The following is a 144179-nucleotide window of genomic DNA, read 5'->3' as shown; positions in this document are numbered from 1 at the left end:
TTTTTGACAAAGAAGGTGTATACATTCAATGAAAAAAGGACAGCCTATAGAACAAATGGTGCTGGTCCTACTCACACTCAGCATAATAAATAGACCCTTTCTTATCTCCTTGTATCCTTATCCTCCTGTTATCTTCTTATATCATCTTATAGTTCAAGTCTAAGTGGATCAAAGATCTCCACATTAAACCAGATACACTGAAACTATTAGATGAGAAAGTAAGGAAAACGTTAGAACACATAGGCATAGGAGAAAATTTTCTGAACAAAACACCAATGGCTCAAGCTCTAAGGTCAACGATTAACAAATGGGACTTATTCAGATTGCAAAGTGTCTGTAAGGCTAAGGACATTGTCATGAAAACAAAAGAGCATCCAACAGAATGGGAAAAGATCTTTACCAATTCCACATCAGATAGAGGCCGAATATCCAAGGTATACAAAGAACTCAAGAAGCTAGACACCAGAGAATCAAACAACCCTATTAAAAATGGGGTACAGAGCTAAACAAAATGTTCTTAATTGAGGAATATCAAATGGCTGAGAAACTTCTAAGGAAGTGTTGGACATCTTTAGCCATCAGGGAAATGCAAATCAAAACAACCCTGAGATTCCACCTCACAGCATTCAGATTGGCCAAGATCCAAAACTCAGATGACAGCAGATGCTGGCGAAGTTGCGGAGAAAGAGGAACACTTCTCCACTTTTGGTGTTTGGTAAACTAATACAACCACTCTGGAAATTAGTCTGGTGATTCCTCAGAAAATTGGACATAATACTACCTTAACATCCAGCTATACTACTTCTGGGCATATACCCCAGAGACACTCCAATATACAGCAAAGATACATGCACCACAATGTTCATAGCAGCTCTATTTATAATAGCCAGAAGCTGGAAAGAACCCAGATGTCCTTCAGTAGATGAATGGATACAAAAATTGTGGTACATTTACACAATGGATTACTACTCAGCCATCAGAAACAATGGCATAACCAAATTCTTAAGAAAATGGTTGCATCTAGAGAATATCATCCTGAGTGAGATAACCTATTCACAAAAGAACAGACATAATATGCAGTCACTGATAATTGAGTACTCACCCCAGAAAGCTCTCAACACCCCAGAAACAACTCACAGACTGTGTGAAGTTCAAGAAAAAAAGAAAACAAAACAAACAAAAAAACAATACAAAAAAATGTCATGCTCAATTCTTACACACCTAGAAAACGTTGACTAATTCTGGGTTACCTCCTGTTTTACATGTACTTTTTGCTCATTGTAACTAGTAAGACTTTAATGCAGAGTATCAAACCTTAAAAAAAAGGGAAAAAAAAGCCAAGCACTGACACAATTGTATTTGTATACATTTATGCAAAATGTTTAAAATTTATTTTCTTTTATGTTTTTTTAAAAATAGTTTAAAAAATATAAAAAAATAAAAAAATTGCATTATATATTTGTCATGTCTGCTTTTGCTCAAGCCCACTGATATGTCTCTAGCTCAGCACTCAGCTGTACAGGCAAAGAGGGCCAATCCCTTCAGCATGCCATTTCCTGCTCTTCATCCATCAATCACAAGAACTAACAAAAGGAATTTACTAAATGAATTAAGTGTTTAGTTATTAAGTAAAAAAAGCAAATATTGCTATTTTTGTTTATACTGCCCCTTTTAAACAGCACTGAAAACTGTTCTTTTCTTAGTTATCTTTAACCCTCACAAATCACCAGTTTCTTTATGATGCTACTCCATGATGGACAAAAGAATAAATATTGGGTTTTGTTGCTTAAAAATAAAGAGCTTATATGTAATGAATGGAAAAGCTATGTGGGCTCTGCTTTTTGTTTGCTCATTTTTGTATCACTTAAAGAGTCACAGCAGTTCTTGGTAAATTTTGAATGCTGATGTAAATAAGTATGACACAATTAACAACTTCTCTAGAGAGCACTTTAAAGCAACATCTTTATCAGGAGAAAATCATAGTAGAGTAAAATCCTTTTATCAAAGAGTACTGAAAGCTCACATACATCAAAGGAAAACCCTAGCGTGTTCTTTGCAAAACATTGAGCCCAGACATTGTATATAATTATTCTGTTACATAGAAAAATACTTTATTCCTTTGTAAAATTGCTTTTTAGTGAAGCTTTCAAATTCCTAGAAAATTCAGGGCAATTGATGTATCCAAGATTTGACAACTGTATCCGAAGAAAATAAAAGGAGAATGTCAACTGAGATTCTTTGTAAAATTCAGTGTTTTCATTCCAAAATAACAGTAAAAGCATTTGGATGCTTGTATCTGCATTAGAAGAAAAAGAAAAAAAAAACTGAGCATGGCTGTCATTTGGAAGGCTAAACACAGGAATAAACTGTCCCTAGCTGCTGAACATGAATTATTGTAAATGTATATTTATCAATTGTGATAGTCAGTACTATTTAACTGGATAAACTGCCACACTCTTTTTTTCAGTTGTATAAGTATCTCTTAGTTCTTGCTATAGCTCTAAAAATTGTCCTATCTGAGATCTGCTCCTTATACCTAACAACAAGTCTCTTCCACTGACAGTTCTACCAAGTTGATTGTTTCTAATATGCCTCGGTTACCTCTGGCAACCAGACTCACACAAGATTTTGGAAAGTGTGACTGAAAGACACAGATGCTTTTGGTCTGGCAGCCAAGTTCCACAATGGCAGTATACAATCCTGAGCTCTTCGGAAACCTGCCCCATCCCTACTGAGCTCTACTTTCTCTTCTGGAATAGTCACTTACATCTCCTGAAATAGCAGATTTATTGAACATAGACCCAGATGGTATTTGTTACTTTAAGGATAAGAATCTTAATTAATGTCTGAAGCCTATCTTTACCTTACATGAGTACATGTTTACTGTCAATGGCATTCCCATATCTCCAGCTTTCAAATAATGATAGAACAGTCCAAATTTAATCTGTAGAATAGCAGAGATAAACAGGCAGAGAGAGAGAGAGAGAGAGAGAGAGAGAGAGAGAGAGAGAGAGAGAGAGAGAGAGATTTTTATTTGAAAATTTTTACTCAGATAAAAATTCTTGTATTCCTTCCAGTATCCATCTGCACCTCAGAGCAAATGCTGTACCAGAACACTCTGCACCCAAATCCCACTCATAGAGAGCTGGTCTACCAGACATGCTCACACACCTATGATCACAGGCTCACAGAGAGGCAATATCCAGTCAGAAACAGCAAAACCAACTAACACTAGAAATAACCAGATGGTAAAGGGTCAACACAAGAAATTAAGCAACAAAAACTAAGGCTAAGTGGCATAATCAAAGCCCAGTACTTTCACCACAGCAAACACTGGATACCCCAAGACACTGAAAAAGCAAGATTTTGATTTGCAATCTCATCTCATCATAATGATAGAGGACTTTACGAAGGACATAAATAACTCCCTTAAGGAAGTACAGGACAACACAGGTAAACAGGTCGAAAGCCTTAAAGAAGAAACACTTAAATCTTTTAAAGAATTATAAGAAACCATAAACAAACAAGTGAAGGAATTAAGCAAAACCATCCAGGAACTAAAAATGGAAATATAAACAATAAAGAAATCACAAAGAAAGAAAACACGAGATTGAAATCCTAGGGAAAAAGATCAAAAGTCATAGATGCAAGAATCAACAACAGACTATACGATATATAAGAGAGAATCTCAGGTGGAGAAGATATCATAAAATATGGACACATCAGTCAAAGAAAATGCAAGATTCGAAAGCTCCTAATCATTCAGGAAATCTAGGACACAATGAGAAGACCAAACCTAAGGATAATAAGTATAGAAAAACTCCAAATAGATTGGACTAAAAAAGTAATTCCTCCTATCTCATGATAATTAAAACACCAAATACAGAAAAGAAAGAAAGAATACTAAGAGCAGCAAGGGAAAGATATCAAGTAACATATAATGGTAGACTTATTAGCACTACACCAAAATCAAAACAGAGATTCTAAAAGCCAGAATATCCTGGTCAGATGCCAGACAAATCCTAAGAGAACACAAATGCCAATCCAGGCTACTATACCCACCAAAACTCTCAGTTACCCTAGATGGATAAACCAAGATAATTCATGACAAAAACCAAACTTACAGAATATCATTATAAAAATCCAGCCCTACAAAGATAATAAATGAAAAACTCTAATACAAGGAGAGAAACTACATCCTAATAAAAGCAATAAACTAATCATTTAGCAAACCCAAAAGAAGATAGCCACACAAACATAACTCTACCTCTAACAACAAAAATAACAAAAGGCAACAATCATTGATCTTTAATATTTATGAACATTAATGGGTTCAATTCCCCAGTAAAAAGACATAGACTAACAACAAGCTGAATACCTAAACAGGACCCAACATTTTGATGCATACAGGAAATGTACCTCAGTGAAAAAGACAAACACTACCTCAGAGTAAAAAGCTGGAAAAACATTTCCAAGCAAGTGATCACAAAAATGCTGTAGTAGCCACTCTAATATGAAATAAAATAGCTTTTCAACCAAAAGTTATCGAAAAAGATAAGGAAGATGCCTTCATACTCATCAAAGAAAAAATCTACCAAGATAAACTATCTATTATGAATATCTATGCTCAAAAAGCAAAGGTACCCACATTTATGAACGAAACTTTAGTATAGCTCAAAGTACACATTGCACCTCACACAATATTAGTTGGAGACTTTAATACCCAACTCTCATACATATACAGATTAAACAGAGGCACAGTAAAACTTGAAGCAGTCCCACTAAAATCAGGGACTATACAAAGCTGCCCTTTCTCTACCTACCTATTCAATATAGTACTCAAAATCCTAGCCAGATCAATTAGAGAACAAAAGGAGGTCAAAGAAATACAAGTTGGGAAGGAAGAAGCTAAAAATAGCACTATTTGCAAGTAACATGATAATATACTTAAGTGATCCCTAAAATTCCACCAAATAACTCCTACATCTGATTTTTAAAAAATTTAGCAATGTGGCTGGATATGAAAATAACTCAAACAAACCAGTAGCCTTTCTCTACTAAAAGGATAAACAGGGTGAGAAAGAAATGAGAAAACTTATGCCCTTCACAATAGTCACAAAGAATATAAAATACCTTGATGTGACTTTAAAAAGGCAAGTGAAATAATTTGTATCTCAAGAACTTCAAATCTCTGAAGAAAATAATCAAAGCTTATCTCAGAAAATATAAAGATCTCCCATTTCCATACATTGGCAGGATTAATGTATTAAATATGGCCATCTTTCCCAAAACCCCTACAGATTCAATGCAATCCCCATCAAAATTTCAACTCAATTTTTACAGAAATAAATCAGTTCTCAAATTCATTTGGAACACTGATAGATCCAGGATAGTGAAAATAGTTCGCAAAAATAAAAGAACTTCTTGAGGAATCACTGTCCCTGACCTCAAGCTGTATTACAGATCAATTGTAATAAAAACTGCATGGTTTTGTTACAGAGACAGTCAGGTAGATCAATGGAATAGAATTAGAGACTCAGAAATGAATCCATATACCTATGGTCACTTAATCTTTGACCAAGGAACTAAAACTACTCAGTAGAAAAAAGGCAGCATACTCAGCAAATGGAGGTGCTTTAACTAGAAATCATCATGTAGAAGAATGCAAATCAGTTTATTTTTATCTCCTTGTACAAAGCTCAAGTCCAAGTGGATCAAGGACCTTTACATAAAACTAAATAGACTGAATCTAATAGAAAAGAATGTGGGGAAGAGCCTGGAATACAAGGCACAGGGAAAAATTTCCTGAACAGAACACAAATGGATTATGCTCTAAGATCAAGAACGGACAAATGAGACCTCATAAAATTATAAAGCTTCTGTAATGTAAAGGGCACTGTCATTAGGACAAAACAGCAACCAACAGAATGGGAAAAGATCTTTGTGAATCCTACATAAGCTAGAGAAATAATTTCTAATATATATTGCAGCTAACTATCAGACTGAACTTGAGGACCCCAAATGGCAGTGCTAAAGAGCTGAAAGGGTCTGCAACCTCATGGGAAGATCAACATTATCAACTAATTAAGCCCTCCAGAACTCCCATAAACTAAAACACAACCTTTGTGCACACACTGAGAGACCTATTGATCCAGTTGCATATGTAGCTGAAGATAGCAGTGTCTGGCATCAATATGAGAAGAGGCTTTTGGCCTAGGGAGGGCATGTTTTCCTAATGTAGAGGAATGCCAAGGCAATGGGGTAAAGAGGGTGATTAGGAAGGAATGCACCTTTGTGAAGGCAAATGGAGAAAGTGAGGGCACAGAAGCAGGGTGGGGGAAAGGGATAACATTTCAAATGTAAATATAGAGTATCTAATATAAAAATTGGCACAAAAAAAGAAGTTAGATTACAACAAAACAAATAACCATATTCAAAAGAAGTATAGAACTAAACAAGGAATTTCAACTGAGGAATATGGAATGCCCAAGAAGTGCCTAAAGAAATGTTCAACATCCTTAGTCACCAGGAAAATGCAAATCAAAACACCCTTGATATTCTACCTCATGCCAGTCAGAATGGCTAAGATCAGATCGACAACTCAGATTACAGAAGATGTTGGTGAGGATGTGGAGAAAGAGGAGCTCTTTTCCATTTTGGTGGGACTGTAAGATAGTACAACCACTTTGAACATAATAGTACCTGACGACCCAGCTATACCATTCCTGGGCATATACCCAAAAGATGCTCTGACATATAACAAGGACACAAAGTAGACTATGTTCATAGCAGCCTTATTTATAATAGCCAGGAGCTGCAAAGAATCCAAATGTCCCTCGACAGATTAATGAGTACAGTAAATGTGCTACATTTACTAAATGGAGTACTACTCAGCTATTTAAAACAATGACTTCATGAAATTGTTAGGCTAACAGATGTAACTAAAAATATCACCCTGAATGAAGTAACCCAGTCACAAAAGAACACACATGGTATGTACACACTGATAAATAGTTATAAGGCAAAAATTTCTTAATACCCATGATATAACTCACATACCAAAGGAAGGTCAAAAAATAAAGAAGACCAGACTGTAGATACTTCAGTCCATCTTTAAAGGAGAAACAAAATACTCATAAGAGATAAGAAGGTGGGAAAGACTTGGGAAGAGCAATGGAGGAGAGAGGGAAAAGAAGGGGAAAGAGAAAGTGATTGGAGGAGTGGGAAATAATATACAGAGGGTCAGAAAATTGAACAGATGTATATAGCAATGGGGGATGGGGAATTGGGTGTAGCCACCTGAAAGTCCCAGATACCAGGAAAGCAAGAGACTCCCAGTACACAAAGGGGATGAGTATGGCTGAAATGTCCAACAAAGGAGAGAGAGAACCTTAAGAGGCCATTTCCAGAGGTTAGGCAAAGCCCAAGGTTGATTGATGGGGACACCTACTCATCTCCACATTTTTAACCCAGAATTGCTCTTGTCTAAAGGAAATATGGGGGAAAAGTACAGAGCAGAGACTGAAGGAAAGGCCATCCATAGACTGCTCTACCTGGATATCTAGCCCATATATAGACAGCAAACTCAAACACTGTTGTTGATGCCAAGAAGTGCTTGCTGACAGGAGCCTCATACAGCTGTCTCCTGAGAGGCTTTACTAGATCATGACAAATACAGATGTGAATGTTCACAGCCAATCATTTGACTGAACATTGGAACCCCAGTAGAGGAGTTAGAGAAAGGACTGAAGGAACTGAAAATGTTTTCAACCGCACAGGAAGAATAATAATATCAAACAACCACACTCCCCAGAGCCTCCAGGGACCACATCACCAACTAAAGGGTACACATGAAGTGACCCATGACTTTATCTGCATATGCAGCATAGGATGGCCTTATAAATGGGAAGAGAGGCCCTTGGTCCTGTGAAGGCTCAATATCTCAGTGTATTGGGATGCCAAGGTAGTAAGGTGGAAGTAGGTAGATAGGTAGTAAAGCATTCTCATAAATGCATGGTAAGAGGGGATGGTATAGGGTGTTCGTGGAGGGGAAACTGGGAAAGAGGATAGCATTTTAAATATAAATGAATTGCATATAGTTTGGAATCACAATTGTATACATGTCATTCACTGGACATCATGCTTATTAAAATATTAAGAGCTTGTCACAGGACATGCACATATCAAGTTAGTACTGACCTGAAGGCTTCATCACTGTTGGCTAGCAGTCATACTAATGGAACATGATATGTAAGTAACTGCGAAAGAATAGTCATCAAAAGTCTTGTCCAATGGTGAACCTCATGAGCTACAATACTGACCTGCATAGCAAAACATGCCCATGGATACAGTAGCAGCACTCATGATAGAGCGAATAATAAACTAATTTTTATTGTATTCAAGGTCTGAACCAGAGAGGTAAATATGTACCTAAAATTGTAAATAGGACTCTAGGAAGCATTCATGCCCCAGAAGGGTAACATGCATTCAATATTCTGGCTGAAATAACCATCAAAGAAAGGACAGACAGAAAGACTATAAGAATCAGAGGTCAGGTAGGACCAAAGCAAGGCAATGAAATCATGGTTAAGAGTGTTCAGTGCTGATCTGCCACTCGGATCAGAAACTCCTAAAGCTTTAAAGACTGGTGAGTAGGAGATCTGGGCAGCCAGGGAGCAGAGAGATCTCTGCGGAGTGCACACAGTAAGCGCACCCCCAGGCCTGCCTGATCCAGGGACCAGGAACAGAACTTTGGAACTTCTATTTCCACCCGGCGGCGACTTCAGGGCGCAGAACAGGGCATGGTCCATCTGCCACTCGGATCAGCAACTCCTAAAGCTTTAAAGACTGCGGCTACTTCAGGGCACAGAACAGAGCCCGTCCCACCTGCCCCCACCCCCCAGCAGCAGCTCCTAAAGGCTTAAAGACTGGAACCAGGAACACAACTTTGGAACGTCTGTTTCCACCCGGTGGCGACTTAAGGGCACAGAACAGGGCACGGTTTATCTGCCACTCGGATCAGCAGCTCCTAAAGCTTTAAAGACTGGCGAGTAGGAGATCTGGGCAGCCAGGGAGCAGAGAGATCTCTGCGGAGTGCGCACAGTAAGCGCACCCCCAGCCCTGCTTGATCCATGGACCAGGAACACAACTTTGGAACTTCTGTTTCCACCCTGCGGCGACCTCAGGGCAAAGAACAGGGCTTGGCCAATCTGACACCTGTACAAGTGGAGATCCAGGGACACAAACCAGATACAAGGAAAAGGCAAGAACATATCACTGACAACAAGATGGCAAGAGGAAAGCGAAAGAGTATGTCCCAAGGAAACCAAGACAACCTGGCAATACCAGAACCCAGCTCTCCCATAACAGCAAACATTGGAATGCCAAACACTCCAGCAAAAGAAGACACAAACCTGAAGTCATACCTCAAGATGCTGATGAAGATACTTAAACAAGAACGAGAGGAAAAGCAAAAAGCTTCAGATGCTTTCAAAGAGGAAACAAGAAAAACACTCAAAGAACTCAAAGAATTAGAGGAAAACAGAACCAGAGAGATGAGAGAATTTAAAACAGAAATTGACACAATAAAGAAAACACTAAAAGAGATAACCCTAAAGGTAGAACACCAAAAAAAGAAATCAGGAGTCACAGAAGCAAGCATTTCCAATAGTCTACAAGAGATGGAAGAGAAAATCTCGGGGGCAGAAGACAACACTGTAAACATAGACAAAACAGCCAGAGAAGATGCAAAAAACAAATAAGCCCCTAACCCAAATTGTCCAGGAAATCCAGGACACAATGAGAAGACCTAACCTAAGGATAATAGGAATAGAAGAGGGAGAAGAGTATCAACTAAGGGGCACAGTAAATAACTTCAACAAAATCGTAGAAGAAAACTTCCCTACCCTAAAGAATAAGATGACCACGAGCATAAAAGAAGCCTTCAGAACTCCAAATAGGTTGGACCACAAAAAAAATACCTCCTGACACATAATAGTCAAAACACCAAGTGAGCAAAAGAAAGAAAGAATACTAAAAGCAGTAAGGGAAAAAGGTCAGGTAACATATAAAGTCAGGCCAATCAGAATCACACCCGATTTCTCAACAGAGACTATGAAAGCTAGAAGAGCCTGGACAGACATCATGCACATGATAAGAGAGCACAAGTGCTAGCCCAAGCTGTTATACCCAGCAAAATTATCAATCACCATAGATAGAGAGATGAAGATATTTCAAGACAAATCAAAAATTACACAATATGTGACCACAAACCCAGCACTACAAAGAATTATAGGTGAAAAACCCAATACAATGAGGGAAAATACAGCCAAGTGAAAACAAGAAAACTCCTAAATAAGAAAACTAAAAAAAGAAAAAGACACAGACAAAACTCAACCCACAAATGCAATAGTGGCAGGAAACAAAAACAACTATTCATTGATATCTATTAACATAAATGGACTCAAATCCCCAATAAAGAGACATAGGCTATCAGACTGGATATATAAACAAAATCCAGCCTTTTGCTGCATACAGAAAACTCATCTCAGAGACAAAGACAGGCACTATCTCAGAGTAAAAGGGTGGGAAAAAAACTTCCAAGCAAACAGCGCTAAGAAGCAAGCTGAGTGGCTATTCTAATATCGAATAAAGTAAATTTCCAACCAAAGATATCAAAACAGATAAGGAAGGACACTTTTTACTCATTACCGAGGAAATCTGTCAGGAGGAACTCTCAATTCTTAACGTATATCTCCAAATGAAAAAGCACCCACATTCATAAAAAAACCCTACTAAAGCTCAAAAAATACATTTCACCCCACACAATAATAGTGAGAGACTTTAATACCCCACTCTCACCAATGGACAGATCAGGGAAACAGAAACTGAACAAGGACACTGCAAAACTAGCAGAGACTTTGAACCAACTACAATTAATAGATATATACAGATCATATCATCCTAAAGTAAAAGAATACACCTTCTTCTTAGCACCCCATGGCACCTTCTCAAAAATTGACCACATAATTGGACATAACGAGCCTCCATCGATATAAGAAGATTGAAATACTCCCATGCATCCTCTCAGATCACCATGGTCTAAGGCTGATCTTTAACAACAACAAAGACAACAAAAAGCCTACGTACATATGGAAACTAAACAACGCTCTGTTAAATGATAGCAGGGAAAAAGAAGAAATAAAGAAAGAAATTAAGGACTTTCTAGAATTCAACGAAAACGAAAACATAACATACCCAAACCTATGGGATGCAATGAAAGCAGTACTGAGAGGAAAACTCATAGCCCTAAGTGCTTCCAAAAAGAAACTGGAGAGAGCTTACATCAGCAACCTGACAGCACAGCTAAAAGCCCTAGAACAAAAGGAAGCAGATATACCCAAGAAGAGTAGACAGAAAGAAATAATCAAAATTAGGGCAGAAATAGACCAAATAGAAACAAAAAGAACCATTGAAAAAATCAACAAAACCAAGAGTTGGTCCTTTGAGAAAATCAACAAGATTGATAAACCCCTAGCCAGACTAACTAGAGGGCAAAGAGAGAGTATACAAATTAACAAAATCAGAAAGGAAAGTGGAGACATAATAACTGAAACTGAGGAAATTCAAGAAATCATCAGATCCTACTACAAAAACTTATACTCCACAAAATTGGAAAATCTGGAGGAAAAGGATGAATTCCTAGACAGATATAAGATCCCAAAGTTAAACCAAAACCAAGTAAACCATCTAAATAACGCTATCACACCTAAAGAAATAGAAGAAGTCATCAAAAGCCTCCCAACCAAAAAAAGCCCAGGTCCATACAGGTTCAGTGCAGAATTTTATCAGACATTTATTGCGGATATAACACCAATACTCTCCAAACTATTTTAAAAGATAGAATCAGATCGAATACTATGCAACTCATTTTTTGAGGCCACAATAACCCTCGTACCTAAACCACACAAAGACCCTACAAGGAAAGAGAACTTCAAAACAATCTCAATTATGAACATTGATGCAAAAATACTCAACAAAATCCTTGCAAACCGAATCCAAGAACACATCAAAAGGATCATTCATCATGACCAAGTAAGCTTCATCCCAGGGATGCAGGGATGGTTTAATATAACGAAATCCATCAACGTAATCCAGCATATAAACAAACTCAAAGAACAAAATCACATGGTCATCTCACTAGATGCTGAGAAAGTTTTCAATAAAATTCAACACCCCTTCATGTTAAAAGTCCTGGAAAGAACAGGAATCCAAGGTCCATACTTAAACATAGTAAAAGCAATATAGAGCAAACCAACAGCCAACATCAAACTTAATGGTGGGAAACTTGAAGCAATCCCACTAAAATCAGGGACTCGACAAGGCTGCCCACTCTCCCCCTACCTATTCAACATAGTACTGGAAGTCCAGCTAGAGCAATTAGACACCAAAGGAAATCAAAGGGATACAAATCAGAAAGGAAGAAGAAAAACCATCACTCTTTGCAGATGACATGATAGTGTACTTAAGTGACCCCAAAAATTCCACCAGAGAACTCCTACAGCTGATAAACAAGTTCAGCAATGTGGCTGGATACAAAATCAACTCTAACAAATCAGTAGCCTACTTATACTCAAAGGACAAACATGTGGAGAAAGAAATTAGGGAAAAGGTACCCTTCACAATTGTCACAAAAACTATGAAATACCTTGGTGTCACTCAAACTAAGCAAGTGAAGGACCTGTACTACAAGAACTTCAGACCTCTAAAGAAGGAAATAGAGGAGCATCTCAGAAAATGGAAAGATCTCCCATGCTCATGGATTGGATAGATCAACATTTTAAAAATAGCCAACCTACCAAAAGCAATCTACAGATTCAACACAATCCCCATCAAAATTCCAACACAGTTCTTTATGGAATTGGAAAGATCAATGTGCAATTTCATATGGAAAAACAAAAGACCTAGAATAGCGAAATCCATCCTCACCAACAAGAAAACATCTGCGGGAAACACTATCCCTGACATCAAGCTATACTACAAGGCAATTGTGCTGAAAACTACATGGTACTGGTACAGAAATAGGCACGTGGATCAATGGAATAGAATAGAAGATGCAGAAATGAGCCCTCATGTATATGGTCATCTGATTTTTGACAAAGGAGCTGTAAACATTCAATGGAAAAAAAAACAGCCTATTCAACAAATGGTGCTGGTCCAACTGGCACTCAGCATGCAGAAGTATGAAAATAGACCCTTTCTCATCTCCTTGTACAAAGCTCAAGTGTAAGTGGATCAAAGATCTCCACATTAAACCAGATAAACTGAAACTAATAGATGAGAAAGTAGAGAAAACCTTAGAACACATAGGCACAGGAGAAAATTTTCTGAACAAAACACCAACGGCTCAAGCTCTAAGGTCAATGATTAACAAATGGGACTTAATGAGATTGCAAAATTTCTCTAAGGGTAAGGACATTGTCAAGAAAATGAAACGGCAGCCAACAGAATGGGAAAAGATTTTTACCAACTCCACATCAGATAGAGTCCTAATATCTAAGGTATACAAAGAACTCAAAATCTAGACACCAGAGAATCAAATAACCCTATTAAAAATGGGGTACAGAGCTAAACAAAACGTTCTAAGTTGAGGAATATTGAATTTCTGAGAAATATCTGAGGAAGTGCTCGACATCCTTAGCCATCAGGGAAATGCAAATCAAAACAACCCTGAGATTCCACCTCACACCAGTTAGATTGGCCAAGATCCAAAACTCAGATGACAACAGATGCTGTCAAGGTTGCGGAGAAAGAGGAACCCTTCTCCACTGTTGGTGGGGTTGCAAACAAGTACAACCACTCTGGAAATCAGTCTGGCGATACCTCAGAAAATTGGATATAGTACTACCTGAAGACCAAGCTATTCCACTTCTGGGCATATACCCCAGAGACACTTTAATACACAACAAAGATATATGCACCACAACGTTCGTAGCGGCTCTATTTATAATAGCCAGAAGCTGGAAGGAACCCAGATGTCCTTCAGAAGATGAATGGATACAAAAATTGTGGTACATTTACACAATGGAATACTACTCAGCTACCATAAACAATGACTTGACCAAATTTTTAAGAAAATGGCTGCATCTATAGAATATCATCCTGAGTGAGATAACCCAGTCACAAAAGAACAGACATAATATGCAGTCACTGATAGTGGGATGCTAACCCCAGAGGCTCGCACTGCCCCAGAAACAACACACAGACTGTATGAAGTCCAAGAAATAAAGAAAACAAAATAAAACAAAACAAAAAAATCTTTATACAACAAGAAAACTTTGACTATTTCCATGTACTGATTAAAAAATATATTCACACAGTTTTATGTAAAAATTATTTTAAAATCTGAAAAAAAGTACTGACAAAAATTTATTGTATAATTTTATGCAAAAAATGCTTAAAATCTGTACATTTACCTTTGTTTTGTAAAATAAAGTTGCTAAAAAAAAAAGAGTGTTCAGTGATCTTCCTGAGGACCTGAGTTCAGATCCTTCAGACACACTGAGTTAGACATAATAGCCTGTAATCCATCTTAAGACGATCCAACATTCTCTTTTAGACTCTCTGGTTGCCTTCTTAAAGACCTGTATACCATCAAGGCAGTCATATAACAAGGAGTTGGATAGAGTTCATAAGCTCCCACCTGAAACTTAGAAGCTATGGATAGTTGATCACTTCTCCGGGAAAGTTTTCTTTAAGGGCTTGGATTTTGATACACGAACAATGTTCCAATTCATGGCACCACATCCTTGAGTGTATGGGCAACTAAAAGTGGAATCAGTTATTTAAAATAAGAAAATAGGAAGGAATACAAATAAGAGTTGGGAGGTAAGATGGATGGAGTTATGAAAAGGAATATGGGGTCAATAAGCTCAAAGTACATTTCATAAGCCTCTCAAAGAATTAATGCAAAAGTTTACATCCAAAACTGTTAACAGCTCTGAAAAATTCTTCAGCATAGAATCTTAATTTATGTTTCAGTTTTTTAAAATATTTGCCTAACTCTCTGAGAACAGTACTGAGAAGAAGGCATCTTGTAAAAATAAGATGCTAGTCTTTGATCTGGAGGCTAATCTAGTGATTACACACTATTGTACCTCTCCTGCTTCCTAACCCTTTCTGGGTTGTGTCCATTTTAGAAGCGGTTCAAAATATAAATGTACTCAGCCATAAAAAGTCGCATAGACATATGGACATTAACTTTTATGTAAAATGCGAAATTTGCATATTATTTAAGTGTGATATTTTAATCTACCATCAGAAACTGTGAGAAGAAATTGTGAACTTTGACCTTTTCAGCTCTGTTAAAAATTAAGATTTCTTTCTGGAATTTTTTCCATCTAATCATGGGTAATTTAAATGTTAATATTTTGTTCCTACCATTCGTTAAAGTAGGTGAGTTTTACTCTTGTTGTGACTTTATTAAGTGATCTGAAAAGGCAATGTATAAAGAGAAGAGTATTGTGGATACTTACTGCATCTAAAATGTGGTGAATTATGACATAAATAATACAAACTCTTGGAGCTGGAGTGATGGGTAAGAGTGCTCAGTGCTCTTCCAGAGGACCTGAGTTTGGATCTTGGCAGACACACTGAGTGGATCATAACAGTGTGTAATTCAGCTCCAGAGGATCCAACCCTCTTTCAGACTGTATTCCTATTGCACTGGTATGCACATTTACATAGACATGATTAAAAATAAGATAAATGTTTTTAAAGACTTATTTCTGTAGTGTAAACTTCTGACACATTGAAATCTTTCTGCTATTATTACTGATCATCAAATCTACAATATTGGATTCAGCAATAGACTTACCACAGCCATGTGAGCAGCAAGGGGTCCAGTTTATGTGTTATTTTCCTATATGTGAGGTATGATGAGGTAAGATTATACTTAATTGCTGCTTTTCAGCCAAACTTAAACTATGTTCGTGAAATTATTCTGAATAAAAAGATGTTTTGGAAATTATCAAATTCTATCTGAAATGAAGTACATGAAAATATTTCTGTACTAGTAATAATGCTTAAAAGTTATTAAAAACATTTACCCTTTTGCCTTAATCTCTTATTTTTTGAGGTCTTATTTACTTGTTTTTAAAGTACTTTTCACAGTGATAATAGAAGAAATTAATTGCTATAATGTAAACATATCTGTTTAGAAAATATTTTAATTTGATAGCATCTTGCTCTTAAAATTTTGAACATTTTTATGATTTTTTTCTTAACTCACTAAAGATGAAAAGATAGAACACTAGATTTTTCCAAAAGTATTTTAAATATGGTGGATCTTAATTACTGTCTAAAATCATATAATAAATGCTCAAAATATCAATTTATATCTAATGATTAGAGCCTATGAGTATTCCCTAGTTTAAAATAGGTAGCATGTTTGTATTATAAAACAATGAAGCATAAAAACTGGACCAAGTTTAGAGAAATGGAAATGTTGGAGAAATGGAAACTGTGTTCATTTTCTGTTAATAACTGTAAAACAGCAGGACTGGGCAGTATAGCTACTTGGTATTGAGGAAGTAAGTTGTTTGAGCCCATGAGCTTGGGACTTGGTTATGGGACTTTATGCCCAACAGTAAATGTCCAACATGAAATAACCTCAGTGTATTATTTTTTGTTTCTGTTTTTGGAAAATTTTTATCTCACATTTCTTTATTTGAACATTTTTTTTTATTTACTGGTATTTTGTTTTTATACTCTTTTCATTCATTGAAAAATTTTTATTTAACCATTTGCTTTATAAAAAGAGAGTATGAGAGGGAGGGAAGGAGAGAGGGAGCGAGGGAGATAGAAATGGGGGGAAGGAGGCATGTTGTTGTATGGACAAGGAGATAAGAAGAATCTGGGAGGAGATGAGAAAGGGAAAACCATGATCAGAATGTATTATATGGAAAATTTCAATTAAAAAAGCCACATTTCTATGAATGATGATTATCATTTAAAATGCCAGGCCAAGCTTTTTGAAATAAACCAAAATTTGTCTTTTGGAAAAGAAAGCCTTGAGGCTGAAGCTCAGTGAATGTAGTCACGCTTGGTGGCACAAATACATACTCAGTGAGATTGATCTCTGGGTAATCCCGTCACTCTACACACATCCTAGGGTGAGCACCAGAAAGTGCTACTCAGTGCCTAGGAACAATGTCTTGCAACAAAAATCATGGCAAAGAGGTGCAAGACTGATTCTAAGAAACCTTTTTTTTTCCCTAAGTAAACAAGTTTCTAAGTAAAATGATGAATCAGAACACAATAAACACATAAGCAAAAAGAAATTATTATTCACTGTTGTTATCAAGTGTCTTGTACATGATTGTGTGCTATATTCTTTTTATAAACGACAGTATAGTAGGTTGGTTTCTATAGAAGTTACCATGGCTGTGGGCTTTGCAGTGTCTTATGGCGTAATGCCATTGTGAGAGAGAGTGAGAACAGCTCTGGCTTCCATTGTGGTTTCACAGGAGAGATGAAGTCATAATTCTTATTCCCAAACATCACAACTGTAGGTCTGCACAACAGCCAGGGTTCCATTTCTTTCTACTCTGGTATATCTTAATGCTGTGAAGCCTATGCAGGGTTTGGCTCTAATAATACCTAGATCTATGGTATATCATACATAAAATTACTCTTGTTATTTTAATACACTTTACACATATATGAAACACCACACACACACACACACACACACACACACACACACACACACACACACCTGTATTTGAAAAGTAAATCTACTTGTTAATCTCAAGTAAGGAAGGCCTTATGTGGCTGGCCCACTTTACAGTCTTGTCTCTTGTGTCATTGCTGAATTCACACCTGCTGCTTCTCCATCTGCTACAATTTTAGATCTAGAAGACCTTCCCAAAATACATGGAAAATGTCAAACATAATCCAAAAAAGCACTATCATCATCAAGCGGATGCTGTCCTAGAATGACTGATGCTTTTGTGTCCTAGCACTGCCTCTCCTCATTAGCCTAGACTCTCTGCAGTTAAAGAATCAAGACGATTTGGTCATCGTTTAAAGAAGAGAGAGAGACCATTTCAAAAGCAAATGCCATTGTGCTCTGTGGGAAGCCCCTGAAAGGTTATCTCTAGTATACTTAGATATTAATCATATGTTTGACTAATATAACAAGCCTTAATGATGCATTTTGACATTCAGTGAATATACAAGCAGCTTCTGTCCCCACCTTAATATATTTGGTATAAGAAATTTTACATGAATATATGGCTAATGACTTGATTCTTTTTCATGCATATAATTTCTGTGAGCAAGAAGATACAGAGACTGTTATGAAGGCTCCAAATATATGTCTAAGAATTTGATGAGATTATATTTTTGCAATTGTATGTTTGGCTCTTAGCCCGGTTAGTTCTGCTCTTATTGCTTAATGTTTAGACAAAAAACTCGATGTTTACTTTCCAACACATTTATATGAAATTTGTATCACACAATTACTTCATTACCTATAGCAATAAGAAACATGTGAAAGTAAAGATAGACAGAGTGGCTCCAGGAAGTAAAGTGCCATGAATCATAAGCCTTAGAGAAGTATTTTGTGTGTTCCTCTTAGAGTCAGATTCTGGCATCTAGTTATTCTGTAGTATGGATTCACTAATAGTTTCTAAAATGATAAAATATTGATTGTAAAGGAATTTATGTGAATTTAAAAGAGTGAGTTGTTCAATGCTGTGTATTCCAATGGAGATGCTGAGTAATTAAAAAGTGATATGAATCTCTAATTTTTAGCCAGTCTACAACTTTGTGCCAATGCTAGTGTAGGGATGAATTAAGATAAAGAAGACCAGCTTCTGTGTGGGGGTGGGGAGGTGCCCTGCCAGAACTATTTATTTTCTAGAACATGACACTAGAGACCACCAAAATTGGACTTCATTCTCCCAGCTGTGTTAGAGTCTGAACCTCAAAACTTTCATTTTTTTTCAATCTTTGGAAACATTTATTAAAAATAGAAAAGCAGAAATAGAACCGACTTTCATATTTAAAATGTTTTTTAAAAAAAGCTTTTCTAAACACGAGGTGCAATTAGTTGATACCTTCATCCAATGTAATACTTTTAGAAACAAAATGCCAACTGAAATCATAATTCTGAATTGTACACTCAATATCCAAACTACTGTGAAAATGAAAGATAGAGTATAAGTTTGGTTCTTTTCTCCTTTCTAGTGTTCATGCTTCCTTCTGTTTGTCTTTTTTGTTTTTTATTGGGTATTTTCTTTACTTACATTTCAAATATTATCCCCTTCCCCAGTTTCCTCTCTGGAATCTCCCCAATAGGACTTTCAGTTACCATAAGCATAAAGTACATGTAGAACACAAGGTGACATGAAAACAGTCAGTTTTCTTGGTGTGTATAGATTAAACATAAAGATCTTTGAATATCAAAAATTGCCACAAGACTATATTCCTAGCTCTTGGATTATTAATGATTTAAGGTCTAGGTGTACCACACTCTGGGAGGGTGCTATACAGTTATTTTTTTCCCTATGAAGGACTGAGGGTTTCACAATTTGACCTTTGTTATTCTTGAGCTTCATATGGCCTGTGAGTTGTTTCTGGGGTATTCAGAGCTTTCTGGTGTTAGTATCCAATTATCAGTGACTGCATATTATGTCTGCTCTTTTGTGACTGGGTTACCTCACTCAGGATGATATTCTTTAGATGCATCCATTTTCCTAGAAATTTCATAAAGTCATTGTTTCTAATAGCTGAGTAGTACTCCACTGTGTAAATATACCACAATTTAGTGGGATTTCAATGCATGATATCAAACCTCTAAAAGAATTACCAAAATGCTTTTAAAAATCTGTACATTTATCTTTCTTCTTTAAATAAAGTTGTAAGGAAAAAAAAAAAGACTTTCAGTTTCTGTATACTTCATCACTTTAGACTTCATGGAATTGTATTTTTTTATCAATGTAGAATCCTTCAAGCTGTCTGACTTTGCTACAGTGTAAGGATTGTCACTAGAACAACCCCACCCATAACTTGTTTTTGAACCCAGAAAATAAACTCATCCGCCATAATGAAAACTAAGGATGTAGCAAATTTACACCTTGGGTTCCTAACTTTTCCAGGGTCTGCTTTGAGAACCTTCACAGTGCTCAGTGCCAAATAATTTTTTCCTAAGATTTGCATGTTAGAAAAGTTTAGCTTTTGCTAAAACAAAGATAAAGCATACACTGGGTCTTAGACACTGTGAATCATGTGTATGTGGTAAATGAAGTTTCAAGTGCCCGATTGACTTGGACTTTGTCATGTGGGTATATTTGTTTCTGAACAAAGTTATTCATAGCAATATAGTAAACTTTATTCTAAAAAGAGAAATTTGTTCATCTCTCAAAGAACCAAGAGTATCATAAGGGTTTTCTTTTTTCTGGCTGAATGCCTGTGCTACATCTGAGTAATTTAATACCTCTGAAGTCATCTACAGACATACATACATATTTATTTGGGCATTTCATGTTTTAATCACAGTCATCCTCCCCTACTACTCCTTCCAGTTCCCCCATCTCTACAGACCCTTCTTTGTGTATTTTTGTTTTCATTAACACAACAAGACTAATTTGCATTATACAACTATTATAGGATGTATAATAATATAACCCTAACCCTAGCCTTTCACTGGAGTTTGGTTAACTTACCAAGGTCTATACTCTTAGAAAAAAAAATGTTTCTTCCTTTCTCATCACATAAATTTTACCTCTAGCTCCATGGTTAGAGGTGAAATTTTGTGCCCAACTCCCATCTCCACGTTGAAATTTGGTCTAGCTTGGGTTTACAAAGGTTTTGTGTGTGCTGTTGCACCAGTATATGAGTTCATCAGTCCATCTGCCCTGTTGTCTAAAAAACAGTTTCCTTTCAGTCTTTTTCTGACTCTTTTTTTTATATTTCTCCCACTCATTATTTCTCACTGATTGCTGAGCCTTTACAAGAGAGTGTGTTGTATATATGCTCCATTTAGAACTGATAATTTTGAAGTCCATTATTCTGTGTATCTTGACTAGTTAAAGATCTCCCAGTTAATCACTGTGTATTGCAAATAGAATCCTCTGAGATGAAGGCTGAAAGATGCATGTACACACATGTGTACACACACACACACATACACACACACACACACACACACACACACACACACACACATATATATACAGAGAGAGAGAGAGAGAGAGAGAGAGAGAGAGGGAGAGAGAGAGAGAGAGAGAGAGAGAGAGAGAGAGAGAGAGAGAGAGAGAGAAAGAGAGAGAGAGAGAGAGAAATAATAGAAGTGATAGAAGTATGTTTTCTACCAGGGCCGAAAAAAATTTAGGTATAAGTTCCAGCCCTGATAAATTTTACAATATATGGCTTTTATCTTGTGGAGCAAAGCTTACATACAAGCAGAAATTAGTTGGATATTGTGTGACTCCTCCTCCATGCTTCTGCCACTGTTACACCAATAAGATTTTTTACCAGGACTGTCATTACTATAGCTCATAGGTTGTCTCAGTTAGTTAGGGTTTACTGCTTGGAACAGATACCATGACCAAGGCGACTCTTATAAAGACAACATTTAATTGTGGCTGGCTTACAGGTTCAGAGGTTTTAAACCACTAACTTCAAGGTAAAAGCATGGCAGCACTCAGGCAGCCATTGTGCAACAGGAACTGAGAGTTCTACCTCTTCATCTAAAGGCTGCTATGAGAAAACTGGTTTTCCCATAGCTAGAAGGGTCTTACAGCTCGTTCTCAGTGACACCCTTCCTGTAACAAGGCCACACCTCCTGATAATGCTACCCCCTTGGCCAGGCATATTCAAACTACCACACAGGATTCACTGTTTGATACAGTTTGTCCTAACTTTTCTTCCTTATTAGGTATACAGCCTCTTCCAACACAAGGAAATCTTGCAAGGAGGGGATGAAACTTCCAAGTCAGTTCTGTAATGATTTCTCCATATTGTAAGACTCAAGTATATGGTTTCTTCAACAGATAGCATTTTACAATGTAGCTAATTCATGCAAAGTTCTGGCATTTTACTTTGGAGCCCCTTACTTGGTGCAATGGTGTTTCCTGCCCTCAGACTTCCTTGCTGTCTGTAAATGCTACATATATAAAGCATATATGTACAGAATGCAGCTTCACCTTTTACTTTAGTGACATTCTGTTCAACATTAATGTACTATTTATTGACAGAATTTCTATTTTTATGTATCAATAATCTTTCCTGACATTTCCTTTTCTCTAAGACCAAAATCAACTTTACAATATTTTTTCTTCCAGAATGATTCACAGCATTAATACCCTTGCACAGTAGTGCCATTACCCTACTTTGATAAAGTAGACCAATGACTCCACTGGGCCCTTTTCTTACGGAAAAGTGTTTTGATGTTTTATTTCTGTAACTATGTAGGTGGCATGTGGAACTAGGGTTACTGCTTTTGGAAGCATAGCAGAACTGACAAACTGAAACATGTCCTGGTGTGTTTGAACTCCTAGACTGAAGAAGGTCATACAGTTAAAATTCCTTTGTATTAATAAGTCTGGAAGATACAAATATTTCTTCTCAAAGGGAAAATTCTAATTAAGATGTACTTGACTATTAGAAAATATAATTTGGAAGGGTGCTGTTTGGTTGTGCCTTGTCTTAAAATAGACATTTGTTCATAATAGACATTTGGTTAATTATTATGTATCACATTTTGTGTAGTTACATAGCTCTACTATTTAGGAAATGTTAACTTTAACATAGCCTTTTTTTTGTTTTTTCCAAATTTTTATTCTTATATTAAATTATGCAATGCTAAGAATTTTGTTTCTACAAATAATTGTCCTAGTAGCTATGTTAATCCATTTTTTATTATTATTCCTTACCACTTTATTTTTTAAAAAAAAAAACAGGGATACATTTACAGATTTTTAAAGGCATTTGGCATAACATAGCCTTATTTTACAATTCACTGTAATGGTTTGTGTCTGGTTTTTGGTGACTTACTTGTTTCTTACATTGCAAGCAAAGTAGTATTTGGACAAAAGTTGAATACATTTATAAAATTATTATTTACTGGGTGAAAATGTTCTATAGGTGTTGCATGTTAAATACCTGATATGAAAATATCCGCTCGTAATATATTGTGGAATTAAATATGGAGGATGACAGATGAGTCTGTGTAAGCCGTGATTGGAGGGAGGAGTAAGATGAAGAAGTATGTCAGCTGAGGACTGCTCCAGGAACTTGAGACAATCAAAGCCTGTCAATTGAAAATATCATTTACAAAAAGGGAAGTAGAAGAAATTATTGTTATTCCAAGAAAAATTACTCTATAAAAAAATAAAAACCAAACTCTTTCTTCAGCATCCAGAAACTGTCATGAAAACAATGACCCAAACATGTTTCTAATGGCTTGGAACTAGGTCTGGTAGGAGGAAGCAAGTAAACCATGTCATTTTAATGTTTCTTGTCACCACAGACAATGAATGACAAGACAGCCATTATAATAGTGATACCCAACGCTCTCCTGAGACACAACTTTGAGAAATGCTAGACTCTTTAGAATGCATCAAATATGTACCAGTGTATTTTGCCAGCACAAGCTATGATTATTAAATCTTAATGTTCATTATCAACAATACAAGCCTTTGTTTCTGAATCTTCACTTAGCTTAGAGAATATCTATAAGGTAGTGAGAAAAGTATTATCTCTATAATTATCCTTTTGTTCATCATGCTCAGGAAATTGCCTCAGGGAAATTATTGTATAAGCTGCTAAGGTTTCTCGTGGCTGGTAGCTAGGGACATCTGCCAACCACACTTGACAGTTTCTCATCGTTCATCATGACACTACATCTTTAGCAGCAGGAGCCAGTCCTTCCGAATTACAAACACATGGTAACTTCTGAAGATGGAGCCTACCATTTACACAGAGAATCCAGGATACAACAGACAGGATGTATATATAGAGATATTTAGTAGTCTTTCTAAGGAGTGGTTCGGCTGGGTAACGATGCTCTGCTATTCTTAGCTGTGGATGAGTATAATGGTTCAGAGTGTGGAATGTCAAGTTCATATTGTCCTACTTACTGACTTCCAACTCTAGCCCTCAGGGTGGTCCACAGGCAGATGCCACAGAAAGTACCTCACTTGTCACTCTTTTTTATCAGTATGCAAACGTAAGAATAAAGAAAAACAACCAAATACTTTCCCTGGAAATACACCTTCTGGCATCTCAGGTATTTCTGGAGTAATGTAGAAGTTGTTGTGTAAACATTAGCTTCTTTAGTGCCAAATATTTAAGCCAATGGGTAGGAAATAAAGAAAGACGGGAAATGAATTAGATTTAGGAGTCTGAGGGCCATTCATGGATGGATTTTAAAGTTCTTTTTTCTTCTAGTTTATAGTACCATGATACTTTTTACTATGAGGTTTTTCTGTTTACAGTCATGACCAGAATAGTAAAGTAATCCATAAGTACATTAAATTATATATATGTACATTATGCATATGTATATATATATATATATATATATATATATATATATATATATATATATATTCTATTAGTCTATCATGTCACCTGGTTGAAAGCTAAGTGACATGATAAATGTACTTGGCTTTAAATATAGATGTGCTTCATCAACACACTGTTTATGGAGAAAATTTGCCTCTCAGCAATTTAGCATTATTCTGATAGCTTAACAATACTTAGTTAAGTCTATGTATGGTAGCATTGTTGTTTATTATACCATTAAAATGTACCAACACAATGTAGTTATAGCTTCTGACTCTAGTCCCCGAAGTAGTTGCAACATCATCTGAGCCTTGTTTGGTATTTTCTATTAGGTGTAGATATAAATTATATAACTGAGCATACCTGCCATAATGTTTCTTACAGATCTACAAGAATATGGCTCATTCTATGCAGTAATAGCAGCACATGTGCATTGATCACTATCTATTATCCAGAAATAATGCAAAGCAATCTACTCAATATTTATATTTTGTACAGCAATGCTTTGAAGTACTATGCTTGCTATATGCATTTTTTGGCCAGTAAATAGAGGTACCCATTGGGGTATCAAGTCATTTGTTTGAAGTAACACTGTCAATAGGTGAGCCAAATTTTAATGGTCTTGTTTTGGAATCTTTGTCTTCAGCAGTTCTCTGGCCAGCCACCCCAAGCTTGTATCATTGTCTATTATACATCAATAATATTCTCTTTCTTAGGATGAACACATAGATTTGTTCCAATATTTGCTTAGATTTGTCTTTGCTAGATTTTAGTTTAACTTCCATATTTATGAACAAGGGTTATCATCTATCTCCTTTAACAATATAAACCTGGTATTTACTTACCTACAAAAGGCAGTAAAAATGGCTTGGAGGAACTTAATTAAAATGCAACAAATTTCTAAGGCATCATGTCTTGCTGTGTTGCTATAGAAACAATGCAAATTTCTGGTCACTGACCTTTCAGGGAATGCAAGGATACATTTTCATAAGACTCATAAGAGTAATCAGACCAGGATATTCATATGTAATTTTGGGTGCAGCATTTGAAATCCCCTTTGTATTCCTGGATAATTTTAGAGTTAAATTGTTCAGTGTTAGAATAGAGTCAAAGAAGAACTCTTTGAATAAATGTTTTTAACCGATTCTAATATGAGAGCTAAGATAAACACTATGACCATAGTAGCAGCAAAGAAAAAGAAATTTTAGATGAGTGTATTGGAATTATAAGAAGCAAATTCACCTTTTAAAAAGTTCTGATGCTATTTATATTCTGCTACATTTTGAGTCCTTCTAGCTTATGTTTAGTAAAAAATAAAAAAATATGGCATCACTGTGTCAAAATGTAGCTAGAAATTATGAGTTTATCAAAAAATGTTAAAGTATCAATATCATTGACCAATAGAAATTCTTAGCTCATTACCTTACATTACCTTACATTCCTAAACTAGGTTATTTTACTGATAAATAAACCCTGTTAAAATTCCTAATTAAGAATGAATTTATTTACTTCTTTGGCGATTTGAAAGAAGCCAGATAACAATGAATCAATGGAAATGTGACAAATTTTGCCTTGTGGTAGACTTTTGTTATAATTATATCAATATTTCAGTTTTTTATTAAAAATAAATTAGGATGATCACCAGAAAATGCATCATTTAATTACAATAAAATATCTATAATGGGTGACTATATTTCCTAATATCAAAAATATCTCTCTAGATCTAAAACTTCCAAAGGTACCTGAAGAAAAATAGAAACATCCTAGTATTTGTACCTTGAGCAGTAGAATTACACTACTCTGTAACTATCTAGAAATCTCTCTGATGCAGTTGCACATTCTTCCTCTGAGAGACACTGTGAAGGCTGGGACTCCAGGTCATTCCCCTTACTGGAGGGGTAGTCTTGATCAAACCAGTAGGTGCTTAATCTTGCTCATGTAATAAATGAGACAAGAAAATTCAATTTCATGTTGTTGTTTTATGAATTAAATGATCTGAAATTATGCATTAAAATCATACCTAAGTCTATATTAGGCAAATAATATTTTCTTAAAGTATATTTTGATCTAGGGACAGAGCTAACATCATCATCCCAGTCTTAATGTGCTGCAGTGCCCAAAGAAGAAAGAAGGAAGCAAGCACACTCATCCTACATAGCAATACAGCTACCCCAGGGCAATGTCAGGGACAGTGTACTAAGTTTTTAGTAAGAAGAATGTATTTTCTTCCTTGGGATAGGTATAGGTGGCACTTTCTCTTATAAAAAAATAAAGAAAAATTAGTGTACTCGTGCTAAAGAGTCCCACAAAACTGTCTCCAATGTCAGATGCCAGTAGTAAGGACTAGGTCTTCTAGTTACTCGTGACTTCTGACTTAGTTCCTTAATTAGAGGTTCCCAAGATTCTCTGCTTAGTTCTGATGATTTTCAGGAGTGGTTCCCAACTTACTCAGTATATTGTCAGTTTACTACAAAAGATAGAATCCAGGGACAGCCAGATAAGGAAGACACAAAGGCAAGGTGGTGGGTGTGCGTTGGAAACCTCAGGACACCTATGGATGCTCACTTGCCTAGAAGCTGCCTAAACCCTGACTTAGGGACTTTTACAAAGAGGTAGTGAAGATGGATCTTAAGGACTAGATCTTTTCACTTCCTGGGGTACTAAAATGAGGTATAAAATTTTTAAGTTTCTAAACATGGTTTGACATTTCGGCTGGCCAAGGCCAGGACTCAGAACACATGTCTTAAAATGCGTTCACAGTATGGCATGTTGTGTATTTGAAACTGAAGAAATCAGAAAACTTTTAATCAGAAAGCTTCTCTCTCTCTCTCTCTCTCTCTCTCTCTCTCTCTCTCTCTCTCTCTCTCTCTCTCTCTCTCTCTCTCCCTCCCTCCCTCCCTCCCTCCCTCCCTCCCTCCCTCCCTCCCTCCCTCTCTCTCTCTCTCTCTCACACACACACACACACAAACACACACACACACACACACACACAAACACACCTTCCCATTTCTGAGGACCCTCAAGTAATACCCACCCACCTCCAAAGGAAAGAATGCTAACAGAAGTAAGAAAAAATACAGACAGGATTTGTAAACCATTCCCAGTATATTTCCTAGATGACATTTTAATTTAACCATAGTTCTATAAAACTGATTATTTTTCCACAAAATTCGACCACAAAAATATAGTTTCCTTGCATTTTTAGCCCTTACCTCCTGAATACTCATCTATCATGACAGACTTTGGTGAACTAACTTTGCTAGTCATTTCGCCCATCTTTCTCACAGCAATGTCTTTTGCCATTCTTGTGCTGAGTGAGGAAGATATAGTGCTTTCTCTCTTACATATCAGCCAGCTTCAGAAACCAAATTGTATATATTTCATCAGGAACAAGAGCCAGGAAATTCTTCAGCATTGGAAAATATGTTCAAACCATAGATAGATGATTAGATAGATAGATAGTTAGATAGATAGATAGATAGACAGACAGACAGATAAATAGACGCATGTAGCAACCATATTGCTTACAACATCACAATTGCTTTAAGGTACTATGCTAGGAATTTAAGGCAGAAACTATATGTGTTTGTTTCCTGAGACAGTGTCTCAAACCCCTGATCCTCCTGTCTGTGAACAGATTATTAGTGTACTAGTTGTATAGCACTGTATTTATAAATTCCATTTTACCACAAATAGTTACACAAGTTAGGAAGTATACTTGCATCTTTACAATCTGGGGGAGAGAGACACAAGATTAAGTTCCAAAATATCCATTTGATTGTGTTGTATTGCCCATTGTGTGTCCAAGCTTTTTTTTTTTTCATTTATTTTTTTGTGTTTTGTTTTGTTTTTTGATATTTTTTTTTACTTATACTTCAAATGTTATCCTCTTCCCGAGTTTCCATTCCAGAATCCCCCTATCCCATTTCTGCTCTCCCTGCCTCAGTGTGAGCATTCCTACGTACATCCATTCTGTCTTATATCCCCTACACTGGAGTATTGAGCTTTCACAGGGTCAAGGACTTCTCTTTTTGATGCCTGACATTCCCACCCTCTGCTACATACGTTGCAGAAGCCATGGTTCCCTTCATGTGTACTCTTTAGTTGGTGGTTTAGTCTCTGGGAGCTCTAGGGGGGAAGGCTCTGGTTAGTTGATATTGTTGCTTGTACTGTGTATTTGCAAATCCCTTCCGATGCTTCAGTCCTTTCTTTAACTCCTCCATTCAGCACCCAGTGCTCAGTCCCATGGTTAGATGAGAACCTAGAACTCTGAAGGCCTTCTTTAAAGTCTTTGCTGGACTTTATTACAGATCAAAAAGTCCTTGTTACAGATCAAAAGGCTCTGACTTGGAATCTATGCAAAGCTTAAGATTTATTCAAAAGATATACTCAGGATCTACTAGTCAGTTGCTGGACTCCTATCAGGGCTCATGGGAACTGAGGAACTTCATTTTGGTGTTGAGTAAAAGACAATCTGTTAAGATAAAACAGAGTAAAACAGCAAAAACCAATTAACTGCTCACACACCAACAGCCAGGCACTGCTTTGGAGAAGAAGAGCTTTACAATGTCATATCCATCAACAGCAGCATTCAAGGTCAAGAACATTTTCCCTCCAATCCCACACTGCTTATTGTCGTTGCTATCAATTTGATTTTGTTCTGTTTATACCATTCTCTTGTTTAAAAAAAGGGCCCTTTTGGTAAATTTAAAAAATACCCTAAGCAACATATGGACTATCTTAATAGGGAATCATTCACCAGTTTCAAGGAAACTTAAATTAGAGAAAGGACTGAAGGAGCTGAAAGTGTTTGCATCCCCATGGGAAGAACAACATTAGCAACCAAGCAAACCCTCCAGAGCTCCCAGGGACTAAAACACCAACCAATGAGTACACATGGAGAGACCCATGGCTCCCGTTGCATATGTAGCAAAGAATGGCATTGTCTGGCATCAGTGGGAGGAGAGGCCTTTGGTTCAGTGATGGCTTGTTTCCCCAGTGTAGGGGAATACCAAGGTGCTGGGGTGGGAATAGGTGGTTGGGAGAGGGAGCACCTTCATAGAAGCAAGGGAAGGAGGAGAGGGAGGAGGGATAGAAGTACAGTATAAGGGACAACATTTGAAATGTAAACACAGAGACTATCCAACAAAAATGATTTTTTAAAAAGGATAAGAAATTATCACCTATTTCCAAAGTCAATGCACACTTATAACTAAACACTCAGTATTATCTTCTCAATTAGGGAGAAGAAATTTCCAGTGGTGATTTCTTCATGGTCTTGTATTCCTCTCCTATTCCTATCACTGCCCAACATGCATCAGCAGTCTCATGACCGTACATAAATTACAATATTTGTTAATGAAAGTATACTTTCTTCAAGTGACTTTCACTGTGACTCTCCCATTTTTCTCCTAAATAATTAGAAAGCTGAACTGAATAAATTTCTGTCAGTCAAGTTTTGGTCTGCATTTATGGTAAATTAATACTCTGTAAGAAAAACTTTTTCTTAAAAAAAATCTCAAATTACTGTATTCACAAATTAACATTTCCTTTTGTTGCATTTTTCTTTTGCCTTTGCATACCTTCTAAGGTATCACATATGCAGACTGCTGACTAGGGCCTCTTAGGAATTTTATGGTACTTCCTGGGTTCTTGCACACACACACACACACACACACACACACACACACACACACACACATACACACATGTATATATACATGCAATAAATTTCAAATTAAGCAGGCCTTTTCACAGCCTGACTTTGATATGCTAACATGTCTTGTGGATATATGAAAGGCTGTAGTCACTACCTCTCACCCTTTTTAGTCCCCATGAAGTGTTCCTCGGGGCAGCCACTTCTCTGAGCAGGACTATAGGTCAAGTTGGCTGTGGGCAATGGCACTGGAGGATTTGTTCATCTCTAACTCCTCCCAACTCCTTAAGATAGTACTAAAACTTTACATCCCAAATCACTGTGTCAGCTGTCATTTCATGTTCATGTTCCCATACCCATGATTTTGTTACAAAAGCCAAACGGGAGAGAGGTTTTGCAATGAGATAATATTTTATTTTAATTTTCACCATTTATATACAAACACAAGTTAATAAAACACGGCACAAAAACTGTAAAATCCATAAATTAATATTTGTAAGTGCATAGTCTCATGCTCGCATAGTTTAAAATATAGATAATAACAAGTCTCACAAACACATCACTCTCCATAGACAGAAAGAATCACTGAGGACGCCTAAAGGTCTTATAGCAGATCACAACTTCTTGAGAACAGCAACAAGAAAAAATAAAAACAGTGAGGATTTAGAAATAAGTGGTAGTCACTTAGGTGTTTTTACGGTTCGTCTAACGTTTTAGGTTTGAAGCCACAACAATATCCACAGCACACAAGACCCTGCTACCACTGTAGTGAGGGGGAAGCACCGGGATGCTGAGGGGCAGGTACAGGACTCCAATCGCTGCCGATGGAAGACTTTGAAATACACTGTACAGCTTTAAGAATAGGTCATGACTGGGCACATTGAAACTGAGCACTTGTACGCCATGGAAGAGCAGCCGGCAGATCTTAGGACAGTGGGTACAATGACATTCTTAGGCTTCAGGCTCATAGTCTTGATAGCCTTCCTAATATCAGGGAAAAGAAAATAACAGCATGCCTTGTCAGTGGAGTGACAGGTATCAACTGTCTGCTTCACAGCAGGGAGGGCTCAGCCTTTCAGTCAGATACAATTGATCCTCTGAACTGTGTTTGGAACTTATCTCCCAAGAACATTTATTGGATTTTTTTTTCCATACCAGTTATCAGTAAGTTATTGGGGTCATCACAGATCATTTGGCCTAATTCCAGACATATCACTTGATCTGTGATCTCTTTCTGCAGTATGGATTGGCTGAGGCTCTGATTTTCTCCTTTGCTCTGCTGTGATCACCTAGGTAAGCTGCATGAGGCCTCCCCCAAAGTTCATCCTCCTCCTTTCTCTCCCATTAGGAAACTCCACCTTCATGGAAGGCTCCCATACATGCTTTTTTACTGTAAAGCCTGAGTCTCCTGGACAAAATCCAAATAATATTCATAACAGAAATGATCCAATGTAACTGAATTTGATAGCCTTCCTCAAAATTAACTCTAACTATATCAGGATTCTGCTAATTAAACTAAACCCATCAAACTCTTTTTCAAATATAAATATAAACTTACATAACCAAGTTAACTTGGGGCTCTACAGTTTGTCTACAACCTTAATTATATCTTCAGCCTTAATACTCTATCATTTTTCTGTTTTCAAAGCATGACTCATAACTGCCCACTGTTGCTCAGACATTTCCATATGCCTTTGTTTCTGATAGTCTTTTGTGCTCCAATGTTCTTACTTTGACCTGTCATATCCCTTACCCTCTCCCACAAAGGTTAAAATCATTTTCTCCAAAACCTCTCTTTGATTGAACTACTCAAACCATCATACAAGGGAGATCGGATAGTGGCAGAGTTTTATATAAAGGCATTTACCTCTGAAGGTACTTAAGAAAATATCTAAGAGTAATTTATTTTTATTTTATTTTATTAGTTTTCTGTATATAGCCATTTACCTCTGAAGGCATTTCGTAAGCCTCACTGCTAGGATCAACAGGCATGTCTTCCAGGATTCCTTCTTGCGGGTACCCTTCTTCACCCTACAGACAGGAATGAAAGCACAAGTTAGTGGTTTAACTTCTGACACATAGCTTGAAAAAAGCCTTATGCCAGATACATCTTCAGGGTGCTGCAAGGAATGTTATCAGAGGTGTATGATTCAGTATTACTGCTGGATTCTCAATGTACCAAACCACGGGAAAAACTCTGTGCAAACATGGGCTACCAATCTGAAGTGCACAAAGGTTTTGCCCAGGTTACTCATTACGCTTGCAGTTGCCAAAATCTCTCCATAAGCACAATGCTACGGTTGCAGTGGATTGCAGTCAATGAATAATAATGAGTCAAATAATGGTAATGTATTCTAATTTTTTTTAAAGAATCATGATGATTCTCTAATAGAGAAAACTTATTTTTGGTGTAATGCTTAACAGGATATCGTTTGTGGACAAAATCCAAATAGCACTTGAATGCAAAAGTAAAAATGTTCCAAGAAAGTGAAACAAATATTCAGAGAAATCATTACTTTTAATTTTTTTCCTTAAATTTGATAATGCAAAGTACATGTGTTTTGTAATTCATAGTTTTATTTTATTTGCATGTATTAATATTTGCCCTATGTGTGTGTGTGTGTGTGTGTGTGTGTGTGTACTGTGTGCATGTGTGGTAAATGTAGAGGGCCCAAGAAAGCGTCATATTCCCTGGAACTGGAGCTATAGACACTTGTGATTCTCCATATGGATGATAGAACATGAACTTGGTTCCTTTGGATTAAAAACACATGCTCTTAACCGCTGAGATATATTTCCAGCCCCAATAAATTCATTTTTAAATGCTGCCAAAGAAATAGTTCCTTTTGGAAATCTGAAGTTTGAAATTACACGTACTTGATGTTAAAAAAAAATCTGATTGGACAAAAATTGCTCAAGAGAAAACCAAAAAGATGGAGAAAACAATAGTTGTAAAGACAAAGGAATAAATTTAGAAGAACTTAGACATAATAGGGCAAGATTCATTTAAACATACATCTTAGGATGTTACATGTTTCTAATAAAAAAGATTTCCAAAATTCTGTTTAAAATTAAAAAAAATGACAAATATATAAAACCAAAACAAAAAATAGTATTCAGCTGAACAAAATTTCTCCCAGAAGCCATGGTTTATTATATCAAGCACTAAATTCCAGGAGTGGAGTATTTTCTTCAGGGTTCATCCCAAAGATCCAAGTAAACCCCACAAACTCTACAGGTTCTGGCCATTATTCTTTGTTGTCAGTCACAAGTAGATGATAAGGATGAAGTCACAAAACAACATGGATGCAGGACTTAAAGAAGCCAATGAGGATGAGAGCTGAAAGTTTCCTTTCTGCTGGCTGGCTCTCGTAGTCATGGAAAGCACTGTGCAGGATACTGAAAGTCAAAGGACATCTATCCACTTACCGTGTCCTACAATCTGAGGCCAACTATTCAAGCACGGTATGTATTAGTGCAACTACTGCATGGGAGGTAACCAATTACTCTCTGGTTCAAATAAAGAGGTGCTTCACAGGAGTGAATCCAACTGTAGTATTATAGACATTATAAGAAAGAACACCCCAGCAGGGGATATTGTAGGTTCTTAGGAAGAACTGAATAGTGTTGTTTAGCAAATTCACTTAGTATCAAACTGCCTCTAAATATTCAGGTTTAGACTCTTAAACAAACGCTACATTAAGCCTAAAAAATAAGCCTCTCCTTCCAGAGAACAGTGGTGAATGTTGAGACTCATTGTTACAAAAGGCACTGAGTATTAGTGTTCAGATTTAAACAATACATGTATACTATTCCCTCTAAGGATCTGTATGTATTGAAGAAGTGATAGCAAAGAGATTGTAATGGCCAGAAAATAAAGATAGTGTTCCTTGGCAAGATATAGAAGCTACAGGTACCAACTCTGCTTGTGCATAAAAGTGAGCATGTCAAAGGTCAGGAATAGATAGAAGGACCCAGATCACTCTATATATGTCACTGCTGTACTATTTATTACTGATGGTTTGGGGAAAAGGTAAAGCATTGCCTTGAGTTTTATGCCCACTAATGATAAGTTCACATAAAAGGTTCTGATTTAACCTAATAGGTCACAAAACAAAACCAAAAGCCATGTATCTGGGAAAGAGTCTTTTGGCAATGGTATGAGTGAGATCTTAATAGAGATGAAGGAGAAGTAAGAGTGTTAGGGAGAGAGTAATTAAGAGTGGTGTGTGTGTGTGTGTGTGTGTGTGTGTGTGTGTGTGTGTGTGTGTCAGGAGTGATGTTTATGGTGGGCACAAAGGACAAGTAAATCCCCGGAGCTTGCTGATTAGGCAACCTGGAGTATATGCTCAGTCCCACGTCTCTGAATGACTTTGCCTGTCTGGAAGCTGAGGAACAGTTCTCCCAAGTTGCCTTTAACCATACACGCCTATGAAAAGCAAATATTCCTAGACAGTTACAGGCACTCTATATTTATAGATATATAAAATGCAACTAAAGAGTTTTGTAATTGAGGTTTTTCCCTGAACTTGAGGTCTACTACTGAAATAACAAAAACATAACTAAAGCTTTATTTCAAAAACACAACAAAATAAGTAGCCACAAAGCTGAAAGAACTCATGGGGTTCCTATTCATCTGAAAGGCTGCTTTATGATCTTAGTGACTTATCTGCCCTCACTTATTAAGGTATATCCATAATTACACTGAACTAGATTTTCTCAATGAACAGAAAAATGCTATGTCATTTATTGCATGTGTCACATTGGAAGAGCAAAGCTGGAGACAGTGATAAGAAATGCTGAAAACACACTGTCCTCAGGTCACACCTGCAGAATGGTTTTTCAGATTGTGAATAAAAACTTATCCTGTAAGGTAACATTTATGGAGAATCTAGTCTACAGGGAAACAATGTGCACTGCTCATTAAAACATGCCTGTGTGTTCTACTTTGTAAATCTGAGAGGGCACGTTCTTCTTTCCTATAGTATAGTGATTTAGTCTAAACAGTCCTCTCAGAATGAAAGAAAAGTACAGAGAAGAGATGAACACTCCTTTATCTCACTGTTATAAAAGTTTTGGAAGACAAGGGAAAAACCAGATGATATCTGAAATATACTTGAAGAATCTTTTAGGGGGGGTTTAATCAATTATCAAAAACCAGTTGTATAAAACACTTGTCACACTAAGTAGGCATCTATGCAAATGCACTTTTAAGTAGGGTTTCCAGGAGGTAACATGCTATCTTAACCCTCATTCTCTTTGGCAAGCAGCATAGTGCTTGCTCTTTTGAATGCACAACCTTGTAATTAGCTGACTCATCTAATGAGCCTACACAGCAAGGCAACCACTGCTAGCTTTTATTCCTGTTACTTGAATATGATCTGGTGGAAATACTAACACACAATGGAAACCTTTGAGTAACATGCATTATCATGTTTTAGGATTGTTGTGGGAAAATAGTATTCCATATCTTTATATAAATATGTGAGGTTTATATAACTACTATTTTAAACATGTATGGATTGGATGTTTAAAGATAAATTCTCTGGTTAGGGAAGGCACATAGGATCATCAGAGTTCAAGTGGGGTGATCTCAGGAAGATTTGTTGCATATTGGGCTCAGAAAGAGCTAGCTACATCTTTCTCAGTGTATAGTCTTTGAAAGAAAGCCCTAAAATCAGTAGCTGAATAAAATGGTAGACTTTGCCCAACTATAACAAAGGATTAATGCTTTCATTTTAGAAGACCTTGGGCAATGCTGGAGATACTGTAGGAAAAAGGAGGAAACCTTAAGACTTTAACAAGTCATGGCACAAGTGTTTATTTTAAACAAAGAAAGAAATGATGGGCATTCTATCTCATTATCAGACTGATGAAAAATACCTCAGGCCACACAAGATGCTTGTATGTAAAAGTGTCAAGAGTTATGTGGTTCTGAAGTAAACAATAAAGAATTAGAAATTAATAGATATAAAATCAAGAACCCCTATAGAACAAAGGAAGGCTGTATCTTCCTTATCTGAGTGATTAAAAGGCTGAGAAAGCTGGAGCGAGCATTTGAGCAGAGGCCCAGTGATATCTACCAGGACTAAAATCTCAAAGGAAAAAAGTTCAACATTTGGGCCCTAACCTCTTAGATAGACTGTGCTATCCAGTGTCTCTATGGGATCATCAGCACTTAGGAAGTGGGCCCTCAAAGACCAGAGCACAGTTAAATATTGTCACACAGTACTAGTGGCAACCTCCCCTACCCTTTAAACTTAGAGAATTTCTGGGAGCTTCAAACCTGTTTGAACAGATTAGTGGTAAAGGGGAAATTTAAACCAGATTGTAAAGAAAGCTGATAAGTAATGTTCCCCTGGTGATTCATTCCTATAATACTGCCCTTGGAGACTGAAGCGGGAATGCCAAAGATTTGAGGCCACCCTTAGTTATAATAGTAAGCTCCAAGCCAGCCTGGACTATAGAGTGAGACTTCACTTTAAAACTAAGTAAACAAATGCACTAAGTTAAATTTAAAAAGTAAGGTAATTAAAAGCAAACTCTACTAAATGTTTTCTTTCCCATCTTACTTATAAATAAGCCACAGTTAAAAAAAAAAAAAAAAAAAAAAAAGAACCAGATTTCATTAGGGTCTGGACACATTCCAAAGGCCTTATAAACTTTACCTGAACTCAAACCAGTCCTTAGAGAAGGTTGTCATTATGATCCTCATTTTTATCCATGAATGAACAGACTGCACCTGGTTCCAAAGTCTGCCCTCCTAATTATTATGTTGGATTTTGTAAAACTCCCTGTAAACAAACCCTTTATAATAAAACATTAAGCCAGATTCTATGAATGAGGTATAATTAATTTCTGAATACCTCAAATATTTCTGGCATTAATGATGGCTTGTTACTATTTGCATCAGGAAACAAAATCTCAGAAGGCTAAGGGAATTGTGTGTGTGTGTGTGTGTGTGTGTGTGTGTGTGTGTGTGTGTGTGTGTATGTATGTGTGTGTGTATGTGTGTGTGTTTGTATGTGTGTGAGTGTGTGTGTGTCTGTGTTAGTACATGTGTGTATGCGTGTGAGTGTGTCTGTGTGTATATGTGTGTGAATACGTATGTATGTGAGTGTGTATGTGTCTGTGTGTATGTGTGTATGTGTGTGAGTGTGTGTGTGTCTGTGTTAGTACATGTGTGTATGCGTGTGAGTGTGTTTGTGTGTGTATGTGTGTGAATACATATGTATGTGAGTGTGTATGTGTCTGTGTGTATGTGTGTATGTGTGTCTGTGTGTGTATGTGTGTGAGTATGTATGTATGTGAGTGTGTGTGTGTCTGTGTGTATGTGTGTATGTGTGTCTGTGTGTGTGTGTGTGTGTGTGTGTGTGTGTGTGTGTGTGTCTGTGTGTGTGTCTGTGTAATGTTTTGCTAAGTACAAACCTTTTATTATTTACGGGACAACGAACATGTTGCTTCTAATGAAGAGCCCTACCCAGACAATATTATCTTCTGAATTTGTAGTAAGTCATTTTATTGGAGGTCTTGACACTAGGAACTTTCAGAATAGTTTAAATTATAACCACTTGAGTGCCTTCTTCTCCCCTGATGACAAGGAGCAGAGCTTTGCTGAGAGCACTAAAGATGGTAATCCCTCTTAAGCCCCTGCATTTACGTCCACTTTGATTATTATAATAAGGCATCATGATCCATTAAGTCCATGGGGCAGCTGCTGTATCTGGTAATCATGTGTACTTTGCTTACTTGTTTACACAGTATATAAAGGGAAAGAAAAGACTATTTCCTCATCACAGCTGAGCCCAATGTTGCCTTTTCCTTCTTCATAATAAGACACTGTTCACTTACAGTCTTTTAATTACTTTTAAAGCATCCATTATTTCTAGATTATATACATTTAAAAAAACTCGCAATAAGTCCATGCAGAGCTCTGTTCAACATCCTCAATGGATCTTCCTTCAGTGTGGTTCTTTTAGATCTACATGTGAATGTTCAACAGGCACCCTCAGTTGTCCACAGACACAGAATGCCTACATTAAGTCAATGTTTACATTTTTATGACTGGGAGCAGTAACTGCAGGCACTCTTGTGTGGTGAGAGTACAGGTGTGTGTGACAGAAAAACACATCTGGATGAGATTACCAGCTCTATCACTTTAGGAAACAAATGAAAGCTTCCTTATAAAACCACTTCAAACACCTTGCGTCAGAGTCCCCAACTCAAAACTGCACACATGATGGGTTGTTTGAAAATTCTGGATAAAGGGTACCACTAAACCCTTCAAACAAAATATTTGATTACTGACTAACCACATGGCAATATGTACCTGTGACATATAGATATTAAACATGGTGACATAAAGTAGCCATTAATGACCAGCACATGTTTATATAACAAAATATCTACTGAGAGTCTATGTGCTCAGATAGCAAATTAAATTTGTTCTGTATTTCAATAAGCATATATTATTTCATTGATGAGTACTCATTATTTTTATATTATCAAGTTATAGCTATGTTTTTTTCCTTTAGAATAGAATTGACTTTTAAAAACCTTTCACTAATATAAAGTTTTTGTCTGTTTTCATCAATTAGTTACATTTGAGACTCTACAAAACTTCAGTGTTTGTCTTTGTCAAAGTGACACCCAGGTCCCTTCTGTAACCCCACCTGTCAGCTGCCCATGAACTGAGAGGCTGACTGAATGAATAGGTGATGAGGTCCTAGCCCTGGGTATGAAGCACAGGAACAGAGCCTAAACAGGAAGCGCAGCTGCCAGCATCCTTCACTGCAGGATTACCCACAGCAGCAGAGGCAGGGCTTACAACAAAGCACTTGGTGGGACAATGTTCCACCCTGGATCTTGGAGGATGAGTAGCTTTTATTGATTCTCATGACACTGCCAAGAAAACAGCTCTTAACATTTCAGTCACTGCTTCTTCTTAAGTAAAGCAGGATAAGAACTCTATGAAAAGCATGACCTGTTTGTTTGTTTGTTTGTTTGTTTGTTTGTTTGAGTCTCTGGGTTCAAATTCAGAAGAGCTCATGTACTGCCTATGAAACTCTAAGCTCTGCTAATATTAACCTATAGGTTCTTCAAAAGAGAGGTAAACACACAGTGTAAACACTCATGTACTGTGAATGAGGCCAATCATTGCAGTATATGTAGTGATGCATAGCATATAGTTTTACCTCAAACATTATCAAGTCTAGAAAACCAAATGATATGTGAGGGCTGAGAAACTGAAAACGGTAACCTTGATCTAGGGCACTGAGAAGTAAAAATCAGATGTGTGAAATGAGGAGAGATTACCCCAAAAAAATTAGTATTGCATCTCAATATTTGGGGGCTGGCCGGACAAACCAAATGGGATACATTATGGACACAATATGGCAGTAGGAAAGTGATACAGGAATTGGAGGCAAGTGAGTACCTGGAACACTTGCAAACAGTACCAACATGGCTTGGGTATTTGATACCCATTGTGCTTTGACTGGCAGATATAAGGCTAAAATTTGTTTGAGGTAAATCAAATTGGCAGTGACCTGCCGAATGGCTACAGAACATGAGAATCAGGTGTACATGACAGTAAAACCTCATGGTGGATAGGTTGGTTATTGAAATTGAAAGATAGAGTAGCTGTAATCTCTACCACTTGAAGTTAGTGATGACTGCTTAAAAGTTTCCCATTGTTTTGGATTATTTGCTACCTGGAAATTAACACACCTGTCAAGCCCAATATTATAGATACAAGTTGCATTACTGTTTATGGGAATGACAGGAGCCAGAGAACAGCCCTCATATGGAATTCCCAAAAAAAGACACAGGAAGCTCCTCAATTCTCAAAGGAAAGTTTAAAGAAACCAATATTCCCAGTAACTGGATTTATGATAGAAGAGAACATTGGAGCTTAGAGAAACATCATCTTTTAAGGTGTCTTTATTTTTATATGCATCGATATTTTGCCTGCTTGCATGTCTGTGTGAGGATGACACATGCTCTGAGACTGGAGTTACAGACAACTGTGAGCTGCCATGTGGATGCTGAAAATTGAATCCAGTCCTCTGGAAGAACAGCCAGTGTTCTTACCCTCTGAGCCATCTCACCAACCCAGGTTTTGTTTTGTTTGTTTGTTTTTTAAATAGTTGAGAATGACTATAAACAGAGCGTCTGACCAAGGCTGCATACTCACATCTGTCTTTGATTCAGAAGCAGAAACTATGTCTGTCTTTACACTAATAACCTTATGAAAGCTGACCCAAGCAAATGCACTCAGTGCCTTGTTTAACATACACAGAAATGTTAGATCGTGTGGGTTCCAAGACTGTGTGAATGTGGATAATTATCAGAAAAAAAGGATAAACTGATTGGTTTTGTTCACATATTTTGAGATTATAATTTAATGGCATCTCTCCTTTTCATCCTCTAAACCCTTCCATACACCACACCTTGCCTTCCTTCAAATCTGTGGTCATATTTTCATTATTATTGCATGCATTTGTATATAAATACACATTTCTAACGTGGCCTGTTGAGTCCATAAATGTTACTTATATGTATTTTTTCAGTGCTCAATTATTGGATTTTCTGTGTGACTGATCATTAAGACAAGGACTGTTATTAGTTATAGAGAATAAAGCCACAGTACATTTCAGGGCACATAAATCCTGTCTGAGATACATTGTCATAGATGCTTCTTTAAATTTGCTATGAATAAGACATTAAATCTGTCAGATATGTGTGTTTGAAAGACAAATAAGAGGAGGCCTCTGTTCCTGAGGCACTGGACAGAATTGCTACAAACCATTATAAAAATCAGTAATATTTGTCATAAGCCTTCATAATAAACACTAATTTAATACATATTTTTAAAAATAAACTATAGAGTTGGTTGCTATGGTACTGTGATTTACTAAATGACAGGTGCTAGAATTTCTCTGGTACCCAGTCTATCTGAGTGAGGGACTATCAGTCAATTAGCCGTCAGTAGAGAAGCTGATATGGCAACAAACGAAAGGATGGCAGCTTCACAGCAATGAAGGGAGAGTGGCTGAATCGCTCCCAAGAACAGCTGAATAGAGATGGTGAGGAGCAGAGGTCATGAAGATCGTGAGGAGCAAGAGATGAGAAACCACAGACCTTCCTCCTTCCAGCAAGCCCTTGGGCATGAAGGTGACTTCAACTAAAAATTTGTATTCTAGCTACTGTCAACAGCTGACAACCCAAACAGTCCAGGCTCTGGAACTATGACATATTGCTTTAGACATGAGGAGGCTAGCAACAGAGACTTATTCTCAGAAGGCTGCAACACTAGCCATGGTAGCCTTAGTGTCCTACCGATGGGCTCTTATCACTGGCAGGAGCAGCCAGAATGCAGAGAACATTCACTGAAGCTGGAAGATGATGGTTACAATAGTTTCTGAGTGCAGGGCCTTGAGTGGTTAAAATTCAGAGAAATAAACCTGCAACTGAGCCAACAGGCAGGAATCTCTGGTGAACATATAAGCAATAATCCTCTACTATGATAGGAGAGTCCAAATATGACACACCCTTTCTGTTTTCTCCCTGAAACTGATAAGATCCAGAACAGGAAAGCAAAAGAGAAAGGGAAGTTTATTTATTTACCAAGAAACCCCATAAAGCAATCATTCAATCCATCAGAGTGATGGCCTGGAACCTCAGTCTGCAGCCATGCAGATGTTAAACCATGCATGAGTTTTCAGTCCTGAGAGGTAGTTGTAACTGGAAAAGTTCTATAATAGAATCTGAAAAATAAAATAGAAGGAAATTAGCCAACTGCTGAGAGAGGCAGTGGGTAACTAATGGAACCTGTGAATTGTGGAGGAAGAATTATAGCCTAACAACAAATAGAACCTGGGTATTGCCATTTGGGGATTAATCTGTCAGCCCAATGTCTTCATTTTTCTCTAAAATTTAAAGACAGTATAAATTATTAACCTTTCAAAGCAAAATAGCATATAGATTGGTTTGCATCTATAATGAAAAAGACTGTCCAAAGTAACATATAGCAATGATTCCTGAAGGAGAATCTCCATATAGGTAGTACATAAATGAGTCAGGTTGTCCTACAATGTTACAGCTACTAAATGTCGAGTTAAGCACATGTGTAACACATATGCAAAACAGTATCCTATCAAACTCCTGAATCAAATTCATGTGTTAAAATATTAGATGTAAAAGATGATGAGTAAATATCTAAAAAGTATATCACTTGGACATAAAATTGACACATACAAAAGTAATTTTACACAGTGAACTTTAAAAATTGAAAGTTGCCTTTTGAAATGAAAGATAATTGGATCTGTTGTTATTTATTCATTCTGAGCAAACAGTTTTGTATGATCTCTCTAGAGAAACTATTCTACATACCTCTTCTGTTACATTCTTGGTACTTTAGTCTTTTAATTGAATTTTATTCTTACTCCTTGAGATTTCCACACATTGATAAAATGCATATTGATCCTATCACTTCCTTTTGATAACTCTCAATTCGGATCTACTCCCTAGTGACATCTGTTGAGTGCTGGCATTTTCCCCTGAAACTGTGGCACTTCTTGCTTATTATTCATTCCTTAAATCATAAATTTGTGTCTAGTGCTTGAACATTCAATCTGTGCAGATTAATTATGATGTTGGCGTCACAAATATGAAGGGTGGTGTGTTCCAGGGGCCAGGAGCAGTGCACACCACCTCTTGTGTGTGTATAGATAGATAGATAGATAGATAGATAGATAGATAGATAAATAGATAGACAGACATACAGACAGATAGATAGATAGATAGATAGGGAGAGAGATAGATATAGATAGAGACACAGACAGAGACAGATAGATATAGATATAGATATAGATATAGATTAGATATAGATATAGATATAGATATAGATATAGATATAGATATAGATATAGATATAGATATAGATGATGACTAGATACAGATAGATATAGATATAGATATAGATGATATAGATATAGATAGAGATAGAGATAGAGAGAGAGAGATATAGATATAGATAGAGATAGAGATAGAGATAGAGATAGATATAGATAGATATAGATAGACATAGACATAGACATAGACATAGACATAGACATAGTCATAGAAATAAAGACATAGACATAGACGATAGAGATAGAGATAGAGATAGAGATAGAGATAGAGATAGAGATAGAGATAGAGATAGAGATGATATATATCTTTTTTGTTGGTTGGTCTTTTGAGACAGGGTTTCTCTGTGTAGCCCTGGCTGTCCTAGAACTCACTTTGTAGACCAGACTAGCCTTGAACTGAGAGGTCCATCTGCCTCTGCTCCCTGAGTGAATCTCTAAGAGTCACTGGAACAAGTTTGAAAACCACAGCATTGAACTCAGTCATGTTTTTATCATAAGACTGCATGATGCAATCCACTGCTACTGATTACTGAGTGAGGCCATTTTTACTGCACTGATGAATTATGGTTGGACTAAGTACCTAATATGCTCCATATCGGCACACCTATAATGTGGGGGCTTTCAAAAAAATCCCTCAATGAGAGACTAATGGGGAAAATTACGATTTCCCTTTCATTTTTATTATACACTAGCAAAATAGGTACCAGATGAGTTAGCAACCTACTAAAACTGGTTGACAAGGGTTATTGCTCCTCATGCCCAGCCATTGTGACTGTATTTGAAATGGAGCTGCTCATAGATTGCTCCCAAATCACTCTTTCACTTAGCATTCATCTGCTTTGAATGTTACAGGCCTTTGTTGCCTCCTGCCCTCTCTTTTAAAGGTCCCCTATTTCTGGAAGTAAGCATGATTCTCTTGCTTAATGAACACACACTAGTAAAGCAAGGGAGAAAAGACAGCACAGGGGACATAAGGAAAGTACTGCGATCAGCAGATATGAGCCTTCCTTCTGTCTTGTTGCCTACTGCATAGCTGTGACAAAAGGAACATGCATGGCCTACAGCTAAAATGATCACTGTGACCACTCAATGCAAAGCAAAGTGTGCTTTCTTTCTTGAAGGACAGGACATCTGTGAGCTAGCTTGGTCTCTAAGGTGATTTTACCCACTCATCTCTACTCCCATGAAGAAGATAACATTTATTGTTTTGAGAATGCATTGCCATGATTCAAGTGAGACAGGATCACTGAGAGCAGGTTTCTTAAAGGCTTTGAAAACCATTGGGGCAACGTGGTTTTAATAACTCCAAATCCATTTTTGTGAGCTTAGATTGAATATACGAGTCCAACAAGTCATCTAAAGGCCATAGTGATTACACTTCTTTTAAAGTGTGAAGGAGGAAACAGATTTATTTGGATTACCAATTATGAGTTTAAGTCAGAAGGAAATTTAGCTAATGAGTGGTTTGAATATTCATAAGTACAGTAACTCTGCAAGATTTTTCTAGCATTGCCCATTACTGGAGTATTTCGGAATATTGATATCAAATTTTACCAAAAGTTCTTAATTTGCTGTCTAATATATCTTATATTCTATATAAAAATATATCATATCGGCCCACATTATTCACTACTGTATAATCACTTCCCAATTTTATTTTTAGCCAACCCTCTAATTCCCACCATTTTAAGAGGCACTTTATTTTCTACTGAAAACGTCCACAGAGACTTTGGTAGCATTTGAATTTCTGCTATTTGAATTGTGCTGACTTCATCAATTACAAACGCAAATAGAAATGAATAGAAGGTCTCAATCACCATGAAAGTTCAAGATTTCAGGATATTCTATGTCTTGAAAACCCTCTCTCCTGTAATTAACTGAAGCTTTGCTTGGATAATTACTTAGGGATTCTACTGGTGTCCCTTCTCCCTGAACAGCTCACCGTATTAATTAAGAGAGCTTCATTGGGGGCAGGTTGCTGCTCTGAATCTTAAAGTAATTTTATTTTCAGTATTTTATTTCTAACATAGGTGGAGAAAATATTAAGATAAAAACTCTGCTTCTCAGCTAGGTTTTCTCAAATAGAGATTTAAAGAAAGGGGGGAAGCAAAGGAAAGAATCTTCCAGAATGAGCCTTCCCCATTGTACTTTTACACATTAAAAAAAAATGGGTCAGTATGAAATTCACACATCCTTGATGGCTTCTAATATACTTTTCTGGCTGATTCATTTGAACTAGCATACACATGGGGACCAGGTGCTGGCTGTGATCAAGAGGCTAAAATTGTCTTCACACCGCATCACCACTGTCAGGAGAGAAAACACCACAAGACAAGGAGTGAGCTGAGAACTGAACTGATCAACTGACCCACACCTACCCCGAGGGCATCTCTCCGGATGATACCCTGATGGAAAAATGGCAATTAAAGCATGTTTCCCGTAGACTTTCTAAGGCCGCCTATGTTACAGTAATATGTAACTTGGCTGATAAACATGGGCTCCCTTCCATCACTAATTGACCTAATGCCTTTATGCTAAGACTTGGAGACATGCTCCAAGAAGAGAAGGGATATGAGGGGCGTAGATTAATGGTGTTTCCTATTCTTAGAGTCTACCGGTGGGAACCAGTCTTGGTTCTTCTGAAATTATTTCTTCTCTATGTGATAATGCAATTACCCTCTCATATGAAGTGCCTTGTTGGACAGTTCTGGTGTAGGTTAAAAAAAAAGCCTTTAATCTTATGGGGTTGTGAAGATCTTAAAAACCAGAATATCATATACACTTATCTGCACCTTTTATAAGTCTTTCTTCAATTTTCAACTGCAAATGGAAAATGAAAAGCATAAATATGTGAGACAATTTAATTGGTTTTAAACTGGAAACTCTCATTGATTTATGGCTGAACTTTGAGTTCTGATTAAAAAAAATAAAAAACTACTGTCCTAAGAATATGTAGTACTTTTAAATCATAGGCCAAATATGTGCATTGTTTGACATCTAGCTTTATTAAACTTTTTTCTTTCATGTATAAAGACTATAATCTAATTACAACTTTTATCACTTTTTTTCTCCCTCCAAGTCCTCCCATATACCCTTTCTTGTTCTTTTTCAAACTCATGGCATATTTTTCATTCATTGCAGTTACATGTGTATATACACATATATGCACACATTACATATATATTTCTAAATATAATTTTATTTTATCTTTCCTTTTCAATTTTCTTGGATATTCTCTATATTTACATTTCAAATGTTATACTATTCCTCTCCCCACTTTATTCTCTCCTTCCTTTCACCTTGCTTCCATGAAGGTGCTCCCTCTCCCAATCAGTCTATACAACTTCAGTGCCTTAGCTGTTGATGGCATTGTTCTTCCCATGAGGGTACAAATCCTTCAGCTCTTTCAGTCCTTTCTCTAGCTCTTTCATTGGGGTCCCTGTGTTCAGTCTGATGTTTAGCTGCAAGCATGCTCATTTGTATCTATATGGCTCTGGGAGACCGTCTGAGGAGACATCCATGTCTGGTTCCTGCCAGTAAACACTTTTTGGCATCATCAGTAATGCTTGGGTTTGGTGGCTGCATATGGGGTGGTTCTCCAGGTGAGGCAGTCTCTGTAGATCTTTTCTTCTCTCCCTGCTCTTCTATTTGACATTGTATTTCCTCAAGTGTTTTTTCTCCCTTCTAAGAAGGACTAAGCCATCCACATTCTTGTCTTCCTTCTTTTTGAGCTTGATAACTTCTGTTGATGTTTTTTGGTTCTTTTTGTTTTTGTTTGTTTGTTTGTTTTTTGGATATTGCAAGCTTTTTTATTGGCAGAGAGGGCTAGTATTCACTTATAAGTGAATGCATACCACGGAGTGTTCTTTTGTGACTGGGTTACGGCACTCAGAATGATAGTTTCTGTCCTTGTTAGAATTTGGAGCTACTTTTGGTTATATGCCCAGAAATGGTATAGCACTAGGGTAGCACTATGTTCAATTTTCTGAGGAACCTCCAGACTGATTTCCAAAGTGGTTGTACCAGTTTACAATCCCACCTACAGTGGAGCAGTGTTTGTCTTTCTCCACATCCTCACCAGCATCTGTTGTCACCTGAGGATTTGATCTTAGCCATTCTGACAGGTGTGAGTGGTTTTAATTTGCATTTCTCTGATGACTAGGGATGTTAATATTTCTTTAGGTGCTTTTCAGTTATTCAATATTACTCTGTTGAAAAGTCTCTATGTAGCTCTATACCCCATTTTTTATAGGTTTATGTGTTTCTCTAAAGTCTAACTTTTTGAGTTCTTTGAATATACTGGATACTAGCCCTCTATCAGATGTAGGATTGGCAAAGATTGTTTTCCCATTCTGTTGGTTGTTGTTTTGTCCTTTTGAGAGTGTCATTGGCCTTATGAAGCTTTGAAATTTTATGAAGGTCCCATTTGTAGATTCTTAATCTTAGAGCAGAAGCTATTGGTGTTGTGTTCAGGAAATTTTCTCCTGTGCATATATTGTCTAAGCTCATCCCCAGTTTCTGTTCTATTAGTTTCAGTGTACCTGGTTTTATGTGGAGGTCTTTGATCCACTTGTAGTTGAGCATTGTACAAGGAGATAAGAAGGGATTGTTTTGCATTCTTCTGCATGCTGACCGCCAGTTGAACCAGAATTATTTTTTGATAATGTCCTTTTTCCATTGAATGTTTTTAGTTCCTTTTTCAAAGATCAATTGACCATAGGTGTGTGGGTTCATTTCTTTGTCTTTGAATCTATTCTATTTGTCTACCTGTCTGTCTCTGTATCAATTCCAGGCAGTTTTGATTACAATTGATTTGTAATAGAGCTTGAGGTCAGGGATGGTGATTCTTCCAGATTTTTTATTGTTGAGAATGTTTTTTTGCTATCCTGGGTTTTTTATTATTCCAAATAAATTTGAAAATTGCTCTTTCTAACTATATGAAGAATTTAGATGAATTTTAATGATGTCTAAATATAACCTTCTTCAGTCTTTATAATACTTATGTGTGCATTTTCAGGGATATGTGTTGTGCTCTACCCTAGGGAAGACTATTTGTCTCACGATGAGAATTATCTACCTATATGTCTTTGTGTAGTGTTGATATCTCATGGGCTTTTTCTTCTCAGTTTAGCATGTCATTGTTCTTGTTCAGTTTAGGTTTAGGCAGCCACATTGGAGACACTTTATGGGTACAGATATTGACATTACTAGGAGGCACAGTTTCTTAGAAGTATCAGAAAGCAAGTGTTACAGACAAGGTTTAAAGTCCCAGCATCTTAACAATAAAAGAGGCTGCACAACAGAAGACTTATGTTAACACACTTCTGAAAATGTAGTCTTTTTCAACCACTCACTAGGAGCTTTTCCTCAGTCTTAGTAAGTCTGTTCAAGGATTAGGCTTACTCTGCAGATGTTTAACCTAGAGCTCTCAGTTCTAGAGCATATGATTAAAAATTGTAGCTTTGTTCTACAAGCTATGAGGCCTCAGAGCCTTTCAGACCACACTCATGTGAAACTTCATGCTTAGGAGACAGCAAGTCAGTATGGCAGAAACCACTTCTGCTCTGAAATTCTAAGAAGAGGAGAAAGTACTTTAATTTTTAAAATAATAAAAAGTGTCATTGAATGCATTTATTGTGCATTATGCACTTTCTAACACTACAGGAAAAGTGTAACAGACATATGGGAACATTATACTTGATTTGTACAAAGACACATACACAAACATACACAAATATTGGTTTACATATGAAAAACACAGTTCTTCTTAATTTGATATCGTATCCTGAAATCTAAGGTGCACTCTGGATTCGGCTTTAAATTTGGTCACATTCCCCAGGAAGTAATGCATTTTCCTACAAACATTATCTTAAATATTTAAAAAAGAGAACAGATAGCACAAAGGTTCATTACAATATTGCCACTCTCAGATTGCATCTCTAAAGCCTTGTACTTCTCCCATAATGGTTATCAACTGGCACATTTGTACATTAGACACAGTTAAGATGTGGGTGCATAATGAACACATTTAGGTCACACCTGGGTTAGGCATGCTTTCAGAGAGGTGGTTCTGGGACCCTGCATGAGTGTTCATTTTTGACAAGGTTGTTTGTCAGTGTTCAGTTTCTTTAGGAAATGGAGATTAGAACTATAGAAGCAAAACATGCCATCCATTTTGTTTTTTCTATTTATTTACATGTTTACAGATGTATTTGAAGGTTGTAGTCCTTCCCATACACAAGGGAATCTTGAGTATAATATTTCAGGATCTGTCGAATTTGTTTCTTGAAACAAGGTCTCTGTTTAGTCTGGGACTCTGACTAGCACGCAGTAGCAGAGGCAATCCAATTGTCTTTGCCTCCCCATTGGTGCCACACTTGGGCTCAAACTCAGGTATTTGTATTGGGAATGGCAAGAACTTCACTGACTCAGGCATTTCCCCAGCCTGATATTTGTCCTCTAAGTGTTAGATTTCTTTAATGCATAGGTTTGATTTTGTTAGTAACTATTTGACTAGAGCCCTCACACCTCAGTTATATAAATAACTGGTAGTATTCTGCAGTAGAAAGCACAGGTTCCAACCCAGGTAATGTTAACCAGTCTCTTCCCACTGGTTCAACTACATCAGGTCTTCTGGTGCACTGTGTCAATCTTCGCACCGATCCATTAAGTAATTAGATGGCATCCTTGACATGTCTTGGTTTTCCTTCTGTGCAGGAGTCAATAAATCCTTTTGCTTTTGAAAAATGCTCCCTCAAATCAAATGAGAGCAACTGGTAAACTAAGATGAAGTGGAATGGAATCATTTTTCTCCTTTAGTTTTAATAATTTGTACAATTTAAATTGTTTGAAACCTCAGGAAATATCTTCGTCTCTATTCAAAGACTCTGTAAGTACTGTAAAGTCACTTAAGTAGATAAGAAAAGCTCCATAACCACAAGGCCAGGGAAAGCTGTTTTTCAGGTCTCCAGCTCTGCTCTCTGTAATGGTTCTTGACTAGAAGAGCAATGAGTCTGGATGGATGCTTTATAGTACCCTCCCGTGGGATATCTCTATAAGTCAATTTCAGAAATTGCATTGTCTCATTTAGTTTTGTATTTGAACACTCTATGCCCTTTGAAGATTACAGACTAAATGTGTCACTTACTCAAAGGATCTTTTTCTGAAGAGTACGGGTACAAGAAAAGAAACAAGAAGAAACAGCTGACTATCTTGTCAAATGGCCTCAGGAGCACATAAGCCACAGCTTCTCCAGCTGTAATTGGTCTAGCCACAAGGAAGCCCTGGGGAGGCAAAGCTTTCATAGGCAGCATCTTTTTGTTCTGTTTCAACAACGAAGGAACTCCCCAGATAATACTTTTCCTATGTCCCCACTCCTCTCTACACATAGACCCAAAGAGATCAATTATCTCTTGTTCCAGGAAGAAACACAGACAGTAGCATCCGCATTGCAATATTCCTTTGTGAATACATTTGAAACTTGTGGAGAGAAAAAAAAAGTGTTTTGAGGGAGGCAGGAATAAAACAAAAACCTTGACCTTGTTACATAAAGGCACGCATTACTGAGAGTCAAAATGAAGGAAAACAATAATGTATTGAGTGTGGACTGTGACTGCAACCTTGACCTTCTGAGACTGAATCACATGACTAAAGTGTCTAAAGTCTAGTGTGATTGATCAACTCAGCAAGGAGATCAGTAGAAGACTGAGCAAGCAGACAGTAAAGCTACCAGCAGAAAGAAAAATAAATAAAATAAAATAAAGAGTATCCACTTGTAAATAAACTTATGTAATGCTGGGGTAAATGGAGCTTCTTTTTATACAGCAAAATCTTCAGCCTTGTTCTCAACAAGATAATATTGCTGTTGTTTTTTGCTACTTGAAGAAACTCCTGAAAGTAAATGCTTTGAGGACATGAGTCTATTTTAATTGATAAATTTCAAGTTCACTTTTAAAATTAGGTTAATATGACGTGATTAGTTTCCTTACAGAGTTTTCATGGGTCTGTATCATTGTACTTGATCATGTTCAACCCATTGCCCTCTGTTGACCCTCCTCTCCTTCTACCTAAATTCTCCACTTTTGTATTTATGCTAATTAGAGCAATATCTATTTAAATCTAGCTTCTGTGTAAGAGAGAAAAATGTGATATTTGGTTTCTCTGACCACTGCTGTCTCAGTATCTCTCTTCCATCCCTCAGCTCCCTTCTTAAGCATAGACCATGGAACAAGAACAGATGGTCATCAGCCAAAGAATGAAGGAATGTAAGAGAACCCATACCATACACCTGCTTTCGGTGATGGTTTTGAAGGCATCAACCAAGCTGTTACAACCCTTCTTGTCACAAAATTACTTGAAATCCCTTGTGTGTACTTTGAAATAATGTCTTTTTCAAGAATTCCAAGAAGGTATATATATATAAAAAAAAGCTAATGCATTAGCTCAACAGTGATGTGTTTCTCATTTGCAAGTAGAACCTGGTTTTAGAAAACATTCCCAATAAAAGTTAGCATTCATAAGTATATGCATTCATAAATTTATAAGCCAAATAGTAAAAGATCTTTATATCTGTTGGATGCATACAGATGCATTTTGTGACCCAGCTCACCACAATCATCCCAGATTATTTACTGACTGTGATGATTTTATATGCTCAGCCCAGGGAGTGGCACAATCAAGAACAGTCCTGTTGGAATGGGTGTGTCCCTGTGGGTATGGGTTATGAGACTCTCATCCTAGCAGCCTGGAAGCCAATACTCTTCTAGCAGCCTTCAAATGAAAGTGTATAATTCACAGCTCCTCCTGCACCATGTCTGCCTGGATGCTGCCATGTTCCCGCCTTGATGATAATGGACTCAACCTCTGAACCTGTAAGACAGCCCCAATTCAATTTTGTCCTTGTAAGAGTTGCCTTGGTCACAGTGTCTGTTCACATCAGTAAAACTCTAACTAAGACACTGTCCAAATTTGTTTCTGAATTTTCTTTGTCTATAAGTAAAATAAGTCTTAAGTTGATCAATAATAATTGTCTCCATAAAAGTCTATGAATAAAATCAAAATTTTCTTCTTGCTAAATCTGAATTAAAATAATTGAATTAATCCATCTACCCTCAGCCCACATCTCTTCTTTCTCTTACTCTGTCCCAGTCCTATGCTCACTTTTATGCAGTTAAGACAAAATTCTCAAATCATTTAAAACTTAATACAGAAAATTTTTTCTGAGTTGGATATTGTCAATTCTACAATCTAATGGGGCTATCTCAGACAGTTTGCTACTATTGTGATAAAGCTTGACTCTTTTCCTGTATAATCCACATTGGAATGTTGCCTTTCCATATAAGTTTTATATAAAATGGGCTGTCTTACACTCATATTTAATATACTATAATTTTATGATGTTTTGAAATGTGTGTGAATGCATTCATACATTAACAATGGGTGTATGTAGCTATTGGGAGAGATTCAGGAAACGGTGCTTATTTCCAGCCCAGCATGAAGGATTGCACTGCTATCCACAGAGAATGCTCTACCTGGAATATTCCAGACAGAAGAAACTAGGTCATTAGCGAAGGGAGCAGACTTGTATGATTCCTTCCTGAGTAACTCATAGGCAGCTGATTTTCAAAAAGTCAGCCAAGCAGATCAAAGCAAACCTATTCATTCTCAAGTGTATTAGATAATCTTCCAGACTCTAATAAATTGCCAGTGGTCAATGAAGGAAGCTTAGGGCCCAAAGATCGCATTTATAGTGGAAGTAAACTATGTTCAATCTCAAGCTACTACCAGGTCTGAAAATGTTCAGGGTAAGTAAATGAGCTGTGGGATGGACGGAAAGAGTCAGTGATTAGCAGTTACAGAGCCATCTCTATACCAACATGGTGTCTAAGACTGAAAAGCCACAAGCCTGCTTCAGTGCCTTGTCAGGCACCCACTCACTGCTCACCCGTTCCCTCCTCGGTATGCAATAGCTATAGGCCAGCTGTGAAATGGACAAGAAGTGAAGACAACAAAGGGGAATAACTAGGGAACCTGTACCAGCATAGATTTCATCCATCCCTAACCAGCTCTCTTCTAGCACAGACACGGCACCATCATTGTCTTTAACTCCATGATGGAGTACACTGAAGCATCCATTTAACTTTCAACAATGAAAAAAAAAAAAACTGCAACTAATGTGGCAGTAGGCATCAGCTGTCATCTCTGTGGGCATTGCATGATACTGTCGATGCACAGAATCCTAGGGTCATAGTTTCTCTTGCAATGTCAGTTAGCTCAAACCATTTTATATCTTCATTGACCTGCTCTAAGTAAAATAGGAAGTTTCCAAGAATCAGTGGCTATGGCCAAGTAGAGCCAGTCACTAAATGTTCCCTTTAATGTTGAGTGAATTATGTTTTTACAAAGCAAATGCAGCATAACTATTCACTTTAAAAACATATTTTCTATCACATTATCATTCTGTGATAAATTTATATAAAGGTGAGTAGCTGTTAAAAATAAATTTTAAATTTAATTGAGATACTGAATTGCTTATTAATCACAAAGCTGGTTATTTTTTAATGTAGAAGCAAATTTAAGCAATCAACTAAATTTTGAATCCTATTTAATAGGTTTTACAATAAACAGCAAAGCATTGTATGCTTTAAAAACATGTTGAATATCCTCTACAGGTATAAATGCTCAGAGGTATTCAGTCATCTTGTTAAAGATACTTATAGACATGCTTATGACAGAAATAAAGACAGTTTCTAATCATGGGTAACATTTTAAAATTTCTGGAAACTTTTATTCACTGACTGAATCTAAATACAAAGATCTTTCAGACTTCATCAAGGGTTAATTTAAAAGTTCATCAACTCATCAGAAGGTAATGGGATTCAAAGAAAGAGACATCATATGTGAAAAGCTCCATTTCTAGACTCCAATTAAGCCATTTGACTGGCTATTTATGGCCCCCAAGTCTGATCCGGCAGGTTTGTGTATCCTTCTATGTGGCCATATTGTGCAACAGTAGGGGGTTCAGACAAATAAGGCTCAGACATTCAGTCACACTCCCAGAGTAGCAAAGAAAGCTTCAGTTTGCAGTTATGATGAATTTCAAAAATAGTAAAACTATTTACAAGTCTATGTGGGTCCAAAGAGCAAAAATATACAATAGCATAAGAGACTAATTAGAACTTGCCTTCTTGTTCCAGACATAATTATTACAATATAAATATAAAATATCAGGACACACATTTTAAGGTTGAAAATAGATTCTTTTCTCACATAATATATCCTGATTACATTTCCCTTCCCTCTACCTCTCCTAGCCAAGTTCATTTCTTGTCTATCATTAGAAAAGAAAAGACACAAAAAATGTGGTACATTTACACAATAAATTACTACTCAGTTATTAAAAATCATGTCATCATGAAATTCTTAGGCAAATGGATGCATCTAGAAAATGTCATCCTAAGAGAGGTAACATTTATAAATATATATATATATATATATATATATATATATATATGTGTGTGTGTGTGTGTGTGTGTGTGTGTGTGTGTGTGTGTGTGTATGTATACATATATATTTACTAGGCATAGGATTGTGATTAGAAGCCATGTTAAAACATATCTTTAGTTAGGAAAAACAAGGAAATAGAAATATTTTATAACTCTCAGGTTCTTCAGCCTATGAATGAACATGATCAATACACTAACAAAAGTCTAATATTGAATGCACAAACTTTCTCTGCCAATTAACCTGGATTTGCTGCTGAATCTAAAATCAACACAGCTTCTCCTTCAGCTGCTTTTCTTTATCACACTCCAGAAAAGGTTCCTACAAATATTTAAAAGAATTTCAGTGACTGCGGGTTACACAGAGTGAAAGGCAATGTCAAGTCAGTACTCAGCACAAGCTTAAAACAGTCCTTATCCTAAAGAATTACAGAAACTCAGTTTGGGAGTGTTTGCCTCTGCTATGCACAATTTATAGAAAATTGTCAAGAAAATTTCAAATGCAAGGAGAGATATGAGTACAAAAGAGGGCTAGACCAGTAAAAATCAACATGGATGTAGCAAAAACCAGGACCAAGAAACCCAAAGACTCAGATCCACCAGGATAATGAAAAAACATCCTTCAAGCCAGTGGCCTCACTTCCTTTTAATGACTTATGCCTCTTTGCATGACAAATCTGCCAGAGATTTCATATTTTCACTTCGATCTCCTCTCTGCACAACTATTTCCTATCTTTGCAGTCTAATAGGTCAAGTAGCCAACCAACATGGGCCCCTTTGCTCCTCTTCTATTACTGATTACTGATTTGCATTATTTTTCTCCCACTCTTACTTTTATTCTTCTCCTGCTTGTCCTCTTTACCTCCCTCATCTACTTTCGTCTTTTGGCTTTCTTTTCCTTTTCCATTTTCTTCATTTCCTTCTTTCTGTACCCTTTCCACTTACTGTTACATCTCCAAAAGATCAGCAGCTGACCTGGTTTACAGTATCTGAGTACATATTTTTACCTACTCATTTTAGTCTACTACATAGATCCTCTACACATACATGGCATTTCCCCCCTTTGCATCAATTATTCTCACACATATGTCCACCCCTCATTCCTAGCTAATAACCTGATATGTATCACTAATTTCTCATCATTTTTGAACTCCTTTTTCCTATCCAATCATAACCATACTATTAAACATTACTACTGAAGTCACTTTACCCCTTAAACTAAGCAGTACCTAACTTATATCTGGTATTACCCACCTCATTCCTTAATATCAGTGTGGGTTCACAGTTGGATAAAGACTTGCCATAGAGAGTACACAAGGGCAGATTGGATATATAACCTGGTGTTTGAAATACTAGTTTAACAGAAAAAATAAAAAGGTACACTGAAACTATTAGAATAGAATGTGGAGAAGAGCTTAGAATACATAGGCACAGGGGAATTTTTCCTGATCAAAACACCAATGGCTTATGCTCTAAGATCAAGAATAGACAAATGGGACCACATAAAATTACAGAGCTTCTGTGAGGCAAAGGACACTGTCAAGAGTACAAAACAGCAACCAACAGATTGGGAAAGGATCTTACCAATCCTACATCTGACAGAGAGCTAATATCCAAAACACATAAAGAACTCAAGAAATTAGACTCCAAAGAATCAAATAATCCCATTAAAAATGGAGTACAGATCTAAGCAAAGAATTCTCAACAGAGGAATATCGAATGGCTGAGAAGCATCTAAGGAAGTGTTTGACATTTCTATTCATCAGGAAAATACAAATCAAAACAACCCTGTGATTCTACCTCACACCAGTCAGAATGATCAAACCTCAGTTGACAGCAGTTGTTCACAATGATGTGGAGAAAGAGGAACACTCTTACACTGTTGGTGGGATTATTAACTGGAACAACCACTCTGGAAATCAGCCTGGTGATTCTTCAGAAAATTATACACAGTACTACCTGAAGACCCAGTTATTCATCTCCTGGGCATATACCTAAAAGGCCCTCAAACATATAACAAGAATTCATACATAGTACTATATGAAGACCCAGTTATTCCACTCCTGAGCATATACCTAAAAGGTGCTCAAACATAAAACAAGAACTCATTCTCCATCATGTTCATAGCAGCCTTATTTATAATAGCCAAACGTTGGAAAGAACCCAGATGTCTTTCAGCAGAGGAATGGGTACAGAAATTGTAGTACATTTATACAATGGAGTACTACTCAGCTATTAGAAACAATGACCTTATGAAATTCCTAGGCAAATAGACAAAGCTAGAAGCTATCATCCTGAGTGAGGTAGTTCAGTCACAAAAGAACACATATGATATGCACTCACTAATAAGTGGATATTAGACCCAAAATGTTCTGGATACCATGAAACAATTCACAGACCTTATGTAACTCAAAAAAAAAAGCAAGGCCAGAATATGGTTGCCTCAGTCCTTCTTAGTAGAAAGAACAAAACACTCAGGGGAAATAATACAGGGACAAATAGAGAATCAGAGATTGAAGGAAACAATCCAGGGACTGCCTCACCTGGAGATCCACCATATATGAAGAAGCCAAACCTAGGCATTATTTATGATGCCAATAAGTGCTTAGTAGAAGAAGCCTGATATGTATGACTCTTCATAGGCTCTGCCAAAGTCATACAGATACAGTTGAGGATGCTTTCAGCTAACCATCGGACTGGGCATGGGGATCCCAAAGAAGGAGCTATATAAAGGACTAAAGGAGCAGAAAGGGTTTCCAACCCCATGGGAAGAACAACATTATCAACCAAATAAATCTTCCAAAACTCCTAGGGATTAAAACACCAACCAATAAGTACACATGGCAAAACCCATGGCTCCAGTTGCATATGTAACAAAGGACAGCATTGTCTGGCATCAATGGGAAAGAAGGCCTTTGTCCCAGTGAAGGCATGTTTTCCCATTGTAGGGAAATGCCAAGGCATTGAGGTGGAGACAGTGGTTAGGAGAAGGAGCACCTTCATGAATGCAAGTGGAAGGGGAAGGGAGATGGGAGCAAGGGGAAAGGAGATAACATTTGAAGTGTAAATACAGAGAATATCCAATAAAATAATGATAATAGAAATACTTCTTTGACTAAAAGAAACTTATTCACAGTATATAGTATCTGGAATAAATAATGTCAACATTAAACAACACAAAAGTGTTTTGAAATATTGGAACTGCTCTGAGTCACTTTATAATTGTGTTTTACTCACACCTAACACATTTAGGTTGAAATAGCCTTTAAGCAAATGTCTTCATGGTGTCTGTGAATCCTGACATAAAGTGTGTTGGAGATAGATGTGTCAGAGACCTAGCGAATAAGCATGGTTATAGGTACAGTGGGAGATGCCAACTTTAAGCTGCCAGGTAATGTCACCATAGGAATGCTAAAAGCTTTGTTTAAAAATCCATCTGTCAGCTCCATCATCACTGATATAAAATAAGAAAGATAAATATCAGAAATGTATAGACTATAATAGGATATTATAAAACTGTTTTTTCTAATACATAGTAGGAAAAATATTTGCAGTGTGCATAAAATCATAAATTCCACACCATGACTAGAAGACAGTGTGTGGGAAGTTCTTGTGATATTATTAGTCAGAAGTCATAATCTCTCTGTCATTTTATTGGCTGTTTTCAAAGGAGATGTATGCTTGTGTGTTGTGGGGAGCCAGGAAAAAATTAGGTTGTATGCCATTACCTTATGAAAAAGTAAACCATTATGAAGTCATCCATGAGTTGATGGTTTCCTAATAACTAAGCATTCACAAAAATCTTCAGGGACTTACATTCTCCAGAGTGTGACCGAAAAGCCATCAAAAATATAGCAAACCCATTTACAGAGATCACATGCAGCAAATGGCCCCAGCATTATTGCTTTGCTCCCCAGTGACAGATTTATTTTCAATATGATTAACATTTGAGGATGAAAACAATCCTATACTAAACCTGTCCTGCAATTTTTCTATGTGAACCCTGTTATCAAGAGTCTTTGTCTATAGTTAAAAATGATCCTTAAAACCTTGCAAAGGAGATGCAGAGACCTATGTCTGTGAAACCATAGCCATCACTTCTGTCCATGATTTTCTTTGACCATGATCTGGGAACTATATATATGTGTTAGGCACCATTGATCAAGATGGATAACATCCTTAATGAATAAATAAGTTATACTGACATTCACAACCCACAGTTCTTACACAATGACTTCTTTTCATCTAATATATATGACATCCAGGCATTTTATGACAGTGACAATGAAAAACTCCCTGTTAAAGGCTACTAGGGGATATAGGCATTTGCTGAGCTGTGACTGTGTAATCTCAAAATAGTAGGCAACACTTGTCCACCTTGCTTGTTTGTTCTTCCAGCCTGGCTTGTCATTCCTTTATGGGAGTAAAAAGATCAAGTTCATATTATCACAGAAGGGACCATGGGAATGTTACATTTACATGTTGGCAGACTTGTGACTGCAGTGATTCTTCATAGCAATGCTTTCATTTTAAATTACATTTTATTTGTGATACTGCCTCCGTTTCTTAAAGGCTACTTTGGCACGTGTATATTGTCAGCATCTACATTATTCATTGTTCTATACACTTCCTAGAAGTATAGCATCAGTTGTTCAGTTTTAGTCTGATTAGATTTGCTGTTGTTAAAGGAAAATGCATAAATTTTCTGCCATCATTAAGCAGGAAAAGGCTTAAGAGATGTCATTCTTTCCAACCATAAAAGACTCAATACACAAGCTTTCAATATTAACAGTGATCTATGCTGGCTGCAGTCCTGCAGTTGCTGTTAAGGGTAAAGAGAGAATGAACAGGCTATTCTTCCCCCGTCCCTTCTGCAAAGCCACAGTAGTGCTAGTTAGGTGAAGCTATTTCCTCTCCTGTGGTGCAGCCATACGAGTCCCATGAATAGGGCACCTGAGGTTTGGACTGGACAGTGTTGCCATGGGCAGGGTACAGTGAGCAGAATGCAGGCTTACAGAAAATGCTAGGTGTTAGGGGCACTTCTCAGACAGTATCCATTATTTAGGAACAGGGTCAGCAAAACCTATAATGACAGATCTGTTCTACTTGAGAGCACTCATTCATAAGAGCTCATCCCAAAGGGGTGACAGTGTACAAAACACCTCCCAACTTTTAGTTGTCACCAAACACCCACTTTAATTCCTATTACAACATTTCCCCTAGAACACAGTGAGAATACCGTTCATACTCCTTGTGTATTTGTTACGGTACTCTTCTTTATATTTTCGTTTAAATAAATGGACTCTGTGAATTAAAGAACTGTGGGAGATTCTAGAGTTCGGTACATCACCAACAAGAATGAAGGGGATTGGGTACCATAAGAGTTGCTTAGCAACTCTGCACACAGCTGGTCAGTGAGATGCAAAGAAATAAGACTTTCTTATCCCGATGCTGAAATTGTTACTCTCTAGGAAGGGTAAGTGGGTGCCTTGCTAAACATTAATCAAGTATTACTGTTGAGTTCTTTAACTCTATAGTTTCACAATGAGTCCATGTCTCCTCAAATGCTCAGCATTTGCTCAATGAGTGAGTAAGACATTGCTTCTGAGAAATTATGCTGTTGAATTTCAAATGAATTTTAGAGGAGATACAGAGTGATCAGTTTACTACAGTTAGCACACAGCTGTAATTTTACTGCTAAATTTCCTACAATTTATTGGAGGAAAGTGGTATTGAAGAGTTACATACTTTACACATAAGTTATCTATAATCTCTATATAGTGTGAACTTTTGTGTTAACTTTACAAATATAGTCTACAGAATTGAAAGCTATGAAACTTCCTAAACTTTCTCTTGATATTTCCATAAGCAGAGGCACACTTGTATAAAGTCATAACAAAATTTACTGTAATGTAAATTGCATGCATTTTTTCCTCTATGGAATCCATATGATGACTATGTCTCTCAATAAAACTTGTAGGTACCAAAGGCATTCAACTTTGAAAGCCTGACTACGTAAAATTCAAATTACTTTCAATTTTTATCACTTTTGATTTAGAAGAGGAACCAATGCCATGGTGTCAGGTTTGAAGGGCTTGCCAAGCAATCACTGTCAGGGATGTGATGGTAAACAGAAGATAAAATGTTTGATTTCTGTCAGATCTGAAAAGAGTTAGTTCACTGATACTCACCGCCTGTAAATACACATGAAATATGAACATTCTTGCTATCTAGTTACACTGACAATAAATCTACACAGCATTTTAGGCTCTGTGGAAACCAGTAATAACATAGTTAGTTGCTATCTTAGGGTATGTTCTGAAGTTGTGGGGTACTTGCATGCACTAGCTGGAAGCTAATCATACACTGATAGTTCAGGACCTCTCCCTCCACAGAGCCGGAACACATCTTTAGTAGGCCTTCTCTCCAGTGAGTTGTCACAACTTTAAAACGTTACTTTAAAATGGCTATTGTATATTTATGCTAGAAACAAACTGATTTTGAGAATTATAAGACAATTTGAAATAAGGTTATTTTGTTTTAGGATTCAAATTATGTGAAAACCAGATTTAAAAGGAGTTATAAGTCTTAATTCAAATCTTCCCACTCGCAGTTTGACCAAAACAGGCCCCCAAAAGGCTCTTCAGAGAGCCTTTTGAAAACAAATTGCTTAGAATAGCAGTGCGCGTCCTTATTTTCAGTATTCCAGAGGCAGAGGCAGGAAGATCTCTGTGAGCTTGAGATCAGCCTGATCTACACAAGGAGTTCTGGGATAGGTAGAACTACATAAAGAGGCTCTGCCTCAACAACAACAAACAAACAAACAAACAAACAAGGCCAGAAAACTGTAAAACAATGGAAATTCTATATAATTTATATTTATAAATAAAGGAAAGAATGCAGCCACTGGGCTTGGGGAAAGTGAAAGAGGGAGAAACAATTCAGAAGGTCTTTAGCTGTGGTTTTCTGTGGTGAACAGTAAGAGCTACTCGTATGTGTGGGTCTAAGAACAGCTCTCTAGTCTGCAGTTGGAAGTTATATTACTAATTTAATTCTTTGAGAATTTCAAACAATGTATTTGGTCTAGGGCACAGATTTACTCATACTTACCTCTTCCTACGTATTGCACGTTTTTTTAGGAAGACCCCATATGCTAACAATCTTCCTGGTCCTCTGGTCTCACTGTTTTTCTACCTCCTCTAGAAGACTGTTTCCTGACTTAGGTATAGGTGCTGTTTGTAAATGTATTGCTGAGGACAAGCAAACAAAGCTCAGGTGTTCTCTGAATTCTGGCCAGCTATGGATTTCTATACTGCTCTCCTAGTTGGCTAATGGCTACTAAACATGGGGAAGATCCTGCCTGGTTACTGTAAGCTACTGCCATGTTTCTGAGCAGTATAATTCCTAGCTGTGTTCTAAATACCCAGTACCCACAGGGAAGTGTCACTCTCAACACTCATAAGGAAAATAAAAGCTTAATTTTGCAACAGCTACATCAGTCAGAGAGCATCACAGAAAAACACACTGAGGGCCCTTTGAACTATTTGTCCCTCTTTTTGTTTTCAAAAGACCAGTGGTTTTATTCTTCCCTTTATTTGCAAATATAAATTCTGAAGTCATTCCACATCTACCAAAAGTTCTGTCATTCTGGCGCCAATTCCTTCCAGGTCATCCTCTATTCCATATTTACACACCCCCCCCCCACACACACACACACACACATACACACACATTTCAGACCTCTAAAAGCCAATAAGCAAGCTTGGGTGAGATGTATCTGGAACTGCTAGTTAAGTTTGACTGACAATGGTTGTAGAGGGTAAAATGGCACCCGTTTTGACTATCAGTGTAGAGCTAGCAGGAAGAGAGATGTGCATCTGGCTCTGTTCTTGTGGCCACAATTAGCTTGGATAGAGCCCTTCAAAGGTAGTAATAAACTCAGCAATAAACCTCTACTCTCATAGGTATCAACTAGAGAGCATGGAAAGGAGAAAAATAAGAAGCCTGAGTCTGCTAGACAGTGAGTAAGAGGTAGATGGGTTTTGGTCCCTATGTAGGTATATATCTTAGTCACTGATGGATTTACTTTAAATAATATTATATTCTGTATTTAGTTAATATATTAAATTCTTTATAATTATGTTTTTAAATAATACAGAAAATGGTCAAAATAGGATTTAATTGGTTTGTTATGTTTCTAAGTATAAGTCCTCACCATGAGGCAGAATTTGAATAAGCAAATGTTTACCAAATACCGATGACAAAGATCATGAGGATTCGTCTGAATCAAGAAGAAAGACACATCTTACTTATAGGGACATATAGCTAAATGCTACAGAATTAAATGTTTTCTAAGGGATATGTTTTCAGAGTGGTTTTTACTTGCAACAATAAAATAGCTATCATTAAATTTTACTTTTACCACCTTAGGATAAAGACTCATTTAAAACTAAATTTTTCTTAGAACATCTTTAAAAATCCCAGAAGCCTTGCTTTGTGGAAGAAAGGTTATCCAGGGAAGACTTTTGAATCCCATAAGCTCCGTTCAACTAGGTCAAGGCAAAAGAGCCAGTGAAAAGCATAATGAAATCTATATGTTCCAAGCAAATATGGGTTCAGCCAAGTATCTTTAGTATAAAATTGAAAATGAATGTACATGTGAAAACATAATGGGTCTAAGAATATAGATGGGAACCTTTCTGAAAAAAAAAAAAAAACACATCTGAAACAGGTTTTGAACTCAAGCAAAGCCTGTTTATTAAAAGACAGCGGTTTTATTACAGCTCAAAAGGAAATAACCAAATGCAGGCAATCTGTAAATTTCAACATCTGCTCAGAACAGGAAAATAGAGAAGAAAGGGAGAAACATTGCATATCCTGGAGGAGGACGCACACTTGGAAAGGATAGTCGAAAGAGAAACTTATGCTCCTTTGACTAATTTAGAAATGAGAACACAGTATGATGTATATCACTACACTTGTAGGATGCCTATCTAATCAAAAGGATTATTGTTCTGCCTATCCATTTATCAAGGCTTATGCTGAGTCTGCCTTCCTGTAGAATGGCCCTTCTGCTGGGTTACTGTATAGCTCAATTCTATAAATATAGTCGTGTTTTGGGGAGCTTTCAGTGTTAGTTATTGCTAGAAAAAGAAATGATTCTGAAGACATCAAAACCATTTCACTTTTCTCCTTCACATGTTTATAACATGGATAAGTTGTGAACAGAAGAAGACAGTATTGAAAATTTCATGAAGTATGACAAAGGCCATGGAGTATAGAGAACGGCAGAGAACCCAAACAAAAACCAGGCTCTTTCTGGGTACATGACGAATGAATTGTCTCAAAAATGAGGGCTGTGCAAGTAAAACACAGCAAACTGCTCGAGGTGAAGATGCAACGAACCAGTGCAGGTAAAGGGGACTACCAGTGCCCAGCACATACCAACTGATCTCCATTCAGCACTGACATATCTCAAACTTAGGAATGCATAAGACTGTGCTTCTTTCCTTATTAAAATTGCTGCTATCACAATAAATAAAATATATATTTTAAATAAGTGAATATATTCTTCTCCCTGCCGGTCTATCCAGTCTCTCCAGAAACACTATTAAATTAGTTGTATTATATTGCTGATTTTATAGTCAGAGAAACAAGGGTATGTTTCATTTGATGCCAGAGGAAGAGAGACAATGAACCCAACAAGTGGGAGACATGACTGCCAGCTCTGAGTCCTTTTACATCTTCTCACTTCTGCACAATGCCAATTCTGTTCCTTGGCTATATTATTGAGTTCTCAACTACAACAAAATTGTCTTGTGAGGTGATCCTAAGTGGTATGAAAGGTTCAGAAGATGCACTGTGATATCCTTCATCTATAGGATATTAAAACGTGTATAAAGCAAACATGAGGATGTTTTTGCAGCTGTGACTGCAGAAATAGTCAGGTCTCCAAGGATGGAAGTGATGCCAGGTTGTTATTACAATACTCCTCATTTTCTATCTCACTAAAAAGCATCAGCCAAAGAAATTCTCTGATTTTGGAAAGCAGTGTAATTCCCTGTGGTTGACACTGAAATGTGTTCACATTTTTTATGTGAAACTGGTACAGCTCCCACTCCTGAATGTGTTGCTTCCTAAATTCTGTCTGAACTACAAAGACAAGGAAGGATGGACTTGCTAATTTACACCTACCACATGTCAGGGAAGTAGATGCCCTGGCCAAGGCTGTGGTGCCAAGCCAAGCACAGCTGGCAGCAGGATCAAAATGGGCACTTTCTATTTAACTACTTCCACCATGGAGATGAGGAAGCTGATGCTTGCTGGCTTTACAAACCTAAGGTTCTAATTAGATGCCCATCAAACGAGATGTAAGAAAATAGTTGTGGGATGCTTTTTGAAAAGAGGGACCATTATGATTCACTTAGCTCAGTGCTGAATTCTGACTTTCAGTTATCAACTGATGTGTTATTTATCTTTAAGCGAATCACATATTATGTTATTAGACTACTGATGTTCATAATTAATATAAAACTGTAGGTTGATGTCTATATGCAGGTGAGGGCTGGAATGAGTTAGGTCATGGAAATACATGATGGAACAGTAGAGAGTGGGGCAAGAACAAAGTTTTTGTAAGGCAAGAGAGAGGAGAAAGGGAGAGAATCAACATGGAAGAAGACGACCCATCTCTGTCCATGCAGCTCTGAATAGCCATCTGTAGTTGTGCCTACTTTCTATAGGTCAATTTATCTCATCTAAGTGGGCAGTTTATATCTTTATCGATTCATTGTAAGCTTATTGTGTGGATAGATTAAGAATTTAACATATAAATCGAACTGATAAATTATTGCTTGTTGAGTCATGAATGTACCAGACTATGAAGAATGTTAGTCAAGTTTCTGGCTCTAAGGGAGACCGCTGGGAGAGGATCCTTTGTGGACTGTGTGGTAAAGAAAGAGATTGATGACACTGAGACTAACATGTATCCAGCTGAGGGAGAAGAGCAGATTTTTAAAAATATTTCCCATGACATAAAACAAGTAGAAAATGCAAAGGAAAGTGAGTTTTTCTAGATAAGAAACACATTTTTCCCTCTGTGAATGCTGAGCATTCCCTGTATCTGAGCATGCAAATATTTTTGTTATCATGGGTGTGTCCAGAGAGTCAGACTTATGTCACAGGCATATGGTTGCCAATGATACCTTTAATTAGAAAATATTGGGTAATGAGAGTAAGAAAATAAGAAGGCAAACAAATGCTATTGCCTCTTGCTCTATTGAGAAGACATATAATATTGAAATGAGGGCACAATTAGTTTATAGTGATTCATTGAATTAAAGTAAACATACACAGGTTTATTCATGTAAATATACCTCCACAAAACTTATAAAGATAAAAATGCAAGGTATATTCAACCCTATGTAGCTCTCTATTCTTCCAATGTGTGAAAAATTTGCTCACACAAACTCATCATTATCTGGGTGCAGTTACCATTGACTTGGTACAAGCCATTACCACTAAACCAAAAGCAGACCTCTCAGACATGCAAACAACAACATGGGGCAGAATAAGCAAAGTCTGTATTTATTAAGTTCCTCTTCCTCTGTGCATTACACATAGCAAGGCTTGAGCTACATTCAGAAGCTTCCTAATACTTGGAAAATACACAGATGAAATAGAAACATAGTGAGTGTGTCTTTCTAAAGTGATCTACTCCCCATAAAATATAATGAAGACCAGAATGGCTCCCTAAGCACCAAGGAAGCCAAAGCCCTCATTGTGAAAATACAGGAAGTGGACTATTTTGAAGCTGTCTCTGGTTCCTATTTCCAAGTAGAATTCTGGAACCGGGGCACAGTATTTCTGACTTTTGGAATGGAATCATTTTGCAGGGCCAGCCTGATACACAACGCTAAGCACAAACAATTTGGCGTTTGGCTTTAAAAACATCCTTAGTGTTGGCAGTTTCTTCCATCAGCAACAGGCACACAACCAAATCATTTCCACCCAAATCCCAGAACCCAGTAGCCTGTGTTACTGAAACTATTTTAGTTGCTGTCAAGACACAGAGAAGATTGAAATACAGGTTCTTCTAAGATAAACAAATCTTATCGTTTTGTTCATTACACTCTGCCATAAATTAGAGTTGCCAGCAGGTTTTAGGTGGCCACTATTGTTTTGTTTTAAAGCAGCACTTGGTAGAAATGGGGTATGAGCATTTTGATCAGAAATACTCAACTTCTGGACAGGTAGCTTATCAAACCCAGTCTCCAGACTTTCCCTAGGCTGAATCCTTTGTGCTCCACACAAAGTGTAAAGAACTTGGATTTTTTTTCTAAAAAGTAAGAGAAAATTAATCAAATAGCTAATGGTATTTTTCTCACAACATTCTGTCTGGTATTATCTTTAACAATTTTGTAAAGTTTGTGTGTGTTTGTGTGTGTCTGTGTGTGTGTGTTTAATTCTAAATTTCCACTTTCTAATTTAATGCAATGTTTGCCATAATTTATGTAATTTAGTTAACAAGAATTTAATATTTTTCACCTCATGGTATATTTATGTATAGTAATAATTAATAATTATATAGAGTTGGCTAAAAAGCTTTATATGCTTTATTGAGGCTTAATGAAGAAATCAGAATAAAAATAGAGAATTTTCAACAACAGCACAAAAAATAATAGACTGTATACATATAGTCTGGTACTAATATTACATATTTTAAGTAAATGAGGTACTCTTGCTTAAAAGAAAGTTAATTGCATAGAAATATAATATATAATATAGTATATATGTCTATAAATTGAAGAATTTATCTACATTTTAATAATTTTAATAGTCATTTATTGTAATCATTTCAAAAAAGTTGTTTTCTTAGTTTGAAAACTTTTTACTAAATATAGTTTCCATAAAAATATTTAAAAATATATACAATATAGAATTATATAATTACAAATATATAACATACAATTATAATATATAAAATATAATACAAAATAAGAAAATGTAACTTTACATAATTACATATAAAATAATATGACATTATATTATTATGTTATCATATTATCTGTGATATATATCATATTATATATATTATACATACAATAACTTCATATATATTTTTATCTAGTTAAAACTTTTAGTCTAAGAAAAAATGTTTTTGAAATGGTTGCACTAATAAATGACTATATTAAAATTATTAAAATATAGCTAAATTCTTGATTTCATGGAAATAGAATAGCTGTCACAAGGGGTTAGAAAGGGCAAATAGGGGTTGAGGGGGCAGGAGGAAGCTAGATAAACATACCAGAATACACATAGAAAGAAAGACTCTCTGTCATTTCTACTGCATCATAAGGGGATCATAGTTTATAACACGTTATTAACTATTTTATAGGAATCAAGGGGAATGGCATTGGCAGTTTCCTAACAAAAAGAATGAGCAATGCCAAAGCAATGAAAATTTAAGCCTGTTTCTTAAAAATGAATGGTGTGTGTGTGTTTGTGTGTGCGTGTGTGTGTGTGTGTGTGTGTGTGTGTGTGTGTGTGTGTGTGTTTATGTATGGAGAGGCTAACATTTCAGTACACATGTACATGTGTCTATGTGGGTGTGAGGATAAAGGGGATGTGTGTGTAGGCCAGTAGACAGCTTCTTGTATTGTTTCTTGGGTTCTGTTAACAATTTTTTTCCAACAATATCTCTAGCTGGCTTAAATCATGCAAGTAGGTTGTACTGGTTAGCCAAGAAACTCAGAGGTCTTCTTATCTTCTTCACCTTTTGAGAGATGGGATCACTCCTATGTGTTACCATGAACAGCTTTTTTTTTTTTTAATATGAGTTCTGGGGAGCAGAATCGGGTCTTTGAGTTAGTAAGGTAACAACTATGCTGTCTTTCTATCCTAGGATCCCTGATCAAATATTACACACCACATGTGTGTGTGTGTCGAATTATGGCGCCACACTATAGGGACACACAGTAATGTTCTCATGAAACAAATTTGAAAAGGTCTCCTTCAACCTATGGTTAGAAAAATGCAGGATGTCATGAGAAATTAAGACTTTTTGCTTGGTTAGAATTTTCAGTGTGATTTGTTGACAATAATGATAAAGTACTTCAGCAAAAGTGAGATTTTAAAGAGACATACTTAAGAGACTTGAGGCCCCAGGAAGTAAGGAGGTCTGAGTTTATTAGGGGTAGAGGTTAGAAATATTGTCTCGGAAATAGAGAAGGATCAATGGGATAAGAAACAGTTGGAGAATGAACCATAAGGAGGATAACAACTGGACTTTAAAGAAAGATTAAATAATAATAAAATAATAATAATAATAGTTTAATTTTTTAGTTTTAGTTCATTTAACAGGCAAACTAGTAAGTCACAAACATTTTCTTTTATTCAAAAGGAAATATTGGGGGTTTCTGCCTGCCCCCAGAGCTGACTCTGTGCTACAACTCTCTATACCCAGAACCCACCCCAAGAAAACTGATGCCCCAGAAGTGATGAAACACCTGAGAGCACAGGGGAGTAAAGACACTGTCAGAATCAGCAAGATCAGCTAACACCAGAGATGAGCAGATGGTGAAAGGCAAATCCAGGATCCTAAGCAACAGAAACCAAGGCCACTTGGTATCATCAGAACCTAGTTCCCTCACAACAGCAAGTCCTGGATACCCAAACACAGCAGAAAAATCTAGATTCTGATATAGAATCACAACTTATCATGATGTTAGAGGACTTTAAGAAGTTCCTAAATAACAGCCTTAAAGAAATGCAGGACAACACAGGTAAACAGGTACAAGCCCTGTAAAAGGAGACACCCAAACAGGTGTAGGAATTGAACAAAACCAAAAGTATATAAAAGTAGAAATAGAATCAATAAAAAATCACAAAAGGAGACAGTTCTGGAGTTTGAAAAGCTAGGATAAAAAAATCAAGAGCCATAGAAGAAAGCATCACCAACAGCATACAAGAGATGGAAGAGAGAATCTCAAGGGCAGAAGATACCATAGAAAACATTGACACAAAAATCAAAGTAAATGTAAAATGCTAAAAGCTCCTAACCCAAAATATCTAGAAAATCCAGGACACATTGAGAAGATAAAACTTGAGAATAATAGGTATAGAAGAGAGAGAAGATTCCCAATTTAAAAGGACAGTAAATATCTTCAAAAATTACAGAAAACTTTCTTAACCTAATGAAAGACATGTCCTTAAACATACAAAAAGCCTACAGAACTTCAAATAGATCGGACCAGGAAAGAAATTTCTTATGCCACATAATAGTCAAAACACCAAATGCATAAAACAAAGAAAAATATTAAAAGCAGTACGGCGAAAAGGTCAGGTAACCTATAAAGGCAGACCTATCAGAATCACAGTAGACTTCTCAACAGAGACTGAAAACTAGAAGATCCAGGACAGATGTCACACAGATCCTAAGAGATTACAAATGCCAGCCCAGGCTACTTTTTCCAGCAAAACTCTCAATTAGCATAGATGAAGAAGTCAATATATTCCATGACAAAAAGAAACTTACACAATATCTTTCCACAAATTCAGCAATACAAAGATAATAGATCATAAACCCCAACACAATTACACTCTAAAAAAAAAAAAAAACAAGAAAGTAATCTTTCAACTAACCAACAAGAAGACAGCTACACAAACACAATTCCACCTCTAACAAAATAAATAAATAAATAAAAGGAAACAACAATCATTGGTTCCTAATATCTCTCAACATCAATAGGCTCAATTTCCCAATAAAAAGGCATAGACTAACAGAATGAATATGTTAAGAGGTTCCAACATTTTGCTGGCTACAGGAAACAAACCTTAGTGACAAAGACAGAAACTACCTCAATGTTAAAGGCTGGAAAACAATTTTCTGAGCAAATGGTCCAAAAAGAGCTGGAGTGGCCATTCTAATATTTAATACAATCAACTTCTAAACAAAATTATTAAAAAAAAAAGATAAGGAAGGAAACTACATACTCATCAAGGGAAAAATTCACCAAGTTGAAATCTTAATTCTGAATATCTATGCTCCAAATGTAAGGGCACCTAAATTCATGAAAGAGACCTTACTGAAGCAAGAAGCACACATTGCACCTCACAAAATAATAGTTGGATACTTCAATACAATACTCTTCTCAATGGACAGACAGGTCATGGAAATCGAAACTAAACAGAGACACAGTGAAACATAACAGAAGTTATGAACCAAATGGATTAACAGACATATGTAGAATATTCCATCCTAAAACAAAAGACAATACCTTATTCTCAACATCTCATGGTACCTTCTCCAAAAATGACCATATAGTCAGTCACAAGCTAACTAATGCTGAACCAGATACAATTCTTTTTCCGTAATTATTTTATTATGTAGGATTCTGTGCCTAACTCTTCACTAATTAGCTTGTCTTATGACCAAAGGACAACTGGAAATTTAACCTGTAATGTTTGAAGTTGTAAGAGCTAAGTAAGGACAAAAGTTGTATGTCTGTTCCAGTCATCAGTAGTGTTAAGAAAACATTATTAAGATTGAGAATGGTTTGGAACAGGGGCTGTCCCCGACTCTGCTGCCTGCCTGTGGATCCTGTTCTCCTAACTAGGCTGCCTTGTCACCTCAGTGGGATAGGATGTGTGTGGACCTGCTGTGACTTAATGTGCTAGTGGCTGGGGGTAGGGGTAATAGCAACAAGCAGGGCTTGCTCTTCTCAAAGCAGAAGGGGAGGAAGGAACGGAGGAAGATCTGTGAGAAGTGGTACTGGGAGGAGAGTGGAGGCTGATATTAGGATGAGAATGGTGATTTTGATTATCTGTATTCTACCCATTCACCAGGGAGTGGGCAAAACATATAAGATGTAACAAAGGCTTTTAAAAGCAAAGCTTTAACTCTCATATTTACATTATAGAGGCCTGAAACAAAACACATTTTCCCTGGTCTTCCTGCATGTCTCATGATGTTCAGAGAGTGACAGAGTTGCATCCTACAGTGACTGTTCCTGAGCCTTTGAAATCCGCAACCTGTTTCTCTTTTGTGATCAGTTCTGACACCCATCTGCAGACGAACGCTGTGAGTGACAGAAAGGATTTCTATCTCTTTGAGTCCAGATGGATATAGTTAAGGCAGTGTACTGGGAAAAACATTTCCGTCATATTTTCTTTACAAAAGGTGATAAACAGCATTTAAGGGTTTTGGATAGAGCTGAAGCACGTGGCCTGGAGAAACCGCAAGTTACAAGAGATCTCATAGCTGGGGAACAGAGTGTAGTGGTGAATAGAGTAATGTAGTGGCGAATCTGCCCGATCTATGTGCGCAGCTTGTATTCATATTAATTGAGTTGTGTTTTCTTTGCATGGCTTATTTGCATTGGAGGGGTTACTAAAACAGTGGACCCATTAAAAAAGAAATTCAACACCTGGTTGGAGCATAAAAATTATGCAGAATGGGTAAAGGGTTTGCTGAAGAGAAGGAGGAAATGAACTCAAACACTTACCATATAGTCAAAAGCTGGCATAAATGTATGTGTAAACCCAGTGAAGGGGACTTTAAAGAAGTTCTAGAGCTACCCAGTCTAGCTGAAACAGTGATTTTATATTCAGTGAGAGACAGTGTTTCAAAAATACTATGACAGTGATTGAAAAAAAAAAACACATGATGCCTCCAAACACAAATGCACATCTGAATGTGTGTATGTACATATATATATGCATATGTATGTATGTATGTATGTATGTATGTATGTATGTATGTATATCTCACATGTTTATACATACCACACACATATAAAATATATACATATATACATACACACATATCTGGCATGGAAAATGGGGGAGTAAAAAAAAGTCCATTGTTTATACTCGACCCATTTCCTTTGCAATATTCCTATTGAAGCATCATATAGCACTGCTATACAGAACAAATAGGTCTACTGACCATAATATTGTAACTCATAATGGGGGACCTGTTATAATGACTTGCGAAATAAATTTTGGATTAACAATCAAAGTAGCCAAGAAAACTATTTATACTGCAGATAGAATTTTAAAAAGTAAGAAGTCTGAGGTACAACCCAAGTCACATCCAAGATTAGGCCAAACAAAAGTAAATATATAACTTTGTAGGACTAAAAAGTGAAACAAAGAGGATGTACAAATGGTCCCTACATTCCTCATGGGAGACACTGCATCTGAAGGTGACTCGGTCCTGACACGTAAACAGCAGCTGAAGCAATGGATGACTAGGGATGAACTGGGGAGAGGAGCGGGGCTTGTACCTGAGGACCGTTTGGGTCCTTGTGCATACTTAACCTATGTGCATACATGCTTCCTTCGCCTGTGTCCAAACATGGAGCTCAGAGTGCTATAACAAGGAATGGTGGCGGAGAGGAGTGTGAGAACTCCTCTGCTCACACACAGAATTTTCTCTAAGAATCAGGAAACCCAGCTTTGATGTGAAAGAAACCATTTATTTTGAATTTCAGTACAATCAAGTCCTATTGTCTTGCAGACAATAAAGAGCAGGTGGACTGTGATTTGTAAAGATTTTCTGCTATTACATATTCGGAGGGGTAATGGAAGATGTTTCATTGTTGATCAAACCTATGCAACAGGCAAAGAAATATCACAGGAAAAAAAAATGTTTGATGATACCAGAACATAGGAAACTGCGTAGGATGTAGATGGCACCACCAGTCAAAGTCGACCTGTGCTGTTACTTAGGTCCCTATCTGTTTGACTGACTGTGAATCACCTAATATGGATCTGGAGATAAACTGAGAACAAAGAACAAAGCACATCCTGCCTGAACCTAGACAGTTGATGCTCAACCCTTGTTCTGGAAACTTCATTGGCATCTTTTGAAGCTTGCACTGACCATTAGGAAATTGTTATGTCAACCTAAAAAGAAATTACAGTGGTGTTTTTTAAATAAAAGACTGCCATGAATGGTAAGTAAAATGTCTCTTTAATTGTTCCTTCCCAATAAATCAGAATTGAAAAATGTTAGTATTTCATTCACAGTTGATATTATTCATTCAATTATAAAACTTAAAAATAATCGTGTTTTCTTTAAAAATATTTTGTTGGAATGTATATATACAGTACCTTATTAAATTTAATCTGCATACAGAGATTTAACCTAAAAATAACTCCATTTCAAATGTATAAAATAAGGTTATCAACTTACATAGTTTAGGTTTTACTTGTCTAAGACAGTATAGGAAGACAATATAAAATTCTACAACACAAACAGTATTGTATTCATATGTCATGTAAGTGGGGAGGAGCTGAATGTTTTTAAATGTGTGTGTGTGTGTGAATGTGTATGTGTGTGTGTGTGTGTGTGTTTGTGTGTGTGTGTGTGTGTGTGTGTGTGTATACATGCATGCATGTGCATGCATGATGTTCATGCCTAATGACAATGTAAATCAGAGGAGGATTTAGTACTTTCTGGAACCGCAGTTACAGACAGTTGTGAATCACAGTGTGGGTGCTAGGAACTACGGCCAAGTTCTATGCAGAAACAGCAAGTGCTCTTAAATGATAAATCATCTCTCCATCAACATGGTGATAATTTTTTCATTGTTTTGTATTAAAGAAGTTGTTCTTCTCCAGAAACATCATGCTGTTATCTAGCTTTCTCTTTCTGGGCCCATCATGCCCTGCTCATCATATCACTGTGTCAATCACCTATCTGCACCCGAAGGTGGGACAAGATGTCAAGTTAGCCAGCCTCCAAAGATGAATAGGTGGCTTTATTTTACTGCATTTCTTTTAACATATACCACATGACCCCATCTTGGAATTGAGCCATTAGCTATGATCTGTGTCTAGAGACTGCTTAAAGTAAATCTACATGTTAAACTAAAACATGGCCAATATATATATATTAAAATGGAGCTAAGTTAAAAAGCAATACTATATACTCAAGTCTAATGGGAAGGCTATATAGTGAGTCTCAGGCTAACCTGGGCTACAGATTTAGATGGTGTATTTTGAAATACATCCTGCTCCAACCAAAAGAAAGAACAAGGCTGGACAGATGGCTCAGCAGTTATAAAGTCACTTGATTTCCTGGAGAAAATTTGAGTTCTGTCCCCAAAACCTACATTGTGGTCTACAACCTCCTGTAACTCTAGTTCCTTGGGATGTGACACCTGCCTCTGGCCTCTGCAGGGACCATGCACACATGTAATGCACATCCTGGTGAGACTCAGATATATACATAGACAAATATTATGACATGTTTAAAGAAAGCTAATATAACTGAAACTGAAACTAAAGACCACTAAGTGTGTTTGTCTACCTTATTAATAAAAACTTTATATAGTCTAACTATAAAGCGTGCTACTGCTTATAAATTGGCCATTTTTACATGTTCCAAACTAATAAACACCCTGCCTTACTATTATGCATAAGTTAGAGCAACTCTTCTGCTGTATAGATTCTGAGAAGAGGTGTAACACAATAAAACCCTAGGATTCTAAAACTATTTGCTCTTGATAACACCTAAGTTACTTGGATAGAATCAACTGGCTCCACTGATGTCAAATGATTGCTTATGGATAAATGCTTTCATGAAATTTTACTGACGTTGTTATGACACTTATCTGAGTCTTCACAGATTTTACTTACCCACATAATAGTTTTGATTTCTTCATAAATCAAAAAACTATTTCAAATAAAACATAACACAGAGATAATAATTGGAAGAAAGTTCACAGATGCTGCCAGTGTCCTGCTGGCAGTAGATGCTGCTAGGGGTGAATCATGTACAAGAAGCCAAGTTGAAGCTGCCCCACAAGCTGGCTTTAATTACTTGAATCTATGCCTAGTAGGGCAATGCCTAAAGATGTTTTTGTTAGGATAGCATATAGATTTGTCTAAAGGGTTATGTTCTAGCCAAACGGATGTCTAGCCTCTAAACATGCCACTAGTAAAACTGTTTGGGGAGGGTTTCGGTGTGGTGAGGGGAAATTTGCAGCACAAAGGGGCATCCCTGAAGTCTGGTCATGGCTACTTACATGTCCAGGTCAATTCTATACAGAGCAACCAAGGTGATTAGATTGCTGTCTGTGAAAAATGCAACAGTTTCATTGATAACATGTTTCCTTACTGTCCTTATAAAACTACAAATTTACTATTTATGCTGACAAGTATAAATATCTTTAAACAACAAAAACAAACAAGCAAACAAACCCAGGGGGGAAAAAACTGTTTTAGCAATTACTATCTTTGCAACCCACCTTTGTCTCATTGACATAATTGCTTTAATGATGATATTTGGCCTGCCTACAGCAGTGTATTGCTAAATTGTACTTGAGAATACTCCATTTTACTTAAATGGCACAAGCTCTGTATAGTCATGATGAGTTTTACTCATTCACTTTTTGTGAGCTCACTGACAGAACTGTGTCCTCTTGTGAAATCCCTAGCCTAGTTTCAAGAAAAACAAAAATACTCAGCTCTTATCTTGAAGGAAGCTTCTAGTATCAGCCAGAATAGTGTGTTTCACTGGGGGCCTACTGTGGCTTTCTAGTTATCTGCCAAAAATCTGTTCTCCCTTCTCTGTCAGACACGTACTCTATGGGACATTTTTCCAGCCTCCTTAGATTATGACACAAAGCCTATAGTGTGGGAAAAAATGATATATCTTACTCCAGACAAAGGACAGACTTATAGACTCATTCTTAGATAAGAGAGTGTCAAGGAGCAGGAGAAAAATTGGCTGCCACAGTTTTTTTGCCTAAGAAGCTCCCATTTTCCAAAACACCTATTATGTATTTATAATATTTGAGCATTTTATAGGAGACTCTATGAAGCTTGCTTATTTTGTAGTTTAAGGTTTACTTAATTCAAAATTCCAACCTACAAAAAAAAAAAGTTTTTCTAACAGTTTAGGGGGCATTATGCCCACATTGCCAGAATCTCTAACCATCAACATTTTACCTCGTTTGTTTTTCTATTCATTGACACACTTTCTCTCTTCTCCCTCTCTTGATCTCCCTCATGCAACTCCATCTCTCCCTTTCTCCCTCTATTTCCTCCTGCCCTGCATGTGTTTGTGCCTATGTGTTTGTCTGTGTGTGTGTGTGTGTGTGTGTGTGTGTGTGTGTGTGTGTGTAGCAAGATGGATAGTGAGATAAAACCCTTAAAGTTCAGCATGTATTCCCTGGAAATAACAAGACTAGGGTACACAAAGAACATACAGTTTCTCATAGGTTAGGAAGCCAATACCACAACACCACTATTTTTGGTGTGGCAGACAATCTGAAGACATGCTTTCCTTTTCAGCACTCTTGCACATTGCTTTCTTTCCCTTTCCTCTTCTGTGGTATCTGGACATTAATCTTGACTTGACTGAATGTTATCTTTCTTCACCATTAGGCCTGTTCAGATACTAGGCACTGATGTTTTCACATACCCATACCAATATGGGGGTGGTTAGAAATATCAAAGGGCACATGAAAGAACATGAAAAAGGTGGTGAACTTTCAGTAATGCCAGAATGATTTTGAAAATCAGTTTTAAAAAAATCTCCATCAAAATCCTAATATGGACATTCACATTTCACTAGAACTGGGATGGTCTAAGGATAACTTGAGAAAAACAAATGTTCTTTTAAGCAATCCAGTTGCAGCAGTCAGATAGCTGGCAATGCCTTATTTCTATATGCTTGACATTTAACATCATATAGCTTTTATTACACTGCCTGGTTATAAAATATCTGTGTAAGTTAACATGACTTCAGGTCATCACAAATCTTTTCTCTGAACTCTACCTTCCAGAAGAAAAGAGGTTTGTATGTAAAGGAGAAAGGAGAGCATAGTACACGTTGAGAAGCATTTCTCACACAGTAAACACTTTCTCTCCATGTAGGAGATAGAAGGGTGCTGCCAAAAATATGTTCCCTTCAGTGAACATTCACAGCAGCTTGTCAAAAATTCTCACCAAAGCATTAACACAGCCGTGATTGACAGTATCATGCTTTGCACAATAATAATTAGGATTTTAAATAATTCCAGCATCTATTTGTTATGTTAAATCATCATTAAAAATCTCTTGGCTACTTACTGTACTGTGCAAAACTTTTTATTTAGAGGTTTGATGGGCTAACAGCAAAGTTAAAAAAAGAAAGTCTTTGTTCCCTTCAATAATCCTGTTAGTTTCACTGGAAGCACAGATATAAGAACATGCAGAACAATCCTGCTCCATAAAGTGACATGAGGAGATCATGTCTTTTAATTTACAAATGTGCATCTTCCTGATATCAACTTACTGAATCTCTCATCTGAAAAAAAAATCCTTTCACCTGAGAACAATTATTAAGCCTGGGCTAGAACATACAATAAGGACACATGCTCCACCATGTTCATAGCAGACTTACTTAATAATAGTCGGAAGCTGGAAAGAACCCAGATGTCCTTCAGTAGACGTATGGATACAGAAATTGTGGTACATTTGCACAATGGTATACTACTCAGCTATCAGACAAAAAAATGACTTAATGAAATTCTTAAGAAAATGGTTGCAACTAGAGAATATCATCCTGACTGAGGTAACCCAGTCACAAAAAAGCATATATAACATGCAGTCACTGATAATTGGATACTAACCCCAGAAAGCTCTGAATACCCCAGAAACAACTCACAGATTATATGAAGCTCAAAAAGAAGAAAACCCAAATTGTGGAAGCCTCAGTCCTTCTTAGAAAAGAAAGTATATAGCACCCTTTCAGAGTGGGGTACACCTAGACCTTAAAACATTAATAACTCAAGATCTAAAAAGATAGCCTTGTGGCAATTTTTGGTATTTAAAAATCATTACGTTTAATCTATACACTCCAAGAAAATAACTTCCATGTTACATTTTGTTTTACATGTACTTTATGCTTATGGTAACTCGTAAGATTTCAATGCATACTATTAAACCTTTAAAAAAAATCAAGTACTGACAAAAATATATTCATATAGTTTTATGCCTAAATGCTTTAAAAAACCTGTACATGTATCTCTTTTTTAATAAAGTTGTAAAAAAATAAAGGGTGTGGATAGTTTGCAAGAAAAGTACAACTTAATTAATTTAAATGTATCAAGTTATAAGACTTAATGCTATGTCTTTACCCCCTGATGATTCCAAAAATAGAGACCCTTATTTCTCTACCTCTTCTAACTAAACTGATATCCTTGCCAACACCAAGCCTTCCTAATTCATACTGCAAGAAGCCCTGAGGCCCTGCATGGAGGAAAATGTACTGATGGTGCAAAGGAAGTGTTGCTACAGAGAGGAGGTGGCGTTTGGAAAGTGAAGCAGTTTCCATGTACAGGTGACAGGTAGTATACACTGTATTCTCAATCACACCCTGACTTAGTGGCAATGAGCAGGAAAAGGTACTCAATGTTCTTGGCCTGCTGCAGGGGGAAAAGTGACTTCAGAGGAAACGAAAAGTTTAGAGATAGTCTATGGAAGGGACAAAATCCTGGTCTAAGGAAATGACAATTTTTTAACAGAGATGAAAAAAAGAAAAGAAAAAAAAAAACATAGTTGCTATGAAATGTCTAGTACTTTTTAGAACGCCTTCTGACAGGAGTAAGGACTTCTTTAACACTCAAGCACATAAGTATTACCCAAAGTTTGTATGACTTCTTCACTCCTGTTTTGTATGACAGTTCTCTCTACATATCATAAAGAAACCTCCCATGAAACTGAGAAAAAGTTCAAGCAGCCTGGCCACTAGTAGGCCTGATTTCTCTAACAGCAGTCTCTGATTGATAGGTCATCACATCAGCCTCTGAAGATGAAGAGGGCAAGGTGATGTCCATTGGTAGCTTTGTTGTTTCCTCACAAAAAGAATTAATAATGGACACCACTGTGTTTTAGAATGTTACATATTTTGTTGTCTACAGAGCACAATATAACCATGCTCATCTGCCTCTTCTTCTTTCACCACTTGGATCATTGGGATGCCTTTAAACTCCTACAGGTTGAAAGGTGTTACCATTGAACAAAGGTTATTACAATTATTGAAAATATGTCCTGGTGAGATAGCTGAGTGGGTAGTGATGTCCATGGGCAGGCCTGGGAACCTTAGTTGGATCCAGGATTCTACAAAGTGGAAGAAGTAAACCAACTCCAGGGAGATGTTTTCTAACCTCCACAGACACACTATGGTATAAACATGGAACACACACACACACACACACACACACACACACACACACACACACACACACAAGTGTAGTATTTAGCTGGTAACATCACTTAAATATGCCACCGTTATAAGGTTCTACTTCTGTTATAGTGTTATAAATGCAGTAGAAATGTGTGAGTTTCCATATTGCTCTGAGAGCTAGTCTAAAACTAGATGTTTTTCATCCATTGCTATGCCTTGCAACCTCACCAAAGAACCCATTTAAGAAAAACTGTTTTCCTCATAGAAGGTTTCATATACTTAACATGATTTTTTTTTTAGGCTTCCAGTTTTGAAAAGTTTATCCCACTTGCTTAATTAAAAAGGTTGGTAATAATCATGGACCAAAGTATTAATGAATAAGATTAATACTGAAAGGATTTAGAGAGGGTACCTTTCAGTGCTGACAATAGGCATAAGAAGATATTTACACTCTCTAGTTCAGCTTCACATAAAGTTGATAGTGGACACTTTCCAAATGGGTCAAATGTTCAATTGTGAGATAAGGATATAAAGTGTACACTGGATTTCTAAGATAGTATGTTTCAAATAACATAAAATTGCTTGATACTATGACATAGGTTGTTCAACCATTGGTAGGTAGATTAAGTAGTTTGCTTTGTAGTTTGTAATATGGTGTCCAGGAGCCTATCTAATCTATATCTCAGTTGAGTGTGTGTGTAGAAATCTATTTCACCTATGTATCAGTTGAATTAGGCTATAACTGTTTCTCAGTTATAAAGGTGTAATAGCAATATCAGTCCAGTTGCAAACACTTTAGACACACAACAAGAAGCTCTTATTAACCACAGTGTTAGAAAAGATAATTTCTTGGATCTTCCATTAAAATGCATGAATAAACAAATGGCAGGGAATGTATGCACACATGGATGGAGGGAAACAGAAGCTTAGGACAAACTCTGGCTTATCACGAGAATGTGGTAAAGTTCCTGTTCACAGGAAATGATGTGGCTAGGGGCACAGGCAGCTAAGAGTTAACCAAAAGGAAAGGTCAACCAGGTAGACAAGGTGATACCCTCCTACACTCTACAGGCGAAGTCTTACCTGAACCTTCTGAACAAAAATGATGGGAGAGAGGATGGAAGACAGAGCTGGAATGACAAGGAAGCTACATTCACTTTATTGGAAAAAGAAACACAATTACAAACCTCAAATACATCTGTGATTAGTGTTGCAGATCACAGTAAAATGCTGTTTCCAATGGTGGTACCTCATAAGTTAGGAATGCTTATTTGAGGAAAAGATTAAGTTAAACTTTTTGACCTTTTGAGGCAGAAATGGGGTATCAAAGAAACATATGTGCTATAGGCAAAGAAATACTAGGTAAACAACCTAGCTAGAATTATAAATAAGATGATAAATGGTTTTGGGGAACATATGGCATTTCTGGTGGGAAAGGCAAACTTAGATAATATGTCTGTAATCCACACAGTGGTTTAAAAGCTTAAATTGGGAAAATGTGAGGAACAGTTTCTGTGGACAGTGCATTGGGTAATCAATAAGAGATGAATAAAAGAATCAAATAGTAACCAGACAAGAATGTTATGTGTCTTGTGTGCAAATACGTACTGCTGCAGAAATGTCAAGGTTACTGTCTCATGTGGCTGCACCACTGGGCAAATCACAGCCTCTGGAAGTGTAGGGCGAAGGCAGAAGAATCATGTTTGTATCACAAAATCCCTTGTGCAAACACGCTCTTATCCTATTACTTTCTCGTCCTGTTTTACACATGTCGGATTGTATTATGAGTCTTGTATGTGCCCTTTATTAACAGATCCTTGTATAAATCCCACAAGGATTTTTCTGAAGACAAACCTCATTTGCTAAATATTATGCACTCCTTGTTGAATTTTCATAAACCTCATAAACACCACCATATGTATTTGCAAGCAGTCTTCTATGCCTCCTGCTGTCTCTGCCCAGGTCTTTTACCTGTTTTGTTTCAGCCAGGGCACCTTTCTACTCCAGGCCACACCTAGAGGAGAGGAACCATATGGACTGTACTGGGGCGTGTTGGGTCTCACACTCCTGATATAAAAACAGCTGACTGAATCACAGGATGTGTTCTGAGTACTAGAGGTTGGAAAGAGAATCCTCATCCTCTATGCAGTAAATGCTGAGAAGCATATCCCTTCCACAGATTGAGGTGCACTCAGGGTCCCTTTGGAGAAACTTGTCCTACATAAACCATTATGTCTAACATATTGACACAACTATGGGACACTGAGAAATCGGAGAACCATAAAGGGGGGTGTAAGAGAGGTCATGTAAGGTGAGGCAATCTGTTCCCAGACAGTCCCTACTCACTACTGGCTAGTGCAGGGTAAACAGGCAATTGCCTTTCACAGATGGCAAGCCCAGACAGGAGGCCATTTTCACACAGTGTTTGTGTTTTCTTCCCCCTGCTCTCATGTCCTATCTGTTGTCCTCCCTTCCCCAAATCTATCTGTCTCCCTGGCTCTTGTTCTGCTCTTTATGGTGACCTCTCCTGATTGTTTAACTGATTGCTATAATGTGCTTTAATTACCAACCTCCACAAATTGTCGTTTAATTAAGTTGTCTAATCTGTGCACACCATCTGTTCTCACAGGAATTTTAATAAATAATAGGTAGAATTATAACACACTATTTAGAGAAAAGTAAAACAGTAAATAGTTAATTTCTCTGTTTTGGCCATAGTCACTGGGCTATTTGTGCACACGGTCTTGCAGTGATCATGAGCTAACACTTTCATTCCTTTTATACCTTGATTTGCTTAATGAGAAAAAGTATTAAAAACCCACCTTATCAATCTCATGTGAAACATATTTATAATAAGGAGTAGCTTATCTTGAGCGTTGTAAACAGTACTGCTGCAAAAACACTGAAAGGTACCCTAATGTGGTGGGCCCTGAAGTCATAACCTGAGATGATGCCCTGTTGCAGAAAATAATAAAGTTGTTTAAACTTTTATCTCATGCTTGGCTGTCTCCTCCTCAGGGCCATCTGGTAGTATGAGGATCCCTAACTTGGTGGCCTTACACGACCTCTATGAACTCTGGTGTGGTTCACTCACTGTCTCTGCTGCTTCTCTCCCGGGTAGATATGACAACCCCATTGTGTTGTTTTCATTTGCTTCCTCTTGGCATATTGTTGCCAAGCCTTAGACACACACATCAAATCTCTGTGGAGGTCTTCATGTGTTCTGCCATTACACCCCTTGAACTCAATTAAGTAGTCACATCAAAGAACACACCAAACTACTCTGATCCAAAAGGCATAATATAATTTGCTAACCTTTATAATCTTGTACAATTCCATCTTTTACAAAACATTCATTACAGCCTCATTTATAAAGAGATCTGCTGAGAGAAATATAAATTTCTGCCTACATATTTATTCCTCCTGGAATTTTCTCCCTCTTCTCTCCTTCTCCTCTGTTTTCCTAGCCCTTTTACTGCCTACCTCTCCTGAGTCTAATCATATATCACCTTAACATTAACCCACAATGCCCTGACCATATACCCTGGAACTATGGCTGAGGTCATGCCCAGAGGCCATGGACAACATACACTTTCTGTAGCATCCACCTGTCTAATGTTATTTAAAAAAAAAAAAAAAAAAAAAAAAAAAAAAAAAAAAAAAAACGGAATGAGAAATATATGACCAGCTACTCCTTTAGTCAGGGGATCATTTCTTGAGTCACTACATTCTAAGTGCCTAAGAAATTCGATCAATACTGTAGCAGTGCACATGCAGGTAAGGTGCAGTCTTAGCCTAAGGAAAATAGATAATCTTTCAAGGCATGACCAGCAATTAAGATTTTACACGAACTGGACATTATACTTGAATATTAAACCATCAGTGTCACTACAAACTCTTTACAGTGCTTATAAAGGGACTGCTTAACAATGCCACTATAAAGGGACTATTTAACAATGCCACTATAAAGCTACTATTTAACAATGCCACTATAAAGGGACTACTCAACAGCATTGCAACATAGTTGCTGAATGTGTACAGATTACATGAAATCTGGAGAAAACAAAATCTCTACCCAGTGCTTCTGGAAAAGACAAAATCTCTACCCTGGTGCTATCAGAGTAAACACTTCTTCCAGGTTTTAGCTATACTGCAGACAAAGATAATGTCAAATCATCGTCCATAGTTAAGAGACTCGTTAGGCATGCTCTGCTCCTCTTTATTTGAGGAACACTATAGTAACAAGATTATTGTTTTATTTATTTACTTACTTATTCCATTTGCATCCTGCCCACTGTACTCCTCCCTGCAATCCCTTACCACAGCCCTCTGAGTGGTTGGATGCCCCACTGGGAATCACTCTCACACAAGCACATCAAGGTGTTTCCTCTCCCTCTGATCCCAGACAAGACAGCCCAGCTAGAGAGATATGTTCCACTTACAGGCAACAGCTTTTGGGATAGGCCCATCCAAATTGTTAGGGACCCACATGAAGACAAAGCTGCACATCTGCTACATAAGTGCAGGTCCAGAGTAAAGAAATCAAATCGATTTTGAGATGCAAATGTTTTCTCATACATTTTAAACCTATATATTTACATTTGATTTAAACGAAGTTCCTAGAACTCTGCAAATACAGATAGTCAAGGGTTTACCCCCTTCTGATATGCTTTTTAAAGAAGCTTTGAGGAGAATAATCAAGAAACAAAAAAAAGAGGATTTCCAGATATTCCAATCCAAACTTATCATGTTGCCTTGGCGGGTTCATAAACTTTAGAGCTCTTAAAGTTAATGAGAACTAAGATATTATCACTGAAGATCACAGTTGGAATCCCCTTATTTTATGTGAGTCAACAAATGCCCAGCATGGAAAATCATGACATCATCATAACGTCTCTGCCTAGCTGTGTCCCAATTGCACCCTGTTGCTTCACCATGCACCCTCTACCTTCCAGAGGCCCCTGCAAACATTGCTTCATTTTCTTACTGTCCTCAGAATTTTTGGCATTCCAAAGCCATTATGTTTATATGCTATCACATTCTAGGTCCGTAGTCTAAAGATTGTCTTACTTCATTTGGCATACATATTTTAATTTCCTACACATGTCATTGGGCTATGATGGCTCATTTTTTCAGTCATTGCTGAATGAAATTTCATTGGTTGGATACATAATGTTTTACTTATTAAAGAAGTTCGTGACTGCCTCCATGTATGGGGAACTGCAGATAAAGCTGATAGCAAACTATTTGCAAGTTCACATGTAAACTTATGTATTCAACTCAAGCAAATAAATATATGCATTTGTGTATACATATGCAGTGCCTGAATTTCTCTAGCTAACTACCCCTCCTTTATGGACGATAGATTTGGTCATCCGGCAGTTATATAGTAAGCTTTTCAGGTAGGTAGTTGTCATATAGACTTTCAAGCAATCAAGAAAATGTAAAGCCAGAGGTTCTGCTGTTCCAATGAAGCATGAAGAAATTAATGGATACTACTGAAAGACTACATGTTAAAGACAGACAATATCAGAGTAGTCAAACTAAGATTTGTAATGGGTGACTATTAAAATTTGACTTCTACCTACATTTGGATATAAATCTTACAATACCCATTTTCTACTGGTTTAGGAGTAAAAGGTCATGCATTGTGATGTATATGACTATATTCATGAAAATTCTCTGGCTTAAAATGAAATTATTTTGAGGCACAGTACTCTTGATTATTCAGGTAGACATGGAATTTCAAGTTACTAAACTTCAGTACGTTTTTGTTTCAGGGTCACTTATCATTTATGAGATTTGGGGTGTATTTGTTATTTTTATGAACTTTAAAATATATTTGTAAAAAGGAATTACATATTTTATGTAGAGTTCGTGTTAGAAGAAATTAATAAATATCTTATGCACTTTAAATTATGCAAAATCTGAAATTTACAAAACACTATAAAAAGTGTATTAACTCATTGGTGACAGTCCTTTCTTTATAATGTTCATAATTTGTCAGGGTAATATGATGCTCACCAGCCACAGTGTAAATTGATAAATGTCAAGATAAAGCATTAAATTTTCTACAACTCAAAAGAATACCGAGGCTATAAACTCTAAGATCTTTTATGGCAGGCAGTAGGACATTTATCACAACTCTAAAACATGAATTTTTTAGTTTCAATGATTAAATAACCAAATAATGAAACGATATGTTCCTGACACTGGAGAAAGCTACATTACATACCTAACTTAACAGAATATTTCAGAATTGTAATTTCTTGAAACCATACCAAATGCATACATTATCACATAGCGTAAGGATGCTGCCAAAATCTTGGGACTCGTTGCCAGATACTCTTACAAGCAGCATTTGTATTTTCTTCAGTCTTGGTTTTGATCATAGCTTTGTATCAATAATACGATTTTACTTTTTCCTTTTATTAAATAAATAACAATAACAAGAGACTCTTAACAACCTCCCCTTGTTTGCCACTGTCAGTAAGAATTAGCCTAGGGAGGACATGAAGATAAATTTTGGAGGACTTGGCATCTTATACTTTTATCATCATGACTGCCCAGAAGTTAAGAAATTTGGGGTGATTTTTTTGTGAACAGGAGAATAGGGCAGTAAATAGAATGTCTAGTGTAAAGACAGACTGAAGAAACTATTCCTTTAGTTTAATTTTTAATATAATATGGAAATAGAACTGAAAATAGAAATCAGAGGTGTTCCATGGAAATCCTATTCTCATACTCTATCTAAGAATGCATCTTAATCATTCTTGTATCTCTAGATGTATGACAACATGTGATGCTCCCTGTGAATTGATCACGCAATTAAATTTTCATGTGATAGAACATAATGACAGGCTAGGGCAATTTTGTGTCTTTGTGCATGCTGTATAGTTACTTTAGAGATAGTTCTGTTGTTGGTATTTTTATCATTTGCTATCTAGGAATCACCTTCACATGTCGAAAAAAAAAAAACCTTCTACTAGAATGGAACACTGAATATCAATGTACTTACAGCTTAGATTGCATTAAAGATCTGAAATGGGCAAAGTGTGACACTCTTAATACCTAGGCATCCATGGGTCCTGACCAAATGATTACCTCTACCAGATCATGTAATATATAACTGGATGAAATGATGCAATAGTATTTCACTGCATAGGACACTGAGCATCAGCTAGACACAGTGGAATGCACAAAAACTACAGATAGAACTTTTGGAGAAAACTGCACTGTAGTAACAGTGACGGCTTTTAAAACACATTTCCATTGTATCAAGTATATGTAGTAAAAATTGTACATCTTCTTTCAATTAGCTAAATGGAAACACATAGAAAAAATTGAGAAAGGCAAATTCAAAATTGAGAGAAAACTTAGAGGAATTAACATAAGAATCCCATAGAAAATGAAACTTTATAAGAAAACTCTAGGTATATAAGCAATGGGACATGAGGGCAGATCTTGTGAAACACCAGGCAAAAATTATAAACATGATTTTCTAACTGAATGTATTTTTAATTTAATTAAAAAAAATTGCTTCCAGTTGTAACAAAAGACCTGCTCATGTGCAGCCTGCCTTGGATTTGGTTAAAATGTTGTATAAAGAACAGGCACAGATGAGCCACTGAGTGGTTGCCTGGGATTGAACTTAACCTCTGAAAGAGCAATAAATAGTCTTAACCCCTAAGCCGTCATGCTGGCGAGGATGTAGAGATAAAGGAACACTCCTCCATTGCTGGTGTGATTGCAAGCTGGTACGACTACTCTGAAAATGAGTCTAATGGTTCCTCAGAAAATTGGACATAGTATTACCAAGTAGTAAGTAATATCACTTCTGGGCATATACCCAAAAGATGCTCCAACATATAACAAGGAGACATGCTCCACTAGGTTCATAGCAGCCTTATTTATAATGGTGAGAAGCTGGAAAGAAACTAAATATTCTTCAACAGAGAAATGGATACAGAAAATGTGGAACATTTACACAATGGAGTACTGCTCAGCTATTAAAAACAATGACTTCATGAAACTCTTAAGCAAGTGAATGAAAATGGAAAAATATCATCCTGAGTGAAGTAACCCACTTACAAAAGAACATACATGGTATGTACTCACTGATATGTGGATATTGGTCCATAAACTTGGAATACCCAAAATACAATTCACAGACCACATGATGCTCAAGAATAAGGAAGACCAAATGTGGATGCTTCAGTCCTTCTTAGAAGGGAGAATAAAATGCTTACAGGAGAAAATATGGGGACAAAATATGGAGCAGAGACTGAAGGAAAGGCCATCCAGAGACTGCCCCACCTGGGGATCCATCCCAGATGCTGTCACCAAACCTAGACAATATTGCTGATGGGAAGAAGTGAATGCTGACAGGAACCTGGTACAGCTGTCTCCTCCTTCAAGGCTCTACCAAGGCCTGACAAATGCAGAAGAGGATCCTCGCAGACAACCATCAGACAGAGCATGGAGTCCATAATGGAGGAGTTAGAGAAAGAACTGAAGTAGCTGAAGGGGTTTGCAATCACATAGGAAGAACAACAATATCAACCAGTGAAATTCCTCTCAGCTCCCAGAGAATAAACCAACAACCAAAGAGTACAAATGGAGGAACCCATGGCTCCAGCCACATATGTAGCAGAGGACGGCCTTATGGGGCATCAATGGGAGGCCCTTAGTCCTGTGAAGGCATGTTTCTCCAGTGTAGGGGAATGCCATGGCAGAGAGGCTGGAGGGAGTGAGGAGGTGGATGGGGGAGCACTATCATAGAGACAGAGGAGGGATAGGATAGGGGAATTCCAGAGTGGAATCCAGAAAAAGGGATAACATTTAAAATGTAAGTTAAGAAAAATATCCAGTAAAAGGGAGGGGGACAAAATAAATGAACAAAAAGAACAGGTAAAAGTAAGGATAGAAATAATTCCAACTGTGAATAAATCTAACAAAATCTAAGCTGATGGTTTACATAACCAATTCCTCAATATTTTTGTTGTGGTATAAAGTGTTAATTCCAAGTAAATATGTCAATATCATAGAATAAAGTGTGTATGAATGACCTGTGGTTTCAGAATACTACAGGGCCAGCTTTGCACTTCTCTAACACAATCATCTAGATGAGGATCAAGCAAGTACAGAAGTGAAGGTTTGTGTCTGTCAAGCATCTTGCTTACATAATTCTCATTGGCATTCAGGTCCCACAGATGTGTTTTGTATCTAGGAATAAGCACTGACAAGAAAAATACCTTGGATATATAGGTAACAACACTCAATATGATTATGCTATAGGGTGTCAATTGGTTCCTGCCCACCAAAGAGAAACTGCTGTGTTTTGAATAAGAATGGTTCTATTCACACATATTCCATATTCGAATGTTTAGTCATCAGGAAGTCACACCACTTAGATGAATTAGGAGATGACTTGTTTGAGTCTTCAGAAACCCAAGCTAGGTCTAGTGGCTTTCTCTCTTCCTGCTGGTTTCAGTTCTGGATGTAGAACACTTCACTATTTTTCCAGCACCACGGCTACCTGCCTGCCGCCATGCTCCCTGCAATGATGACAATGGACTAAGCCTCTGAACCTGTGAGCCAGCCACATTTTGAGAGTTTGCTTTATAACTGTTGCCACGGTCATGATGTCTCTTCATAGCAATAGAACACTGGCTAAGACTCTTATCTACAGTGGTTTCAACCAGCACAAATAGCACAGTAGGTTAAATTTCTTGGAAATTTTGAATATGCTTTTTTTTCAATACAAAGATTGGTTGCTCTTGAAACTATGTCCCCAAATGAGAAATTTCTAGATAGACTACTATAAGCTATGAATAAAGGAAATCACAGTTTTCCTTTTGGCAGGTTGAGTAACTTCAGAAGTGGAGACTCAGAATCACAAAAGCTAATGTGTTTTGTCATTTTTTTCTTTGTATAATGAAAATATCATTGCTGAAGGATTCAAACAGCCCAGGGTTTCAGTGGAACATGAAGGGTTCCACTCAACTGCAGAGTCCAGTGACAAAGGCACACTGTCCTATTCATTAATATAGTTTCATTCATGGCCCTTAATATACCTGTTCAGTGTGTGTGTGTGTGTGTGTGTGTGTGTGTGTGTGTGTATGTGTGTGTATGTGTGTGTGTATGTGTGTGTGTGTGTGTGTGTGTGTGTGTGTGTGTGTGTGTGAGAAAGAGAGAGAGAGAGAGAGAGAGAGGAAAATGAGATGGATGTTTGCATGTGTATTCTCTCTGTCTCTGTGTGTGTGTCTCTCTCTGTGTCTCTGTGTCGTTCAAATACAACCAAGTATAGTTTCAAATATTGCTTTCAAATACAACCATGTATAGTTCACAAACCCCCACATAATACGTGAGATTTCTGTTCATCTGTGAAATAAACCAATACACTATGGATTTGTCCAACTACTTCCTAGGGAAACAATAGAGAAGTTCCAGAATGTGCTTTTGTGGCTTTTTGTGCCTTACCAAACAGGATGACAAGCACATGGGCAATGGTATTTAAGACAGGGATTTCTCCCTACTGTGAATGATATTAATAAAAAGAAGAAGCTAACATTCTAATGGTACATGAAAATAAAGGTAATAGCTCTTATGACTTAAATATTCCCAAAACTCATTACTTGAAATCACTAGTAATCACTAACATCACAGTGTTGTGCAGTAGGGTTCTGTATGGGTAATGGTGCCATGAGGGATTTGTGATCCAATAACAGGAAATGAGTAGACAAGTTTACCTCTTCGGTTATACTCACCTTGCAAAACCTCCCCTTCAAGATACAGTAACAATATGCCATCTTAGAACAAAGATAAGATCCTCCAGGATATTAAATCATTACTGATCTCTGAGTTCTGAATTTTACAATATGATAAGTGAATTCTGTTTTTTACAAATTAACCAATTGAATATGTTTTGTTGCTCTAACACATACTAACTATGAGGATATTTCTCTTAGAATCCAAAGATAAGAGTCGGCAAAGCCAGTTAATTATCAAGACTCAGGCCATCCTGTATGTGTGTTCCATGAGTATGTAGAATTATTCTTTATGTGCCTGATGCAAAGAGACACTAAGAAAGATAATTATACTCCTGCAATATAATGCTAAGTACTTGGCCTTTACTTCTATTTAAAAGATAAGGTTTTTAAATGTTGTTTATACCAGTACTTCTCAAATTCATTTGAGCAGGAGCCTTTTAATTACAACATGAAGATTACATTTAATAAAACCTAGTGGTTTTGAGAAATTTAAGAAAAAGTAACAGGTGTAATTGCTAACATCAATAGTAAATTTGATAGGATGTTGAGTCACCTGGATTAGTCGCCTGGAGTGCCTGTCAGAGGTTATGTTGATTAGATAACTGAATTGGAAAAACCAGTCCACTGTGAGTGGCACTGAGGGAAACTGGGGCAGCAGAAACTGGAAGCATCAAGTCACGTTACAAAATACCTAGTCAAGAACAGAGATTAACCGCAGTTCAGTCATGCGCTCTTCCTATACAATTCAAGATGCTAGCCTAGGCTGCCTCAGTTTCCCTCCCATGATGGACTATATCCATGATTTGTGAGTAAAGGAAAACTGTTCTACTTTAAGTTGCTTAAGCCAGAGGATTTTAATCACATCAACATTAAAACAAAAACAAAAGCTAAACCAAGGAATCTGACTAATTTTATTAAGCCCAACAAAGTGACATCTCTGAAGTGTATTTCTTTCAGTGATAAACCACTTAACAAAGCAAAACCACACCATTATGAAAAACAGTCTTGATAATCACATGCATAAGCCAAAGATATAAATGGAAACATCAGATTTGTTTCAGAAAAATGCTGCAATTATGCTCTAATCCATTTGATAGTTTGCCTTTGCTGCCACAATTCCTTCTCATTCCCACTCTGCGGTTGGCTGGCCAATTACAGAGGCCTAGCATATCTTTAGAAAGGTTAAATGAGTTGCCAGGGGTCCGGCAATGCATAATTGAAAAACAAGTGGCCTAGAATTCAACCCACTGAAGCGAGATACAAAACGTTTTGAGCTCATTTCATTCAGCAATTCTATTTCGTGGATAAAAATGTCAGTGCTCAAAGCAGTGTGGTGACCTCATCCAGCATGCTGATGAGACGAGAATAATGCCACACTCCATAACAGACAGGGCTGTCCTCTACACCCAGTCACACTTTCTCCATGCCTGAGCAAATAGGACATATGAACCAGAAACTGGGGATAAAGGTCAGGATGTCAAAGTGGATTTACTAGCAAGTATGAAGTAGCTCTAACCAGAACATGTATGAACTACCTTTGTCTCCATGTTATAGTACCTGTCCTCCATGGACAGATGATTGCTACCATAAGCAATTCTGTTAGTTTCAGCGGAAATATTTTGAAAGGTATCTGCCTCACATATGTTGTAAAATTAGATTAAAGATGAAATATTCTAGTAATTTTTAGACTTCATATGTAAGATAGATTAATTCCAAGCTTGGTGTATGTAGGAATCACATGCTTACCCCCAGAGACTTATCAGATAACAAACAATCTGCTGAATAGAACTTGAAATGTCAAAGCAAAACTAAATATGTATTCTCTAAAGTTGTATGACAAGAAATCATATAACATATTTAAATTTTTTCTCATTTTTTGTGTGTAGACACCCAATAATCCAATAATCAAATAGAAAAAAGTATATGTGTGTTTGTGTGTGTCTGAGAGAGAGAGAGAGAGGCAGGGGGAGAATATGTGTGTGTGTTGCTTATGGATTGTTATTGTGAATTTTCAAACTCATCCCTACACAAGTATAGTTAAAAATTTAATTTTATCATTTTAATAAGAAAAGACTAATGAACAATAAGGACATTAAAATATTATACATCATTCTTCCAATTTTTCATTTATTTCATCATTATGTTTTCACTGATTCCAGAGTACATTGTTTATTTAATGAAAATTAAATACTAACCTGAAATGTTATGAATATATTTGATAATTTTACTACCCCAGGGAGTATGGGGGATCCTTACAGAATACCTAAAAATTAAATTGTTAACAAAATTGTAATAAAGTTTCTTATGGAATAATTGACTATTTATTTTTGCTTAATAGAATGATTATATTCATGATCTATATCATCTATCCAATTTTCATGATCATAGGTTCCAATTTAAACACAACCAGTATTACTTACTTTATTTCATTTCCTAAAATTGTCAAGGGAAATAATCAAAATTGTTTTATGTCCTGAATTGTTGTGTATTGTGAATATTAAAAAAAAAAAAACTAGGGCATATTTTCTGTCATTTTACTTTTTGATAAGAGGCAATACCAGCTATGTTTTTATGGGATTAGAATCAAAGCCTACATCCAAAAAAGTTACTAATAAAATTATTTTTTACTCTTTGAATTTGGGAATAAGACTAATGACAGGCTCATAAACACATTTTAATCGGGTTCTACCTCTATATGAAGATTTTACCAACTTGTTACCCAGTGAAAATACAGGTTATATGTGGAAAGACATTAAAAAGAATATAAGATACTATATGAACAAGTCTGGAGAGCTCAGGTGTGTAAAGACAATAGCTAACATTGAGACTGTCAGGTTAATTTGAAGACAATAGCTAATGTTGAGTGTATACAAGTCACTTTCCAAGAAAGTAGCTTTTAGCTTCTGTTACTAAAATATAAAGAGGTGGTGGGCCTGTTAAATGGTGTAGGTGGAAGAGTGTGTGTGTGTGTGTGTGTGTGTGTGTGTGTATCATTTTTAATCCCTTTAATAAATAACTCTTAAAAACATGTAAGTTTTAAATCACATTAAATATAATGGTAGCAGCTCAAATGAAACCCTATCAATAACATCACACAGTAGTTTTATGTGAAAGAGCAGTAGCAAAAAATGTTAACAGCTGCACAACTAAAACCAAATAGAACAACAATATCAACCAACCAGACACCCCCAGAGCTCTTAAGAATTAACACCAAACAAAGAGCACACTCGGAGGGACCCATGGCTCCAGCTGCATATGTAGCAGGGGGTGGCACTGTCTGGCATCAGTTGTAGGGTTGGCCCTTGGTTCTGAAAAGGTTTGATGTCCCAGTATAGAGTAATGCCAGGGCAGGGAGGTGGAAGTGGGTGGGGCAGGAGCACCTTCATAGGAGCAGGGGCAAAGGGGAGGACATATGAGCTTTGTGGAGGGGAAACTAAGAAGAGGGATAACATTTTAAGTATAAATAGATAAAAATAACCAATAAAAATGTAAAATAAACAATTCATTAAACTATAGCCACCAAGCCTATGTAGCACTTGTTAGAATATTAATCTATACTAGCATTTTTGAAGAAATAAACTGGTTGCATACTCCAGCTAGTGTTTGTCCACTGGCATGCTTAAAGTTGCATTACCATGAGACCTTACAATGCTTTTCTCTCGTAAACAGCTATACCCATTGTCTGAGCTTTGAACAATTGGATTCATAGCTATGTTTGAAAGTTTCATGCTAGCAGATGATAAACCACTGAACCTAGAACTTGAGCAGTAGCAGCCTTGTGTTCTTGTGTCTCAACAGCTGAAACGCTATGGTTATTATTTGTTTGAGGCTATTTCATTTTCTATCGACAAAAAAAAAAAAAAAACCCAGTTCAACACTTGTCAGAGTTAGCATTTATTTAGAGTAATAAAATTGTCTTTAATTTCTAACAAAAGCCATTTGACTTTCTATAGTAGATATAAACCTAGGGCACATACATACTGTAGTCATTTTTTCTCACTAGGAATAATCATTTCCCTTGCTCTCAGTAGCCTACATACATCAAGATTCACGCATTTCCAGCTGATCCATCAGCACACCAAGTACATATTAGCAGATTACTCAGTGTTTTGGAATTATAACAACAAAAGTCCAGTAACCCTATTTCTCTTTATAATTACAGAATTCTTTTACATTTAGAACTTTCCTTGAATAGAAGTCACTAAGATTCACAATTTATCTCCTTGCATGTAAGGGCAATGAAACATCCATGTACAATCAATACAACCATTTAACCCATGTGGTTCTAAGCCAGGACAATGTATAAAATTATCATGGTCTCCTTTAAGTGAAAATAGAATTTTATATGGATCACACTGCAAAAATGTTACTGATATGTCTTTTGAAACAACACAATTAAGTCCATTGTGTTTATCCTTTTGTGAGGTGTTATCATTCTTTAAGAATCATAAATTTTACTGCCACAACAAACACAGAGCAGAACACTCACTGTGTCACAAAGCTTCCATTTAGTTTCATATCTTCCTAATTGTTTTGACTATCTTCAACTGAACAGACAGTACATGGAGTTTGAATGCTTTCAGATAATGTATTGCATTAACAATTACTAAACACTGAAAAAAGAAAACATCTTACTATAAAAATATTCACTAATCCTGACCTTTGATTCTGCCCATAATATACATATTTCTTTTAGAATGACACAACACAAAAGTTTGCCTATGGACTGTGGAGTCTTTGTGAGATCAGGATAAAATGGCTCACCTAGAGGCAGTATATCTCTGGTCAAGCTTGATTTCTGTGGTTAAGAGTTAATCTGCACAACACTGGACATGGCAATCATGCCAACAGGAAGCAGGGGGAATAATTTCGTAATCATTAAACATGCCAAACATGATACTGTTCTTTCTGCCTATGGTTAGCTATATTCTTGTGAATTAAGAGATGATTATAGACTGCAACTGTTTTATTCTGTCTTGAATTAAGGTTTCAAAAATTATTTATATTCTAATGACGAATCTTTCCAAATTATCAATGACTCAAAATGTCCTTCTGACTCTGGAGAAAAATAATTCACACTCCTAATCCTTGGTGCCTCAAGCTTACTTGTATGAAAATGATGAGTCACTATGTGGATAGGTTGATGCCTAAAAGGACAGGATGTGACACAGAGCAATATTATATATACAAGGCCACCCACTCCACAATTGATCATCTTTCATGCATTTTTAAATAATTTTTAAATGTCTGGCTACAACTTTTCAGAACACTTTAAATTTAACTAGAGATTTGCCCATTTATTTAGCAATGGTTGATTTGAACATTAGGCCCAAACAGAACACCATTAAACATCTATAAAAGACAGACAAGCCAGATGTTCCAGACAGATGCTCAGGGACAAGCTCTGCATTGTAAATATTGCGTCATTACTAAACAACACGGAGTCCAGTAACTTCCTTTGTTCAGAATTCTTGGTCCAAGCAGCTCATTCTCTCTGTCAAAAGGGGGAATAGTTTTATCTGCTGTACATAAAACCACTACTAGCTTCTTGTTCGGCCAAAACATATTAATCAGTTTCCACTGTAACAATCAACTGAATGAATTTGTAGCAACTGAAAAGTCTTTACACACAGCACATTGCAGGTCACATCTACCTAATACTGAGCCACTTATAAAACCTTCCACGTTTTATCTCATTAACTGCTTATGCTAGATTGTTATATATAGTACACTCATATTATGTATATATATGTGTGTGTGTGTGTGTGTGTGTGTGTGTGTGTGTTTTATATGTGTAAATTGATATATACATGTAAAGAAACTAAATATTGCACAAAATATAACTAATAAGCAAATAAAGTAGTTTCAGGATATTAAGCCAATAGGAATAATTAAGGACCAGTTTTACACAGATAGCTAACTAGCTAAGAGAGAAACCAATTATTCCATTTAAATAGTATCAAACACATCAAGAGTATTATCCAAAATGTACATAGAGATAAATTTAATGCATGTTTTAAACCTAAACAACTTAAAATTATAAAATAGAGATTTTACAAAACCAAAAAGACGGAGGTAATTTGGAAGAAAACCTTTATTCATGAATAGGAAGAATCACCAATGTAGCCAAAATGGCTTAAAGTTGACATGTGCCACCTTCGCAAACTAAAATGACACATTTTACAGATGTACACAAAACCCTAAACCTACAAGAGTCAAACGTAAGGACTTTAAATACCCAAAGCAAGCAATAACACGAAAATGTCCAATAAGTTAGATATCTGTGTAACACTGGAGGCAACAGAATTCCAGATTAAAAATTCCTAACAGTGCTAGAATAACCAAACCAACATCGTACTGACATAATGTGTGCACTGGAGCGCAGAACTGTAAACCCACAGACTCGATACCAGGCAAGCTTTGCCAAGATTAACAAAAGCTCACAATGGGGAAAAAAGCACAGGGAAACCCTCAATAGGCATCACTGGCAAAACTGAACTGCCCATTCCAGAAGGGAAAGTGGGCCTAAGCCCAAGCACAGCATTCAACACTTGAAAACTCCTATAACAAAGCATAAAGGCAAATTTCATGCCATTGGTCTGAACAATAATTTTCTGGGGAAAACAACTCAAAATCTACAGGTTACAGAGTACAAATACACAGGTGAACTGTGTCAAACTGGCTGCTTCTCCACTGCAAATCAGACAATATCGAGATACAGGAGGCTGTTCGGTGCTCAATAGCAAGAAAGTAAGTCACTGGGTTCAACAATGTACAAAATAGTGTCAGACCCGGAGGCAATGGAGAAAACCAGGAAAACAAGGCTCCTAAACATGGCAGGACCAACACGCATGGGAACTCACACAGCCTGAGGCAGCATGCACGGGGCCTACACAGCGACACCAGATGGCATCCTAGAGATGAAAGCAGAAGTGGAACACAGAAGCCTGCGCCAATCAGAAACCACCTCAATGAAAAACTTGGTTTCTCCAAGCAAGTCTTACTGCGTAAACAAACCATGAGCTGCATGCCCACCAATAGATGACAAAGAGAAAATAAACTCAGTGGCATCTTTGGAGCTTCTCGCTCAGTCTCTCTCCTTCTCTCTCTCTCTCTCTCTCTCTCTCTCTCTCTCTCTCTCTCTCTCTCTCTCTCTCTGCCTCCTTCCCTCCTTCCCCCCCCTCTCTTTCTCTCTAAACGTACAGGTCTTTAGGTATGCATTAGGCTTCCATTTTGTTGTTTTTATGGAATTGTTATGTGTGTAAATGTATGTCTCTGCATCTGTTTGTGTTTCTCATGCTTTTACTTTGACTGATTTTATTATTATTCCTTGGATACCTGTTTGTTTTTTATGAGAGACAGAAAGAGTAAGGATGCAAATGAGAGGAGAGATGGGGAAGAAGTGGGAGGGGCAGGGGGGAAACTATAATCAGAATATACTGTATAAATAATTAGACAAAAGAAACTGGAGCTTTAACTCAGTGGATAGCACGCTTGCTGTCCTGGATTCAGATCCCCAGTCCACATGTGAAAAGCCAGGCATGACAGGACACACTTGTACATTCAACACTAAGAAATGGATACAGTTGGATGCTGAGATAATTGACTGAAAAATTTTCCCAATGTCAACCTAAGTCCATATAAACAGGTTACAGGTGAAAAGAAATGGCAAGATGTTGGCCATAAGTTATATCAAGGGTAAGAGGTGGGGAGGGGATATACTCTTGAAACAACTTGACACAGTTGCTGCAGTTAATAATACACGACTGTCATCAAATAAGAGAAAAAGTCATTTAAGGCATTGACTATGTTAATTACCTTGATTGCTACAGTCATTTTGGGTTGTATGAATTCTTAACATAACATTGTGCTGTTAAAATGTGTTATGTCATAAATACCATTTTCTTTAGTTGTACCTTATTAAAACTGGGGACAAATATTACCTTAAGTATCTCAAAACAGAGATGAAATTATGAAATAATAGGATGGAGAAATGAATCATTGATGATTAGTTTTAAATAAGGAGGCACAAAAAAATGAAGAAAGGAAGGGAAGAAGAAAGTGTGCCTGTTCCCTTATCATTGAAGAAACAATGAGACAGATAACCTCAGAAAGCATGCTGGGTATATCTAAGTTCACTCTTGATTTCCCCAGTGTTCCTGGTCCTTGTGACCCCAATAACGAAGACAAAATGTGCTTAATCCCTTCTATTAGCTAGCTGTCTATGAGTCCTACTGGTCAAATCTCTCCTTCCAAGTTTCTCATATTTTATATACATTCATTTTTTTCTTCTTTCTTTTTGTTATTGTATGTTTTATGTATTTACATTTTAATTATTTCTTTCCTTACTTTTATGAGGATGTTCTACCACCAATATACCCACTCCCACCTCAACATTCTGGCATTCCACTACACTGGAAACCAAGCCTTGACAGGACCAAGAGCTTCTTCTATTGATGTCAGACAATGCCATTCTCTGTCACATCTGTGAGTAGACCCATGGATGGGTCTCTCCATGTATACTCTTTGGTTTGTGTTTTAGTCCCTGGGAACTCTGGAAGGATCTGGTTGGTTGATATTGTTGTTTTTCCTATGGGATTGTAAATCCTTCAGCTCCTTCATTCCTTTCTCTATCCCTTTAATTTGGGTCTATGAACTCGGTCTGATGGTTAGCTGCAAGCATCTTCATCTGTATCAGTGAGGCTCTGGCTGAGCCTCTCAAGAGACTTCCATATCAGGCTCCTATCAGCAAGCATACTTCTTGGCATCAGCAATAGTGACTGGGTTTGGTGACTGCATGTGGGATGAATCCCCAGGTGGGGCAGTCTTTGGATGGTCGTTCCTTCAGAATCTGCTCCACTCTTTGATCCTGTATTTTCTTCCATTGAGTATTTTGTTCCCCCTTCTAAGAAAGACTGATGGAATAGAATTGAAGACCCAGAAATGAACCCTCAAACCTCTGGTCACTTGATTTTTTACAAAGAAGCTAAAAGCATCCAGTGGAAAAAGACACCATTTTCAACAAATGGTACTGGTTCAAGTGGCAGTTAGCATGTAGAAGAGTGCAAATCAAACCTTTCTCATCTCTTTTTACAAAACTCAATTCCAAATGGATCAAGGACCTCCACATAAAACCAGATACACCCAAACTAACAGAAGACAAAATGGGTGAAAAGCCTTAAACACATAGGCACAGAGGAAATTTTTCTGAACTGAACACCAAGGATTTATGCTCTAAAATCAAAAATCAACAAATAGGACCTTATAAAATTGAAAAGCTCCTGTAAGGCAAAGAATACTGTCAGTAGAACAAACTGCAACCAAAAGATTGGGAAAAAAATCTTTACCAAACTTATATCTGATAGAGGGATAATATCTAATATATATCAAGAACTCAAGAAGTTAGACTCTAGAGAACCAAATAACTGTATTTAAAGTGGGGTGCAGAACTAAACAAAGAATTCTCAACATTCATTATTTCTTACAAATGGGCCAAATGGGGTCACTGACAATCCGCTTTAAAAATAAAGGATTATCTGCTTGTTTCTTTTTTACTAAGATAATTTTATTTAGAATCTGAAAGTTGAAATAAAATATTTCAAATTTTATTAGAAAAAATTCAATTTTATTTAAACTCTGGATATGTTTAGCATCAAGAAATATGGCCACAAGTACTGGCTTTTATCTGAGTACTTCTTGGATGATTATAGATATCCAGAACTTCATTGCCAAATTGGGCTTTATTAGCTTTCTGGTAAAATAGTGGAACTCTGAGCTCCCTCATTACATAAGAAAGGGTCTTGGGCACTTAGCACAAGCTTTCATACCTACCAAATGACCGGCATACTATGAAGATCAACCATTTAATCACAAGCCCACTGTGTTTTATCTGAATTTTTCTACTGTGATTTCTGTTTATGGTTTTATTTTTATATTAGAAAATTTTAGGAACCTGTAGTTAATTCCTTGAGGAGAAATATCTGCAAATGTCTCATTTTGTAATCTTGGTAGATTTCTACTTTAGAATATTAAAATGAGGACTGGTATTTTAAGAGGTAGAAAACAAGTCTGAGTTGACAAAATGTACTGTTTTTAATAAACTATTTGAGACTTGTATATTTTAATATAGGCAAATTGGGAAATGAAATGAGATGTGCTTTCTGGCCTTTATACATTCTGAAGGCATATGTTTTTCCATCAACTCTAGTTTTGGACAATTCAGTCTATAGACAAAAATAGGTATGTACTGGTGACATGCTAAGCAAGCGATACTGAGGATAGATGTGTGCAAGCATCATCAGATAAATCCGGTCGCTACAGGAACCTGATCCCCACTTCTTGTCTACAAATTGAACATTCTTCACTGTACAATCCAAAGTTAATTTTAAACTGAGGGTCTCTTGATGGCCTTCCTTTCATGCTATGGTGCATGTGTGTGATCATGTATTTTTCTGACAAGCGGTTCTCTTGTTTTTAGTGGATTGTCAATGAACCTGCAATTCTAGACTTCTTGATACTAATCTGGTGTCTCTTTTATTTTCAACTGTGGTAAAGATAAACATATGATTACAATTTCAAATGAAAAATAGGCATTAATATAATGCCACAAAAAAAACAAGATTATTATGAAAGCATATTACACTCAGAGCAAAGCTGACGTGATCAGTCCTGTGTTCACATCAGCTGAGCACTTCTCTGAATGCTCCCTAGATTATCTGGGGTTACATATAATTGCTCTAACAATGGACCTGGCTGTGAAAAGTACATCATGGACTTTCTAGTCATTTGTTATTGAAGTTTATTTTGCCACTTAGGATAACTGAGATAGAGAAAACCCACAGTATTCTGCCCACAGATGAAAGTATCTTTCTTTTGGGTTTCACTTCAGAATCCTTTGATTACAATATTTGGATCACTCAATAGCCAAAGGTTTTATACCATGTGTATGAATATTAATACTCAGAAAATTGTTGTCTCTACATTCTTTCTATCCTTAATAAGCACATATTAAGTTCTGAATTTAGTAGTTAGGAACTAGCCTAGTGATATGCAGTATCAACAAACAAAATATGTATTTACATTATGGTAACACCAACCTAGACAAGGAAAAATAAGCAACATACTCAAAATAAGTAAATTATTTATTTTAGTACAATGACTTTATCAAACAAGAACAAACAAGAGTAGAAACGCTAAAATTTTTATGGGTCAGAATGGTTCCAAATTTAATTAAGTCAGGCATTCCAAGGAAGGTGTCATTTAACAAATACCCAGGAGAAGAGAGCCCAGAACAAAGTGTAGGCTTTTGGGGAAGAGCATGGGAAGGGGCAGGACCAGGGGAAGCTGGAATCTCTCAAAAAAACATAAAAGGACATGTGACATAAAAATGCAAAATTCATCCTACTGTAAGATCATAAGGTTTATGAAACATCTTCCAGGGAGCTTCATATTCTGTTCCTTTGACATTTAGTAAGAAAATTATACCTAGAATATGTCACTAGAACCCCAGATTCATCCAGAAGCCGATTTAAAATTCTGAAAATGTAAAAATCACCATCTGAAGCCATGATCTAGCTTGGTATGCACTTTAAGTCTCCCAGTTTGCAAAATCGTGCTCAGTAACAAGTTGTTATGTGATATGCAAATATGCCATTTAATAAAAGATTACGTCATTACAAATAAATCAGATGAAAGATCTTCATTCTGGAAATTTAGAAATTACTCATGCAGACATTTTCTACTTCCATAAGGAGGAATTCCAGGAACACCCTGTATATGAATGCAGCCATTCTTTTTGAAATGTCACTGGTCTCTTAGGGTTTACTACATTGTTCAGTTCTATAGCTTTCCTCCAGAAACTGAAACAATCAGCGTACAGTGTGCATGACATTTCCCAAGGAAAACAGTCCATCAAAATAAGAACCCTTTAAAGGAAGCCCTTCCTCACAGTGCACATCAAACGCAGGCTTTCTTATGCATGCAAGGACCATGGTGTCCAGCATTATCAGTGTAGCATAAAACAGGCAGCCATACCTTGCCCATCTGGTCCTTCTTGACAAAGCCAGTGGCAGCAGCAATGTTCCCAGCTCCCTCCACTGTCTTCTGAGCTACTGCAGTCACACCAGTCACCACTGCCCCTCCAACATTTGTCACTTGCTCTTTGGTCTTCTCAGCCACTTAAGAAAATCAAGAGTGACAACAGGTTAAAAAATCGTGGTGTGACAGAGACTTGACCCATTCTACTTCCAGCAGATGCCAACTTCTATAGACACATATACCAGAGGTAACAGGAGTATGAAGATACAAGACAGCATGGTAGACATGACAATCCTTCAGTAGATAACCAGACTTCTGTCTGATCCAAAGCCTTTATCTACCTGTTTAAGCAGTGACCCAGTCCCTCTATTATAGTTTGCTCAAATGTCACAGCCTTTTGCTCCCTCCATGGCCCTTGCTCATTTTTGGAAATATCATGCTGACTATATCTCAGTGGCAAAGACTGAGAATGTTACCATGATTTACCAAATGTCTCCCTATCTCTATCTCCATGTCTTGAGTTCTTTAAAATTATAGGCAGAATTGTCTTGTTCCTCACATACTGAAATGGAATATACATATGCATATGCATGCACACACATACATGCACACACACACACACACACACACACACACACACACACACACACACAGAGGGGGTATTGGATCCCCTGGAACTATAATTACCAGTGTCCTCTGCAGTGACAGCCAGTGCTCACAGCTGCTGAGCCCTTAAGTAACCCCACCATTTATTTTGAAGCAACTTCAAACATGTCTTTCAGTAAATCAAATGAAATGTGTTCTTATATCCCTGCTACATGACACATGTATTGGCAACTAAAATAATATCATAAAGTCAAAATGTCACATTTCAAAATGTTTTTCTACCTTTATACTGAAGGATTGTCTGGTTGAGAAATTATCTTTTCCTTGTATTTAGTAAGTAAAAAAGTTACCACCAGAGTTTCTTGGTTATTTTTCTGCTAAAGAAGCTAAAGGAGGGCCTCCTGCTTATTTGTGTAAGCATTACTAACAATAATAAAAAAAAAATTGCTGGGTAGGTGTGATGTACCTTTTACATCCAGTACAATAAACCATCAACTCCCCATCTATTTCCATATCAAGGTGATTACTAGAAGCATTTATTTCTAAAATTGAACATGGGGTTTATATTAAATAATACTACTCAATAAATTAAGCAATTTATTTATATGTCATAGTGAGAAATAGTACTTCCTGCGACCTCTTTTGACAATGCATTTATTCTTAGCGAGACTAGTTGTGACAGTATATTTGATATTGTATATTCCTGCCAGGATTCTTATCTGGTAGAACAGGTGGTACACATTGCCCACAATCACATCTCTGTGTCCTTGCTTTTTAACAGTGTCTATCATAGCGTTTTGAATTACTAGATTTATTTGATACAGTTTTAAATATTGAAAGGAAGTTTCAGTAGTAAAAGTTCAAGACCCCTGGGTTATACTATGACTCTTTATTTACTGTAGGTTACTTCAAATTCTTTAATAGACTAAAAGGATACAGCATGTAAAAAATTGTCAGCATTATAAAACTCTGAAAACATAAGCTTGCTAAAGATTACTCTCTAGAAGATATTTGTAAAGGTTTGCCTATTGCATAAGCTTGCCACACGCCTCTTTTCTCTCTTACTCCTCCATCCCCTATCCTATTTCACACACAGCGGAAAACCTTATGCTTTATAGCTTGTTATTCATGGAATATTAAACATTTCCAAACTTGCTGATAAAGAATGTTGCATCCTCAATATACTCTGAATCTCACAATTTCTTCTCCCTCAACTATGGACAGGAGAACATTGTTGCTCTAGGTGTGGCCCTCATCATAACCCTCTCTACCTGTCTAATCTCTGAATTTTTACTACAGTCATGCTTAAGTTTCAGCCTGCAGAAACCAATCAGCCTGATTACTCTCTCACTATCTGCACTTTTTTTTTTTTTTTTTTTTTTTTTTTTTTGTGGGACAGCAACTGAAAGAAGTCATCACTACTGTGAACTTCCAAAAGGGTCTTGTTCCGGAGCTTCAGTTTAGCGTTCCCATCCCTATTGCTTATCAGTGTGCAAAAAGGGATGAGTTGTTTTCTTCCATGGATGCCAAATGTTTCTCAGAAAAGGGGCCAAATTAAGACACAGGTTGCCACTGTGAGATGCTGTATGATCCAATGTATTTGTGATATGGTATAATGGCAAGGCTTCCTGATCAAATCAATTACGTTCCTAATAGGTCTCTTCCCATTGATAAAGGTCTGATGCATGGCAAATGCTCACTGGGGAGTTATCAATGGCCAAGCTATAGCAACTTGGTTATATTTAGTTTTTCTGCTTTGACATTTTTTGTCTTATTACTCCACTGTTTCTTTTCCTCCCTGCAGTCACTTCATTGTCTTTGTCACATTTTATCTCTATTATTTATTCCTATAAGTTTAATCTTTATTATTTCAGTCTTACTGCAATTTTTTTGAAATTATGCCAGGTGGACATAAATGCAATAAAAATACATAGTTGTTTTATATAAAACACTACTAAATATATTTTCTTAAAAGGATCCTTAATCTCAAAAAAAATGTTCTAAGGAGTATAGTTTATGATGCAAATACTAAATACTAAATAAATGTTTACACTGAGTATTTAAAAAAGGAATAGCATCGCTACAATTTAACTTATTTAGCCCACTACCCAAAAACTAAACTATTAGAATTAAGTATCGTGGACAGATTTAAAGCCATCCTTCTCAGCCATTAGAAACTTTGGCTATAAGTTTTTAATCCATATTTGTCTATTTAAAACTACTTCGTAAACAATAAGCTTTAAATGAAGCCAGCATGGACGGTACATTGGTGATGCCTGTAAACCCATCACTTAGAAGGTCAGAGCACAAGCCAATCTGTCCTATGTAGCAAAACTCAACATACCAAAATAAAATAAATAAAAATAGATTCTTAAAAAGTAAATTAACCCATGTTCTTCTGAAGACAATGGCTTCTACAGCTGTATCTTGAACTATGTGCATCAAGTGCACTTAGTTAGCCTCAAGGCATTAGGGACATCACCCCTGGATAACAGACAACAGAGCTTACCTGTTGTCACTCCATGAACCACTCCCTCCTTTGTTTTGGAACCTAAAAAATAAAGAAATTGAATGTATAAATATTAAACTGCCCTTGTATTTCCAGTAGCCAGTTAAAAATTCTTAATATTCAGAAGTTTATGTTCAAAGATAACCTCAGAAGACAAACAACTGCCAATCACAGTCAGAAATCACAGAAGAAGGAAAATCTTTCCACCACAGAGGAAAGCTAGCACAGGCCAGTCCAGATTGAGTTCAGTAGGAAAGACTGGAGAGTGTGTAGTGTGTAGCTAGTTGAGTTATTCAGCAGTATAAGGTCCTTTGCTGTTCCAGTGGGGTGACCATAGACACCAATTGGGCACTGTGTACCTCAAAAAGCTACAAGCTACAATGGTTGATGTCATAAAGATCTGACACATGTTGGAGACAACAGATACGTGTAATTTGGCCACATAGTGTAAACATGGATGGGAATATCACAAGATATGTCACCGATAGGTAAACATTTTATGCCTTTGTTTATCCAATAAATGTAAACATAATTTTCTCTTAAAAATATAAAGATCTCTCACAAAATATAATGACTCATTACATGACCTTTGCTTGATGCTTTATATATCGATTTACAGAGAGAAGGAACGAGGAGATAAGTTGGGATAGCAAGCATCTCTGTGCTGACCTGAGAATGCTGTAAAAGGAGAGCAGAAACTACACAATCCACAACAGAGAAAGAAAAGAAGGTATCAGTGTCTGCCCCACCTCTGGTACAGATTTCCCTCACCTCATCTCTGAAGCAGCCATTCAAAACCCATTTCATATACATAAGAAAATTAAAATCATAGTTAAGTGATTTGCCTAATTATAAGTAACAGCATGTTACAGATACTTTCAAACTAGGTCTGTATGTAAGATAAGAATTTCTATCTATGCTGTGTCCCTTTACTGCCCAAATAAATGACTATTGAACATTTTATTAAAGGTAACATTGTTAACCATTTTTAATAACAGTCTCTTTAAGGCTGAAAATTTCTGTATAGTAAACACCTTAGGTTAATTTGGGGGGGGGGATATTTAAGGTTCATTTGAAAAACTCTGGTTTTGATTTATACCCAAGTCTTTTCTACCAGGCATCCATTGGTGAGAATCTGGGCTGATTCCATAACACTTTATGGTCAAATGTGCATGGGTACACAGTAAATCACTTTTGTATGCTGACTCTGGTGAACACTCAGAAATGGCATGGCTGGAAATTATATTTATAACTTTTTGAGAATTCTCCACACACTGAGTTTCGTAATTGAGTTTTACTCAGTAATGAAGAAGAATGGAATAATGCTACATGTCAGGAAGCAGACAGATGATCATGTCTGAAATGACCCAGCTCACAAAGATAAACATGGCAGCATTTTCTCCCACATATGCAATATAGAGTGATAAAAATGATAGAAAAGCAATAGGGCTCTACTAAAGGTGTGGAGAGGAAGAGCAAGAAAGAGAAAACATAATGGAAGGGGATTATTATCAAAATACACACACAAATCGCAAAATGTTGTATATACTTACATTAACATGTCCTTGTAGAATGGTACCATAAAAACTGAGTATACACAACAGAAATAAAATATCAAGAATACTAAACAAGGCATGTGGCTATTAGTCAAATAATTAAATATCCTGTGTCTTTTCTAAGTATGCTGGGAAATTATAAAATATTAAAGCTAATATTTATCTTATGTTTGGTAGATTTAACTTTTGGCAAAAACAATGTGTTAAGTAGTTTCAACAATGCTTGCCTTCTTCCCATTGCATAGGCCTTACAGGGTGGGTATCATTTTCATGTCCAAAAAATAGTGTGTGTCTCAAGAGTCCACAGTGGTATAGGGAGAACAGGGCAGTAGGAACAATGGAGAGCTGGAATTCTGATCCAAAAGCAGGAGACCAAGAGGACACTGGGGACTATTGGGTAGCTTGTGAAGCTTCACAGCCTCTCCCTGTGGCATGCCTCCTCTAGCATGGCCACAATGAATAATCCTTCCCAGACAGTAACACTGGCTGGGACCAGGCTCATGAGACTTTGGGTGACATTCTTATTCAAACCACCCCAACTCTTCATGCCATGGTCTGAGTCTGATAGTTCTTTTAGCATGGGGTTGAGAAGGCATTACTTTCTCTGAGAACATGACTTCTGGTATGTCAAGACACTCAGGGTATACTTACAGATTTACCTCCAGACCTCTAACTTCATACATACTATCTAGGACTACACTGGAGACTGCATCTGCTATCTCTACTTGACAAACACTAACCCGCATAGGAGGGAATTACTAATTCCAAAATTATTTAATATTCAATTTACATTTCTCCAACCTGAATAGTCAGCTGTTTCTTCTATAAAGCAATTGCTGCCAGAAATTTTTTTTTTATTACTTTGATGTGATTCACCTCAGTTGGTAGTTTTTGAGATGCATGTCTATAAAATATCACATGGATTGATCATCGGGGTGCAAGACACAGTACACCCACAGGTGTTGCTCTTTGTGGGAATCATGTAACAGATGAAAAGTGGCAACTCACGGACAAATTCTGAAAGAAATAGTTTAATTTAGTCCCCAATTATAATTTCATTATTTGATTTTGCAGGTGAAGAGCTAGCAGTAAAGTTTGTACCTTGAATAATTACTATTAATTTATGCACTGCAATAACAGATGATTAAGTTGTGTTGTTTGAGACAGATGCTATTAAAGTCATAAGAGGAAATGGTGAGAGGAAGGGCACCCTACACAAACTCTAGTAGAACAGCTTTCATGAGTGAATTCGTCTCTTCTGTATTTTATCTTCACCCCCAACAATTTTTAAGACCATGACTAAGGGAAAGAAATGCACACTGGCTGGTCCCTTGTCTGTCTTCTGTGACATAGCAGTACTGGATAATTTGACATTTGGTAAAAACCATGAAATGTCTCTTTAATGAAATATAAGTGAAAGTCTTCAAGGCCCTGTATCTCAAACCACACCTCACTTTTGCTGTACTAATTATCAGTTAAGTTATAAACAGTAATTTATCTTCAGATTACAGGTGAGCTCAAAGTGATAAGATATAGCAAAAAAAAACAAAAAGTAAGCATCAAGTGGGAAATAAGAAGTAAGATATGGAAGCTGGTGGACAATATAATAATGTGTTCTCTGAACCCTGAAGGGTGCCCTGCCCCCACCCTGTCTTGTTTTTTGGGGGGTGGGGTGGAGGAGGAGTGGGAATATCACAAGGACATAGACTGGAGAGAGCTGGGAGTTTTATCACTGGTTTATATGCTGACTACATAACCACATGTAGTAAGTGTCTCATGTAAGACTTAAGCGCCAGTAGAGTAATCAGTAGTTTTATCTTGTCTTTGAGAATTAGGATTAAACAGAGAAATGAGTGTTACCCCTGTTATCAGTAAGAAGTGGTAAGAGTTGCTGGCCCGCTCAGTTCTCCCTCTAATTGTTGGTTTTGTTAATTGGGTAGAATACCCAATATAAAAATAGTCAAGATTTGACAACATGGACTTACCAAACTAAAGGATAATAGTGTGAATGTATCCATATTTTTCTATACTGAATAAACAATGTAACAATGTAAATAAAAGTGGTATAACTAGAAAAAAAATAAAATGAGTTAGATGTGTGACCACTGCTGCTCACCAAGCTGTGAAATGGAATTTGAAGGTGAGTTTCTTCACCGTGTTTTACTGCAAAACTACCATGAGGTAATGAAAACTGTTTGACTTTCAATTCAATTTATAATTATACATCACACCATTGAGACTGTTGATTATGATACTAAAATATGTTAATTAAATTTTCTGTGCAAACATCAGAGAGAACCAGCACACTGATTACTAGGGCAGTTCTTCAATTTCTTGAAAGGCAGTTGTCCAGAGCACTTGTTATTAGAGATGAGACGAGACTTCTGCCAAGCCTTCTCAGATGTAAGTGCTGAAATTAAATTTTTTTGTCTTCAATTACTTCTACCCTTTCATTTTTAGTCTTCTGTTTTTCTGGTACAGGGATAGAACCCAGTGCTGCATGCTGGCAGACAAGCAATGGGCAACGGGAGCTATGGTCAAAGCCCGGATTATTCCTAATCCTGCAGTTTAATTATTAATCATAGTTTCATATCTTGGATGAAAACTAAGAAATCATGTCGGCCCAGTAACTGTTCAATTGAACAACTTCTGTGACAAGAATCAAAGTTACTAAATATGAAAGTGCACAGCAGTTACTGCCTTAACTACATAACATTAGAACTGCAAAAAGATTGCATTTTTTTATGAACTGTGTGTCAAAAGGGAGGGGAGACTTAAAAATATTAAGTTACCTCCTGAAGATGCTAAAGGTAGACATCCCGTGGCATGAATTAAATTTTTTTCCATCCAGAGTCTACATGCCTTTCACTTTTCTAGAACCTCTGGGTCAATAAAGACTGAAGCAGAGTCACACTGGATTCTGCACTTTAACAGCCTAGTTGATTATTTAAACAATAATCAATATAATCAACAGTACAGCTGATTATCTAAGACGGATTTTCTAATGTGTGCTTGAACATTAGCAGAAGTTGACAAATATCTGAACTCTCATTCTTATCCTCACACATTCCTCTTCATCCCAACATGTATGCACACATTCAGCTTTTAATTAGACCCCAGAACATAATCAGCAATTGATTAATTATACACATATTAAATATAACAACAGACATTGATAATTTTAATAACATTAGACATATTAAAATTACACTTTCAATATAAGGCCCTTACAGAGAACAACAAAATTAGCCTTTGAAAACTATAATCATTTTATTTGCCCAAACTCACAATTAACAATAAAAACAAGTAAACGTTCTACTTGATAAATCCACTTGGATATCAAGATAAATATACTAAATTAATATTCAATAACTTCTAAATTTGCTTAAAATTACTGATCTACAAAGAAGAAAAACATTTTTTAAGCAACTGAAGTAAAAAAATTTACTCACAAGCCGGTAATTGCAGAATGTGAAAGAATTGAGCCCCCCCAAAATCTACAAATTACTGCCTTTATATTCTGAATCCTATCTAAAACATTACATTTGACAGTTCATTTTAAAATAATACTCTATAATTAGCTCCCTGACACCCTCCTCTTACAATATTCACTTCAAGACTTTCTGAAAGGGTGTTCTAAGTGGAAAAAGAGAGAAAATATTCAATGCAAAATTATTCTATGAAGAACGAGGAGAGGTGATCTGCTAGAAACTTCAATGAGAAGGCATACTCATGGAAATGTCTGCAAGTGTCAATTCCCCAATGGAGTATTGGAAGGTCAGCATGCCTTCCCTCAAAGGCACTCTGGATAGCAACTCTACCACTTCTCCCACCTTTTCTGGTCCTTTTCAGCCTGAAGGCTTACTCTCCTGTCTTCTACCAAGTTAGATGCCTCCTAGGGTGGAAACTGCTCAGAGAAGGAAAGAGAGGTAGATGAACCTTGCAACTGAACTGCCATGTAAACCTGTGTCTCTACTGGGGGTCAGTGTGTGCATCTGTCCCTTCCATCGAAGTATCGGACGGTATTTGTAAAGTTATAGTCAATTTAACACAAAGAAAAGGTGTTGTCACTTCATCCAATGCATACAGTCAGGCACTAAGTAGCGACCCCTTACTGTTCCCTGTATGTGTGATCTCTGACAGGTGAGCTACAGAAACGTCTCTGGGCTTTTTTGAGCTCCTGCATCCGCACTGACCAAGTGATCCCTAAAGGGAGAGCCAATGTAGCTTTCTGTTTTTTTCTATTTGGGGGCCAGAGTAATTGTATTTTAACCATATTCAAAATCATGCAAAAGTCTTGTTTTCGACATTATAATTCATTAAACTTAACAAGTATTAGCTATACTGATAATGAAAGAAACCGAAGTCCCATGAGTACTTGCAACTCATTTTATTTCGCTTCGGTTGGTTATGGAGTCTCATGTAGCCCAGACTAACATCAAATGCACTGTGTAGCTGAAGATGGCCCTCAACTCCTGATGCTTGGGCCTGCACTTTCCAAACGCTGGCATTACAGACAGGTGCCACCAAGCTTGCTGCCATAAACGTCTTTGATTCATAAACACATTTCTTGGTTATTTTTTTCCATGGGTTGCCAATTTTAAAAATACAGTTTAATCACACACATAGAAAGGTGAATAAAAACCCTCCATAAATAAGAAAATTAATTTTTCTGAGGAAAGAAAGCATTGTCCCTGTTTGTTTCAGGGAGCTAATATGCAGGCTCCATCCACTCACCTCCCCCTAGCTGTCATTCTTCTGAGAAACTGTGATGCACACGAATCAGAAACCCCCCCATTCATTAGTCACAGTGTCACTACCTACCTACATAGAGGACTCCCTCTTTTGTCTTCCCAGCTGCCTCTGCCACACCCTGTTTGGTTTTCTCAGCAGCAGCCACAACTCCCTCCTTGGCCTTTGAAAGTCCTTTCATGAACACATCCATGGCTAAAAATGTATTTGATTCTTCTCCACACTAGAGAAGACAGAACACATTCTGAATTAGAAAACTTGGGTAAAAGGAAATAAGGTTTAAAACAGCTAGAGAAAGAAATGAAATAGAAGGGAAAGAAAGCATATATATATATATATATACATATATATATATATATATATATATATATATATATATATATATATATATAATCAGAATGCACACCCCCAACCCCCACCTCAACTTGGTGTGTGATTTCTTTTTATTTTTTTATTTTTTGGACTGGGCAGTGTTGCTTGATCGTGAGCTAGTTCACTCAACACTAGTAAAAAGTCATGCCACTTAAGGATAGGATGTATCCAGATGGGTCACTTGAGTATTCTTACACATTTCAGAAGTGGAGTTACAGAAGGGGAGATGGGCATCTCCCCCATGAAGTTCCCAGGGCCCAAAGGAGACATCCAAAGTAAAAAGACTATTTAAAAAAGGAACTGGGGTGGGGGTGGGGCAGAGATGGAGCAGGGGCAAGAGGAAAAAAGACCCAGACAGGAGTTAGTCTTTGGAGAAGAAAGGAAGGAGAACTGTTTAATCCATTCGCAGGCCAACTGCCTGCAGCCCAGCCTTTCTAATCTTGCAAGACCTTCCACCCACCACTAGCTCTTCGCCTGCTATCTGCCCAGAGCAGGCGCTGTCCATACATTTGAGCACTCTCCTTGGAGCACCACCCAACCAAGAAGCTCTGCCCTCAGCTGGACTCCTCTAGAAGACCCTGCACTCAGTGCTCGTTAACCCCTTATCACCTGTTGCCCACTGTCCTCTGCACTTCTATTAATCATTGGGCAAATGCACCCTTCTTCCTCTATAGAAAGAAAATGAAATGCCCTCGGGTTAGAGCATAAAAGTTGCACGCTCAAATTCCACCCAATGCCCAGCCCTCCAGCATCCAACACTCAACACCAAACACCCTAGCGTTTCCGATTGTAAAAGCAGATGCCACAGGCAACCTGGCCTTTTCCCTCGGGCTTTGAGAGGATGGAAGGGCACGTCTCCAGCGGAAGGAAAGCCAAGTGATGTACTTTCCACGCACTGGCCCCGTGCCGGCCGCCAAGGTAATGGTAGTTTGTTTCCTCTAGGTGTCTGAGCTTTTATCTGGGTCTCCAAGATCCCCAGAGCTGCTGCACCTACAGGTACTTACCGGCTTCCGCAGAATTCTGATTCCTCCTCGTTCCCCCCAATCTAATTTCAATGCTAGAGGGATGGAAGGCTCTGGGCGGAGGGGCAGGGGCAGGGGGAGCACCTGCTGGTCTCCTGCCGTCTGCTGCCGGGCGCTCTGGCTCCTTGGCTCCTTCCCGTCGCCCCCGCAGCTGATTTGTCAGCGCCTCTCCCCGCCCCTCGCCTGCCTCGTGCCTTCCCTCATTTTCCTAGGGAGGGGAGGAGATGGATGTGCGTGACGTGGCTGTGTGTGTGTGTATCAGGAGCACGCTCCCCGGGAATAGGGAGGAGAGGATGGCCTGAGCCTCACCTACAGTTCAGGGGGCTCTCCGCTCTATCGTGAACTTGAGCTGGTGTCTTTCCAGCCCCATCCCCCTCCTTCCCTGCCAGAACCTACTCTCAGTTCCTCTAGGCGACCCCCCCTCCTTCAGGACGAGCCCGGACGCGGACACCAGAGGGCTGGACCACCTGAAATGGTCTGTGTGCGGAGCCAGGCAATGGGGAGGGAGCATACACCCTTTTGAGTTGCTTTTGTTCACAGGACCTGAGCTTTGCATTTATTTTAACCCCCTGAAGGAGTCTAAAAGGGTTCCGGGTGTGAAGGGGAGCCGACTAAGGAAGAGTTACAGGTCGAGGAGGCAGGGGGATGCTCAGCAAATCCTCTTTCCCACTCCACTATCACCATTTTCTTTTCCACCAATCAGCGGCTGCCAGACGCTGATTTTTTTTTTTTTTTCTCCCCCATCTGTGGAGCAAGGAATAAATATCCCCCAACCGTCGAAAACCAGCTGCCTCAAGGTTTTTTTGCACTTGAAAAAGTGGCTTACTATAGAGAACTGGGTTGGAAGGTAGCGCCTGTGGGATTGACCCTCTGGGACCATCACAGGCAATTTCTTTCTTATCCCCTACTTAATTGCAGATTTTGCACACCTCTTACCTTTCAGAATTCTGGCTGAGTGTAGCTCCAGCTCACGCACACTTCTTCCAAGCCCAGCATAGGCGCAGACACAGGCTTCGAGACAGTTCCTGTGTTACTTAACACATTTCCATTTCTTTCTGAGATGAGCACTCTATCGCTGTTTTATAGCTGAGTAGATTTGAGAGCCAAGCTCCTCCCCCAGCAGGAGCTTTTTCATTTTTCCTTTCTTGTCTTCTGAACTTGTGTTGGGCACTGGAACCTAAATCGAGCTTTTTAGTGTATTTTAAAAAAAGAAAGAAAGAAAGTTGTAGTAGAGAAAATGCTTTCCCTGATCTCTGCAGTCACTTGACCTTTGAACCCTGAAAAATAAATAAATAAGTAAATAATAAAGTTGAAGTCTTAAAAAGCATTTTCAAACTGGGGGCAAGCAACTGGTTTGTGATGCTCTATAGGAAGAAGATAGAGAAAGCCACAAAGGCAGAGTAGAAATAACGTGGCCAAAATTCATTGCTTAAACACCCCTTCCATTCACGCTGTGCGTTTTCAACGTGAAAGTTCCTACATAGTAGTGGCGCATACCATCCTTTATTGGAAATTAGAGGAAGAAGGTGGCGCCCCTGCAGTAGATAGGGTCAAATCTGGGGCTCAAGCATCCCCAGCCTGGTAAGCTAGGACACCTGTCCTCAACAAGTCAGGTAAAGAAACATATACGTTTTAAAAAAAGTATATATATATATATATATACTGTAAAGGGGAGTAATTTGATGTGGGCACATAGAGAAGAGGAACAGAGAGGTTTGGTGCCCCTAAGTTCGTTGTGTTAAAATAGAGGTCAGGAGGTGTGTACAACTGACTAGCATTGGTCAGAGTGCTTCCAGCCACCACCGCTGTCTACATTCTTCTCCAAGGTAGGTTCACTGCCTGATCTGGTATTTCTTCTTGAGAGACATGCTCACCCTATAACCAACACAGGGCTTCTTCATTCAGCCTATTCCTAACCCCAGCAGATTCCTGGATGACTTCCAATTTCTTCGGACCTACTTGTCAATATTCTGAAGCCAGATGAAAGGATGAAAATGTCTCCATAAGATGATTTTTTTTTTCCCCAGGCCTGGTTTGGTTGCACCTGGGAGTTGGTTCTCTGACTCTTAGAACTTGACTAAGTTATGTTCTATTTACCCAGTTTTTCCCCCTCTCTTTTATAGAAGAGAACATGGATTGGGATGATGCCTCACCTCTGAAATTTTAGTATATAAAATATGTGACCATATTTGCAGTTGTGAGAGTAAGATTCCTACATAACTTTCACTGGCTTCCACAATGTTTCAAAGCATCATTCTGTGTCACCAGCAGGGCTACCCTGTCACTATCAGCTCCTCTCCTTCTAGGGATTTAAGCTTTCATAGTTTCCATCTGGGGCCATTCTAGCACACATTCATAACTATAAGAGTGATTGAAATGCCCACGATGATATCAAATGATAATCTACATTGAAATACAGGGTATCGAGTGAACTGCTCCAATTTCAAGTGTCTCCCGATGTTGGAAAGTCCATGTGACAGCACACCATTTTGCAGGGAGACTATCAATATCTAGCAGGTCCACTGCATGAGAATGTAAGCAGTACTGGTTAAGATAAGCTTTCTACCATAAGCACTGTCTGAATTCCATTCTCTTCAGTCACGCTGTCTGACCAGTTGTCTGACCTGGGTGCAATCTCAAAAGACAAAGGACAAATGGAAAATTTTCATCCCTTTGAACTATACTTATAGTTCTGTTTGGTTCTGTGCACAGTCGTGGAGTGTGTGGCCTTTGCTCACACCAGTCAGCACATGTGTTAATTCGCCTATGTTGTTGCATAAATCAGTAACGTATTACTTTCCTTTTTTTATTACTGCCAATAACGCACCTTCACAGTGGCATATGAAATTCAGTTAGCTGGATAGACTGCAGTGACAATGACATAATATATTTTCCTGATGTGACATATTTATAAGTTCACAGGGATCTCCTCTTAAGCCTTGTGCTTCCAGTTAAAAGAGAAATAAAATGAAAGATACTTTAGGGCCCAACAGCCGAGCAACAAGGGACTCACTGGGAGAGTTGTGCTTCCTACAATGGAGCAGAACTCCATATTGGTGTATTGTGCTTGATGTCTGGCAAGGAACAGAGATGCTGTACTCTTTAATCATCACAAGGGGATAAATTTAGTTTTGTGTCACTTTTCTAGACAGGGAAACTGGCGCCCTAAGGGTTCACGGGACTCAGACCACATCAGAGACAGATGTGAGGTAATCCAGTAGACTTTTCCAGAAGGAAGCATCCTCTATCACTGCTAACCACTCTGTGAAGTCTCCCAGATCATGGGTGGAAAGTACAAAGGTAAGACCCAGCTGTTCTACAGATAGCCCTCAAATGTGAATGACCATGGAAAATCGGAAGTCTAAGTCCTCATGAAGACACATATCAGTTCTATTTGAAGTATCTTTATCAGCATTCTCTGGTGTTGCAAAATTCTCTCTCTCTCTCTCTCTCTCTCTCTCTCTCTCTCTCTCCCCACACACACACACACACACACACACACACACACACACACACGCACGTGCACAGAAAAAAAAAGACCACAATAAAGTTCTAAAATAATCTTCACCATTTCATTATTGTAGTTCTGTTTTATTCTATCCACACTTTGAAGCACTGTGAGCAAAGAAAGCAGCTGTTTTAACTATGCCGATGGTTTTTAAAATCCACCCGTGGCTGATTGTCTCTGCATTTGTAATGGAGCTGCAACCTTCTACAAGACAGAGGAACTGGGCATCCCGCTGTTTTCTCCTTTCTGTTCCACATACCCATGGGTAGAAAAGCCTTGTTCTGGCCTGCAGTGTAAGGAAGAGTAACTTAACAGGGCATGTGGATGATGTGTTCATTTGTTGTGCTCTTCCGTGAATGAAATCTAATATTTTACCAGGCTAATAGCATTGACTTAATTGAGCTCAATCACATAATTATGTTGAGATTAATGTTCTAGGCAAATATATACTTAACCTGCACTCCCTTTGGTTTCCCATGAAACAGGTGAGTTTTGAGGTTTGCCCTGCAGTTAGCAATGTGCTATGATGACTAAAGCAGAAGAAAGGTCGCCGCCAGCAGGAAGCTGATAGTGACAAGTGATTGAGGGCAGAAAGTGTTGATTTTCTAATGTGCTTAAGTGACTGCAGAAATAATATGCTTATCCTTGGGCTGCACTTTTAATACCTGTCTGCACCTTCTTCAGCTTCTGTAATTATATGAGACATGTGCTGCTGAGATCTACATGTATGTATCTTACAGTCTTATAGGAGAGGTATGGGAGAAAAGCTCAAAACTTGACTTTGTGACAATATTATATTTAATCTTCAAATATTAATAAACTTTAGAAAGAACAATAATGTTCCTCTGAATTTAAAAAAGATGATGAAGCCAAGAAATGCACTCAACCCTGGAAGGTAAGATATAATTTTGAGAGAGGGTGCCCACACACAATTCAGATGCCAGATGGACATGCGTGCTGCTATGAGCTAGCAATGAGTTACAGCTAGCACCTTACCACTCTAATCTCCTCTGCAAAATAGGGCAGGTGTTTTTTGTTGTTGTTGTTGTTGTTTGTTTGGTCTTTTGTAATGCCAACAATAAATAAGAGAGTTCTTAGAAATAATTCAACTGACAGTAATATTTAAGAGGACTGCACATTTTTAATGTTTAATTTGGTGTAATGCCTATGTCCAGGTATATAAATATGAGTCCAGTGCTCAAGGAGCCTAGAACTATAAGATCTCCTGGAGCAGGAAATATATGCTATTTAAGCATCCCGGTGTAGGTGCTACAATCTTTTCAGGTCTTCTCAAGAGAAATTGGAGCTCCTGATCACTAAACCATGTCTTAGCACCATGAGTTGAAATCTTTATGTAAACTGCTGTTTGGGGTGAGATCGGAAGCATTTCCTTTCATTGTGGTCATTTTAAGCCTTACTTGCATCCCTGTTTCATTTCTTAGTCCACTCAAAAGATAACCGAGATGTCTGTTACCACCATCAATAGTTTTGTCTTACTTTCGTATGCAAAATACTTCCAACCAGATGTGAAAGTTGATGAAATCCAACTTCTATTATGCCAGGTGAGCAAAACTCGGAAAATTAATGAGACAGATATATTTTTCAGTAATGTTTATGTTCAGATGGAAACATAAATGAATAAAAATGCATATCAAGATGATTTATGTTTTTCTGACTACACTGAATTTGTTATTATGCTTTTCTTGGAGAGAAATAAGAAAAAGTGAATAAAATGAACATGTTTGTTATGACTCAAGGAGCTCAGACAGTTTAATACTTTTTACCTGCTTAGATAATGAAAGCGCGTATGGAGTGACATTTAAAAGGCTTCCTGTACCATTATATAAAATGCACCATTGGTATTGTCAAAACTTCTTATTCCATATCAAATATAGAACAAGTGGTTAGACAAATTGTAAAATGAAATTATGAGCAAAGTAATACTTTAGATTCTAAACATAGTATCTTCAAGTCCATTTATATTTAAGTTCTACTTCAGCGTTCTCATTAAAATACAAGTTTTTATGTGTTTATATTTATATCAGAATAAGAAAGTCTGAGTAATTTACCAAGAGACCATGTGTGTCATGGCCAAAATGGAGCGAACAGAGCTATGGATTTTTATTTTACTTTTCCAAACCTAGGCTATAGAAATGGGGATTTCTACATGTTTCTCTTTCTGATTCATGACATAAATATCGACGTTTCACAGATAACCTTTTGACATGCACACACAACAATACACTTATTTAAACATCTTCACACAATGTTATTATACAAAGAAAAAGCTCATTCATTTTCCTCAAAAGTACACAATTTCTTTTCAAGCAAAGAAATAGCTTGTAATTTTTAATGGTACTAACATGGAGAGAAAAGGATTTTACTGCTGTAAAGAGAAACCATGGCCATCACAACTCTTATGAAGGAAAACGTTGTTAGGATTGGCTCACAGTTTCAGAGGTTCAGTCCATTATCACCATGGTAGATGCATAGTGGTGTGAGGCAGAGATGATGTTGAAGGAGACAAAGGCTCAACGCCTTGATCCTCTGGCAGCAGAAGGGGACTGTGTTCCACACAGCATAGCTTGAACCTAGATGATCTCAAAGGGGTGATTATTTTAACACATGTTTTGACTTGGTGCTGCTGACCAAGGAGGTTTGGATGGTACAGCTTTTCTAGAGAAAATAAATCATGGAGTTGTACTTTAAGATTATTCAGACTTGTCTTACTTTCAGTTTGCTTTCTGTCTTCATGTTACTACTAAAGATATGTGCCTCCCTTGACTTCTTTCTATGCTTCTCTTCTATGATAGGTTCTTATCCCTATGGAACCATAAGCCAAATAAACTCTTCCCTCTATGCTTTCATCACAGTAGCAGAAAAGTGACTTATAAAAATAGCATCAGATGCATATTCATCAGATATCAGCAGTATAGCTATGTGCATAAAGGAACTTAATTGAAAAAAAAATCAAACAACTTTCAGCCGTTCTTCATAAATATAAGCCTTATTAAATAATCCTATATGTGCATTTCATTAGGATAGGTGATAGAAGAAGTGATTTATGTTCTACTTTTGCTTCAGGGAGACCAGGAATGAGTTTGAGAATATAGCAGGTATTCAGGTTTCCTGTTTCCACATAATACTTGCAAAACGCCTCTGGTATCCACAAACAGTAAGGCTAAGCCAAACATGAGCAAGACTAAAAACTTCATGGCAGAACAGCAGGGCATGTGATCCTCTTCACTGGGGAAGGTTCAGCATCTCAGAAACCTATCTCCAAGACAATGTTTCTGTACGAAGACATTTGTTCCCATCAAAGAAAAAGGCATACTCCTTCATTCCTATCTACACAGCATACAAACATTTCTTCTGTTCCTTTCTGCTGATAATAAATAATGTCATTTGTAGAATACATGATAATTTCTCCTATTAATATAGTGGATATGGCCCATTTCACAGTAGCCTCATGATAAAAATATTCCTTTTTCTCAAGATATTTTCTACCTGTTTTTTTCCAAGTAGACAAAATTAACTTAACACATTTGCAATAGAAGTTAATAGCATACAAAAAAAGGTTACACCCTTTGAGTGTTAATTAAAACCAGTGACATTTATTTCTATAAAATGTTTTCATTCTCTCTGTTCATTGTTGGATGATATTGACCACATTAAAAATAGTCAAATGTTCAGACTTATTCTTAAATTATGTTAAAGAATATAATGTGTTATATATAACTAACTCTGAATGCAGAAGATAGGGAGTCAAATAGCATTTATGTATTGAGCTAGCATGGAGATGATGTAGCTCAGTCTTTGTCTGCCTCCTTCACATTAATTTTAAATTTACAATTCATGATGACTTTGCTTATATCCTAGGGGGAAAACAATATTTTTACTAAGATAATTATTTAAATTATTTCACCCAGGCATCAATAACAGTCATCCCCAATACTACCATGTTAAGGGATGAGTTGACTCTCATTAAATTATTTGCTGACAATAACCAGTTAAAAATAAAACATCTTGGAATAAATCTTATAGAGATTTTAATTCAGCAGCATGGATGCGTGGGCAAGGGAACACATCCAAAGAGATGATCCTGCTGAAGTGCAGACTAGGCACACAACATTGATCCCTCTGGCTTGAATATAAACACACCTTTAGTACATACCATTAATCACAAACTGTTACGTCTGATGATGGACAGACAGAAAAAGATTTTGACAAAATTAGTCAGAGATAAGATATGCCTAATTCTTACAAGAATAGACCGGAAGGCAAAGGTACTGAAACATCAGAGAAGGAGAGAGATTTCAATTCAGTGAAGTTCAGTTCAACCCATTTTAGTTCAGAGCATCTCAGTTCGGGAAAAATTCAATTCAGTTCACTTGATCGCATTTGTACTCAGTTTAGTCTAGAGCAGTTCATTTTGTGGAGTAAGACTTTCCAAGCAGAGTAACTCACTCAGAAGCTGAGAGAACCCAATCTGAATCAGTCAGTTTGGAGAGGAGTTTGAGCCAGAAAAGCTGATTTGAGCCAGCCAGCCAGAATTCAGAAAGAACTAGGAAGAGAGTTTATTCAACAGTAAGTCTTGGATGTTAAAACATTCTAGGCCTAGGTTACCAGAAAAAGGCTGAAAGCCAGCCGAAGCTTTCAATGTTTGTGCTTACATAACATTGGGTAGTATAGAGGCTAGAAACTTCTAGGCCTTAGTCTAGGGAAAAGTAATACAGAGAAGGAAATGCCCTGAGGTCAGTCCAATCTGTATATTCACATCGCTTGAATAAAACTCTCTTTTCTTCATCTGAGGAAACAAATACAACATCTTTACAAAATCAAAATAGGAAAGTGAAATATTTCAAGATAAAAATGGTAATACAACAAAAAATAAACTGAAGAAGATATTATGAGTTCCAAAGACCACCAATAATCAGGTATTAGTTAGGATTTATATTATAAAAAGTATCATATCAAATGCAATCTACTGATTCAATGAAATGCCAATCAAATCTTCAGGCCAATTTCTCAAAAAAATTTTAAAAATTAATTTTAACTTTTTACAATGAAAGTAACATATCCAAGATAGACAAAACAATTCTGTATTTTAAAATAAAGAAAAGGAAAGAAAAAGAAAAAAACTAATTCTGTAGAGATCTACAAATCTGATTTCAAGTTATATTACACAGACACATATCGTAATAAAAACTCCCAGTGTTGAGTGAAAGCAAACACATAAATCAATAGAATAAAATTTTAAGTTAGTAGTATAAGCTCACAGTCCTAAAGCCACCTGATGTTTAACAGTTGTTCAAAAATATACATTTAAGAAAGGACACTATCTTCTACAAATTGTGCTAATCAAACTGAATAACAGTGTGTAGAAAAGTGAAACTAGATTCTTCTCCTCCACCATGTGTAAAATCCAACTCCAAGTAACTCAACATTCTGATATCCCAATTTCTTCAGATGAGAAAGGGAACATAGCTCACATACAGGTTGAGGAAAGAAAGTTCTGAACAGGACACAGCAGAACAGATATATTAGGGATGATGGACAAGCTTCCAGTTTCTGCCTGTGCCCAGATCTGACTCTGTGCCACTGCTCTCTGTATCTAGGCTCTACTGGGAGAGAACTGGGCTCCCAGGAGTGCTGACACTCCTGAGAACACAGGTGAAACTACCATTTCTCCTCAAATTCCTGACCCAAGAGGAACCCACCCTGAGCCCTCCTAGCACAGGAACCTTGGAGCAGTCTGAGACAGAACCCATCTGGATTTTTTCTGTGCTCAGAACTGACCCTGTCCCACAGCTCTCTGGACCCAGGCCCTGCTGGGAGAGATTTGGTCTCCCAAAAATGCTGATACAGTCGAAAGCATAGGTAAGACAACCACTTCTGGTCTGAGGGACCTCCCCTCAAACATACGGGACACAGGAAATGAGAAGCAGCTTGGGACAAGATTCTTCTGGTTGCTCTCTGCACCCAGAGTTGACCCTGTGCCAAAATTCTCTGTACCCAGACCCTGCTGAGAGAGAGAGCTGGTCACCCAGTAGAGTTGAGACACAGGCTTGAAGCCAGGTTAAGCCACTGTGAAACCAACAAGACCAACTAACACCAGAGATAAACAGATGGTAAGAGGCAAGCCCAAGAACCTAAGCCACTGAAACCAAGGCCATTTGGCATTATCATAACCCAGTTCCCCGAGCAGAGCAAGTCATGGATAACATAAAACACTAGAAAAGCAAGATTCTGATTTAAAATCACAACTCATGATGATGTTGGAGGACTTTAAGAAGGTCATAAATGACTCTCTTAAAGAAATTCAGGAGAACACAGATGAACAGATAAAATCCCTTAAAGACAAAACACAAAAATTAACCAAACAAGTAAAAGAATTAAATAAAAACATCCAGAATCTAAAAATAAAAATAAAAACAATAAAGAGATCACAAATAGAGATAAACCTAGATATAGAACCTTTAGGGAAGGAATCAGAAATCATATACACAAGTATCACAAACAGAATACAAGAGATAAAAAAGAGAATTTCAGGAGCAGAAGACACCATAGAAAACATTGACACAACAGTCAAAAAATGCAATATGCAAAAATATCCTAACACAGAAAATCTAGGACACAATGAGAGTAGGTATAGAAGATATATACTAAAGATAATAGGTAAAAAAAGAGAGCAAAGATTCCCAACTTAAAGGACCAGTAAATATTTGCAACAAAATTATAGAAAAAAATATACCTAACAGAGAGAGAGAGAGAGAGGAGAGAGAGAGAGAGAGAGAGAGAGAGAGAGAGAGAGAGAGAGAGAGAGAGAGAGAGAGACAGAGAGAGAGAGAGAGAGACAGAGAGACAGAGAGACAGAGAGAGAGGCCCATAAACATACAAGAAGCCTTCAGAACTCCAAATAGAATAGGACAAAAAAGAAATTTCTCATGTCACATAATAGACAAAATACCAAATGTACAGAACAAAGAAAGAATAGTAAAAGCACTAAGAGGAAAATGTCAAGTAACATATAAAGTCACACTGATCAGAATCACCACAGACATCTCAGCAGGGACCATTAAAGCTACAAGATCCTGGGCAGATGTCATACAGATCTTGAGAACACAAATGCCAGCCCAGTGTACTCTATCAGGTAAGACTCTAAGTTAACATAGATGAAGATACCAAGATATTCAATGATAAAACCAATTTTAAACAATATTGTTGCTCAAATCCAACATTACAAAGGATAATAGATAGAAAACAGCAAGAACAAGGAAGGAAACTGCACCATAGAAAAAGCAAGAAAGTAATCTTCTTTCAACTAACCCAAAAGACACAACTAGCCACACAGACATAATTCCACGTCTAACAACAAAACTAACAGGAAACAACTATCATGGGTCCCTAAAATCTCCCAACTTGAAAGGAATCAATTCGCCAATAAAGAGACATAGACTAACAGACTGGATATGTAAAAAGGAGCGAGCATTTTAATGCATACAAGTGACAAATACAGACATTGTCTCAGGGCAAGAAGCTAGAAAACAGTTTTCCAAGCAAATAGTCCCTAGAAACAAGCTGGAGTAGCCATTTTAATACTGAATAAAATCAACTGTTTTTCTTATTTATCTTATTGGATACTTTCTGGTTTTACCTTTCAAATGTTATCTTCTTCCCTTTCCCTGTTCTCATCATCCTCCCGCTCAACTTGTCCCATGAAGGTGCATCATTTTCCAATACCTCAGTACCTTGTAATTCCCCTACATTGGGAAAATACACCCTAACTGGACCAAAGGTGTCTTTTCATTATATTGATGCCAGACACTGCTATCCTCTGCTACATATAAAACTGGAGGCATGGGTCTCTCTGTATGTGCTCAGTGGTTGGAATGGGGTACAGAGCTAAACAAAGAATTCTCAACTGAGGAATACTGAATGGCTGAGAAGCACCTACAAAACTGCTCAACATCCCTTGTCATCAGTGTTGGGATTCTGTAAACCCCACCCCTCAGTTACCTACCAAAAGCCAGGTATACCCCACCCCTCAATTACCCAGCAGTAGCCAGGTATGCTCCGCCCTAGTGACCTGACAATATAAAAGGAACTGCTTGACCCCTCCTCTCTCTCTTGCTCTTGTGCTCTTGTAGCCTTCCTCTCCCACCCCTACCCCTCCTCTTCCCTTCCCTTCACCCCCTCCAAGTGCTCATGGCTGGCCTCTACTCCTCTCTCTCTCTCTCTCTCTCTCTCTGTCTCTCTCTCTCTCTTTTTCTCTCTCTCTCTGTCTCTCTCTCTCTCTCTCTCTCTCTCTCTCTCTCACTCTTTCTCTCTCTCCCTCTCTCTCTGCCTCTACCACCTTCTTAACTCCCATGACCTGAATAAAATTTATTCTGTACTATACTGTTGTGTGGCTGGTCCCTCAGGGGGAAGGGATTCCCAACATGGGCCCCTCAGAGGCATCTCCCTTGTCCTCAGGCCTTGCTGCACCTCCATGAGCCATATCCCCCACTCTCTTCATCCTTCCCCTAACATTGGTGCCATGACTCGGATTCGAACCCAGAAGGTCATCTTTTCCTAACAATCAGAGAAATGCAAATAAAATTGACTTTCAAACAAAAGTTATCCAAAATGATAAGGAAGAGCACCTTTTATTCATTACAGAGAAAATATATCAAGATCAATCATGAAAATCTATGCACCAAAATTTGTAAAAGAAACTCTGCTAAATCTCAAAGCAAATCTGCAACTCACAAAATAATAAGTGGAGATGTCAACACCCACTCTCATCAATGGACAGAACATGGAAACAAAAACTAACAGAAACTAAAGGAAGTTATGAACCAAATGGATTTAACAGACATCTATAGAACATTTCATTCTAAATGAAAGAATATATCTTCTTCTCATCATGATACTTTCTCCAAAATTGACTACATAATCAGTCACAAATCAGGCCTGAAAAGATCAAATTACTCCAATACATCCTATCTGATCACCATGGACTAGGGCTGTTCTTTAATAACAACAAAACTGAAAAAAAATCTCATATGAACATGGAAGCTGAGCAATGCCGTACTCAATGATAGGTTGGTCAAGGAAGAAAGAAATTAAAGACTTTTTAAATTCTAATGAAAATGAATGCACAACATATCCAAACTTAAGAAACACAATGAAAGCAGAGCTAAGAAGAAAGCTCATAGCTCTGAGTGCCTCCAAAAAAAAAGTGGAGAGAGAATACACTAACTGCTTGACAATACACCTAAAAAAATAAAAAAAGAAAAAGAAAAAAGAAAAAAAAAGAAAGAAAGAAAAAGATAAAGAAACAAATCCAAGGGGAATAGAAGACAGGAAATATTTAAACTAAGGGCTGTAATTAACCAAGTAAAGACAAAAGAAAAACTATACAAAGAATCAACAAAAAGTGGAGGGAGCTGATTCTTTGAGAAAATCAACAAGATAGATAAACCCTTAGCCAGACTAACTTGAAGGCATAGAGAGAGTATCCAAATTAACAAAATCAGAAATAAAAGGGGAGACATAACAATAGAAACTGAGAAAATTCAAGAAATAATCAGATCCTAGTAGAAAAGCCTATATTCAACAAAACTGGAAAATCTAGCAGAAATAAACAACTTTCTAGACAGATAGCAGGTACTAGAGTTAAATCAGGATCAGATAAATAATCTAAACAGCCCCCATAACTCCTAAAGAAATACAAATAGTCACCAAAAGCCTCCAACCAAAAACAAAAAGCCCAGTACCAGATGTGTTCAGTGTAGAATTCTGTCAGACCTTCAAAGAAGAACTAATACCTATATTCTTCAAATTATTCTACAAAATAGAAACAGAAGGAACACTAACCACTCATTCTATGAAGACACAATTATGCTAATACCTAAAGCAGCCAAAGACCCAACAAAGAAAGAGAACTTCAAACCAATCTCCCTTATGAATATCAATGCAAAAAATACTCAATAATATTCTCACAAACTGAAGCTGAGAACATATAAAAATGATCATCCATCATAACCAAGTAGGCTTTATCACATGGATGAAGAATGATTCAATATATGGAAATTCATCAATGTTATCCAGTATATATTAAAAAAAACTGAAAAAAACAAAACAAAAACAAATCAAACAAAGATCATCTCATTAGATGCTGACAAAGCAGTTGAAAAAATTTAACTACCCATTTATGTTAAAAGTCTTGAAAAGACTAGGAATCCAAGGCCCATAACTAAACATAGTAAAAGCAATATACAGCAAACAAGTAACCAACATCAAACTAAATGGTGAGAAACTTGAAGCAATTGCACTAGAATCAGGGACTAGACAAGGCTGTACACTCTCCCCCTACCTATTCAATATAGTACTGGAAGTCCTGGACAGAGCAATTAGACAACAAAAAGAAATCAGAAGGATACAAGTCAGAATGGAAGAAGTCAAAATATCACTATTTGCAGATGATATGATAGTATACTTAAGTGACCCCAAAAAGTCCAGCAGACAACTCCTACAGCTGATAAATAACTTCAGCAAAGTGGCTAGTTATAAAATTAACTGGAACAATTCAGTGGCCTTCCTCTACTCAAAGAATAAACAGGCTTCGAACGAAATAAATGAAAATACACACTTCACAATACTTACAAACAATTGAAATGCCTTGGTATGACCCTAACCAAGCATGTGAAGGATCTGTATGACAAGAACTTCAAGTCTCTGATGAAAAAAATTGAAGAAGATCTCAGAAAATTAAAAGATCTCCCATGCTCATAAATTAGCAGAATCAATGTAATTGAATTATATTATAGTTGGTTAAAATACTGAATTATAAATTCAAATATAGAATTTGAAAATTGCTCTTTCTAACTTCAATGGATTATGTTCTTAAATCAAGAGTTGACAAATGAGACCTCAAAAAATTGCAATGTCTGTAAGGCAAAGGACAAAATGGCAACCAACAGAATAAGAAAAGATATTTGCCAACCCTACGTCCTATAGAGAACTGGTATCCAATATATACAAAGAATTCAAGAAGTCAGACTCTAGAGAATCAAATAACCCCATTAAAAATGGTGGAGAGAGGTAAACAAAGAATTCCCAAATGAGGAATACCAAATGGCTGAGAATCACCTAAAGAATTGTTCAATGTCCTTAGTCATCCAGAAAATGCAAATCAAAAGAACCCTGAAATTCCACCTCACACCAATCAGAATGGCTAATTAAAAACTCAGGTGACAGCAGATGCTGGCCATTGATGCCCAACAAGGGCATCCTTTACTACATATGAAGCTGGGACAATGGGTCCATCTATGTACCCTGTGGATAGTGGTTTAGTCACTGGGAGCACTGGCTGGTTTCTATTGTTGTTCTTATGAACTCCTGTCAGCATGCACTTCTTAGCATCAGCAATATTGTCTCGATTTTGTAGAAGTATATGGGCTGAATCTTCAGGTGGGGCAAACTCTCAATGAACTTTACTCATTCATGTTAATTTCTTCTCTATTCATAATAGCCATGAAATGGAAACAGTCTAAAGGTCTGGCAGCAGATAGATAATGAAAATATGTTACCTAAATGTAATTGTAACTATTATTCACATGATGTAATTGTAATATCAGAGGCTTACTGCCTCTGACTGCTAACATAGACTTAGTTCTGGAAGCTATTAGCCTCCAGACACTATTATCCAGGCCTAGAATCTTTTCAGCCTCTAAGACTTAATAGTGAATGAATAAGCTCACTTTTTCTTGTTCTTTTTGAACTCTAACTATATGGTTCAACTCAGATGTTCTAGCTCAAATTTCTCTCCAGGATGATTTATTCATTCTGGCTTCTCTCAGCCTTTCTTGGAATGCTCTGCTTGGCCTCATACTAACTTTGGCAATATGTTCTACTCTGTCTCCTTCTCATTCCCTGCCTTATTCTGTCTTCTTCTGAGTCTAGTTTTTTTCTCTTTGTGCAACATGTCTCTGTTCAACTGCCCTGGTTAAACTGACTCTTCCTCCCTTTGCACTGTTCTCTCTCTCTCTCTCTCTCTCCTCTTCTCTCTCTCTCTCTCTCTCTCTCTCTCTCTCTCTCTCTCTCTCTCTCTGTCTCTCTCTGTCTCTCTTTCTCTGTCTCTCTCTCTCTCTCTCTCTCTCTCTCTCTCTCTCTCTCTCTCTCTCTCTCTCTCTCTCTTATTGGCATATCCCATTCTGTCAAATCTTTCTCTGATTTATCACTTTGTCTGCCCCTCACATAAACATCGCTTCAAACATGGGTGCTTCCTTCTACAAACTAACTTCACCTTCATTGTTTAGGATTAAAGGACTGTACTAAAGGACTGTCTGTATTCCAGTCAGAGGGAGTAAAGGTGAGTGCTAAGGGTTGAGTTACACAATTAGAAACATTTTTTCCCAGTAAACAACACAGTACAAAGGTTCCCAGTGTGGCCACACATCCTGCAATACCTAAACACTATAAAAGTCTATTCAGCTAAAGAAAACTAAAGATTTCAAGGACATAGATGAAGCTGGAAATAATTAGCATAAGGTAACCTATAAACAGAAAGATACATATTCTCTTTCATGATGCTAGCTTTGACTTAACAGATATTTGTCTTTGGAGTGCTCATAGAATTTTTAAAAAAAGTGTAAAAAATAAAAACTAATGAGATGGGTAAACAATAGATTCAAGGAAAGGTTAAAATAATAACAGAACAGGAATGGTTGAATAGAGTTAGTTATAGAAAGTCGGTAGCGGAAGGTCTTTGGGGAGGAATAACTAACATTAAAACCTTTTAAAAGCCATATGAAAACCTACTATTGTAGAAGCTTCCTAACATATGTAAAACATAAATATAAAAACTATTTAAATGTTTTTCTATTATAGATTGTTTCTCTTTAGAACACCAGAGTCTAACAAAACCTCAGTCTACATATGGGTTACCTCTTTTTGAGTTGTTAGTGAGATTCCATAGAAACACAGCCCATGCTCAAAATACTAGAGGACATTGGCACTACTCCTGATTACTGTTCAGAACTTGATAGTAATACTTTGTTGCTGAGCATACCACACACTTGAAAAATAGGATGTGGAAAATTAAGCTAGTTCTGGCCAGACCCTTCAAACCTACAAGGTAGTTTTCATAATGGTAGAAATTCTATGCATGTTACCGCAAAAGAAAAGTAATCAACAGTCTTGCCCATGTGTAAACCCTGAAATCTATAATAACTAGTTGTCTGAAAAGATATTCACTCTGGTATGATAGTGGTATGAATGTTATGGGGGTAATGACCCCTTTTAGCTGGATTTAAAGCCCTCTGAGAACTAATTACTATCTAGGCTAAAACCTTATGGCTGGCTAGGTGATAAGCCCTGGGGGAGAAGTTAATGCAATAATTTTTAAGTAGACATAGCAATGAAGTGACACTTTCATTTTCATACTCAAATAACATATCACCCAACACTCATCTGAGAGGGTATTTCTTTTTGCAGTAAACAATGATTAATAAAGAGACCTGCAACTTTCAGTATGCAGTAAATAAGATAATATGAAGTGATTAGCTAGCTCTAAATATGACAATTTTATTATACCCCCTTGTTTCCATGGCTTGGAAATCATGATTGAGGAGAGGAACAGAAAGACTGAAAGAGCCAGATCATTAGAGGCAAACATTCAATAAAACAGTGCTTGATGGCCATGACAGAGCCATTGCAAATACAAACCCAAAGTTGTGACTGTATATACAAGACTTGCACACTGATAAGATAGGCAAACTTTAGGCACATATTGGAGAAGGACTAATAAAATCCACCCCTAGCCGAGGAGCTATAAGTAACTAGTGGGTTCTGGGGAATCAACAATATGCTTTCCTTGCTGCCCATCCTCCAGTAGATTTTTTTCTATGCCCCTGCACATTCAAATAATAGTCTCAGCCATCATGAGAGGGGCTCTTCTTTCCAAAGAACAGCAGTGAATGCAAAGACTCTTGGTTGCTTGAAACTATACAAATAATTTATTGTTACATCTTCATCCCTAAACATAAATTTTGTACCAACCTATGGTTTTGTAGAAAGAAATCTGAAGGGAGGAAGGATATAATACATTAGATGTTAGGAAGAAGGAATATGGAACATCATCTTCAGGACATAACACAGACATTTTAATCATGAGCGTACATCAGCTGAATTACTTGGTATAGAAGCTACACATGACTGTGTCTGTTAACAGTCCACCACCAGTAGGGGAATAGTACATGTGACCCTACCATTCCATAATTAACTATTGACTGTTGGTAGATGAGGAAGGATATAACATCATTGTCTTTAGTTGTGAACCCACTGGAAAGCTCACCAGGCTCCAGCGGTCACATACCCATTGTCACACAAATTGACATGGTTAAACTCAGTGAGTCACAACACAAAAGGACATAAGTGTAGGAAAGAGACTTCTAGGGATGACAGTGAAATGTAAATAAGGACAGTAAAAGCAGAGACTAATCTGGATGTACTGTATTCAGAAGTTTGGTTTCTAAAGACTTCCTTAAGTAAATGAGTTGCAAATAAATGGTTTCAAGTGTGTGTTGAAATCCTAACCCTCAGTTTATGAGGATTCTAGTATATTGAAGGACAACATGAAGTTTAAAGTGTGTCATTGAAGGGTGCCCAAATCTACTGTAATTGATGTATTTGCTAAAATAGACTTTAATACATTAGAGGTAGACAGAGAGGCTGCACTGTGAAGGTAGTGGCCTGTGAGCCAAGGACAGCAGAGCTAGAATAAATCAACCCTTCTGACATCTGATATTAGACTTCTAACCTCCAGAACTGTGAGAAAACAAATTTCTCTTGTTTAAGACACAACATATCTTCTTATGGCCGGTGTTGTTGGACGAGGGGTAAAATTTATGTTTACAAAGTAACATTACATCTCTAGCTAATAATATCATAGAGGGCTTTATCTAAGGAACCTAAAGCTTGGAAAAGCAGTATGTCTGGCTCATGATGAACCAATAGGAATTATATTTATATATTTTTTATTTTATCTACCAATACCTTGGTTCACTCTTATAATGCAAAGAACGGGCGGAAGAAATACATAGAATTGGTCATGTGCTTAATAAATTCTTATTTCAGTTTAGCTAGAGAGGTTGCTCAGCAGTTAAGAACACAGGTTTCTCTTGCAAATAGTGAGAATCAGAGCCCCAGTACCTACATGGCAGCTCAAAACTGTCTGTGACTAGAGTCCTGGGAAATACAACAGCCTTTTCTGATCTCCACAGGTATCAGACAAGCAAATTATGCTCAGATATACTTACAGGCAAATCACCACACATTTAAAACCATCTTGAGGCTTATGACTATTTTTTTTTAAGAAACAGTGCTCATCAGAGCACAGGATTCTACAGCTTAAACCAGAGGCTCAGAAACCAGTTCTCTCAGTTGCTCATGACTGATATTATTATTTCAGGCCCCCCATAATCGTAACCCACCAACTGACAGTGTTTTTACTTAAGGAAGCAATGAACCAGAGTATAGTCAAGTTTTTAAAGAATGTACCTGATTTTACCACTGATTTAGATGCAAATAGAAGAACAAAAGCTCCAAAACATGGGCTTCCTGCACCGTGCAATAAATAATACTCATGCCAACTGCCAACTAGAGCAGAAACAAAGAATTTTGACACACTCTAGGGGATGAGCTTTCAAATGAATGTGTTAGTGTGAAATTTAAACTGTGGCCTAGTATGACCCTGTATAGTTTTATCAATGTCTGCTTAGTGAATGATCAAGGGCTGCTGTTTCTTTATCCTCCCCCGGTCTGCCTTGTGATCTCAGCTCATTTGCTGAAGGTTCCCAAATACACCTTGACTATTTACTAATCTATTCACACTCCTCAGGCTCCCATGTTGTCCGAGGAATTTTATTTGTTTGTTTGGTTAGTTAATTGGTTGCTTTTTGGCTGGTTGATTGGTTGATTGATTGGTTGGTTGGTTGGTTGATTGGTTGGTTGGTTGGTTGGTTGGTTGGTTTGGATTTTGGTATTTTTTAAATTAGAGAAAAGTTACCCATTGTTCCCCGTGCAACTGGCATTCCATATTTCTGGATAGTATTTGTCTTCAGAGCTTCAAGATTCATTCTGCAAATGTCTTAAATAAAGATTTTTTGGCATGTGAGAAGACCAATTTTGATTCTCAAATGTCATATACTTTTATCCTTGTCAACTGATAATTTCCTGTGAATAAATTAGGTTTAAGCATTCTTCTATTCTTCTCTTTCTCTTTTGTACCCACAAGCTCTCTTTAGCAATGCTGTTATTCTTACTCTTAATAATGAACCAAATTTATCTATGAATTAAAATTACTTGTATGTGTGTGTGTGTGTGTGTGTGTAAGAAAAGGCAGCTTTGAAGAACTCCATTATGTTTCTCCACGTTTCTTTCCCAGATGATGTACTGTTTATTTTCTACACTTAATTCTGAAACTATGATCCTGGTAGGAGCCCACTCAATGTCAGAGCTACTAAAGGCCACATAGAATGTGGAACCTTGAGGTCTGCTTTGTAGGAGGTTGCAGGTGCAGTCAGCTACCACACAATGGGACTTGGTAGTCTTCAAATTTTTGACATTAACACTGTAGCAGTGATTTGTGTCCTACTCTGTATGACTCCCAACAAAATTCTGAGTCAAATAGAAGTTTTAAATGCCCAGGGTTTATAAGATCTACAAACAACAACAGCAACAACAACAACCAGGCCTAGTAGTTCATGCCTGCAATTCCTACACTTAAGAGGTTTAGTCGGAAAATCACGGCAACAGTCAGACCAGCCCTGTGGACACGGAGTCTGTGTTGGTGGAAAGAAGAACCAGGAAGTCTGATCACAAGAACTATAAGGTGCTAGATAGCATAAAGGGTGTTCTCATTCGAAGGAAGATTTTTAATACAAGATGTCTCAGACACATTTTTCACCACCCAACCCAGTAAGTAGTGACTGATTGTGAAAGCAAGCAAGACATTTACTATTGAATTGAGCATTAGAGTAGGTATTAAATAAGTTTGCATAAACACCGAGTATTCCATTCTTTCTTCATGGGTTCTCAGAAGCCCACTGTGTGTGGGTATCTGAAGGACTGAATTTACAAAACAAAACCAGAGAGGAGAAAGCATCCTGTGACATATGCCTTGTAACAGTGCCAGGCCCAAAGCAATTGCTTAAGACCAGGTTCACTCTTTTTTTTTTTTTTTTTTTTCTGCTCCATCCCCCAAAAAAGTGTCTTCAACAACATGTTTCTACAATGTGTACTAGTTAGGGTTCCTCTCTGGTTAGTGGCTGATAGGGAAAAAAGAATTTCATCCTTCTTAGCTAATGGCTACTAGCTTAGCTAATGTCTGCATCTTCCTGTCCCAACCATCTCCTTCCATGTCCACAGCAGCAAGTGTGTCCAGCCTCTAACTTCCTCCTGCATTTTCAGAAGTAGATCCACTTCCTGCTGCTCAAGATTGGAGGACTTTCTCAGCTGTCTGAGGCTCCAGCTTCTGGGCCTCTTCCCTGAGGCCCTCAGTCAGTAGAGGCAGTGGTTCCGCTGGGCACAGACTTCCCCCAGATGCTACACAGACCTGACTACAGGCTGCCGACTCTGAGCCTATGTTGGAAAGGTTCAAGCCAGGTCGCAGTGCAAGCTTACGGCATTGTTTTATGCTTTTTTATTTTGCTGACCCCAGCATCTTGTCTTGCTGCAGACTTTGGAAACTCTTACAGCCTACACTTATTAGTCTTTATGACTGGCTGTTCTGACCCAAGATGGTTCTTTATAATCACTAAACCATTTCCTGGAGGGAAAAACTTAATAGTTTTCTGTTTTGGAAACACGTTACTGTTAGGCTTTATGAATTATAAAAAAACATATAGTTATTAGTCTGAGTCAAGATTAAAGAATAGTTTATAACCAGGATTTTAGAGACTGAGCATTTTATTAAATTTTCATTAAACTGTTGAAATTGAGAACCAAACATGTATAATAAACCTTCAAAAACAGAACCTGACAGGCACTTTCTGGCTAGGACAAGCAGTCATGGCATAGGCATGTAAACAAGCTGGCTTCTCTGCTCCACACCAGCCAAGTCATCTTTCTCCATGGCCAGCTGCACCAGCCTGGCCCCCACCCCATCTGTTAACACCAGCCAGAACCCCTGTAGGTCTAACCCAAGCTATTTCTGTAGGACACCTTGGCCTACCTGGGAACACTAGAAACATGTTAAGAGAATCATGGTACTAAGAAAACAAAATGTTTTAAAAGTTCCTATCCCAGGTGATGGCTTCTTTGTACTTATGCCACACCCCAGAATACAATCAATAAGCAACTAGAAAATGCTCATGCATGAAAGGATTTCCTCCTGCCAAAAGCACTGCTTTCTAAGGAAGCTGGTTTCTCTGTAACTACACCAGCTCTTCAGAACACTCATTGGACCTGGTTTTGAAAAAATTAAACAGAATGTTTTGCAAAATAAAGTCGTTTAATAAAAAAAAAGAAATCTATATCTATATCTATATCATCTATATCTATATCTATATCTATATCTATATCTATATCATCTATCTCTATCACTATCTCTATCTCTATCTATATCATATATATATAAATATATATATATATTTATATATATATAATCAAGCAATATCAGTTAACAAAGAAAGAGGACATAAATGGATGTGGAGTTGGGCAGAAGTAACACTGAAGATTTTGGAAGGCAGAAAAGAAAGGGAGAAATATTGTAATTATATTATAATATTTATATGTATCACAAAACCTAATTAACACTGAAAATCTTTTATATCTGATTCAAAATAAAAAAAAAATATGTGTTTGTTTTTAAAAAAAAAAAAAGAAAGAAAACCCTGAGAGAAGTACTCTTTCTTATAAAGTTACCTGGTACCAAAGTGTGCAACCTACAGACCCCTTAGGCATTGTGCCTTCTCTGTTTGACATCACTAGGGTGCCAAATGCCTGTTTTCCTAGACTAAAAGTTGGTGAGGTTTGGCTAGTGTTGAAACCATGCATAGAATAACAACTAAATTATCAACTAAACAAACCCACCACAGCTCCCAGAGACTAAAACACCTACCAATGAGTTCACATGGAGAGACCTGGCTCCGGGTGCATAGGCAGCGGAGATGGCATTCTCTGGTATCAAAGGGAGAAGTGGACTTTGGTCCAGCAAATGCTCATTTTTCTCAGTGTAGGGGAATGCCAAGGTGCTGAGGTGGGAGAACATGGTTGGGAGAAGGTGCACCTTTAGGGAGGCAATGGAAAGGGAAGGATGGATGGTATTGGGGAAAAGGGAATAATATCTGAAATGTAAATACAGAGAATAACCAATAAAATACAGGATTGGTTTACTAAATAAGACCTTATTAAATAGTCCTCCAAAGCCAGCTGAAAAGTGAGAGATTTTGATTTGGTGCTGTTTGAGGTGGCAATTAATAGTGTAAGCACCAGGCAGATGGTTTAGTTGTAACTGCCCTTTACTTTTAGTCAGGCTAGAGCTCCAACTGAAACTGTCCTTTCCTACAAGAACACTCCCTGACAACTACGTAACTAGAAATGACTGGGTTATAGGGAGAATAAGGGAAGGGGCTTCACATTCAATAAATAGAGCTCAAGACATTACAAATTTATGCTGACAAGACTGTGGCATTTCCAGAGTCTATAGTCAAAATACAAGTACTTTACGTGCACATTACAAGGACATTTTCAGCATCTGGTGGGAAAGTAATTGCAACTAGGACTTTGGAGGATTAGGTGGAAAGGGCACAAAGGTTCAATTTCAAAGCATTATTCACTACAGTGTTTGTTTCTAGGCAGTTACATAGGCCACCTATGCTCACTATATTCATTATAATGGTGAACAAAACACCTAGGGACAGAATAGCAAGCCCAACTTACAGTCCCCCACAAAAGCTAAAATTCATGTCATTGATTAGAGCCACTACAACTGATCTGGAGCTAAAAGATTACAGAAAAACTTAGGAAGAAGGTCCTTTTCTCAGAGCTTGAAGGCTTCTCTGTAATCTACACCAACAATTCTGGGGGGCAGGGGTAACACTTTAAATATTTAAGGTTTTTGGGCACTTCCTATAGGAATCTGTCCCTACCAAAGTGGCCATAGGCTGCAGTCCTCTAATAAATTGCCTTCTTCAGATCCAGATCCTGGACAACGACCCCAGGGTGAAGATCAAAATTGTTCTCTACAATTTCTAATAGCGCTCTCTCTCTCTCTCTCTCTCTCTCTCTCTCTCTCTCTCTCTCTCTCTCTCTCTCTCTCTCTCTCTCTCACACACACACACACACACACACACACACATACACATACACACACACATACACATACACACTCTACTGTGAAGTACCATAATAGAAAATGGAGATGGACAATGGATGAGAAACTCCAATAGAATAAGAGACCTAAAAGTCAGAGATATATTGTTATAAAATAGAGAAGTATTTGAAATATTTTTCTAAGTACCATTCTCCCATATAAATGTTCATCACATACCTGAATAAAAGCTCTCCTGCACAGATCTTCTTTAACAAGGGATTTGCCACCCAATTAGCAGCATAAACACCAGAATGGTCCACTTTGGTATAATCCTTTCCTGAAAAGGTTCCTCGTCCATGAGTTCCCCAACCACCATAAGTGTCCACCATGATTTTTTTGCCAATCAAACCAGCATCTCTCTGATTCCCAACAATAAGAAGGAGCTGAAAAGGGTTGCAACCTCATGGGAAGAACAACTTTATCAACCAACCAAGCCATTCAAAACTCCCATGGACTAAAACACCAACCTCTGAGAAGACACTGAGAGACCTATTAATCTAGTTGTGTGTATAGCTAAAGGTAGCAGTCAGTGTCTGGCATCAATGTGAGAAAAGGCCTTTTGTCCAGGGAGGGCATGTTTTCCCAAAGTAAAAAAATGCCAAGGCAATGGGGTAAAAAGGGTGATTAAGAGTGAGCGCACCTTCATGAAGACAAGTAGAAGAGAAGGGGGGACAGGAGTGGGGTGGGGGAAGGGTATAACATTTCAAATGTAAATACAGAGAGTATCTAATAAAAAAATGGGATAAAGGAAATTTGCCACTTGGCTGTAGATGGTAAATTGTATCCTCATCAAGGTATTTTGCAGGTACAACAGCTTTAATCACTTTCTCCTTCAGAGCATCCCTCATCACATCAAGATAAACATCTTTTTTATGCTGAACAGATATAACAATTGTGTAGACTCTAATGGGAATCACAACACCTTGATCATATACCACACAGTCACTTGAGTTTTAGAATCTGAGTGTAACCATGGCAATTTTCCATTGTGGCATAGTTCAACCAGTTTAGCATTTAGCTTGTGTTCTAACACAATGGTTAAACTCATTCACTCTTCAGTGTCATCAGTGGCATAATCAAACATCAAACCCTGGTCTCCAGCACCAATATCTCCCTCATTCTGGTCAAGATGAACACCTTGGGTAATATCTGGTGACTGTTGTCTCAAGGCAATTAAAACTTTGCAAGTCTTGTATTCAAGCCTTTGGAAAAATTATCATATTCAATGTGATTTATAGCTTTACAAGCTACTTTCTTGTAATCAGTGGCAGTTCTGGATGTAATTTCCCCAGCAAGAAGGATCATTCCAGTTTTGGCAACAGTTTCACAAGCCATTTTAGCATCAGAGTCCTGTTGAAGGTGTGCATTAAAAACAGCATTGGTCGCAAATCTTATTTGGGTGACCTTCCCCTACAAACTCTGAAGTGAAAAGGAACATCTCCTTCTCTATGAACACCTCATGGAAGCTGTTGAGCTGCCCATTCATGGTAGTCACAGTGAGAGAAGGGGACTCTAAGAAGACAGAGTTGTGGTGAGGCAGAGGACTGCGGAGGGTACAAGGGGAGGATCGCTTCAGCTCTAGGCAAGCTGGAGAGTCAGAGCGAGCCTCTAGTTCACATTCTAAATGCTAAATAGTATAATTTATGGTATCTACCATATGGTACCCACTATGGGTAGAGCCAAACCTAGGCAAGTAGAGCTGGGGTATATAAGAAAAGTAATTTACAAGAATGAGAACTACACTTATCTGTGAGTCTAAGAATATACCTTTAGAATGAAGTTAGAAGTTATATTTTTTTCTAGGAAAGTGACAGTGTAAGTTTTCCTCTAGAGTCCACAGTATCACCAAGTGTCAACAGTTAGGTTTATAGTGTCAGACATGAATTCTCTCATATTGATTGGGCCTGAGGTCAAATTGGACAGCTGTTGTCACCCCATGCTACAAGTGTCATTATTGAACTCCTGTAGATATCTATCAGGTAGTCATTGATGCATTTCATAGCTTTTTTGGGTGGCCAGTGCTTTAGATTGCTTGAATATCAACCTTGGATGTCCTGAGAGCTAGTACTCAGAGAGGATCAAGATTATTTTTGAAACAAATGGAGATTATTAAAGATGCATAACTGGTCAAAACACACACACACACACACACACACACACACACACACACAAGACATAGTACGGGATGGCTAACCCCAGCTGATAAATTTATAACATAGTTCATGTACTTAATGATTAGGGCATATCTCAGAGGAGGTAGTAAGACTGGTAAGAGCCAAAAGACCCAGAAATCACTGCAATAGCTACTTCTAGATATGTAAACATCTTCTAGATATGATGAGACAACAGCACTGATAATATCTAAACAATATTGTTGTTTAAACAAGACCAGTAGATACCTGTCAGAAAACCAGTTAGGCTGCCTATAGATTCTCTTTCCTCTCTGTTCCCCCAGATCCAATCCTCTAGTCTCATCCCCAGGTCTGTAGAAGACCCCATGGCACCCTTTTCCCACCACCTCTTCCACAAACCCCACAGATCTTGCACTCTTATACTTTCTTTCCCCACTCATTGCTTGACCCTAGTCCCCAGCAGGCACTCCCTGATAAGCCAAGGGCGTTTTCTCCCAGGGTAGGCTGACAGCAAACTGGTACATCTCCTACTGCTCCCAAGATCCAATCTCCCCACTCTCATCCCCAGTTATCTATCAGGAAACCTGTTGTCTTTCTTTTCTCTCTGGCCCTCTCCTAAACTAATATCTTCTCTTCTAGCTTTCCCCAGCTAATCCCATTATAATCACAGCCTCCCACTGCAGCAGGCATTCACTGGGAACATACCACCTAAGGGAAACACAGATAAACTAGCTGAAGGCCCTCACCACTCCTCCCTTTCAAATCTCATCCCTCACTCTCATCCCTAGAACTACAACAGACACCAGCCTTCCTTCCTCCACCCCTGCCTCCAACCTCTTCTCCTGTGGATGCTACAGACCCAAACCACCCCCATCTAACCTCCCTTCCACACTCTTCACTTTTTCCCAGCCCCACACTCCCTGAAAAGAGGCACCACTGCTAATCCAAGGGCCAGTTTCCTCAGGACAGCAATATGATGGCAGAGTCACAAGTTTTCCAGTACTCTGGTCTCTGCCCCCAGTCTTATCCCCAGATTTCTAGTGGAGGGTTGGGGGATTGTTGCAATCTTCCTTTCTAAAGAACAAAAAGACCACCTTCAACCTGACTTCCCTCAAACCATCCAAATATCCCAGTCTCCAGTACCAGCAGTCATTGCTGTGAACACACTAGCAAAGCAGGCCTGGGGAAATCTCATGCTAGCAACATAAGTGCCAGAAAGCTCTAGACAAAAAGAAATAATCACCCAGAAAGAGGAGATGTCAAGAAATAATAAAACTCGGTATTGAAATCAATAATACAGAAAAAAATCCAAAGAATCTATGAAACAAAGAGTTTGTTCTTTGAGAAAATCAGCAATGTAGACAAATCCTTATTCAAACTAACTGAAAGGCTGGAAAGGAATAGCCCAATTAACAAAATTAGAAAAGAAGGAAGGATATCATAAGCACCAAGGAAATCCAAAGAATCGTAAGGATATACTTTAAAAACCTGTACATCAACAAATTGGAGAATCTGGAAAAAATGAATAATTTTTCTCAATAGGCACCACTGACCAAAGTTAAATCAAGATCAGATAAACAATTTAAATTAACCTATAACTCCTTGCTTGTGGCATAGAAACAGCCCTTAAATGTCTACCTATGCCCCCTCCCCCCTTAAAAAGAAAATATATATATATATCTCCAGGGCCAGATTATTTTGAGTACATAATTTTGCCAGACTTTCAAAAAGGTGTTAATGCCAATAGTCCACAAATTATTCCACAATATATAAACAGAATGAGAGCATGGCCAAATTCATTTTATGAGGACACTGTCACCCTGATACCCAAATCATACAATGTTTCAATGAAAAAAAAAGGAGACCTACAGAACAATTTCCCTTATGATATGCTCATAATAAGATGCAATAAAATACTTGTAAAAAATCCAAGAATACATATAAAAGATCACTTAACATGATCAACTAGGCTTCATTCCAGTGACTTAAGGATGGCTTAGTATACAAAAATCAATAAAGATAATCCACCATATGAACAAATTGCAAGGAAAAACCATATGTTCACCTCAATAAATGTAGAAGAAGCCCTTATGATAAGTCCTAAAGAGAAGAGAGATACAAAGAACATAAAGACAATTTACAACAAGCCTAAAGCCAATATCAAATTAAATAAAGACAAACTCGGAGCAGTAAAATCAGAAACAAGACAAGGTTGTACTCTGTCTTTATATTTTTTTTATACAGTACTTGAAGTCTTAGAGCAATAAAACAACTGAAGCAGCTCAAGGAGATGCAAACTGGAAAAGAAGAAATACACAATAGAAAAGGGAACGCATTTTCAACAAATAGTTTGGGTCAGACTGTATGTATGCATGTATACTCAATGAATAAGAAAAAAGAATATTCAATAAATATTTATTAACCTATATATGACTCAAATACACTGAACCTAAGAGAAGTAAAACTGGGGAATAGCTTTGCTGAGCATTGCACCAATAGTGCAGGCACTAAGTTAGATTGTTAATAAATTTGACCTCATTAAACTGAAAAGCTTATGGCAAAGAACACCATCAATGAGATTAAGTGGTAGCTTAAAAAATGGAAAGAGAAATTATTTTTACCAACTTCACATCTGATAGAGAGCTAATATCCAAAATATATAAAGAATATAACAAATTAGATACTAAGAAATCAAATAATCTAATTTTAAAATAGAGTACAGATATAAACAAAATCAAATCTTTAAAAAATCAAGTACTGACAAAAATGAATTTATATACTTTTATACAAAAATTCTTAAAATATGTACATTTATCTTTGTTTTTAAAATAAAGTTGTTCAATTTTTTTTTAAAAAAAGAAGAAACTAAAATGGCTGAGAAACAAAAAAATGTTCTGCATTCCTGGCATCCGGAAAAGATAATCAAAACTACTTTGAAATCTTATCTTACACCTGTCAGTATGGCTAAGATGGAAAACAAAAGTTATAGTGCATGCTAGGGTAAATGAGAAGCAGGAAAACAATCCTTTATTATTGGTAGTAGTGAAAACTTGTATAGCTACTATGGAATTCAATATACTGGTTTCCCAAAAAGATGGGAATCAATCTCTCTGAAAATCCAGCTATGCCACTCTTGGGTTTATACAAAAGAATGTCTAAGATACAGTAAAAACATGTTCAACCATGTTCATTGTGGTTTTATTCATGATAGCCAGAAACTGGAAACAACTAAGAGACCCTTCAAGAATGGATAAAGAAAATGTAATGCATCCACATAATGGAGTAATACTCAAATGGTTTTTAAAGATTGCATCATGAAAGTTGTAGACAAATGGATGAAACTATAAAAATACCACCCTAATTCAGGTAACCCAGACCTAGAAAGATACATGCTGGATTTATTTGCTTATAAGAGGATACTACCAATTAAATAAATGATCACCAAGCTGCAATCAATAGACCTAGAGAGTTTAGGTAAAGAGGAAGTGCCTGGATGGGATGCATAGATCTGCCTGGGATGAAAAGCCGCCACCCTAATTCCAGTGCCTTTGGTGCAGAAAGGTTCTCTGTAGGCTACCAAAAAGAAATGTGAAGACCAAAATAGTCACAATATCTTTTATCTACAATCTGTCCTGTCTGAAAATTATGCTACAGCAATAGTGGAAATTTGTGGGAGTAATCAGCCATTGGCTTCTTTGACTTCAGGCCCACCCTACTCAAAGAAAGTCATATTGAACATTGCTTGAGTAACCAGGAACCAGAGACTAGATAGCCCAGATCCCTAAGATAAAACCAAACACTACTGATCGAAGAAATAAATAATAAGGTGACTTTTAATGTTATCCCTCTGTATTCATATACCAGTGTCTTATCTCGTCATCTCTAGAGAGATGTTCTCCAGCAGCAAATTGGAACAGATGCCCCTAAACTCAAACCATCTGTCCAGCCCTAATAATTTGTTAATCTAAGCAAGAGTAACAATAATAAGAATGTGTGACTAGACAAAAGCTTCCATTAAATCACTAAAACAATTTTAATGAAACATAATAATCTGCCACCATTTTCTAGAGACTGTGAGATAAAGCATTGCTGCTAAAACAAGATTAAAGAGACAGGCAAAGTCATTTTTCCACATTCTGAAAAAAATGTGAGATAACGAATTTCTCAAAAGTTGACACTAAATGTTTGTTGAGATACAAATGAGAATCTAATTAACATTTTTATTAAATTAATACATTATTTTATATGCTAATGAAAGCATATGAGGTTAGTTGAGTTTAACCATTAACCAGCCAATATTGGCCATGGAAACTACAATCATGGTTAGAAATTTGAACTGATAAATGAATTGATCATAATCATATACATCTATGTAAATACATCAATCTATATAATAAATAAATGTTTTTAATAAGAATTTTAAAATAATTGCATTATATTAAAGAAAGTCTAGAACTTTCTATAATTTTAAACCTTTTGGTAATGAGTGAAGAGAAAGGGTGAGATGACAGAGTCAAGGAGCTATATGCAAAATCAATATTGAATAAATAAGTACAATCATTCAGAGTGTTTTCTCACAGTTGCTTCTGACAGAGAAGTCACATTGTCAATAACAGAATGATTTATCTTTTGATATAATTATTACACTGAACACAAGCTAGGCTAAGTGTACATTAGTGGAAAGACAAAAATTGGATGCAAAAGAAAGTCTTGAACATTATACTTAAA

The 144179-nt window shown here is 37.2% G+C and overlaps 1 protein-coding gene across 1 annotated transcript; it reads right to left on the bottom strand.

The window, feature by feature from the left end:
- Positions 1–30695: 30695 nt before the first annotated feature.
- On the bottom strand, positions 30696–113552 carry SNCA (synuclein alpha). Its single transcript, XM_080931862.1, has 6 exons — positions 113432–113552; positions 112128–112278; positions 105748–105789; positions 102630–102772; positions 32177–32260; positions 30696–31213 (listed from the first exon to the last, which is right to left on the bottom strand). Exons 2-6 carry the CDS (start codon positions 112246–112248, stop codon positions 31181–31183), a joined length of 423 nt encoding a protein of 140 aa, XP_080787988.1. The 5' UTR covers positions 112249–112278; positions 113432–113552; the 3' UTR covers positions 30696–31180.
- Between the last annotated feature and the right edge of the window lie 30627 nt (positions 113553–144179).

This window comes from Micromys minutus (genome assembly GCF_963924665.1).
Source record: "Micromys minutus genome assembly, chromosome: 18".
Taxonomy (NCBI): Eukaryota; Metazoa; Chordata; class Mammalia; order Rodentia; family Muridae; genus Micromys; species Micromys minutus.
This window is presented reverse-complemented; position numbering and strand designations above follow the sequence as displayed.

Excerpts from the sequence above, each read along its gene's own strand:
- SNCA (XM_080931862.1), bottom strand. The coding sequence starts at position 112,248 with ATGGATGTGTTCATGAAAGGACTTTCAAAGGCCAAGGAGGGAGTTGTG. Across the intron at positions 102,773-105,747 it reads GGTTCATGGAGTGACAACAG|TGGCTGAGAAGACCAAAGAG; the intron begins GTAAGCTCTGTT and ends GATTTTCTTAAG. Across the intron at positions 32,261-102,629 it reads AGAAGGACCAGATGGGCAAG|GGTGAAGAAGGGTACCCGCA; the intron begins GTATGGCTGCCT and ends TCCTGTCTGTAG.